The 144,179-nt window shown below is 33.2% G+C and overlaps 4 protein-coding genes across 13 annotated transcripts in view; 2 read left to right on the forward strand and 2 right to left on the reverse strand.

Moving 5' to 3' along the window:
- The first annotated feature begins 4,103 nt into the window (after nucleotides 1–4,103).
- Nucleotides 4,104–39,482, forward strand: LOC143240150 (paramyosin-like). Its single transcript, XM_076482109.1, has 16 exons — nucleotides 4,104–4,476; nucleotides 13,922–13,978; nucleotides 17,868–17,954; nucleotides 18,184–18,350; nucleotides 19,746–19,824; nucleotides 20,389–20,634; nucleotides 20,943–21,139; nucleotides 23,632–23,764; nucleotides 26,072–26,288; nucleotides 29,475–29,715; nucleotides 30,083–30,278; nucleotides 30,679–30,807; nucleotides 31,631–31,795; nucleotides 34,584–34,790; nucleotides 36,125–36,325; nucleotides 38,450–39,482. Exons 1-16 carry the CDS (start codon nucleotides 4,372–4,374, stop codon nucleotides 38,648–38,650), a joined length of 2,628 nt encoding a protein of 875 aa, XP_076338224.1. The 5' UTR covers nucleotides 4,104–4,371; the 3' UTR covers nucleotides 38,651–39,482.
- A 15,466-nt stretch (nucleotides 39,483–54,948) lies between these two features.
- LOC143240152 (NAD-dependent protein deacylase sirtuin-5, mitochondrial-like) lies at nucleotides 54,949–77,783 on the forward strand. The gene is made up of 9 exons (XM_076482120.1): nucleotides 54,949–55,061; nucleotides 58,460–58,720; nucleotides 61,105–61,203; nucleotides 65,931–66,057; nucleotides 66,902–66,989; nucleotides 68,748–68,800; nucleotides 70,125–70,258; nucleotides 73,685–73,800; nucleotides 77,219–77,783. Exons 2-9 carry the CDS (start codon nucleotides 58,481–58,483, stop codon nucleotides 77,271–77,273), a joined length of 912 nt encoding a protein of 303 aa, XP_076338235.1. The 5' UTR covers nucleotides 54,949–55,061; nucleotides 58,460–58,480; the 3' UTR covers nucleotides 77,274–77,783.
- Nucleotides 77,784–79,653: 1,870 nt separating this feature from the next.
- LOC143240151 (protein IMPACT-like) lies at nucleotides 79,654–119,327 on the reverse strand. 9 transcript variants are annotated; one of them, XM_076482115.1, is made up of 11 exons: nucleotides 119,037–119,327; nucleotides 118,366–118,449; nucleotides 115,961–116,083; nucleotides 115,490–115,542; nucleotides 111,128–111,190; nucleotides 110,137–110,288; nucleotides 98,711–98,832; nucleotides 95,900–95,973; nucleotides 85,291–85,381; nucleotides 84,932–85,066; nucleotides 79,654–81,431 (listed from the first exon to the last, which is right to left on the reverse strand). In XM_076482115.1, exons 2-11 carry the CDS (start codon nucleotides 118,405–118,407, stop codon nucleotides 81,387–81,389), a joined length of 900 nt encoding a protein of 299 aa, XP_076338230.1. In that variant the 5' UTR covers nucleotides 118,408–118,449; nucleotides 119,037–119,327; the 3' UTR covers nucleotides 79,654–81,386. The 9 variants fall into 9 exon arrangements, with proteins under 9 accessions (XP_076338230.1, XP_076338229.1, XP_076338231.1 ...); XM_076482114.1 differs by lacking the exon at nucleotides 119,037–119,327 and adding an exon at nucleotides 118,901–118,960; XM_076482116.1 differs by lacking the exon at nucleotides 119,037–119,327 and adding an exon at nucleotides 118,843–118,861.
- A 6,541-nt stretch (nucleotides 119,328–125,868) lies between these two features.
- The window catches only part of LOC143240153 (twisted gastrulation protein homolog 1-like), a 22,193-nt gene continuing 3,882 nt past the window's right edge, over nucleotides 125,869–144,179 (reverse strand). For both annotated transcript variants that reach the window (XM_076482121.1, XM_076482122.1), the window contains exons 2-5: nucleotides 140,901–141,120; nucleotides 134,029–134,229; nucleotides 130,657–130,852; nucleotides 125,869–130,437 (exon numbers count right to left, since the gene is read on the reverse strand). In XM_076482121.1, the coding sequence (XP_076338236.1) occupies nucleotides 130,278–130,437; nucleotides 130,657–130,852; nucleotides 134,029–134,229; nucleotides 140,901–141,120 (777 nt within the window). In that variant the 3' untranslated portion in view covers nucleotides 125,869–130,277. The remainder of the gene's footprint in view (nucleotides 130,438–130,656; nucleotides 130,853–134,028; nucleotides 134,230–140,900; nucleotides 141,121–144,179) is intronic.

Raw genomic sequence — 144,179 nt, forward strand, 5'->3', positions numbered from 1 at the left:
AAGGCTCAGAAACGGGTGCCACTAAAATCTTGACCTCTTGTATGAGTAATGCTTACCCTGAAATAGTCTCATCAGATCATGAATATATTATTATCATTGAATTTATGGGTTACCTGGTGAGATTATATAGTATCACCTGGGTATGAGAAACCTTCCTGATGCTAGATGTAACACTATAGTTTTATTCAATATTCCATGTAAAAAAATAAATACACAAATATCAATACACTTAAGATTGCCAGTTGAGGAATATACATTATGTAATAAATTTTGTGCATTCTGTGTTTGATTGTGTAATAACTGTAAATATTTTGTTTCATAATAAAAATATCGTGCATTTTTGGTTCATTATTTAATAATGGTTATAGGTTGTACAATTTCCGTTTAATAATGTAATAAAGACTGTGCATTCTGAGCTTCATTATGTAATGAAGATTGTATATTTTGTGTTCATAATGTAAAAATATTATGCATTTTGTATTTCATTATGTTATAAAGATTGTGCATTCTGAGTTTCATTATGTAATGATGGTTGTATATTTTGTGTTCATAATGTAAAAATATTATGCATTTTGTATTTCATTATGTTATAAAGATTGTGCATTCTGAGTTTCATTATGTAATGAAGGTTGTATATTTTGTGTTCACAATATAAAAAGATTGTGCATTTTGTTTTATTTTGTATCCAGCCTTTTTATTTTGATTAACATCGATCCAGTTAGTAAGTTTCGTTTTGTAATTGATCGGATCCCATGTTATCAAATGAATCTATCTGGTGTAGCTCTACAGTCAGCCCAAGTTTACCTTTTGGACATAGAACTCACCCTCATTGGTCAATGAGAGAGTTGTGCCCGTTTAGTACAGCAGCCATGAACTCTCCTTTACAAAGTAATTGGTAGAGAAATCCTGGACTAGACGTTAATGTTTAGAAATAAATAAAATACATTTTAAGAAAAGGAATTAAATGTGGAATGGCTAATATCAGTCGTTCACAAATCATACAAACAACATAGTATGAATGGTATTCGTATAACCCCCACATAATACCACAGGCACACAATGTAGTGGAATGTTATCAGACGAAAATAGGGTTAATTAAACTCAAATGAGTCTACAAATAGTTATATATGTATATATATTGATATATAATAATTCTAGTCTTATGTAGGAATGACACAAATGCCATCCTACTAACTTGTTTGTATTGTTTTTTAGGTTTTGATGTTATCCATTCCACATTTACTTCATATTCTCAAAAGTTTTCTTTACTTGTTGCTGTTTTTAAATACAGTGTTTCAATAACTATATAAAAGCTGTAACAACTAATTCCTAAATACAATGAGTTTCAACCTGTAATATTTATTGTTTATCTATTATTGACTAATAGTTCCTGTTTCACCCTACATTTAAGATGTTTAAAAACATACAGAGTGTGCAACAAAGCTAATTTCAAGGCGTCATTTAATAATAACTGTTATTGTTTTGAATTAAGCACAAAGCTACACGATGGGCTATCTGTGTTCTGCCTACCACGGGTAGAGAAACTTGGCTTATAGCGTTCTAAGTGAGTGGCTTAATGATAACATCATTTACACTAGAATTGCGATTTTTTAAAATTACTTCTAGTTATTAATAATACGTTACCTCAATGAAATTCAATGAAACTTATGTTCTGGTTTTTGAGATGTCATGTAATAAAAATAGAAACAGCAGAAAGAAGAACATGAAATTTAAACTTTGTTCTAAGATATTTACAGACGTTCCCAAAACTTGTGTCTCAGTCGTTACATACAGGGCTCGGTATGGTAGGTAGTTAAGGTTCTCGACTCGTAAGCCAAGGGTCGCGGGTTTGAATCCCCGCCACACCAAACATGCTCGCTTTTTCAGCCGTGGGGACGTTATAAAGTGACGGGCACTCTCAATATTAGTTGGTAAAAGAGTAGGACAAGAGTTGGCAGCGGGTGGTGATGACTAGCTGCCTTCTCTCGTGAGTTACCTGCTAAATTAGGGACGGCGACATTCAGTGTGGTATTCTAAAAGTTTTATAACATATTCAGGAAATAATTAAAATACCATTTCAATGAACAGTCTGAGCCATACCTGAATAAGCAGTGCTATCAACCCCTTTCCTGATAATTATTTTTTCATACTCTTATTTCTGAGAATTAGGAACAAATAAAATTAGTTACAAAATCACATATCACTGTAGTTCATATTCAAAATACTCTGGAATGTGTAAGTTAGAAAGTTTGCAAGTAAGGTACAATATATCATTACTTCTATCGCGACAACACAAACGTATCTGAATAAACTGTCGAGTTGGATCGCTTCAAAGTATTTGCATTATATATGTATTGGTTGGAAAATATTTTGATAAAATTTCATTGAATCGCTGACAGGACTGCGGATAGGAACAGCCAAGGTATAAACCGTGATGTCCGCTGAATACGCTCCTGACTTACAGCATTAAGCTGTTTTTCTTTAACCTGAAGCAGACAGTTCATTTTAGAATAGCTGCATAAGTGACGGGTGATACGGAAGGTTGCCCTCCCCCCGCTAGTTAAAGACGTCATTGAGTTTTAAAATTACCATATAGTAACACTGAGTCCTACTAAATTATAAATGGACAAAATCATGTTTCCAAATATTTTCTGGAGTGCATGTTGGTGTATAAAATACATGTCAGCACTATAAATAAATGACCCTATAACATCCAATTGTTGTTTTTATTTAATTAGACATTCAACGTTTCGCTTTACTGCTTCTTCAGAAGTGTTCACTGAAACAAACTTATAGAATATGTAAAGCGAAACACTGAGTGTCTAATTAAAAACAATATTTTAGGGTTATAAGGTCGTGGCCCGGCATGACCAAGCGCATTAAGGCGTGCGACTTGTAATCTGAGGGTCGCGGGTTCGCATCCCCGTCGCGCCAAACATGCTCGCCCTTTCAGCCGTGGGGGCGTTATAATGTGACAATCAATCCCACTATTCGATGGTAACAGAGTAGCCCAGGAGTTGGCGGTGGGTGGTGATGACTAGCTGCCTTCTCTCTAGTCTTACACTGCAAAATTAGGGACGGCTAGCACAGATAGCCCTCGAGTAACTTTGCGAAATTCAAAAACAAATTATAAGGTCGTATAAGTCTAGTATTAATGTTCCTAAATAAGTAAAACTATTGGACATTAAAATTTGTTGTGCCTCCGGTTTGTTATTGATGTTTTATTGTTAAGATTAAACTATAGGATACAAAATTAACATTTATGTTCAAAATTGAACGTGTTAAATGTGGTTATTCCTCATGTTTTACCAAAAATGTGTTAAAAACATATCATTTAACTGCTACTCAACTCAACATGAAGTATGTACAAGTAATATGTCATATATATGTAATAACGGCCTGTTTGGGTTGAGAAAATTTTTGTGTTCGCTCCTCTACAAAACGCTTTTCTCAACCCAAACCAGTCATTTTAACATATTTATTTTTCTCTACAAGTGGGTTTTCTCGTCATCACTGATTAAGATGTCATATGCTGAGATAACATTTTCGCTTTGTTTTCTTCTCTTAATATCATTTCTTAACTTCATAATCATCAACGATAAATAGTTATTAAAGGGAAGTATCTTTATTCGTTTTCTTTATAAAGGGAAAGGTGATACTTCTAAAAAGGTAGAGCTGAGATAAATCTAATCATTCCAAAAAATTCCAGCAAGGTTTGTTCCGCTTTGCGATTTTGAGATCTACTGAGAAAACAGTTACAATTCTCTATGATTCAACATTTGTCATCCTTGATATCTCTTTAAGTCACTCTTTGTTGACAGCGACTTGTGTACACGTCATCATCACCAACTATTTTATCTGCATACAGTTTTTAACAATTGAATACTGTTAACGTTCACTTTCATAGGCCATAAAATACTTTAATAACAACACAGAACATGTACAACTCATCACCGAATGTTAAGAACGTTACTTTACATTTTAGACAAGACAATGTTTTGTTCTTTATTTTCCACAATATAACGACAAAAAAGCTCAGTTGATACTAAGAAAAAATCAAGAGCCGTAGGGCGCAATATACTACCAGACTACCGTTCTCTGCCTCTCCCAGCTATCTACTTCTATAAAAGGTAGGACCGGGTGGTACAACAGAAACCCGAGATGCTCAGTAGGGACCGAAACGAACCTTAGAATTTAAGGGATGGTTTTCCAACAAGGCTTTTACTCTGGCTCGACTGGAGGTACTGGGTCGAGAGGATTCGGCTTCTGAAGGCACGGGTTTTCCCCAACTTGTGACCGAACATCAGCAAACTCAGTTTAACACCAGATTAAACAGATTCTTGTTGGAGAGCTCTGAGTGAACGATCTAAGATGTCTTCCTTAAAGACGACTCGATTCATGTTCAAGACCAGCGGTGGCAGCAGCGAATTGTCTAAGGATTATGGTATGGACATTGGCGCTCTGACTCGCCTCGAGGTAGGCTTACCCACTTGCCAGTAATGTCCTACACTAATTACAATGTATAATTTAACTTTTGCTTGGAGTATTGCTTCGTAACATTCAGTAGCATAATACTTAATATGGTGGCCTCCTATGAGCTAAGAAGAAATTACGTGTATATATATATATATATTTGTTTGTTTGTTTTCGAACGAAACATAAAACCTTTGAACGTCCGTCATACTTTCTCTACCATCGATGACCTTACCTGAGCCGCAAGCTAAAGTATATGCGCATTCTCCTGCTCCACTTATTTATGTACTACATTAGTAATACCCTCTGTGTAATATTTGTTTAATTGTTTATTTTAGAGCAAAGCCACATTAAGACACATGCTGTGTCTACAGCGTGGAATCAAACCCCAGATTTTAGTGTTGTAAGTCCGTTGACTTACCGCTGACGCACTGGGTTACTTGAAGTACTTGTTTCAATAACTCAATCCACTGTGGACAGAACATATAGTTTGTTTTTTTTTCACTTAATTCAAAACTATGTGTTACATTTCGGAAAGAAAATGATTTTATTTTTGTTCATGTGTGACATTACAGACTTTGAAATATCAAGCATAACAGTTTACAATTTTTCTGATACTTTGATTGTTAAACTTATAAATTTGGAGAATATCATACCTAAGTGACACATACGCACACAAATAGTTTACATCGTTCAAGGAGTTGTTTTTATTACATAGCAAACTTGTTCCCTTTGTGTCATTATGTGACAAATATGTGTTTTACCTGTGTAGAGTTATAAAGTATTACTCACTTCATTCTCCTCAAAAAAGGCTTACTAATAAAATTTATATTTAAGCGTTATATTGAATAAAAAATAATTTTTCCTTTTTAAAGACTTAATCTGTTATTTGTTCTGTCTATGTCATTCATTTTCAGTAGATTCATTGGATGTCCATTCATATTAGAAGTTCTGGACAGAAATAATGAAAGAGTTTTTTTTAAACATTACCAACTGACAAATTTTTATTGTGCTTTTTCATTCTTTACCGTTTTGAGTAAAAACTGTTTCTTGTATCGGCAACTTTTGTTACTAGAGTGGTTAGTTTCTAGAAAGAAACAAATAAAAAGTACCATTGTCTTGCTAATGACTTAAGAACTTTGAATTTCGAGAGATAGCAGTTTAAAGTTATTGAGTCTACTATTTCGGACAGAGCTAGATTGGAGTAAAGTAACTGACTACCGCAGTCAAATACCAATTTGAAATTCAACCAGCACAGCCTTAAAATTAATCAAGGCGTTTCTGTCTTTATATTTATAACGAACCCAAAGAGATCCAGAGGAATTCGACAAAAATTTAGCTCTGAATTAATCTATTAAACTCAGCTAACTCTATTAACCTTTACTGATAATCAAGATAGCTGATAGTATGTGGATAATACTAATTATTATTACAACAGATATAAATATTTATTACGTTAAACAACAATAATCAAAATGGTTGATAATTACGTGGAATGTACTTAACTTAAAGTAAAACTGATTTCATTAGTTAATGTTTGCTACTCTCCTCACGAAAATTACATTTTATTATTCTGTCTATCACAATGATTAACTAAAGTGGATTCAAAAGATAATGTTCCTAAGTACAACAATGAGGTTGTTATTCTTATTTGTTACAAATTGCAACATTCAATGAAAACAAGACTTTACAATAGTCAGTTACCGAGATAGTGCCGTTTTCCAGTGACATAATTAAATGGATTTTAAAATAATGGCATTTTGTTTGTCAATCAGACACCAAATTCATATTAGACCAAGATCAGTTTATGCTCACGACCAAGTCTAGCTCGTGCTGGTTGTTAAACTCAACGATGGTTACCAAGTCTAACTCGTGCTGGTTGCTAAACTCAACGATGGTTACCAAGTCTAACTCGTGTTAGTTACCAAATTAAGCTCGCGTTGAGTACACCGAGAAAATGTTGACCTAAAATTGACTAATGAAGTCATAAACGCAGATATTATTAGACCACAGATCGAATTTTGAAGAGAGCAGTAGAGATCTGAAATCTATGTTTCTACAATATTGCTATCGGTGCGAATAAACATTTCACAGTTATTTCAGTTTCCGCATTTTACTGAAAGAAAATATACGTGTATATACTCATTTTAGAAAATCGGTAAAGAGAAAACTTTGGCTGTGTGCCTGTCCACAAGTAGAAGTATATTTTATACTGTGATCTCAGCACTTCGCAACGTCAGTTTCAGGAGGTCGACTTCAGGCTTTCACCATAGTCTAAATTTGGCTTGCCTGAAAGACCAGCGATATTTATAACTGCATTGCTCTTTACGTGTGAAGTTGTGTTTGGGGTTTGGTATTAAGATAGATTGGATATCAGATTTCGAAATATTTGTATAAAAGACACCATTTTGCGCAAGGTATAACGTTTTGAAATAAGGAAAATGTTTGGTTCTTTCAGCAGATCGTTGTAGGTTCATCTCTCGAACTTTGTTTATCATTTTAATAAATTTCGTGCGTAATTTTATAACTGTTGTTTTAATGGTCAGTATCTCTAATTTATCCGTCAAGTTATATATTGTTCCTGGAGGAAGGCTAACGTTATTGGCGTTTGAATAAACATTTATTGGTACGACTTATTTTAAATATTTGTTATCATCGTTTGATAGAAAAAAGCATTTGATTTATCATACTTTCGATAAAATGTGATGTTTTTAATTATGTATATGCAAAAAAAATACTTTTAAGGTTACTTGAATTAGCAAATGCTGATAACTAGGCCATTCTGAAGCATTTTAGTACTGTTTCAAAAAATATCGCTACAAAGATGTTTTGCTTATTTTTTATTCAAAATTATCTTTATCTACGCCACTGTGACTTTCTTTGAAGACGTCTCGTTTTTGTTTTTTTTATTCGTAATATTTCATTCTCCCTTTTCTTGAAGCTTTCTCTGAAACTTTGTGAGGTTCGTTCTTGGATAGGGTGACCACATTTCCATATATTAATAGCAAAATCTGGGCACCCCAGCCTTTATCCCTAATTTCAGAATGGTCTTATTGTTGTTTGTTTTGTTTTTCTTGGCAGTGTGATTCGTTATGTCCAATCTGCTACTGTATGCTTTCGAAAACACAGTTTTGAAAATAATACGCTCAGCTTTGTTATTCAACTCACTTGTCTTTAAAAGGAAAAAAACTGCTTTCAAAGCATCCGAAAAAACCTTTTCGGCATGTAAACATATGATAGGTTAATTATATTTAATAACAAAAGTATATTAGAGTACGATCCCTGACGTTTAACTGTTCACCAGAAAATTTAACCGACTGTTACAAGTCTACCACAATATTACCTACTAAATACCCTACCCAGACCTGGGTTTCTCATTGGGCACATACAGAACTTTCCAAAGTTTGGCAACAACAGACTAAGTATTACAACAATAAGAAACTATTATTGGTCTAGTTTAGTTGTGATTCGATGTGACTAACAATTTTATGTCTTCATCATAAAACCGACACGTTTTATGCGTACCGAGAACTTTTTGCTAGACACTGGAACAAATTACAAAAAAAACATGTATGTTCCAGTTTTGCCGGGACATCTAGTCACCCTATCTTTAAATTATTATAATTTTATTCTTGTTTTAAGCTTATTTGAAACCAAGAACTCCTGAAAGAGAGAAGTTAATTATAATAAATAAGCTTAACCTTGTTCGTTGTAATTTGTTTTAAAGCTACATTAAAAGCGATCAAATATCGTAATTATATAAAAATCACTGTGTTATCCTTTAATTCACTATGTAGTATAGCACGTGACTATTTTAGGATTAAAAAAAAGCTGGCTTAACTTTACTTACACGTCACTACAGGTTAAGAGCCGTTAGAAGTCCTGGTTAGGAAAACAGGATGCATAGCATACGAAGTGCTGCGTTTATAGAATAGTTCGTCTATGACGTCAAAGAGTATGATAGAGGGTTCTTATGCAGTAGCCCTTATTCAGCAAAACGTCTTTGTAGATAATTGGAAAAAGAAAACGTGTTTCTCAGATACTTAAAGGGAAGTTTTGAACATGCTTAATAAGATATTTACATTGGTGTACATGTGTCCGTTATTGCTTATGCGACATATGATGATACAATGATCTAACTTTAAAGGTTATATACAAATTGATCGATTTTCATTGCTTTAAAAGAAATATCTACAAATGAACCTGTACTGAAAATTCCCAACAAAATCTATTACGAAAAGGAAAGTATGTGTTAGGCCTATATTGCTACTTAGAATGAATGATATTACATACGCTATTTTCAAACTTTGGAAAAGTTTGACAAACAAATTATTTATATTAGTTCTTTTTCGGTCAAAGTACGAAAAAAATATGTATAGTACTACATTTACAAATTATGTTTTAACAATAACGAGCAAACACAAGCAATTTTTAGAGTTGTGCAATAACAGTCAATGCAAGAATATGAAAGATAAATTTATTAAATAGTGTTTTATACTAGATGCATCTTCTTAAGAACAGATACAATTTGTTTGTAATTAAAGTTCTATGAAATGTAAATATCAGTGTTTTAATATTTAGCCATACTGTTTTGTTACTCATAAATTAAATTTAACAAATCTGACAATAAAAAAAAACGTCTGAAACCTCAGTTTGACTGGTTGCAGTTAAGCGGAACCTACACAAAAGCTATTTGTGTTCTGCCCACCACGGGTGGCATCGAAACTCAGTTTCTAACGTTGTAAGTCCGCAGACATACTGGTGTTCATCTGGGGGGTACTAAGTTTTCAGGATTTTAATTACGGAGTCTTCCTTCCAGAAACTAATATATTTATTAAATTATGTTTAAATTTTAAAACTTTGGTCGGTCAAATAATCAACTGAACTCCATTTTTAGTAAAATAATTGATACTGTTTAAATAATTAAATATCTTGAAACATAACTGTGTGTTTTGAATTTCGCACAAAGCTACACGAGGGCTATCTGTGTTACCCGTCCCTAATTTAGCAGTGTAAGACTAGAGGGAAGGTAGCTAGTCGTCACCATCCACCGCCAACTCTTGGGCTACTCTTTAACCAACAAATAGTGGGATTGACCGTCACATTATAACGCTCCCAAGGCTGTAAGAGCGAGCATGTTTGGTTCGACGGGAATCGACCCCGTGACCCTCAGATTACTAGTCGAACGCCTTAACCCACCCGGTCATGCCGAGCCGACTCTTGAAACATAAATAAATGTATGTGGGTATTAAGGATGAGTTTAATGGGTTTAAGTGTTTAAACCCAATATTTTTCATCTTCTGATTCTAGTTAAGACAAACCTCTAAACTTGTAATTAAATTCGAACATAAAGAAATAATTTTAGGTCAGTGATATATAAATATATATTTTTAAAAAGCGCACAGTAAATTAAGGTTCAATCGGTTCATACAAATTAATGTCCCATCGAATATGTGTATGGCGATCATAGACTTCTATATTTAACAAAATCGATTACAGTAATAGACTCGATCCCCTTTTATTAACCAAAACATCCACTTATTCTTTACATTTTAAATAAACCTGATAGTTTTTGCAATACGTTGATATTATCTTATAAGCGCTTTTTTATGCAAATACTCTACCAGTATATTTTGTGGTAAAATAATTTTAGACTTGATAAGTAAAGGAACTTGATTTTTCCTAGTTTCAAAATATGAATTAGATATAATAAATGGTGAATGAACCAAGAAACAAAACAGATAAAATAGCTGTTTACTGTGTAACTAAACGGAATAACTAATAACAATTGAGTGAATAAATAGATAAATAAATTCATTCATTTATAATTTCGTGCGATTGTAACAAGTTTGACGGTTGTGTTAACTTCAATAATAATTAAAAAAAGATGTCTGAGTATCGTCAATGGGAAATTTGTTTGCTGTTAAGCGTAAAGCTGCATAATGAGTTAGCTTTGTTGTTTTTCACGTGGGTATCGAAGGCTGATTTTTAGAGCTATGCATTCTTAGACTTACTGTTGAGACATCGGAGAGTTCATTAACAAGTCTCTCATTTTTACGTGGCCCGCCATGGCCTGGTGGGTTAAGGCGTTCGACTCGTAATCTGAGGGTCGCGAGTTCGAATCCTCGTCGCACCAAACATGCTCGCCCTTTGAGCCTTGGGGGCATTATTATATGACGGTCAATCCCACTATTCGTTGATAAAAGAGTAGCCCAAGAGTTGACGGTGGGTAGTGGTGACTAGCTACCTTCCCTCTAGTCTTACACTGCTAAATTAGGGATGGCTAGTGCAGATAACCCTTGAGTAGCTTTGCGCGAAATTCAAAAAAACAAACAAACAAACTTTTTACGTTTAATTTCTATTTTAAGCTATGACGTACTCATGACGTCATGCATGACAATACTGAATTATTTTCCATAGTTGAAGGATGACTATTGTTCTTGTTACTATAACAGTAATCAAATCCATGCTGAAAGGAAAAGTTAATGAATTTGAAATAAAAGATATGTCTCTGTGAGTTACTCGCGTATTGTCAAAAACAAAATAAAAAAGACAGGTAAAAAATATTTTTTTTAATGGCTGCACTAATTTCGTACATCTTATTTAACAACTTGCTATACAGTGATATTACACAAGCAAATAACACATAAAAAACAAACAAAATTAGTATTTTTGTTTCAAAATCATTGTATCAAAATTGAGAATTTTCTTTTCTTTGGTTCGCAATAGGCTATAGGTTCGCCGAATCAGGGCCTTTCTGTACAATTTGGTGAAACGAAATAATGAAATACAGTTAGGTTGTTTGTTTATTTTAAGTTATTAGTGGTGAGTAAAAACCATTCAACACTCAAACATACATATTTTAATTAATAACTTTAATGATTGTATTATCAAATTACAAAACTTACTTTTGAGGTTTTGTCGAAAAAATTAGTAGATACGAGAAATAGGAACAACACCATATTTCCCATACACTGAAACATCTTTTTTTTTAAGTTTGTTTGCAGAAATGTGAGTTGTCTGAACTCATATATCCATCAGTAATATTTCTTCTTAAATATAAATTAAACAGTAATTATTTCTACTGTTATATATTGTTACATTTTCAGTTAATTCTCGGGGTATACAGAAAGACATGTCTGTTTTACGTGATGATCTATCTGCACTATCAGTTTCAGAACTTTAATGTTATAACCCTTTAAGTTTACTGTTGAGTAAGCAAGGGACTATATACATTTTTTTTAGTGCTGAGAAACTTTTGAAAAGCAGCTTAGACGTCTAAATGTTCAATCACTCCTTTATTATAAGGAATACAATATACACTTAGCTTGACGTCATACTTTGAAATAAACGTACGAAAATATTTCTTGAATGGCAAACCGCTTCTTTGTATTTCTACAGATTCCAGAATAAACTTTTCAACTGTATTTTTTGCAATTCCTGTACGCTTATCTTCGGTAGAACCACGACCCGCCCCCCGCTAGTACAGCGGTATGTCTCCGGATTTACAACGCTAAAATCAGGGGTTCGATTCCCCTCGGTGGGCTGAGCAGATAGCCCGATGTGGCTTTGCTATAAGAAAAACACACACAGAACCACAACCTACACTTTGTTGTAAATAAAAATTCAGGAAGGGCTCAATTCATGAGTCATCAGTGAGGCAGTAAACTGCACGGCGGTAATATAAAGCTTAGACATGCCTTGTTTATATTAGTCAAGACCAGGTGCTTAAAATGTTGGGTTTCTTTTATCAAGGATCCGAAAATATCCAAAATTATTATTTGTAATGTTGTTGTTGTTGTTCATCGATTCTGTACTCTCTTTTTTTTTCTCTCTCTCTCTCTCTAAATATATTGCCCCCTATTACATTTCTCATAAAACTAAAATAAGGTCCAAAGGACCTCATTACAAGTCTCCTCACCGGTCAGTAGTTGCTATTCACAAATATCTAAGTTATTTATGCCTAGCCTTTTATTTATGGATTCAAACAATATGTAACTTCTACGTCAAGTAGGTAACTTAATTAACAAAATAAATTAGCCCAATTGTCTTTCTTGGCTCAAATGAAATATTATATTATAATAATGTATCACAACAAGAGGAAAGTTTCAGACACTTTCCTACATCTCATCAAAAGCCACTGTAAAACATTTGTTTTTCACTTCTTAGCCCAAAATATATCTCCGATTTTGTTTTACTTTAAAGCAATAATACAAATTATTTGTTCAATTCTCTGTTCAGCTCAGTACGAAACGGGATGTTGCAGTCAAGTATCGAGTCATTACATGTTTTTGAGACTCTTGTAAGCAGAAAAATTGACCAATTCTGTTTCTTTATAAAATTATAATGATTTGACTGATGTATTTTGAATCAGAATATTTTCAAACGCCTTTTTAATAACTGTAACTTATACATGGTTTCTGTTCACCTGAAACCTATTTATAGTCAAAAATTAAATATTTTGAACAATATTTTAGCAGTTACAACGACTATACACATACACACACACATGCATATATATCTTTTGTTTAGTTTCAATATGTAAACAGTTTTTTGTGTGTTTTTTTCAACTATGTTGTTCTGTTTCTTACATTTTATGGGTTTATCTTGAATATGCGAAACCAGTAGAAAATAAACTTAATTTTTTCCATCTTCAAGTGTAATTAATTATCGTTCTCTGAAGAAATTAACTTTGTTCATATATATATATAAGTATACATACATACATACATATATATATATAAACGGACAGATATATAAATAAGTAACTAGAGTTATAAAAATATTTGAATATGATAATACATTTAAGTAATACTTAACACAACGTAAACGATGGTTACAATAATGTAAGAAAAATATTCTGTTTCATTACTTAATTTTTCAGTTGGTTCAGTTTCTCATTCTAAACATTCATGTTTGAAGTATTATTGTGGTTTACTTTATCAGACTTTATGCACTTTGATAGTTTATAAATAATTATCAGTACTTTAGACTAATCGATAAAGATAACTTACCCAACAGCTCCTTTATCATGTTAAAAAAATTAAAGTTCACAGACTCACTGGTTTCTAGGATATACACGTGAGGAAGCACAAACAAAACAAAAATCGAGTTATACATTTATATCTCGGTTCCAGCTTACAAACGTTTTGTAAAAATCACTGAAAATTTGAAAGGATTACGCCATCTCACAGTATTTCAATTCATTAAACATTTCTTTCTGACAAAATTATTCATAATCAATCCAAAAATAACTTAAAATTATTTTTGTGTAAAACATTTCGTCATGTTTCAATTTTTTTCGGTCGCTACAAAATATGATATATTAAAATAAAAACTAAATAACAATAAGAGTAGCTCGTTGTAATAAGTTAATGGACAATAAAATAAAAAATTACCTATTTATCTCTCTATTCTGCAATACAAACTGTTTGTTTGTTTTTTTAAGGATAAAATCCGTCTTCTCCACGAAGATCTAGACTCGGAACGTGAGCTCAGACAACGGGTAAGCGCTGGTTTTAGTATATTATTGATTATGTTACTAGAAAACATAACATGTTATGTTGTAAGAGTAATTTTCTACAAGAAAAATTTGTGTTGAACCTTTTAATTTATTACTTAGTTATAGCTGGATCACCTGATGATGTACGATTTAACCGATTCCTTAAACAAAAATGTACATAATTTTAAAAACTATGTAGTGAAAAATTGTAAACCATAAGGCCTAACAATAGTGCTATTACGAGATTTTTATCACAAATGTTAAGCCCGTTACATACTAGCACAAACCACTATTTATACTAACACTAAAAGATTTGTAGAATTTTACTTGCCGTTGCGATAAGATAAAGTTATATTAAATTTTCGAGATTTCCTTAAATAACGAATATATATATATATTAAGAGTTACTGACATTCGAATAATAAAATTTATGGTTTCTAACAATGGTTGGATATGGATTTTTTCTAGTTTGGTTATTAAACGAACTAAACGTTATTCATTAGTTTACAAAATGAGTTGGTATTTTGATAATGTTGCAGTCAACTGGCCTATGGGGATAAAAATACGGGGAAAGAGAAAAAAAATCAAGTACTGTATTTAGTTTAGACTGAATAGGTTGTAGTAAATGTATGCTTCAATATTACAGTAAAAAGCTAATTGTTCGAGGAGAAAAACCTTCGAGTTCATATTCAGTAGCAGATCCAGACTCTCCTTTCCAATGAAAAAAAAAATCCAAGGAAACAATGGAAGCATCACATAAAGATGAAGTAGAGATTCATGTAGTATAAATATTATACTTCACTGTTTTTTTTTTTTTTGCTCATATTCCTGTGCAAAAGAGGAGTCTGGATCGTCTGTAACATATATAATGTAATTTTTTTTTCTTCAAATATCTTATGTTCGATTCACAATCCTGCCATAGGTCTTTCAAGGAGACCTTTCTTCAGTATGAATATCAATCATTTCATCCTTCTCTCTAATCAATTCATTTGATGAACAGCGTTTGATATAGCTTTATTCCGGGAGGTCATTTCAAGATCCTAATTTTAATGGTAAGCCTTGTAAGTGAAGGAAATTCTGTTCTCTATTTTAGAAAGCACTGTCTGTCCTGATTTTTTTGTTGATAATTTGCCAATGAGAGTAACCCACAAAAATCAATGGAAAGTGTCAAAAACTGGACTTAGAATTATTACAAATTTCAAAAACTCTTCAGTTTCTTAGTGGGAGGTGAACTCACCTCTTAGATGATTCGTTATCTTCATTTAAACTCTCCCTCCTTTTTGAAAATCCTGGATAATTTTTAACGTGATTATCTTTAGCTTCCTTTGTAAAACGCTAAGCAATATTTCATTCAAAAAATTTAAAAAAAGATAGGAATTGGGTTTTTTGTGATAATCAGCGAAAAAATTTAATAACGAATTCAAATACAGGTTTTTATCACAATGCTTTCTATTGTTTAAACATAGCTCGTTTTGTTTATACTGTCCTACTTTCTGTTCCTAAGAATACTGTGTGTACTTGTCGTTATCGAATGAGCCTTTGAGGCTAAAATTAACCTCCCTTGGCAAAATTCTCAGAGTTGCTAAGACATCTTGAAGTTGGGCCTGAAAAACTTTATTTTATAGATTGTAGCAACTTTACGGTGTATTACAGCTCAGTAGATGAGGGGGTGAAATGTTAATTTTCTAAACAATAACAACACGTAATTATGACGAACAACTTCAGGGTTTTTACTTGCAAATAACATTAACATATGAAAACGAAACCTTAGGGTGTAATATTACACCATTGTTTAATTTATTCTATATGTTGTTTGATATGATCTTCATTAGTAGGGTGTTTCTCAGTATTTAGATCATTATTGTTAAAGCAAATCAAAATTGTAGTTTACCTAATAAACTGACGTACAAGTTAATAGTTGCAAGTTTGTTTGTTTGTTTTGGAATTTTGCACAAAGCTACTCGAGGGCTATCTGTGCTAGCCGTCCTTAATTTACCAGTGTAAGACTAGAGGGAAGGCAGCTAGTCATCACCACCCACCGCCAACTCTGGGGCTACTCTTTTACCAACGAATAGTGGGATTGACCGTCACATTTTAACGCTCCCACGGCTGAAAGGGCGAGCATGTTTGGCGCGACGGGGATGCGAACTCGCGACCCTCAGATTACGAGTCGCACGCCTTACGCGCTTGGCCATGCCAGGCCCTAATAGTGGCAAGAGTTTTCGCATTGATGGTACTTTATACACTTATTTCTTTTAATAAAAACAATTTGGCGTTTTATGGAGTTCTTTCGTTTAATAAAAAATGTAGTTATTTAATTTAATTGAAAAACAGTTTGGCACTTTATGCGCTTATTTCATTTAATAAACACATTATTGGTGCTTTATGTAGTTGTTTAATTTAATTGAAAAACATTTTGGCACTTTATGCGCTTATTTCATTTGATGAACACATTATTGGTGCTTTATGTAGTTGTTTAATTTAATTAGAAAACATTTTGACACTTTATGCGCTTATTTCGTTTAATATACACATTATTGGTGCTTTTTGTAGTTTAGTTTAATTGAAAAACATTTTTGGCGCTTTATACATTTGTTTTGTTTAGTAAAAAACGTTGTTGGTGCTTTATGGATCTGTTTAATAAACAAACCATTATTGGTGTTTTATGCAATTGTTTAGTTTAATAAAAAAAACTAGCTTCGTTGCTACTCATGGACTTGTTAAAATTGATAGAAATATCCTTAAACAATGTAAAAATTCATAAGTATGCCTGAAAGCTTGCATCTATTATTACTGTCATTATCATTAAATTGAATTAGCCTAGAAGTTTCATTTTTTGGAACTTATTATTTATTAGACTTCGATAGTTTATATTTTTTTCATCGTTAAATATGTCTCTGTGTAATTACTGTGTAATAAGAGCTGAATAATTTGTTTTACTATTTGTTGAGAATAATGAACCATACTTTTTAAATTTCAAAATTCACATATTATTTTGCAGTTATTGAGGCTGTTAAGGTATATTGCACCAAATATCTATAAATTTCATGTTAAGCCACTTTGGAAAAAGCCAAGGGAATTTTAAAGCTAATAAACTTCACTGCCAATGTAAAATATTAAACATTCCTCTTTAAGTTACTTAGATGTAAAAATTATAATTTTTCTTAGTTGTATTTAACTAATCTTTAGTTATAACTCTGTTCCATTTTTTTCTTAGTCTTATAACTGGATTGTAGATGATTTAGTGCAAAGTTACACAGTGGACCAGCGGCTCTCTGGTCAGTACAATGAGAAATCGAATTTAAGTTGTTAACGTTGTAAAACCGTAAATTTACCTCCGACCCACAAGGAGAAAATCTTGTTAACGAAACCTTAACTTTTTTTTCTCTAAACACCGAAGAATAAATAATATTCTGGGAATGTAGCGAAAAATAAGAATAAAGAACTATTTAATCTTATGATTCATTCGTTCAACAAAAGAACGATTATAAGATTTGAAATAAGAACCTTGTTGTTTATTTATTGAGAGAAGGAATTGATCAGATTTTATTGCTTGTTGTTATTGATAGTGATGTTTTTGGGAGAAGGAATTGATCAGATTTTTATTGCTTGTTGTTGGTGGTGGTGGTGTTTTTTGGGGAGGAATTGGTCAGATTTTATTGCTTGATGTTGTCTTTGGTGGTGGTGTTTTTGGGCAGGAATTGGTGAGATTTTATTGCTTGATGTTGTTGTTGTTGGTGGTGTTTTTGGGCAGGAATTGGTGAGATTTTATTGCTTGATGTTGTTGTTGGTGGTGGTATTTTTTGGGGAGGAATTGGGCTGATATTATTCTTTGTTGTTGATTTTGGGCGTGATTGGTCACACTTTGTTTTTATATTCGTGTTTCATTCAGATCGAGCGGGAAAAGAATGACTTATCTGTTCAGCTGATGCAGTATGCCGATCGACTGGAAGAGGCCGAAGGAAGCAGCGAGTCACAAGTAAGCCTTTTCCATTTGAAGATCTAAAGGCAAATTTCAAAGTTTTTATTATTGTAAACTTGTTTTATTTCTCTTTACAACCATCCTTTATAATTTTATTTTTCTAAAAGTGAGACTTGCATTCTCTTAAAATGCACGATTACAACAAATGGAACCAAAAGATCATACATATTAGATTGAACTGCTGTATAATTATTCACTCTTTTTCTTTCTTTTTTTAAACCCTGAGGTCGAGATGAATAAAAAGAGGGATACAGAGCTTGCAAAGTTGCGAAAGCTCTTGGAAGATACGCATTTGGAAAGTGAAGAAAATGCTCATCACCTCCGCAAGAAACACCAAGAGGCTATCGCAGACTTCCAGGACCAGCTTGATAGCGTTCAGAAAGCTAAGGCTAAGTAAGACATCTGCAAGTTAACACTGGTTGTGTTATATTTTTTTCCGTACTGAACTGAGAATGTATATCTGATTTAAACTAAAAACACTTACGTGTTATAGTTTATTTCGTTACTTATTACCCCTTTAAATAAATGGACATTTAAATTTGAATTAGTTAATTAACTATGAATATTTATAACATTTATGGTATTTGTCAACAAGATTCATACGCACAATTTCCTTTTTTTAACAGAAATATATTTTAACATACAAACATCAAAACAGTATAATTTATAATAATGACTATTACTAGTATTTATTACAAATGATGGCTTATGCACAAAAGTTTTACAAATTTACAGACAATAATGAATCTTATATCCGCGCTAAAACTCAATCTTTTATCAACGATCCAGGACCACAAGCAAATTAATTCTGAGTTGATATTTTCCAACCTCGTTTAAGCTAGATAGTTTGGTTGGTCTCATACCGGTTACAAGCTCACTTCTCACTGAAGGAGAGGCCCGGCATTGCCAGATGAGTTAAGGCGTTGGACTCGTAATCTGAGGGTCGCAGGTTCGAATCCCCGTCGCACCAAACATGCTCGCCATTTCAGCCGTGGGGCGTTATAATGTGATGATCAATCCCACTATTCGTTGATAAAAGAGTAGCCCAAGAGTTGGCGGTGGGTGGTGATGGTCTTCCCTCTAATCTTACACTGCTAAATTAGGGACGGCTAGCGCAGTTAACCCTCGTGTATCTTTGCGCGAAATTCAAAAACAAACAAAAATACTGAGTGAGATATGTAATGTTCTCGTAGAGATAATAACGTCCGAAGTAATTCACTGTAGTTGAAATGGTTTGTAATGTTCGGACTCTACAACGTTCCTCGTCAAATTCTGTCATTTTCCGATTAATAGACGTTAATCACAATTATGGCTTCCTAGGCCTATATCACACTGACTGAAGCTGTCCAATAATATTACTCTTCTATCTCTCGACGCGTCGGTTTTTATGTAAGAATCACGTGAGTTTTTTTTTACATTTCACCAATATTCTGGTGTGTTTTTGTAAAATAAACATTATTGATTCTTTACATTTAAGACATTCTACAAATTTCGAGAGCAGTCGGACTTGTGCAATATACATCATAAACAAAAAAGAAAACTATACAGAAAAAAGCGTAGGCCCTAAAATAAACACATAACGGTAAATCTTTTATAAACACACACAAAAAAACAGGTTATTTGGTTTGAGCTAAATAGTCCACTCTCCGGCTAAGTCTGTTCCACTAACCTAAGTGTTATTTTTTGAGGAGTAGTAGTGTACATAATATTAAAATCCTAGAGGGTAGAAACATTAATTACCATGTCCTGGTCTGAAATGATAATATGTTCTTACCTTCTTTGTTGCAGGATAGAGAGAGAAAAACAAAAGTTCCAAGCCGAAGTGTACGAACTGTTATCTCAAGTTGAAAGCGCAAATAAGGATAAAGTAAGTGCTGTAGAAAATTCAAAAACTCGATCTGCAGAAATGTTTAATATTTGAATCTGTTAGATTACTACATTTAGGTCAAAAAATATATTTGCTTACAGTCGAAGCAACTAAGTACATGATAATAAAACATAGTAGTTTAAATTAGGAAGTATTAGAATCCATTATATTAATTCATATACACATCGTTTTTTCCATCAGAGATTGAGGTTTCCTAAATTTTCGCTAACTCGTATTTTTAATAGGACAAAAATTATTTTCTATAATTTCTGTATATTGACTGTTTGAGTGTAAGGTACAAAGCTACACAGTTATCGAAGTCCAGTTTTTGACAATATAAGTACAAAATCTTTCTTTGTGATTGAAAACTTAATTTGTTTTGTCAGTACAGGTAAACCTTCACATAACACTAAAATCTCCCCATGGTGAGATGTGATCTATTAGTTAACAAGAAAAAAAACAAACTTTATCTCAAAGTTGTGGAAAATTATTTTAAATTTAAACATTGGTGAAATGCATATTGGCCACATCATATTATTTATTATTGTCTTTATTATCTTACAGCTTGCCTCACAGAAGACTGTGGAGAAATTAGAGTACACCGTTTACGAACTCAACGTCAAGATTGAAGAGCTGAACCGAACCGTCACTGAAATTACGTCACAGAAATCTCGTTTGAGCTCCGAAAACACTGAGCTGATCAAGGAAGTCCAAGAATACAAAGTTTCTCTTGATAACGTCACTCACGTCAAAACACAACTGGCCAATCAGTTGGAGGACACAAGGCGTCAGCTTGAAGATGAAGAGAGAGTAAAATAATTTGCTTACATTATTGGGCCTTTAGCAGATAACTTTATTTGCAGTGGGAATAATTTAACAAAGGCAAAATGCGAAATATCTCGTGAAATATTCACACACCAGAAAACAAATCATTCTAAATTATCACTGATGTTTTGTTGAACACAACGATTTAAGTTAGATTCCTTATTCTTTATGTCCTATATTCCGAAAAATAAATATGTGTATTTATAAGTTCAGCAAATAGTAATGCAATATTAATGAATTACGTTGGATGCCGTTTCATTGGTCGTTTATTCAAATGAGTATTCACTTTACAGAAGCGATCTTCTCTTGAGCAACATGCTCACACGTTGGAAGTGGAACTGGAGTCTCTGAAAGTCCAGATTGAGGAAGAATCCGAATTTCGCCTGGAGTTGGAGCGACAGCTGTCTAAAGCAAATGCCGAAGCCTCCACTTGGAAATCTAAGTATGAGACGGAAGTCCAGTCTCACCAGGAAGAAGTGGAAGAATTGCGGTAAGTTAGAAACAGATAAAAAATGTTCCAAAATCTACTTTTATTAAAGATATGACTCCCTCTGTAAATTCTGTGGTATTTAAACATTATTAGCCATAGCAGAATAATAGTTAAAATATCCATCCTAAAGTCTGATCGGCCATAGTATTCATAACATCTCACGAACGGAAATTAAAATTGTTCGTGTTTTCATATGTTAAAAAAGGAGTATTTGTTGGGTAATGAATCGCAACTTGCTGAAATGTTTTTCAAAGGCTTCTACTTATGTGAATTATTCTGGTTTACTACAGTTGTGTTCTTATTCCAATATACTGAAGTCACGTGTTTGTTAAACACATTATGCCACATCACAGTTTAATAAAGCGACAGATTGTTAGTCTGAATCAGTAACAAAAGAATTGCGTCGGCGAAGACGTTACAACAAGTAAAATAGAAAATATGATAATGGTAAAAAACTTGCCAAATTAAAAATAATATTATTAGTAAAACGAAAACAACGTTTCAACAACATCTCTTCATGTGATTTCTGGTGAAACTGAAACCTGGAAAATAAATTTTTGAAATTCCCAATATAAAATGCATATTGGTCACGTTTTTGTAACAGTTCATACATAAAACAATAGATTGCTAGAAAATTGTGTCAAAAGATATGGAATTCTAAAGGATTAATATGGCTTTTATTTTAACTCCAGATAGAATAACAATTTCCAGTCCAGGTGTACACTAACTCGTAAAGTATGCTTAAATATGTGACTTTTTTTCACAGTCTCAGAGTTTACAAAAACAAATTTAAGGTATAAATTTTATTAACAGCATTTAGTGTTAATATCATTCTTTTGTTAACTGCATCTTATAACACTGTGTAATACAAATTTTGTTCCTGGATAGTATGTGTTATTCCTACATTGCTTATGTTGTAAAAGTACAGAAAATGGCCATTATTCCCTTCAAACTTTGCTTTTGTGACCTAGATAATGAAATTTAGAAATTAACCTATTTTTTGTGTAAAAATGTGCAGATTTACATGTATTTATACTAAAGTTCTACAAAAATGAACAAAAATGTTTAGAAGTGAGCAGTTTTTCGAGATTTGCGACTGTAATGTAAATCACTTTCACATATCAGCCCCCAAATATAGTTTCCCATCATGTTTTCATTATACGCTTCTTGGTAGCGGCGTTCAAAGTCCAGTATATCAGTGACTTGCGACTTGCACACTTTCATCTAACAAATCCCACTCCTTGAGCCTAGATGTCAAAAGCTTGGAATTCAACTTTGCTAGACCAAGATCTCTGATCAAGTCATTTAGGTCTCTTTGGTTGGGGTAGTATATGTTTCTCTCACCAGCTGCACCTCTGAAATTGTAATCTGGATCTTCAACGTCTACCTCTTCTTCTGATTTGCTGCTCTCTTCTGAGGATGGCTGCTTTCTCTCTGGCAGATTGGGTACATGGAGCTTAGGGCAATGTGGCACTGGGTTGATGGGTGATGAAAGGTCCGTATATATGATAGCAGATGCATTTTTGTCACCCCGACGTTTTGAAGGGTCTACCATGCAGAAGTAGCAATTCCTTGAGTGGTCAGTGGGTTCATGCTAAATTCTTGGAATAGTGAACTTCATGGCTCTCTTTTCCCCTCTGTACCATCCTGCAAAATGCAAAATAAAATTATTATTATGAAAAATAAATTTATTTCGTTCACAACTAATGTGTAAGAGGTTCATGCAAAATATTTTGTGATATTTTTTTCTATACTATTGGAAATTTTAAAAAATAAATTAAAATATATTTAAATTTTAAAAGGTCTAAAATTTGTATAATATAAAATCTTATTATTCAAGCAAGCAAAAATTGTCTGTTTTACCTTCTAGAGTCTTTTTCTTTTTTACAACGTTCGCAGGTAAAATGAGGGTTTGTCTTGATCCACGACAGACATGCCGAAATATGTCTTGTAGGCTTCACACATTTTAGCAGATGCTGTCACAGAGTACTTTTTCGTTCTTGTCTTGATAAATTGGCCACATACATAGCAGAATGCGTCTGCAGAATGTTTGCAGCTTCTTGATGCCATCTCTGATAAAATCAGATAGCTCTATGTGTTCACTTAGGCAGCTAGAACTAAACTGAAGTGGTGAGTGGTGAGCCCCTGTATATTACTATGGAAAGTTCGAGAAAATTCTAAAAGGTTCTTGAAATTCTCGTAAGTTCTAGAATATTCTAAAAAATTCTTGTAAGTTCTACAACATTCTAGAAAGTTCTTGAAAATTCTCTATCAGCTACCCAGCACTGAATCTACCTGGAATGTTCTAGAAAATGGGTAAATCTGAAAATTTCATTACCCAGGTCAAAAAAGCAAAGGTCTTTTCTATTTACTTTAGGCATAAGCAATTGGTAAATAACACTTTCTGCCCAGGAACAATAAAAAGTTAAACTTTTGTTATATAGTGTAATAGATTGTAAAATGTTATTCTTTGTTGTTGTTTTTTTCGCTAGCCACAAAATGGCTGCCAAGACAGCCGAATATGAGGAGCAGTTAGAAGCCCTTTTGAATAAGTGCAGTAGCTTGGAGAAACAAAAGTCCCGACTTCAAAGTGAAGTGGAAGTATTAGTGATGGATCTGGAAAAAGTAAAATCTCACTATGTGTGTTTTGTAACACGAAACAAGAAAGATCTTTACAATAGCTTTTAAATCATTGAAATCCACCATTTTACACATTTAAAAAAGGAAATGAAAGAAAACGAAAACAGAACTTTTATTTAGGATACAGTTTCGTTACGTAGAATTACTAATACCTTTCGATCAGTCTTTCTATAGAAACCTGTACTAGGTGAAACCTGGAGAAAAGCTATTGTGAAAATATTTTACAGTATCTGGCACAGTTTTTTTAGTTTTATAAGCTCTGTAGTCAAAGCCTTTTCTAACGAGAAATTACTTTATATTTTGTTTTGTTTTTTTGTTTTTGAATTTCGCACAAAGCTACTCGAGGGCTATCTGTGCTAGCCGTCCTTAATTTAGCAGTGTAAGACTAGAGGGAAGGCAGCTAGTCATCACCACCCACCGCCAACTCTTAGACTACTCTTTTACCAACGAATAGTGGGATTGACTGTCACATTATAACACTCTCACGGCTGAAAGGGCGGGCATGTTTGGCGCGACGGGGATGCGAACCCGCGACCCTCAGATTACGAGTCACACGCCTTAACATGCTTGGCCATGCCGGTCCTTATTACTTTATAAACGAGCAATTAGCAAAGTCATGTGTGCAGCTGATAAGTAAGCTTTATACTGTAATATTTAAAGTAAAAAATGTTCTTTTCATCTTTATATTCTTAAATCAAATCTACCATTACGTGTAACTGAATTAAAAATGATTTCCCGTCTGTGCACATGATTTTATATAACCTGTAATCTTGCAGCGAGCTCTTGAGTTCATGGAGTAAAGCAATGATTTGATAGCCAAGATAAAAGCGGATATGTTTGGTTTTCTCAAGAGCAAAGCTATCTACACTCAGTCCACCGGGGAAAATCAAACCCCTGATCTTCGCGTTGTAAGTCCACAACTGAATAAACACCCAGATCCATAACAATTCTAGACGCATCTGAAACGATTCGCAAACAATCGAAGTGTCCATAAAAGTTATTCTGCATTAGACTACAGGAGCGTTTAAGGTACAATTAATGAATGCATTCAAACTACATGATGAACCAATTATAAACGCTCATTATTGTTGTACGCTAACTGAGAGTCCAAAAAACAAAAACACATACAATAAAAAGTCCATAAACTTACCGTTGAAGGATTAAAAATCTATTGGGGTCTTTCTGTTTATTCGAATCCCCGTCCCACCAAATATGCTTACCCTTTCAGTCCATCACACTATTTATTGGTAAAAGAGTAGTCTAAGAGTTGGCGGTAAGTAGTGATGACTAGCTACCTATCCTCTAAGCTTTTACTGCTAAACTAGGGACGATTAGCACAGATAGTCCTCGTGTAGCTTTGCAGGAAATTAAAAACAAACCAAACAAGCAAACTTTATGTTTACTTTGTTTATTATGCATAAAGTACACGTGTTTGTTTTTCTTCTCCGTTTTATCTTATCCTGAACATTAAGCATCTTTAGAACAGGTCTGCCACCCAGTGGCACAGTCTGCGGACTTACACTGCTAAAAACCGGGTTTCGATATCCGAGGTGGGCAGAACACAAATAGCCCTTCGTGTAGCTTTGTGCGTAACAAAATACAAGAAAACGAGCACAACAGGTCTACTAATAGTATTCACTGTTTTTTGTCCACTTCTGAACATGCAGTTACTAAAGAGAAAAAGAGAGAGAAATAAATTAACATTTACAGCAAATACAGCGTAGTTGTGCATTCGTACGTATGAATATTGGTGACACTGAAAGTTCGAGATATCAGTTTTATTGATATAAAATTTTAATATGATTATTTTTCCTAAAACAAAATTTAGAAATAAATGCCAGTGATTAAGGTTTTAGTTCTTACAAGTCTGTGTGGTTAAATGTAAATATTATATACGCAAAAACGTCAACAGAATGTACCATTCCAGGCTTAAGGCTCAAAACATTTTTCCAAATCTTCCCACTCTGCCTAACTAATATATGTTGTGCTTCTAGAAATAGCATTAAAGACATCAACTGAATCATAATTACACAAGTTCTCAGTATTTCTGTATTATGTCGGAGTGAAGTGAGCAGTTTGGGATTTGTGCTTCTCTGTTTCTGGTTGCTATTGACGATAATTTCGTGTTTTAGAAATTATTACATGTGATGTGATTTGCAATATCTATAAATGCTTTCTTATTGTACACTAAGCAACACATTGTGGTTAACTGTGAAACTTGTTCAATAATTATACGCTTCTGAACATCATCACACTCACGAAACTACCGAGTTCATTCTTGTAACATTTCAGGCTACTACGCATGCTCAGAATCTAGAGAAGCGAGTGGTGCAACTTGAGAAAGTGAACGCGGACCTGAAGTCAAAGAATGAAGAACTCACTATTATTTTGGAGCAAACCCAACGAGATTTGCGCATCAAGATTACTGACCTTCAGAAGTTACAGTACGAATATGACAAGCTGAGAGAGATAAAAGAAAATCTGGCTCGTGAAAACAAGAAACTAACAGGTATACACAGAATATTAAAAAAAAAAAGTTTGAATTTGACGCTCTTATTGTTATTGTTTTTTTTTTAGTATAATTTTGCAATAATTGGACAGGTAGTTAGGGCGCTCGACACGTAACTTGAGGATAGCGGAGTCGAATTCCCGTCACACGAGACACACTCGTCCTTTAACCATGGAGGCGTTATAATGTTACAGTCAATCCCACTATTTGTAGGTAACATTGGTAAAAGAGTAGCCCAAGAGTTGGAAGTGTGTGTGTGACTAACTGCCTTTTCTCTAGTTTTATACTGCTAAATTGCGGATGGATAGCGCAGATAGTTCTCATGTAGCTTTGCGCGAAATTCAAAAATACAACAAAACAAATAATACTTTTGTAATAATTCCGGATTAGTTTCGTAGTTTTTGCTGGTTATTTTATGTTTACAGATTAGTTAAATTTTCAAACTAATTATCAGCTTTTCCATGTACAGAAAATTGGTGATAATGTATGAAATAATGAACAATTAATTTTTGAGTTTTGTAAGTAAGTTATATCTTACTATTTGTTTAATGTTTGTTTTACTAACAATATTGAACAAAATGTTAAACATACATGTACATATATTATTACTTTACATTTTTAGTTTAGCATTTGGACTTGAGATAAGTCTAAGTCTTCTAAGCTGATTGAACCTCGTGAGATATTACTAGGATTACGGCCGAAAATATCGTTAGCAGTAGGGTACCGAAGCAACGAAACAGTTGATTCTAATTATGAGTTTTCTAACATGTAGTTGGAACAGTATTTTAATTTATAATGTTAATTACTATGCTAATGTTTTAGTTCTGATTTAGTAAGCAGTAAATTAAGCCTAAGTTTTTCTTATTTTACATCAATTTTTTTTCTGTAATTATTCGATTTTAATTGTATGTTTTTCACTGTTTGTTTGCTTTGGAGCAAAGCACTGACTAGTCTGTTCTATGTCCAGTACAGGAATCGAATTCCAAACTATAGCGTTTTAAGCCGTGAGCCTTACCGCTTAAGGAATAGTATAACAGAAACGTTTTTCCGCTACCACCTTCACGTGATTGCTCCAGAAATCTAGCTTTTGTATAAGTAACATCACTCACTAATCACATGATTAGTCACATGATCGCTTCACACTCTTCATTGGTATCTCGCTCTTATGTGCCCCTACCTCACTACGAAATTGAATAAAAATAGTAATTCATCAAATTTTTGTTGCCGCTTTAGTTCAATGTTTCTTAAATATGCTGCCACAGGTAGTTGCCTGTGCGTAAATGTCTCCTTGCTCCTGAGCCACAGAGGACATTTTACACTGAATGTTATTATCGTTTCCAGTCGTTTCATATCATCGTGATAGTTTTGTTCATGTTTAGACTAGTCGATTTCACCTTTAGTTATTTTTTGGCATTAGATACACTAGTCATATGGTAATGAATATGTAAACAAAGTAATGCGTTTTATGTCCTTTGGCCCAGCATGGCCAGCTGGTTAGGGCGCTCGACTCGTAATCTAAGGGTCGCAGATTCAAATCCCCGTCGCACCAAACATGCTCGCCCTTTCAGCCATGGGGCGTTATTATGTGACAGTCATTCCCACTATTCGATGGTAAAAGAGTAGCCCAAGAGTTGGCGGTGGGTGGTGATGACTAGCTGCCTTCTCTCTAGTCTTACACTGCTAAATTAGGAACAGCTAGTGCAGATAGCCCTCGTGTAGGTTTGCGTGAAATTCAAAAACAAACAAAACTTTACGGCCCCTTTCGAGACGGTGGAAAGTTTCCAACCTGTAACATTTAAATTCGGGGTTCGATTTTCAGCAGTAGACACAGCAGATATCTCAAATTGGCTTTGCTTTAAAACAAATAAACTTCACATTTTCTGTTTTCTATTTAAAACAAACTTATTGCATCTTTATAATAATTTTTTGTCTGTGTTCTGCAATTTACTTCAGTGTTACGGTTATATTGAAATATCCACAGCATTCTTTTTCTGCTATATCCAAATTACTCGTAAGTGTGTAAAATATCGTTTCGGAAAAAATATTTACTCCAGTCTGATGATTTCATTAATGGTTTCGCTTTTCCACATATCTTCTTTTAAAATTTTTAATATTGAAATTACTTTGGGTTCTTTGATCTTTTAGAACTTACCATAATTAAATATATATATATATATATATCTGTTTGGTTTAAAACATGAATGCTCATAGATTCCTAACGTTGCATTGAAAAAAAAACAATAGGTTTGGTTTGTTTGGAATTTCGCGCAAAGCTACTCGAGGGCTATCTGCACTAGCCGTCCCTAATTTAGGAGTGTAAAACTAAAGGGAAGGCAGCTAGTTATCACCACTCACTGCCTACTCTTGAGCTACTCTTTTATCAACGAATAGTGGGATTGACCGTCACTTTATAACGCCCCCATGGCTAAAAGGGTGAGCATGTTTGGTGCGACGGGGATTCCAACCTGCGACCCTCAGATTACGAGTCGAACATCTTAACCCACCTGGCCACAACAATAGGTAATTAAAAGTGCGCATGCGATTTCATTTTACATGAAATGGCGCGTTATTTGATTCAAAGGTGAATGATTTATTTTTTTGTCATTAAGCACAAATCTTAATGTGTTCTTGCTCCTGTAGGTTATTTGTATTCTTCCACCACAAGTATCGAAACCTGATTTCTTGCAGTATGAGTCCGCAAACACATCACTGTGCCGTTTCTATTCTAGTTATTTCAGCGCAGTTTGACCACTACTAATAATGTAATACCAGTATCATTATGCAGTGGTACAGCAACAGAGGGGGGTTACCCCTCCACTTTTCAATCAATTCCAGAAATTGCTTTCAGGAAAAGCAGGATAATGCATACAATTTAATCGAGAACTCAAGAGATTCCAGGGACCTGAGATGAGTCCAGGACCCAGCCGTAATGGCTGGATCTATAGTGCATATTCACTCATTTATTTCGGTCAAGAGTTGGGGTTGGTGGTGCTGACTAGTTGTCTTCCCTCTAGTCTTTCACTGTTAAATTTGGGACAGCTAGCGCAGATAGCTCTCTTGTAGCTTTGCGCCCTTTTAGTTTGCCTTTTGTACCTCTGTAATGGCCTTAACGAATTCATGAAACTTATACAATGCGAACGATAACATCAATATTTAGAATTAAAAGCTGTTTTGTTTTGTTTTTAGATGATCTGAATGACGTGAAGGCCCAACTAAACGATGCCACACGCAGGATTCACGAGATGGAACTGGAGATTAAACGTCTGGAGAATGAGAGAGAGGAACTGAGCATTGCATTCAAAGAGTCAGAGGCCCTGAGGAAGCAGGAAGAGGCCAAAGCACAACGGTTGGCAACAGAACTAGCTCAACTTAAATATGACTTTGAAAAGAGACTGGCTATGAAAGAAGAAGAAATGGAGGCCTTGCGGTATTCCTTTTATTTGCAGTTGCAATAATAATTTATTTCAATATCACTTAAAAGTGGTTAATCGACAAAAAATGATGCTAACGTGGTTAATTTAACTAAACTGTTAAATGGAACTATTTGTAAATTTAACCTTTAGAAAGTAGTGGGGAGTTCGAGTCCTGCAACGCGGGAAAGTAAGCATTTAATATGCAATAGTATTGTATGTAACCAAATTGTTTTCTTTTCTTAAACTAAAGTATCAAGAATTTTTTCGATCATTTGATTGCACCTAAATCTAACGTTTGTATATTTAAGATACTTGAGGCCGTATTACGCATTATAAAAGAAAGACGAAAATAACAGCTTATGTCAAATTTTCGTCTTCTAGCAAACAGAAGGAAATGGAAATTGAACAGCTCAACATGAGACTTGCAGAAGCTGAGGCTAAGCTGAAGACAGAGGTCGCCCGTCTCAAGAAGAAATATCAGGCACAGATTACTGAACTGGAAATGTCTTTGGATGCTGCTAATAAACAAAACATGGAACTCCAGAAAACAATAAAGAAACAAGCAATGCAAATCACGGTACGTAAAGCACTTTATGCCATGGCCATTGATTAACACTAAGCATGTGAAGGTGTATAAAGCACTTTAAAGTTTATACCATATTCGTGACTAAACTGGAGAATCAAAATATTCGCAACCGATTTCACAACGATTATAATTAATGGACGGCCTATGAGCAGATGTGTTCAAAAATACAGTAAAATACCATAAATTAAAAGAGTTGAGACGTAAAAGGTGACGTTATTATGGAGAACTGTTTTTTACGACAGTCCTTGCACTACCTGTTATTATAGGCGACAATATTATTCCGTGTTCTTATCAAAGTAAGTGATAACATAGAAGTTATTATTTCGTTAATATTTTTATAATAACAGGTGAAGTAAAATAAATGTATTTTCTTATTGTTTCTGTACAATAGGAGCTTCAGTCTCATTACGATGAAATACATCGTCAGCTTCAACAGACTGTTGATCAACTGGGAGTGGCTCAAAGACGCTGTCAAAGTCTGCAGGCCGAACTGGATGAACTTAGAGTGACCCTAGATTCTGTGAGTGCTATTCTCTTAGTTATGTTTTTCACGTGACAAACATGTGCTCTAGACAGTTATTTAGTGTCTAACCAGCTGATCATAAAAGTGGTAAAAGAACTGTTTTAGTTACATCGTTAACAGTAATGTTGTAAGCTATATTTTTGAGATGTTTATTTTCTAGAAAGCCTATGTCACAATACCTCGAAATTTAATTAACATTATGACCTAGAAATTTCGTATAGTATACAGAATTAAGAGTATTTACAAAAATAAGTAATCAGTGAAACAATGAGTATTTAATGATTGATTCGTTTTACTGTTAATAGTGAGAGTTATCGCATCTATTCAGTTACTCTGTGTTAGTTGTTTGCTTATACGATCGATTAGCTTTGCGAAGTAATGTTACAAATAATTTATAAGTACCTTCTGTCAGTATTGGAATTTCTGTCAGAATGTAGTATTTGAAATTAAACATACATCAGTTTCAGAGTTTATGTTGAGAAATTTATAAAGGAAACTAGTCATACAAGTGAATTTGACTGTATCACATGTTTGTTGAATAAGTTGATTAATTTGTTATTGTTACGTGACTTGGACTTAGAATTACTTTCAATAAATAACGTAAACGAATCCATCGATGAAAGAACATATTACAATGATGTAAATAATTTTATATTTTATTAGGACTGTAGATTGAAACCGTTGGCCTCATATATATATATTTATATATATATATATTTGTATACTTTTCATACCCGAACTCTTTCCCAAACAATTCTTCTTGAGTAATTATAACGCTTCTGTCTTGCTATTTTCAAGTTTTTAACACTTTATCTTGTAGGAAATACGATTAAAGAAATCTCTTGAGCAGTCCTTGGAAGAATCCAACATTCGTGTCAACGAGCTGACCACAATTAACGTTAATATCACATCTGCTAAGACAAAGTTGGAGAATGAATTATCTGCATTACAAGCTGACTATGATGAACTACATAAAGAACTACGGGTAAGCTCTCTATCTTTTCATGACTTGTTACATCATCCATGGTATAGTTGAGATTAACTCGAACAAACAGACTTTGGCTACCAACTGGTTATATTATTATTATTATTATTATTACTACTACTACAGTGCTGGAGAGAGGGATGACTATGAAAAAAATAATAAATCTGACAAACTTTCGTTAAGCGCTACTCAGTGAAAACCTGAGAACAACCCGCATCGACTACTATTCGTCATAATTTGGGAAAAGTTAAAATTAGAGCTCGTATTGACTTAATTGTTATTATTTTCAATACTAGATTTTCTGAAGACAAACTGCTTTACGAAAATTCTTCGAAATTTGCACCGATTTTTTTTAATTATCCGTTTAATTTATTTCATTATTGAATACATCTTAAGTGGAAACAGTTTCCCAGAAGTGTTTGTTTTTCAATATGATTGTTTTGTTTTGAATTTCACGCATAGCTACTTGAAAGCCATCTGCACTAGACGTCCCTAATTTAGCAGCGATATACAAGCTGCAAAGCAGCTAGTCAACAACACTTACTGCCAACTCTTGACTAATCTTATACTAATGAATACTGAGATTTACTGCAACATTATAACGCCCCGAGGTAGAAATAGCGAGGATATTCAGTGACAACATGTCACGCTAAGCCTAATGTTTTATCTGTAATATGCTCTGTAAGTACACATAAAGTTCAAATAGTGTCACAATAATTAATCATAATTAACTATCAAAATAATTGAAATACGCAAGTATTAACATGTTTTATGTATCCTGAAAACAGTCAGTAGTGTTTATAACACTAGTAAGTAATACAGTAAAAAAAATCGATCAGTAATATTTTGAATTGCAAGTAATGGTATATAATAAAAAATGTAATATTTTCTTTTCCACAAAGTATATTATGCATATTTAAATATAATACGAGCAGGGATCCACGTGCTGCATTATTTGTTTCATTGTCTTCATGAAAATGGTAGTATACTGTGTGCGCACGTCATTCACTATATTGGTCTGCTGAAAATAGGCATGAATATTTTTAAAATTACTTCTTTATAGGCAACTTTTTCACATTAATGTAACTATTTTTAATGTAGTATCTAACTCGTAGTTTAAGTGTTTTGTATATCTGTGTCACACCCAAGAATTCATAAAAATTTGACGTTGGGCAAAGATTAGAAAATAGCCATTAAGACGATAGCACAATGGATAGAAATGGTGTTGAGGTCCTTTACAAGAAAAAATTAATAAAATATGATGTTTCAGAACCTCTCTAAAAATACCTAAAAATATCTAAAGTTTTAAAGTGATCAGAGGTCGGGAAATTTGAAAAATATTTTATCACAAACTTCTTGATAGTGTAAATTTATAGATGTGGTACAAATCGTTTGAACGTTTGAAGCTTATAAATGGAATTGCTTAAAAGTATCGAGAATCAAGATTTAAAAAAAATATATATTAGTGACACCTGTAGAATTGTTCTTAAGCAGGACATTACATAAGTGACTATGTGCAATATATGTATAACACGGATATCAAATTCCGATTTTTTATTCTTATAAGTTCTCAAGCTTGACAATGAGCCACCAGGTGGCAAAACTAGTTACATTAAAACTGATTTTTCTTAATTTTTTCATGTATCTTTTTTTTTCCTCTATATCTTCTAAATATATTACAACCGTTTGTTATTATTATTCTATACCATATTCAAGCCAGGCTTGACATGACCAGATGGTCAGAGCGCTCGTCTTGTAACCTCTGGGTCGTGGAGTTAAATCCCGTCACCGATCATGCTCACCCCTTTAACTGTGGGTCTTTATAATGTCAGTCAATTCCACTTTTCATTGATAAATGGTAGCCCAAGAGTTGGCGGTGGGTGGTGACGACTAGCTGCCTTCCCTCTAGTCTTGCACTGCCAAATCATTTGTTTGAGTTCTTTTATATTATTTTAAATAATTCACACTAATATGGTACTAGTACGCTATTGTTTCAGGCCTTACGCTTAAATTAAGTGTTGTAAGTTACTCGTAAGTGAGCTGCAAAGTTGAACTACACAAATTTCACAACAGCAAGCCTTAATTTATTTGTAAATAAGCTGCGAACAAGAATAGCAATGGAAATGGTGAAACTACACGTTTACCATGACAACATGTTGTTGTTGTTGTTTTTAATTATGCCAGTAAAAGCTATAAAATCCAAATATGTAATAATTTATATTTTCTAATATAATACAAAATGTCACAAAGCATCACAAAAATAATTAAAATGCTTAAGTGTTATTAACATCAACAGAAATATGTGTTTGCTAGTATCAGAACTACATTTTACGCAGTGAAAACTAAATATGAGACATTCAATATTTGTAGTGCATACTGGAGGTATTTAGACATTTTTACAAAAATGTTTAGAGAAAACGACCGTTATACTTGATATAGATATAAAAAATATTTGTTTCCATATCTTAATCAACGTTTTTTATTTGCATCTTCGTAACAATTAAATTACACAACTGTTTGATATACTAGTTGTATATATTAAACCTGATGAAGCCACGAATGCGAAACGCTGGTTAGAATAAAAGCAAATATTATATATCTCTATATATCCAGAGAGAGAGTGTAAAAGTCGTTTTCTCTAAACCTTATATTTGAAACCAGTTAAAACACTTATAAAAGTATCAGTACAAATAACAACTCTGAAGTTAATTTTCAAGCTGATAAGTATTGAGTGTTATTCCTATTTCAGAAACAAAACCTACAAAGTAATCATTATTTGGCTTTACAGGCCGCCGACGATCGAGCCAACAGAGCCATAACCGAACTGAAGGTAACCAAGGAACACCTGGTGGAAGAACAGGAGAGATATGTGAAGATCGAGTCCATCAAAAAATCCCTGGAAATTGATGTTCGCAACCTTCAGATTCGTATAGAGGAAGTGGAAGCTAATGCTTTGGCTGGAGGAAAACGCGTTATTGCCAAATTGGAAACTAGAGTAATTATATTTGTTGTTGCTTTTTAACGTGGCAAAACAATGTATTTATCATACGGTTTTCCAAAATACGTTTATCAGAGGGAGGAAATATGATACCCTTCACTTCGAAGTTTTAGACAGGGTGATTTTTCTACTTGAACTTTATGTCTCATGTATATATATGTGTGTTTTTTATACCAAAACCACATCGAGCTATCTGTTGTATCCACTGACGATGGATCGTTACCGTAATTTTAACGTTGTGAATCCCAATACTTACCTTTGTTTCACGTTAGGACGTCTTTTGTCAATCTCTTTAAATAAGCATACATATATTTCCTTTATAGAAATTGTGGATTATAAACAAGGTGTACAGTGTGTGAAACCAAGCTTACTATTACGATAGGCCTTTACTAAATTGCTAAAAATTACGATGCAATTAATTACTCAAAATGTTATTAAGTAAAATTTATTTTATCTTATTTGACGTACACTTCTTATAAAGTTAGTATAACTATTTGATTATGTTAGTTTGTTAAAGCACGAAACTTAAGCGGCAAAACAAATTTCAATTTGGAGGGCACCTTATTTTCTATGTTAACTGTGATCATTGAATTTAAAATTGAAGCAATGAGTTTTCCTGACAACTGTGCTTATCTATTTGTTTTTTATTCAAAGGAGCACTTCACTTCCACGTCAAAAAATTGAGGGATACGTGTCCTCAGTGCCTCCTGGTTTCGCCGCCTATGGCATGAAAGATTCATCCTGTTCACATGGTCTACAACGATTTTAATTGCAGTATTAAATACCACATATATCAAAATAGTTCCAGTTTCACAGTTTCCTGTCATGTGTCTATCTACAAACTTAGAATCTGAGACTCACCTGTTATATTTCTATTAATTTTAATAGTTAACTGCAAGCAGTGAAAGATTAATGTTGTTAGCAAATCGGAATTTGAAAGTTTGTATAGATATCCCGTAACAACATGTGTTTCTAGCTTAATGTTCAGCTATTCGAGTTAAATTTTAGTAATAAATTTTAAGCACCTCTAGTCTGCGCTTCCTCTCAACAACCAATCACATGCCGTGCACTTAGGTATTTCAGTTGCGTACATCCTCAGTAATGATAAGGAGTCTCATCACATTGACGGCTTTAATAATCCTGGCAGTCGGGAGGCTTAAACTCGAATAACCAACAGGTAGCATTGAAAAGGGGTCTCCTCCCCATAAGAACAATTGGTATGGCACATTGCCTTGATAAAGATGCACATAAAAAGTTCACTCCGCACATAAGTGGAAAAAAAAGTTAGAGGGAACACTGATCCAAAATTTTAATTCTACTTCTAAAATTAGATCCGTGATCTGGAAATCGAGCTGGAAGAAGAGAAACGTCGCCACGTTGAAACCCAAAAAATCATGCGCAAGAAGGAACACCGCTTGAAAGAGCTTATACTACAAACTGAAGAGGACCATAGAAGTCTCACTGCCTTGAGCGATGCTCTTAACAAGGTCGACGAAAAGTGCAAGATGTACAAACGCCAGCTTGCTGAGCAGGTGAGAATAAAATGTTGTTTCTACTAATTGTGGATCAGTGTGAAGTAACGTTACATGTACAACCTTTTCTGAGCCCTATAACATAGTATCTGTGAAATAGTGCCGTCTTGGGACAAGCTGCATCATAGTTTCTTACGGTGTGACGAGTAATAATTATATTGAACATTCTAATGATGATCGCATTAGTGAGATACTAGTAAGTATTCTAAGGTCATTCCATTATTTCATGAACGCTTTATTTGTAACATTGTTGACAATAGTAGTTAATCGAAGGAGTAGCAAGCGTTATTTTTTCTGAAAAGGAACCTTACTTTTAACCATAGAATATTTATTAATTAAGCTTGCTTAAAGGACAACAAGTTTAAAATATAAACAAATAAAAATACCTTATTTAGAAACGTTTCAAGTATAAAATTGCATCGATATTTTTATTTTCTTGATCAATTTTATGCACTTGTCTCCAGGGTAGATTATTCCACATCACATCTTTAATTTAGGCTTATTATACTAACACTCATTATACTTACACGGTTTCACGGCACCCTCTCCCCTCATCCACATAACTATCAAGCTTTTTCTTAAGCTCATTTAAATTTCTCGCCTCTACAACATCCGAAAACAACCCATTCCAAAGACCAACCACCTTGTTAAAAAATGAAACTTTGTTGAAAATGACTCCCCCCTGCTATAATTTATTAACCATAAGATATCAATTAATTAAGCTTGCTTGAAGAACAACAAGTTTAAAATATAAACAAATAAAATGATTTTCAACTCCCCAGTTAAAATAAGAATAAGAGATGTTCATACTGTTCATATAATATTTTACTTTAAAGAACTACCACATATTTATTATTGGAATAAATTGTGTAGATCCCTAATACGGAAGATGCGCTTAACCCTTAAACAGCGGGAATATTGCAGGTAGCAGCATCAATTGATAATGGCCGCCGTTTAAGGGTTAAAAATGTACGTTCAAATATTTTATTTTCTCGATAAGGGGCCCGGCATGGCCAAGCGTGTTGAGGCGTGCGACTCGTAATCTGAGGGTCGCGGGTTCGAATCCCCGTCACACCAAATATGCTGCCTTTTCAGCCGTGGGGGCGTTATAATGTGACAGTCAATCCCACTATTCGTTGGTAAAAGAGTAGCCCAAGAGTTGGCGGTGGGTGGTGATGACTAGCTGCCTTCCCTCTAGTCTTACACTGCTAAATTAGGGACGGCTAGCACAGAAAGCCCTCGAGTAGCTTTGTGCGAAATTCAAAAACAAACAAACAAAATCCCCGAAAAGGAGCCGAAAACCTCCAGAAGGGGTCACCTGTTTTAATCACACGCATCAGTATATTATAATGTGTTATTTGTCAGTCAGTTAGTAGACATTAAAATTACGTTACATGGGAACGCTTAACGTTATAGTTTGTGATGTCTGACGTCAGTAAAACGTGCACTTGCCACGAATCACGAGAAAAATTATACACTCTATAGGTTACCATAGAGCATGACATATTAACATATGTACTTCAAAATAAATAAAAATAATTATTGGTCTTCAGTTTTATTTGATTTAGTCTTGGTAAAAACAACACTTTCGGGAACCCTGCGCAAGTACTTTTATATGTTTATTTACATCCTTTTGGGTAAGAGTTCTCACCAGTCTTCAAAATACGGTCTTAAATCTGTATATCTTTATAGTTTCACATGGTGAGGTTCACAAGTGAAAACAAGAAGATGGGTTATGTTTACAGCGTACATATGTATTTACGTATATGTGTGTTTCTACACATTATTTCGGTATTTGAGCAAAAAATTCAATCATGTTCTTACCGTGTTTTAAATTTCTGAAAAAAAAATATTGAAAGGCCAGTGATCCTTTTTTGTCTTTTAATTTGGGGTTCATCATGAGATTTCATCCTAGTCACTTGTTTTTAGAATAGGTTGTATCAGTAATATTGAATTATGTCGGTTCATCATACCAGTTTAATTCCTATGAAATTGTTGTTTGCCTTTAAATGAACTTATATTAACATTTTTATATAGATTTCACTTTGTTGTTGATGTAGAATCTCAAGTTAAACATCTCGAGACTACCACATCTGTCGCTATGTTTTCTTTTTATTTCTGCAGGAGGGAATTAGCCAACAGAATCTAACACGAGTTCGTCGCTTCCAGCGCGAGCTTGAGACTGCTGAGGAACGTGCTGACCAAGCCGAGAGCAATCTTTCTTTTATCCGTGCAAAGCACCGCTCATGGGTAACAACCAGCCAGGTCCCAGGTGGAATGAGACAAGTGTTTATTTCCGAGGAACAAACCACGTCCCAATACTAAAATGTCAGGAAGCCACGATACAATTTTATACGCATGCGTATAAAAAATAAGAAAACACAGTTAACATCTGTGAGGTAAAAATACCCTAAGTGTGAATTCATGCATGTTTTCCTATTTGCAATATTGAAAATTAGGCATTTTATTCCTTTTTAAATGTAAATGTCTGTGATTTGTTTAAATAACCAGCAAAGCCTGCAGGTTTCTGCTTCTGTTTAAAATAAATAAAGAATTTAGCTTCTTAGATTATTGTTCTATTTCCAAGTGACTCTGTATCATTCTTCTGGTATTTATATGTTGGCCTTATTTTTTTCTGTTTCACTTAGTCTACATTTCCTTGTTCAGGTAAGCTTTCCATGTTTATAAATGTGAATGATATGTTAAGGGAACATAATACTCTGTACCTTGAATTATATACAGAATTTTTACACGATGAATTGGACCGAACCGCGAACAGATCAGTTCTAAATCCTTTAAATCTGATTGACTATTACTATTCTCTAAAACAAAATTCTCTCTATTTCCTAACGGAACAAGCTCAATGAAGTTTGTTTGTTTTGTTTTTTCTGAAGAAAGATATAAGTAACTAATTCGTAGAATTTTTCTAGATTAAAACGAAATGTGGTATAAGTTATTTGAGTTTTTACCTTGGGGTTTTCTTCAGCAGGCTATAAACACTATTATTTAAAAGTGAGTTTTTGATGTTGTTGTTGTTGTTGTTGCTTATTTATTTTTACCAAGATAATAGAGGAAGATAATCAAAGAACATTCATAGACCTGTGTACCTTCAATATTTCCCTCTTTATCCTAACAATAAACCAGCTTCAGCGTCAAACTGGTGTGTTTTATCAGGTTAGAAAATACATTGAGGTTTCATAGATACATTATTATAAAAATAAAAAAAGCTTAGAGACGATTCTTATGAGGCAATTGTTTGCTTTTTATTATTATTACTGTGTCGCTTTGACACTATTTAATTTTTCACAGTAATATGTTAGAAACCTATATCTCTTCAATAATACGTTAAACTAATTATGATTAATCAAACCTTCATATATTATTAGAATTATTCAAAGGTAGTTATTAAAATGGGAGATTTTTTATAGGAGTAAATTTAAAATGCCATTAAAAGCTCAGTTTTAAAAAGAGTGTTATGACTTGTGCGGAAGAACAGAACATCATACACAAAATACAAAAGTCAGTCCTTCAGACCTTGGCTGTCAAAAATCAGATGAAGTACGTTTTTGTCTTTCTGTTGTTCTATTCCCTACCTCCCAATATTAATTATTGTGAGTCTTTAATGAAGACTTTTGATTTATATATATCGTGATTTTAATAACTATCTGGATTTGTATTTTAGCATCGTATTGTTTAGAGTTTAATGTTATTTAACGATATATTTCTCTGGCGTATAAGGATTGAAGGTCACCATTCCACACCCTAAACCAGTGGTTCTCAACTGAGGGTACGTATACCCTTGGGGGAGATACGATATTACTTCTTGGAGGTACAGGGCAGTGGTTCGGCATAACAGCTACACATCATCTCAACTCAAATACACGTTGATGGCGCCACTGTGAGCGTCGCGTGAAGCATGACTCGCCGTATCGTAGTGTGAGGAGGAACACCATATGTTAAAAAATAACTGAGGTTACGTCACTGGAAAAGGTTGACAATCACTGCTCTGTACATTTCCAGAATTTGCTTACGTGATTAAGCTAATCGCAGTGGTTTAGGAAGTTTACAAGAAGAGACGTAACAGATTATTTCTTATTCCACTGTTATTTACCGAAAATTAAATTAACTTGAAAAAGTATTTTACACAATTAAATTATTGATACTCTATTTTCATTTGAAATGCACAATAATGTCGCCTGTAGAATTATCCTTAATTACGGAAGATGCATAAAATTTTCCAGAGCTACGGTAGTGGATCACGTAAACAAAGCAGTTCAAACAAATCAGCTCTTTAAAGTTTAACTTTTGTACGTAAAACCATGTTTTATAAGAAACGTTTCCTTGTTATGTTTTATACATTTTAAAATAAATCTTATAAAACGAAACTGTTAGCTTTAACATAAAGTGAAAGTACGGATTTGAAAGTTATTGTGACATTCATATAAATTCTCAAAGTTGCAGTTAGTCACAAAATATTTGGATTAGGCTTAAACGTTTTAAAAATACATCCAGCTCACTGAAGCAGATTCTGCAGGCTTCACCTACAGAGAAATATGATTTGAATAAAGTCTTTTCTAGTGTTGAGCTGTTGGTGTGTCTTCTTTGTGTTGAGCTGTTGGTGTGTCTTCTTTGAGATCATTTAGTAAATTACCCAAACTACTCAATACACTTTTTTTTAAAATTAACAACAGGTGTATTTCTGATCGATCGATGACAAACACACTAAATAACATACTGTTTAGCTTACTAACTAAGACACAGAAATGACTAACTCACGGATTGATCTAATTCACTGAATACTTTATTCATTAGCGACATTAGTAAATGACGTTTATATCATTCTTCGTTTACTACTTACTCTTCGCAACTTCTAGTTTCAAAACTTTGCTAAAATTTGTAGCTGACTTCATGACACGCTATTTTATCAACAAACGTTTTATTCAAAATACAGTTTACAACATTTTAACATGGTTTTACTCGAGATTTTAATCCTTAAATTATTTCCTTGTTTTTATACCGTCCAATACCAGTAGAATGATATACTACATCATATTGACCAATTGTACCTTGTTTTTAGTTGTTATAATATCCAGTGTAAATAGCTGACTGTTTGTATTTCTTCGTTTGACGTTAAGCACGAAGTTACACAATGAGCTACCTGTTCTCTGCCATCACGTGTATCAAGACATAGTTTTTAGAATTGTAAGTCCCCAGACATGCCAATGGGGGATGAAATAACCGATTAAACAATTAATCGTTTTCTCGAAAAAATACATAAAATCGCAGCAGTAATTAGCGATATTAACTGCAGTGCTAACAGTGTTTTTGTTTAATTTTTTTGTGTGATTCACATGATATTAAAATCTGTAATGAACAAAGTCATGAACTTCGAAGCAATTTGGTGCGTAAATAGTTTTAAAAGTTTTAAAACTGGTACTTAGATAACTTCAGGGTTAAAGTACTAAAATGGATTTTTATATAAGAAAGAAGTAATTAAAATTACTAAAAAGCGAGAAAAAAGAAGACGACAAGGTTCACAGACAAATATAGAACTAAGAAGACTCCTGGAAAATATTGACGTTAATAGATTTTTATCAGAAAAGTCGTATATTGGTATGAGGGAGAATTATTACTATTTACGGTGGACAGTTGAAATACAAAGCTGCTTGTTGTAAGATGGAAGTGTTATAAATATAGGACAATACTGTGAAGAATGAACAACTGTTCATAGACCAAGAAGAATGAGTCTCAGAACTCAACCAAATCAAAGTAACAATGAAAAGTTAACTAGACATAGATAAATTGAAATTAACTAGACTTATGCGATGGAGCTCAGATTAATATACTCCACCTCCCTCAAATAAAACAAGAAGTTCTTATTTAAAGTGACTCATAAGATTGATAACCAAGATGCATTTCCAATAAATAAGTTAGCTAGATGATTGTCACTGCAAAACAGTCAAAGGTTCCCCGAGAGATACAAAGTACGAAGGAAGGAGGAGTAATAGAACCAATTACTAGTCCATGAGCATCATCTATTGCACTTGTGAAGAATAAGGGTGGATTCACGGCTTTTTGTATGAACTACTGAAAGTGAATAAAGTCACTAAGAAGGATGTCTAGGTGATTCTAAGGAGTAATTCCATTACAGATCCTTTATCTAAATCAAAATAATTTAATAATTGGATTAGAAGAGTGGATATTGATGAGTGCAAGCTAATGAAGCAAGTAGTGAAAAGACAGTCTTTACTGTAGAAAACGGATTATGCAATATATTATTTGAATCATGCAACACTTATGTCACATTTTAACGATTAAATATTGTGTGTTCTCTTTTAACTATCCTTGTCATAATCGTGTATAAGAAGATTTTTGATAACACTTATGATACAATAAGGACATTTCTCGATCAGTTGAGGAAAAAGACACTTAGGTAATCCCCAAAAAGTATGAATTGTTTCAGAAACACACGACTTTCCTGGAAAACACAGTAAGCAAAAGGAGTGTGTATACAGATCAACCTAAAACTAAATTTGTTGATATTGGCTGACACCAAAGACCTTGTGTAGGATAAGATTTCTTATACTATGCTTCCACTATTGTCATTTTGTAAAATTGTTCTCATAATTACACAAATTACTGTAAAAGGTCTGTTCGATAGCTGATTTTGAACAAACGAAGAAAGAATCAGCTATTATTCCTGTATTGGTATAATCAACTTTTAAAAATCCATTCACTATACATATATATATATATATATTATTTGTTTTTAATTTCGCGCAAAGCTACACAGGTACTATCTCCGTTAGCTGTCCATAATTTAACAGTGTAAGACTAGAGCAAGGCAGTTAATCATCACCACTAATCGCCAACTCTTGGGCTACTTTTTTACCAACGAATAGAGCGATTGGCTGTAACATTACAACGCCGGTATGGTTGAAATGGCGAGCATGTTTGGTGTGACGGAAATTGTAGATATGGAAGTTAGTGATTTTGCAGTGGACATAGTGTTATGAAAAGTACAACATGGATTAAAACATATTATTGCTTACTATAGTAAGACAATTAATGCTACAGAAATGAGATATTGTGCGACCTCAACTTCAAAAGAACTATTAAGTGTTGTTCGAGCTTTAAGTCATTTCCATAATTACACCAGGCAGCAATAGCAATATTTCCTCTACTAAAAAAAAAGGAACTGTTTCTGAGTAATTTAAAGAAAATAATTTTGAAAATCATGTTCAAAATTACTACTCACCTTACTTTTAGAGTTACGGTAAATGTATTTAAAATATTGTTTTATATACATCGTAAAAATAACTTTTTAGTGACTATTGACTCGTCAAAAATTGGTTTTAAGGATGTTCAGAAACATCACATAATAGTAATACCAGTTTAAAAAACGATGAGTAAAATAATAATATACACTGAAAATACATCCACGCTATGTTCCAAACTTACATCGTTGAAGTATTTTTATTTTTTATTACAAAATACGTGTTTGACGTATTGTGCCTTTTGTATATGTTCTCAGTTTCACGCTGTAATAACCAACAGTAATCACCCATTATCACAGTATTCCATTTTCCTTAATATGACTGTTCTATCATATAATTATTTGATGAAAATACACACCATGCTAATCATTCACTTTAACCAAATCATTTCGAAACAAGTTTGTGTAAGAAGTGAATCTTTATTGGCATCTTAGATCCCCTTTTCCCTTAGTTTTTTAGTATTTAATCAGTCATCACGGCATAGTTTTTATCTCTGTGGTTTCACAATAAAGTTTTGACAACCAGTTTGAATTATTTCCAGGCACAAGTTCCTTTTGATTGTTTGTTTGTTTTTTGAATTTCGCACAAAGCTACTCGAGGGCTATCTGTGCTAGCCGTCCCTAATTTTAGCAGTGTAAGACTAGAGGGAAGGTAACTAGTCATCACCACCCACCGCCAACTCTTGGGCTACTCTTTTACCAACAAATAGTGGGATTGACCGTCACATTATAACGCCCCCACGACTGGGAGGGCGAGCATGTTTGGCGCGACGCGGCCACGAACCCGCGACCCCCGGATTACAAGTCGCACGTCTTACGCGCTAGGCCATGCCAGGCCTCCCCCTTCTGATTGAGTAATGTTTTAAAATCATTATCTGTCAACACTTTTCAAATCTGTGGCGCAATAAAGACACCGGCGTTTATTTTTGTTACATTGATTTTTGGCAACTTGTGAGATAGATATCTAAAACAATTATCGTCTTTGTTTATTCATTTTGCATAATATTTCATTTGCCCCAGTTTAATACAAAATGGTAACAGAAACACATTTTCAGGATTCACTAAGGTTGAGTTGATGTTCATTATTCTGTTTCCCTGATATGTAATTTTCTCTCGCTAGCCATTCCTTCGTTTTGAAACGATTTTTATCATCTCAGCTTTCCCAGAGACACAAAAAGCAACACTCTGCAGGTCTAGAAAGAAGTGCAGTAACCTTCAGATCATCAAATATCTTCCACCTATAGCGAGCATCTTTGATAGCCTCAAATATAATTTGCATACTGTCATAAATTTCTTTTCTGTCTACAGCATAAACAACATAAATCGATGAGTGAAATAAAACCTTTCAAATTTACTTTAGATTAATCGATAAAAAAGGTCCATTTTTTATAATGATGTTCATTGCCTAATTTTCTCACATCAGTTTATCAATATTTGTATAGAAATACAAAGTATCTTGCCTGCTGTAGTGAGAAGAAACACTTTGATGATGACTTTGATGCTAATAAATTCCATTGGAGTAAACCAGAACCGAGTTCCTCATGCTGTTCTGATAGAAACAAGTCATGAATCAGATCATTTAACTCTTCTTGTGTGATTAGATGAGGCAGTTCATGTTGAAGTGTCACAGGAATAGAATTACTAGATGAAAAGGATGATGGATACGGAAGACTATCCCCATGAGATACTGGTTTCATTCTATTGTTTTCATGTAAACACGCTTCTTCCTCAGTTCCTTTTTATGTTTGTTTGTGCATTTCGTTAGATTTTCACAGTTTTCTAATCATGTCCCATCATAGTTCCGGAAATGTTGAGCTACAGTGGAGGATATGGTGTCAAGATATTTTGCCATAATGTTTTGTTTTTCAGGCTTTTCAGTTTTCGTCTTATTTGTCCTGTGTGCATTTTGCTTCATCTGATTTGATAATTTCAAGCTCTGTCTTCACTTTTTTTTTTTATCTTTCAGCGTTTGTAGATAGTTAACAATTTTGTTGCGACAAATAAACGTTACTTTATAACATTCTAATTTGAATGATTCGGTAATTTTTCTGAAATGATAGGAAGAATGACACATTTATTAACTTATTTTCAAATGATTTTAATGGAATTAATTTAGGATATTTCATTTGTATATGTCGTGAGTATTATTTGCATTTTCATTAATAATCCTTTCTTATAAAATCGAGTCAAAATAATTCCATTCCTGTAAAGTTGTAATACTGGTGAGATATGAACGTACGTAATAGGTCTGAATGTTTACTTTTATTATTATATGTCTTTTTTTCTAAGTATAGTTTTGAGAATGTCTAATTTATTCTTTCTAAAAATATAACTTATTTTTCGGTTTGAAGTCACCCAGAATGACATCCTCCCACCAACATACTTCCAAAAAGTACTACAATGAATGACCTTTGGTTTTGGCTGTCTGTTTTTCCCGTTTTTGTTAACCATACCACAGATTATTTTCAGTACAACAATGGCTCTTCCTAACATATGCTTAATATAGATTTTTTCTCTGTTGTGGTGGTTGTTGTACAGCCATACCGCGTCAACTTTATGGAATCTAGTCTTATCAGCATTAACATCATTGTGACATTTCGTTTTTTTCACTAATTGGTTTTAATCTTTTCCTTCTAAAGTCATGTATGACACGATTTGTGTTCTTTAGTCCATCTGTACTGCATATTTTTTTCTAAAACTTTAAATGTTTATCCTTTAGATGTGTCTACAGAAGGTCAAAAAAACGCTTTAAGTTTTCTCCAAAACATAAATTGTGATGGTGTGTTCTTTGTACCTTCATCTAATGCTTGTTGATAATTCATAGGAAGTAGTAGGGGAACTTTGATTCCACATTTTTTTTTTTTTTAATGCTTATTCATATAAACAACGAGTTGGCTTTAAAGAGTAGAGCAGTGTATCTCTACAACCTCACAGAAAGATGAATGGAAGACTGTTGTTACGGTCTTTCTGATTCCAAGGAATTGGCACATATTTACAAATAATGCTGAATCAAGGCTCAATCACTGATATGAAATCTTGAAATGAATTCATCAACAGATTCCTTCACTAAGGCCCATTTTTCTGGTTAATAATAACATACGCTTCTAGTTATTTGATAAAATAATCTATCATAACCATAGCGTATTTATTGCTGTTACCGTGTAGAATAAGTATAAGTGTACTGAGAGCAGCTCTATCAAATGGTACTCCAACACAATACTATAATTGCCTATACCGTTGTTTTGTGTGGAATTTCCACCCCACAGCATATTTCACATGATTTGCACCAGATTTTATACAGATAAAAAGCTTCAACTCAATAAAAGATCTTTATCACCAACTCCAGTGTCTTTTTAATATTTACTTGTTCAACTATAGTAGGGTTGTGGAGATGACAGAGTACTTTGAATTTAGAGACTGTAGGAAAAACCAAATTTAATATATGTTTCTGTTCACTGATTTCTTCCTATTTCCAACATAATAAACTCTCTTATAGGTATAATGAATCCCATTGTGTCTAGTACATTTTTGTTTTTGGGTTGTATGTAGTGACTCTTTGTCACAAGAGTTTTTCTTCTCTATTCTTGACGTAATAAATAACTGATTTTGTTCATTTGGGTGCTGAACCATATTAACTCTTCATCATATTTGTGGATGTCCCATCCACTATACAATGTTCTTTAGGTTGACCATTTTTTCTAATTTGTGTTTCTCTTGTTTCAGAATACTTATATTCTTAATTAACATACTGTCTTTGGAATAATGCGCCATTATTTCTGTAGTTATATTCAAGGCAATACACGATGTCAAAGTTGTACTTCTGAAGTTTTTGAAGCCAATTTATTGGATCAATGTTCTGGATTGTATAAATTTACCAGCCATTTCAATTCTACAAGATCTGTCCAGATTGTAAATATTTGTACACATAGATAACACTGGACAACAAAACTTCGCTACTCAAGAAAACTTAAATGATTCTTGGTAAACTGATGATAGTGATTTCAAAAAATGTAGGCAAAATTTGTCCATCACACCTAAATTTTGAGTTATTGCAATATCTCAACATTTTATCAATACTTTCATGCACCCAACTTAATGCAATAGATTTATGTTGTGAAATTGTGCTCCTTTGGGCAGTCTAGTGGGTAAAAGGCATACACGTATGACAATTTCAAATATTTACTATGTTGCATTGGTGTAAAATTTCGAATATGTTGCTCATATATGCTATTTGTTCTCATTATAATTGCAGCGAATTGCACCACTTTTACTTCACTCCCAGGAATCACTAAACCTGTACACGCTCAGTTTGCTGGAACATTCTAGAAGTCCGTCGACTTTCACTCTCAGTTACTTCTCACTCAGTTTTTTGCCTCACTCCATGTGCAGTAAAAATAAAACCAATCTTTCCTACATTATGCCCATGATATAATCAAATTCTACAAAAAAAATGCTAAAATCTTTTAAACTCTAGTTGTGTAAACACGAATTATTTTATATATTGCAATCTCACAAAGAAAAAAACATCACATCACTATTTTATGTGCAAAATTGGTGAGCAAGTAAAATACTGGGCTCCATATGTGGATTGTACAGTTTGCACATCTGGCTTGACACAGTTACTGAATAAGAAGAGAGCAAGTATGTCATTTGTAGTTCCCATGACTGTTATTTTTACATGACAAATGTTCCTTGTTTCAGATTACACTGCTATGTCAACAAGTCATATTTGGAAAATTGTTTATCTTAAGTATTCCTACCTCCACTTATCTCCTATCCTTGTTCTAAAAATGAGCTTAGAAATTTCATGGTTGGAGTTTAGTATAGGAAAGGCTGGCATAGCACTTTATTTACAAGCCTAGATGTTGGTATGTATGCTGTTAAAACTAGCAGGCTGAAACAACTAATAAAGACCATCTTTCATTGTGTGAAAATCGTCGTTTTTATTTTTTGCTTTTAATTTATCTTAGAGTAATTGGTAGATTCTGCAGAATAACAGGACGGTCATGAGAAAGAGTATTATGGGAAAATTTGAATTATCCAACCTTGGATGAATTCAAAAATAAATTAAAAAAATTGGACATAATGTGAAACATAGTGGAATATCTTTTATTATTTACAGATAGTCTCCCACTGGTACAACGGTAAGCCTACGATATTACAACGCTAAAATGAGGGGTACGATTCCCTTCGGTGGACTCAGCAGATAGCCCAATGTGGCTTTGCTATAAGAAAAACACACACACACTTTACAAAAACAAATACAGTTTAGGTGGATGTTTCTTTGAACACTTTTGCTGAAGAATTAGTTAATAATCTGAATATGTTATGTCTCTCTTATACTGTAATGCTGCATTCCAGACTGAAAAAAATACAGAATTATATACACAAAACAATAATGCTACTCAAACGAATGCAAAATAAAGAAAGTTTTACCCTCAAGATATAATCTGACAAGCCATGTGGAAAAGAACACTGTTTGTGTGAACAATGTGCAACTTTACATGAATCTTTCTTACTTAAAATGTATTTGACACTCTAGTTGAATGGCCCAATTCGGTAGATAACTAGGGTGAAAATACATTAGTAACTCTCTTGATCAACTACGAAAAGTTTGATTTCTGCTTGTTTAATTGTTGTTAGTCACAAAGTTGCATAATGACTTATCTATGTTTGAGTAATGATTTAAAAAAGTGTAACTTATTGTCGCCCCTTCAAAATACTTACATATCAAAATAATCAGTTCGACCAAAAAATATATACATTAGAACAAAATAGTACAAGTCAAAACAAAAGATACAATTAAAACATAAAATCAAACTGAATACCTTTGAAGAAAAATTACAAGTTCGAAGATAAAATTACAAAATAAAATAACCTCATAGTAAAACAAACAAAATAAACCATTTAACATTAAATTTGAAATATAAAATAATTTCTTCAATAAATAGCAGCAAAAGATATTCAACTAGGCCCTTCATAAATGAGCATAAAATATTTAATAAAAATATTATAATTAAGTAACATAAAAACATACCAGCATTAAAATGCACAGAGTGGACCCTTTATATGCGTATATACAAAGTACACTATAGTATATACAGTACAAAAGTAGTAATAAAAAATGTGTTTCCTTTCTTGTTAAACATGAAGTTACTCAATAAGCTATGCATGCTGTGCCCATCAAGGGTATTAAAACATGGCTTTTAATGTTATAATACTTCAGATGCACTATTGAGCCATTGGAGGGAAATAATAGCAATAAAATATAGTTATTACTTTACACAGTGTATGAAGAATAGAAATAATTCAAAGTTTAAAAAAAGGGGTAAAAACTTGATTTATATTAAATTACAGAAATTTCCAAAACTATAGAAAGAAACAAAATATATATATGCGAAATTTCTTTGGGAAAATTGATCTTCGACAACAAGTCCTAATAAAGTGGTCAATATGTGTCTAGTCACGCTTGTCCCTTATTTTATCTCTTTAGCTCTCTGTGCTTGGCTGTCAGCTAGTAAAGGTGGCATGACCATAAAAGAACTCTTTACTGATGGCTGAATATCTTTAGCTGGTTAGGGGCTGGACTGGTCAGCTCTAGAGACTTCTTGGCTAGTTCTTTGACGATCTTTGTCAGTTCCATCATGGCAGGTGCATAATTCAGCAATATATATGCATCTACCAGCTTTGTTGAGGTGAAGATGAGAGTGGCCCTTAATGTCAGAATTTATTCGCCCTTACCCCCACACAGAGTTTGTGCTGTATTTGTCAAAGAATTGAGATAATGGACTAAAGAGGAGAAAAAGTCTTTGCCTTTTGGAATTCTAGTGGTCCATTATAGGCCTAAATACTATGAAGATGTTTGCTGTTTTGCTCATGTAACGGGTAAGCTCTTGAAATAAAAAGGAAATTTCTTACCCGAATTTTCAATCTGTTATAATACTTGTTGCTTATGGATCCGATGTACCTGTACCTACTCCGCTGGAAACTCTTAATACAGTTTCATCTGATGCCAGTAGAAATGATAATAGGGACTGTTTTCAACTTGAAACGTTTGATGAACCATAATTTTTCACAGACGATGAACTGCATTATTTGGTAAGATATCTGAGCTTTATAAAGAATTCTTCAAAGATTTTTGAGTCCAGATTCCGGACTAAGAACTTAAATTATCTGCGGACATTATTTTAATAGTACAAAAATTGTGAGTAAAAGTTCATACCAGTTCACTGGTTTATTGCAACAATCTTGCTGAATTAATACCAATGCTAGGATCTTCATTTTAAGAACCAAATGAGTGGCGTTTATTCAATTATTCCTTCGAAAAGAAGTCTAAAAGGTGTTCTCCTTCAATATGGAAGCATATATGCATCTGTTCCTATTGCTCATTCGGTTCACTTCAAAGAAACGTAAAAGTACCTTTCTACCTTTTTCTTAATAATACCAAATGCAAATAACATGGCTGGCTACTTAGTGGAAACTTAAAGGTCCTTTGTATGTTGTTGGGTCGACAATACAGTTATACAAAGTTAGCACGTTTCTTGAGTAAATGAGACAGCAGAGAAAGAAGTCAGCATTGGATAAAGAAGCAATGACCACACATTGTCAGCCTGATACCACATTCGAAAAACATCGAATGTGAAAGTTTGGTTGACACAAAAAAGTCCTCTTAACGTTACTTCACATAAACCAGGCTTGAAGAAGCAGGTCATAAAGGCTTTAATTAAGGATGAATGATGACTGTTATTTACATGGGCAATTCCCAGCTCATTCAGAAGAAAATACTAAAGAAATGATATTTGTTGGGCCTCAAATTAGGAAATTGCATCGGATGAACATTTTGAAAGGAAGATGAGAAAAGCTAAAAAAGAAGCGTGGATTGCCTCTAAATATTTATTGAAATTTTTAAAGGAAACAACAAGAATCCAAATTACGAAAACATTGTCGATAATATTATCAATAAACTCATAGAGTTGTGTTGTAATATTTGCTTAAAAGTTCGTTTCTTACAATCACATACTGACCATTTTCTTGGAAATATTGGTGCTATCAGCGAAGGTAAAAGTTGTATCAAGACGTCAGGGGGAAGGAGAAGATGTGAAGAAGTATCAGAGAAGATAGAACATCTGCATGATGACTGATTACTGGTAGTCATTGAAACGAGATGCTCCAGATGCAAGAAAGATCACAACGTTAATTTCACACAAACAATTTAATTCTTTATACCTTTGATGACAAACATAATAATAAAAAATGTTAATTGTAGTAAATAAACTAATAAATTGATCTAAGTAAGATTTTTTCACGATTTCTAAAATTTCTTATTAAAATCAAAACAACTTTTAAAAATTTAAATTCGCAGTCCTGTATAATCAGTCATCATATATACAGGTTACAATAAAATCAGTTCTGCATTTGTCACTCATTTCATTTTCTCATCCAATAAATAATAATAAGGAAGTCATAATCTTCAGACATTTATTAACCTCTACACTACTGATGTTACGAAAGAGCACAACAGTATCGATTTAAATAAGTATCAATGAAAGTTTTGATGAAAAAAGCAGAATAGCCCTTAATCTACGTTTTATTTGTACTTTACGTGCAACAAATGGATGTATGTGTAGTTAGTGCACAACTTTTTTGATGAACAATAACTATTCACTTTTTTATAAATTAAATGGTTTTGTTTGTTTTGATTTACGTACAAAGCTACATAATGGGCTACCCGTGCTCTTCCCACCACAGATATCAAAACCCGGTTTCCAGTGGTGTGAGTCTGCAGACATAACGTCGTGCCACTGGGGAATTTGTTTTTTGTTTGTTTGTTTTTTTGAATTTCGCACAAAGCTACTCGAGGGCTATCTGTGCTAGCCGTCCCTAATTTACCAGTGTAAGACTAGAGGGAAGGCAGCTAGTCATCACCACCCACCGCCAACTCTTGGGCTACTCTTTTACCAACGAATAGTGGGATTGACCGTCACATTATACGCCCCCATGGCTGGGAGGGCGAGCATGTTTAGCGCGACGCGGGCGCGAACCCGCGACCCTCGGATTACGAGTCGCACGCCTTACGCGCTTGGCCATGCCAGGCCCCGCTACTGGGGAAGGGTAGCAAATTAAAAGGAAAAGAAACATATATTATATTGGAACAGAACATAGTTGAAAGGATAAAAATAATTCACTTATATGTTTCGTCAAAAGTTTTTGAATATATTTATTCTATTATCAGCAAACTCTGAAAAAAGAGATTTATTGATATATAAGTAATATAAAATATTAAAATAATATTGAAGAAAACGTAGCCTAGAAAACATTCAGAATGAGTGATTAATAAAAGCAATACATATAAGCATAATTATTTATTGTTACTGTCATTAACATTATTGGCTGTATTACTTAGTGTATCGAATATAATTAATTTCATTTATTATAAACAATACTATTATTATTATACTTTCATTACAAAAATTGTTATGTGAAAATACATACAAGGTATTTACGACTAACTTCAATTCAAAGTCACATATGGCTATTTGCCGTGTCCACCGAAAGGAATCAAATCCCTGATTTTAGCGTTGTAAATCCAAAGACTTACCGCTGTACCAGCGAGGGACTTGGTTGTTTTGAATTGACGCTTGTATTATTACATCATGTAGCTAGAATCTTATAATTTATTCTTGTTGTTTTAATTAAGTATTATTGCATCATAATATCTCGCAGTGTATAAAATGTTTTAGGTCTCTGTCAATCTATAAATGCGCGTACAAAATGTATTTCGAGTTAGTTAATTACATAGATAGATATAGATTTGTGATTGAAAATTTAGCCATAAAGAGCGTATAGTAGCAATTTTAAGCTTGAAATTATCACGGATGTTATTGTAATAACAGAGTAGTGAATAAATAAATTATCTTTTCACTTGTGTTCTAAAGTAATTGAACCAGCATGTGCAAACATAACGAGAAAGAAACAGTTGTTTAAAGCCCTAGATAGAGTTGTGATAATCATAGTGTAACGAACATTTGTTTGTACGTTTGACTTGTATAATATATCATTTTAAAACAGGTGAATTGTGTTTTGTTTGTTCATTGTCAAACTTAGCACCACCGAATTGCAGACATCCAGTGTAAAAGATCCTGCCTTATACGTACATATAAAAACCTGACAACTCATAAGTGCTCCTAAACTCAAATTGGAATATCTGAACACCATTTGATAATTAGTTTATAAGAACTTATGGATATCAATCAGAACTGATTTTTCACATGTATGTGATTTTGAATTTGAAATGAAATTGTTTATGACGAATGTAAAAAATAAATTGCAGGCCACGAGGTTTTATCACACTTTTTATTTGTTAAAAGAACTGGAAGTCGAATTAGGTAATAATTGAAACAAGTGAACAACTATATCACCTTTTTGACACAGAATATTTACAGAACTTCTTTGTTACAAACTAAATTTTATTATACATCTGTTTAAAAAAGTATATTCTAGCCCCAAAACAGATGGGATTAAGGTCATTACGGAGAAAAAATAGAAAAATCAAATCTTATTATAAATATTATTTGGCAATCAATCTCACATTTAATTGGTTTGTTTTGAATTTCGCGGAAAGCTACTCGAGGGCTATTTGCGCTAACCGTCCCTAATTTAGCAGTGTAAGACTAGAGGGAAGGCAGCTAGTCATCACTACTCGCCGCCAACTCTTGGGCTACTTTTTTACCAAAGAATAATGGGATTAACTGTTACATAATAATACCCACACGGCTGAAAGGGCGAGCATGTTTGGTGGGACGGGGATTCGAACTCGCGACCCTTGTATTATAAGTCGAGTGCCTTAACCACCGGGCCACGTCGGGTTCTCTCACAACTGAAGAAGAAACTAGTAGTAAAATATGTTCATTATCATTCTCTGAGTTGTGCTTAACGCGCTTAACAACAACTTTTTCAACTTCATGAAATATGAAAAACACCGCAAAATGTGGGATTATTGTGTTCTGAAGTGTATCACGCTAAATGATTCTAAAAGGGAAGAAACTGGGGAGTCATACAAATATATTAGAATCAGGAGCGGACTGCTGGTTGAAAATAATCATGGAGATTACTTTTGCGTCATTCTTCAAATGTTGTAGGTGAGTGTGTAGGTTATAGTATATACACCTCACTGAAAAGAAACAAAAAAAAAAAAAACGGAGTATAATGCCGGGCTATATATGCTACATAATCTATAAAGCGCACTAGTGTTATTCATACAGATCACAAATTAAATAACCTACATTGTGCAAAATTTTCATTTGCAATTCAACGGTATGATACATATGTTATACTACTGGTAGTAGAATAAATAAGTAAATATTGGGTAAATAGGGCATGAACAACCAAGGGACTGCACAAGTAACAGAGGTTTAGTTTAATTTATCCACGAGAGGGAGAAGCGCAAAGTTCTACGTCTTGGTAGGTCAGGTATAACTGTAATATGGGTTTATAGTCTAGACAGTCTATAAGTATAGTATGTTAGTAATAATATGAGAGAGAGTAACGTTTTATAATATATGGACTGTAATAGCAAAACTTTGTCATTTAACAGTATATATAAACGTTTAACGTGAAACCTTGAAATAAAAAACTACCGTATTTCAAGATGTTTTTTGTACATGTACATAATCGCACTAGAAATTAGAATTGGTAACGGTAGCAGTTGGTTATTATTTTATGTATTTTATCATTTACTAAGCCTTTGTGGTATTTTTAATAAAAAAAATATTGTTGATGATTGGCACGCGAAGAACTGAAGCTTTATAAAATATATTTAAAGATCTAAATAAGTATCATAATATACTCGTAAGTATAAATGTAACTAGTCTAGTGCAGAAAATGGACTAATTTGAAAGTGAAATGACCACATACTTTGCAAAGTGTATATTACTGTTCTTATAAGTTATAATTTACCATCAACATTAAAAGATACTTTCAAGTTCCATAGGCCTAAAACTAGAATCTAAATTTAAAATGCACTAAAAATCGAACGAATGAAACTTTTTTCGTTCCAAGCATTGCAATTTTCAAGTTCCAGCGTTTTTTGTTTTTTTATAAATTAGTAACACTAACAATATTTTGCAGTCTTGTTTCACAATCACACCACTTTCTCAGGAATGAGTATTTTAAAAAATTAATTATATGTATATTTGTTTTCATCTAATTAACTTATTCGTATTTTATAAACTTGTTAAGTAGTATACCATGTATAAAAAACAACATTTGATGCATTTTTATTATTTTTGTTATTATGACCTGATTATTTAAGGTATAACTTATACTGATGTTGAATTAATCATATAACAAACTTATAAAGTAATATCCATTCTCATTCTTCTTTGTTTTGACTCAAGTTCTTTGAATTATTGTCAGATAAAATTTTATATATTATATATATATATATATATATATTGCATACATTGCAATTACAGCACGTAAGTTTAAAATTCAGATATGGTCATAGTTAAGGCCAATGTTATATATCTAAATGGGTTGTTAGCAGTTTAATTTCAAGTTTGGTAGAAGCTGTAACATTGAAAGACTTTAAGATAAGATTGCATCAGTATATACATCAATGTTCTTATAACAAAAAGGAATTTCTAATGTAAGGTGGCTGTAGAAAATGGGATAGCCAAAAAGGCAAATGTTTCCCTTGTTCATTAAAAGTGACTGTTTTCTAATGTAATAAATAAAACTGCATTTTTATTGTTAAAAATGGCTTTGATATTATAATTATTATATTTAGAATTTTTTTCACTCTTAATTGTTAATTTCATATTTGATACATGCAAGACAAGCACTTTAAATGTATCTTCTATGTGCCACAAAATCCTGTCCAAAAAAAAACTTTCATAAGAAACTAGAACCTGTCAGATGAACATTAAATACTTTTGAAACTTTTGGATGCACTTACTTTGAATCAAAATTTAAATATAAATCCTTGTGAAACAAAAATAGTGGAGAATTATCTTGATGAAGCCTAAATAACAAGACTGCTAGAAAAGAGATAATTTAGAATCATCTTAAGTAATTTGAGATGATAAAAACTGAAGCAACAGAAAAGATAAAGATTACAAGTAGAAAAATCTATGTTGGTTTTGGCCTAGCATATAACGCCTGTTGTTTTTTGTGTTTTTTTTCATGTGATGAAAACTGTCACAACTTCCAGTTTCCTTTTGTGAAAAAACTTTCAAAGTTATTCTTGCATCATAACTTTACTTTGTTTATATCTGGTTCCATAACTACAGATTGGTTATGGAAATGATATAATCTCAGAGCTGTTCAAATGAATACTAGTTACCCTAACTTGAACATAAGGTGATAGAAAGCAGTTCACACTGTTGAACTTTCCTCACTACACAAACACAAAGCTGATTCTCATTGCAGGGATTATGAACTATATATGGTGCTGTTAGTTTGTCAGTGGAATGAAGTAAAATTTGTTGGTAGCATATAATGTTTATAAATGAGAGTTGGTGGTAGAGAATTGTAATGAAAGTCTGAGTTAGAAGTTTTCAAAGCCTCATCAAACTCATTTTCAAGAGTTCTCTTGTTTAATTATTACACTCCAAATAAGTACTGTTGAATTGACATATATTAATAACCTATAAATAGTAATTAAATGTTTTGAGTTTTTTAATTACTTTGATAACTAAAAAGCCTTCTTTCACTATGATGTCTGTAAGTAAAAATCGTTACTCATTTCAGAGACTCCAGATTTTTTACTTAAGTAATAAACATTTTAATTGCATTAAGTGAAATGGTAATGAAAAAAAGATAAGCTAATCATAAAGTTAAATAAAATGAAAACATGCAAAATTCTCAGGCTGTGTAGAGTGGGAGAAAAAATAACTTTAAATTACTTTTCCATATTTTGTTCACACCTCTTTTATAAATGTTTTATGAAAAATGGGAAGCTAGGTAAATGATCTCACAAATTCATTAAATGTGTAAATTTCATTAAATGCCTTTTTTAATACACTATGTCCGTTGTGTCCCAACCAACCTTATGAACCCTGGTATTTTGTAAAAGACCTTGCTGGCACTGAATATGGTAAACTGTAATTGACATATTAGAAGACACATTATTCTGCCATGATATTTGTACCATTAAGCACGATAGTACTATATTTAATATTACAAATGTAAAAATTCAACATCTGTGTGTGTGTGTATACAGTTTAAGGACAGTAAGGGACCTTTTGGTTCATTTAGGCTGTTCCATCTTGTATACTGAACTATCAAATAAAAATAAAACATCAAAAACCAGCCCTTATCATTCAAGGATTTACCAAGCTTCCTTTAGATTCCCTTAACCCTTTGACTGCACTGCTTTAAACTTGCATGAAATTTTTGAGAGCCATACACTGTATACAGCATGCTTCCATTTAATTACCAGAAGCAGACTGTATCCTGTATGCAGAATTGGCAACGAATGGGTTAAAATAACTGCATCTACCACATTTGAAGGCAAACTGTTCCAAAGGTTATTTACCCTGTTAGAAAAATAAAGATTTTTTAGGTGGTGACTACTTCTACCCTGTCAAAATTTATACTTATATCCCTTAGTGTTACCACTCTCACCATTAAATACAAACTTCAGTAAAATGAATATTGTTGGTGTTAGTTTAAATCAAATGCTTCAGAAGTGACTAATGGAATATGCAAATATGAAAAACATATGTTTAAAGTCACAAGCACAATATGTTATTCAGTTCTAATAGTAACATGTTACAGTTTTTTAATTTAGTTTTATGCTCTAAAGTATATCTGTGTATTGTTTATAAACATCTTCAATTGTGTTACTTACTACACAGGTAGGTTAAAATACTTCTGAAATGGCACTGCGTGCTCTGTTAAGACCAATTACTGCAGCAACAACCAGATCCAACAAAATGACTTCTACACCTGTTACTGGTCTAATACGAAAGCAGCCAAGCTCAGACATGGCTGCTTTCCGTGAAGTTTTCAAAAATGCTAAACATGTTGTAGCTTTGACAGGAGCAGGAATAAGTGCAGAAAGTGGAGTGCCAACATTCAGGGGTGCAGGAGGATTTTGGAGGAGATATAATGCTCAGGTACTTAATAATTTGGATGTTTCCCTTTTTTATCTCGTACATCTTGAATGTTTAAAGGTTCTATAATACATGAAAATGATTCAAAGAGTGTCCAATAATATTATGTCATCAGTCTGTTGTTAATTTTTGATTGCTCCAAAAATAAAAAAATACCCATTTTAGTAATTACTAGATATCAATAGGTTAGAAAAGTGGAATTAGTTTAAATTATTTTAAAGTTAAAATGGAAGGAGGATAAGCATTTTGAACAGTAGTTTTAAATATCCAATAGTCAAGTGATAGTCAATCAGTTTAAGTATGTTCCTTAATTCACAGTTTGAGGGCTTATAATTAGTATTATTAATTCCTTGCTTTTTACATTATCTTTTCTTAATTATTCAAGCTTTCCATCTCCATTTTTAATTTTTACAGAGCCAAGTGAGTTTCTGACTGTCTTTTACCCTTCTTCCTTTGACTTTAGTCATCAGAATCCATGCCAGCAATCCCTCTTGTCCAATTATATTTCCAAAGTAGCCTGCACTTCAGTTTCCTAGACATTCCCTGCAGTTGTATTTTTGTCATTGCAAGTGTAACAGTTTTAAGATATGCTATTGAAACTTGAATTACCACAACTGATTGCACTAGACTTATCACCCGTTAGATCATTGTTAAAGGATTTTGTTTAATCAATTCAATAGTACATCTTGGCATGGCCAGGTGGTTAGGGCACTCCATCTTGCAGTCTGAGGGTCACAGGTTCAAATTCCTGTCCCACCAAACATGCTTGCTCTTTCAGCTGAGTGAGTGTTACAATGTTTGTCAATCCCACTATTCATTGGTAAAAGAGTAGCTCAAGAGTTGGTAGTGGGTGGTGAGGACTGGTTACCTTTCCTCTAGTCTTTCACTGCTAATTTGTCAACATTTTGTTAACCTGAAGATGACCTAAGAAGGTCAAAACAGTGTTCTGTACTTTATTTTAATTAAAGTTTTAATATCCATACCAGCTGTTTTGAGAATACTCTTTTTCACCGGTAAATTAGGGATGGCTAGCAAAGATAGCTCTCGTGAAATTCAAAACAAACAAACCATTACAGTTGTGGGGTATTATAGAATCCCATGACATTATCCTATATCTCTTCCTCCCTGTGTCAGAAGTAGGTAACTTAAACATTTATTAGGTATCCTAACTTATGCAGTCTCTTGCAGGAGTGCTTGATTGGAGCGTTAAGAAAGCTTCATAGACTTTATTACTGTAGTGATATTGGATTTTATTTTAATAATAGCAAGTCACTCCTGACAACACTGAAGCTTGTTAATAAATCAGAAAAGTTTCTGTATAAACCTCTATATGATATTATTAATAAAAGGATGACTTTTCTTGTCAAGCTACTTTTATTTAGAAAGAAAGGTGCTAGAAATATCTAGATATTGTTGAAGTTCTTGATGGAGAAACTGATGTAAACGTATGTACAAGAATTACCAAATATCCTTGAAGTAGAATGTAATGCAGATAAACGTGGATACCCCAGATTTTGTTGAAAATGGTATGATGTTTTAAATATACAGACCAAAAGGCTTACATGTTTTTATATTAGGTTATAATCTATATAATCCATCTGGCTTGGCTGTTGAGAACAGATGTTTGAAACAATTTCTCAGTGAGTGAATTTAATGTGAATTATTTTTTTCTGATTTTCTAAATTTGCTTTAAATCAATTGTGACCATTTAAAGAAAATTTTCAAAAAAAAACTCTTTTTTAGAAGAAAAGTAAATAAAAAGAGACTTGACAACTGGTGCTGTAATACTGAACTATCTAAGCATACAAGCTGTCCCTGTCAGCTTGTACTCTTAAACAACTCAATAGTAGAGTACTGGCTTTGTTAGCCAGAGATCTTTAGTTCAAACCCCAGTTCTGGAGTCTCTTTGCACTTGTCAGCTTTTTTTATGTAAAGGAAAAAATTGTTTTTATTAGAAAGTTCTTTCATTAATCACAGTGGAATTAACAAAACTTAGTATGGTGGTCATACCAATAATAAAAAAACAAGACTTGAGGATAAAAGGAGATAGAGATAGCTTATAATCATGGATAGCCCATTGGTGAAACAGTGCTCTGTTAGCCAAAGATCCTAGGTCCAGTTGACAAGTCTTTTTCTTTTTCACATGTTGGCTTTTATGCATTAAAGAAATAATTTGTTTGAAAGTTTCCTTTTAGTTATTCATTAGAAATTTTTAAATAGCAACAAAAATAAATAACAAAAAAATATATTTACTTTATTGTTGTTTATGGATCAAATAAGAAAATTTTAAGTTTTTTTTTCTCTACTGCTCAGACTATTACAAATAATTATTTAATTTGTGTATTACTTAAGCTAAGTTTTAATAACGTTAATGTTTTCAAATATAGGATATTGCTACTCCAGGAGCCTTTCTTGCCAATCCTTCCCTAGTTTGGGAATTTTACTCCTATCGCCGAGATCTTGTATTAAGTAAGAAACCCAATCCAGTAAGTACAATTTCTTAGTTAAAGTTTCTAGCAATAAATTTTGTTTTTTTTTATGTATTATTTTTTGTCATTATTAATGCATTTAATGTTTGTTATTTTATTAATTTTATCACATACAAGCTGAAATACCTGTCAACTGATAGTGAATGTTTTAACTTTATCAAAACAATGTCAGTTAATAGCAATCATATATTTGAATATAATAATTTAAACATAAACTCTTACTCAAAATATGAAAATTATAACAAAGCTATTTCATTAACAACATTTGCAGTTTGGTTTCCATCTACCATCTTTGAATATCCTACATTTCATTGACCATGAGAAAAGCATGGTTGTTTGAGAAACAATCCAGCAACTTTAATACATTGACCTTGAATTCCTTCAGAATACCTCTTGGTGTAGATTCCTGTACATAGTGAGGGGCCTCCCATGGAAGGTTCTGTTCTTTCAGTTGACCTCTTCTAGGATCTAAACATCCAGCCATGTGTTTTCCATGCATGGCAACCCTTGAATGGGAGGAGAGGATCCTGGTGGCTGAGGGATTCAACCCTAATACACCAATTTGGCCTTGAATTCTTGTAAATGGGCAGCCTTAGGGTGGCCCCCCTTGGGTCATTTGGCTGGGCCACTCAGGCTAGGGTCAACCAAGTACCAGTGTTGGATGTTCTCAACAGGTGTTGTGGACATTATATCTGATGCTGGTGTTTTGGTATAGTGCTCATGAAACCCTGGCATTGCTGCAGTGTCCTTGTTTGAGATTGTAGTGCGTCCTCCCATAGGGTTCCATGGTGGGTGGGCTCAGTGGGCACCGAAATTTCCCTTTCTTTGTTATGTATACTTCAATTAAAAATCTTAAAAAATAGTGAAAAACAGTCTATAGGTAAATGATCACGTCTTGAAGAATCTGAGCAGCAATCCTGACCATCTGTACCACCTGTTGTACCTCATTTTCTTATATTACATTCTCTTTCAGACAAACCTTTTGGGCAGATGTCTCCCTTTTTCATTCAGAAGGGACTAGAGGGACTTGCTGGCTTTCCATAGTTGGTAAAGAAGCTTCGATCTGGTGACATATTGGTGGAAACGTCCACGTCTCAACACAGTGAACTCCTCTTGCATTCAAAGGCAATTGGGGATATATCTATTGAGGTTACACCTCATGCTACTTTGAATTCATCACAAGGAGTTATTGTTGAGAGGGATTTGAGAACATCTGCGAGTCAGAGATTTTAGCTGGTTTTTCCACCCAAGGGGTTTCTGCAGTGAGGCATATCTTCACTCGCAAAGATGGAATTAAGATGCCAACCAATGTCCTCATTCTAACATTTGCATCACCACGTCTATCAACCACCATTAAGGCAGGTTATCTTAATTGCAGTGTATGGCCATATATTTCAAATCCTCTCCAATGTTTCCAGTGTCAATGGTTCAGTCACTCAAAGATGACATGTCATGATTCTTTGACGTGTGCTTATTGTGGTGGCAAGGACCTTGATGCCTATGAATGTGAAACGGTCCCTCATTGCATCAATTGTTATGGCTCTCACTCATCCTACTTTTGTTCTTGCCCTAAATGGTTGGAAGAAAAAGAGGTGCAGCATTTGAAAACATTTCATAACATTACTTACCTTGAGGCACGAAAGTTGCTGTGCTTCACTTCACATGGAACATATGCTGCTGCACTTTGTTCCACTACTACAGAACAGACGATCTTCCATTGTTCCTTTTGGCCTTCGTATCTAAGCTCAGTTGGATGAATTGGGTCTGTCCTTGAATAATGTTGCTATATTTACTGGTCAGCCCATCCCACCATGGCTTCTTACAGTCCCCATTTGTGACTTATCTTTACGTTATCTCAGAAAAGCAGACACTACAGATTGGAAGTATTGTCTGTTATTTGCTGAACCTTTTTCGAACCATCCTTCCATTCCTATTTATACAGATGGTTGGAAATCAGGTGCCAATGTGGGCTCTGCCATGGTTTGTTGTGGTTCGATGGTTGCACGCAGAATTCCCTCTACAGCTTCTGTGTTCACTGCTGAACTGTATGCCATTTCTTTTGCCCTGGATCATATAGAAGCTAAGAAGTATTCAAACTGCACTATTTATACTGACTCACTTAGTTCTCTACTGTTTCTGGAATCACTTCACGTTAGTTCACACCCTGTTCTCACCAATATTCAAAACCAACTGGCCCATTTCTCATTAACATCTACTTCTATCCGGTTTTTCTGGATGCCGGGCCATGTTGGTATTCGTGGGAACGAGCTCACTGACATTTTAGCTAAATCTATCTGCTAGGACACTATCACCACTGTGCTTATTCCATATGTGGACTGTGGTCCTGTATTTAAGGCTCAGTTCCGTGCCAGCTGGCAGTTGACTTGGAGTGGGCAATGCGAAAACAAGCTTTTTCAAATAAAACCCTGTATTGGACTTTGGCCATCTTGCTTCCATAAGGATGGGAAGAGGAAGTTGTTCTACCTAGACTACACATTGGTCACAGTTTTTTAACTCATAGTTTTCTTTTATCTGGAACTGGCACACCAATGTGTTGTCTGTGCCACAGTAAGCCGCATTTCACTGTCTTGCTGTCATTATGACTTTTAACGATGGCACCATTTTAAACATATTCTGTCTCAAGGTCTGTCCATAACATTAGACCACGTTATTGGTGATGGTGACACTGTCCACCTTGGAAATGTTTTTAGTTGTTTTTTTTAAAGGCCATCAATATGTTTAATGTCATTTAAGTTTTTCATTCTACTCACTTTTATAATTTCTTGGATACAGTTTCATAAATACTGCATGGTTTGGATCTCTTTCTAGCCATAATTCTCTCCCAACTGGATGTGCTCCTTTTCTACCCATATATATGACATCTTTCTACAGTGCACTACTTCTGAAGTAGATATACTTTTCTACAATGAGTGAAAAGTATACCTACTTCATAAGTGGTACTGTCCCCCACATCAGATCTTAGACCATCTTAGGGAGTGTCTTTCAGATGCTTTCGAAGGATGCTCCTTTCTTTCCTTCACACTGGCCCCTCCACCTATTCACTGTGGGATTCTGGTTATTTGTGTCATTGGAGGTAGTGTACTTTATTGGAAGTAATAATTTTCTTATACTCAAAATGTATTTCCAATAGGTACTTACCTCCTGCCTCACTTCCCTCCCTTCTTCCTGTGTCAGATGTACTATTATATATATGTTTTAATATTGATGTTTAAGTTAAATTTATATTTAGAAATTTATTTATAATGTTAAATCTGTATTGTGAAATTCACAAAAGTTGTAGAAGATTCTCAAGTGTAAGAGTTTGTAAACAAGAGTGTATCACCTATATTATTGTGCAAGCTGAAATATAGAGAGCATCCTTGAATGAGAATAGCTATTTATATGGGGGGTATAAGAATGTGTTAGAAATACATTATCAGTGTAGATAAGTGATAACTTTCAGTTTCTTGCTTTGTAGCAACTAATTGCTTTATAACTTTAATATGCTGTGGAGTTACATATATTCAAGCAATGGGAGTTCTTTTACCATACTTACAGAATCTAATCATACAAATGTGATAATTTAAATATTACATTAGATATGTCAAGGACATTTCTAAGCAAGGAAGAACTGTCACAGTCTCTAGATGTATGGGGAAAACACAGTGCAAAACAATGGAGAAATATCACACTATTTACCTTCCTGTAGGTATATTGAGGGAATGGTACAAAACAAAAGAGAACTGTCTGTCCACCAACAAGTGTATTGAGAGCACTACTAAGCAAGAAATTTATCACACAGTGGTGTTCAGCTTTCTTTAAGAAAAACATTAGTCATATTTGATACTTTTTTGCAGAAGGCTACTACACGTGTGGTACCAGACTATTCTATTTATCTATCAAATAAGATGCAAACATATATTTTTCATTAAATTGCAAAATGTTTAGGTTCTTGTGGGAGAAAAGAAATTTCTGAGTTTCTTGTACTTTTCTTTGGGATAAATATAATTAATCTCTTTACTTAAACCACAAAGACCTGTTAATGTTTCTGTCTGAGAAAAGTTAAGAAAAAAGATACTTTATCTATTGAATAAAAGATATTCCAATTAGCAAAATGTGTATAGTTCTCTGCAACTTGTACTTTATTTGTATTCATGAACCAGTGAAAATAAATGTTGTCTTTGTTACCAGTATTTTGTTTTTTAGGCCTGATATAAACATCTATCAAGAATAAGATCTTCAAGTGTACTCTTAGTAAAAGGATAAATACTCATCTTACAAATATAATTCCTTTTTAGTTTGTCTATAGCCAGAGACATATTTGCTTATTTTTTTGTTATTCAGCTTAGATATTTTTACAGCCCTTCTCTTTTTAAATACCAGAGTAACCAGGAAAGGTTAGTTTGAATAATAGTAGTTTTATTATTTTATGGTAAGTTCTTAACAGACTCGTATTGTTCATGCTAAGAAGCATCTGGTGATGATGACTGTTAACTGAACATAGATGAACTACCTAAACATATTAGCACTAAGAACTAATAGAAATTTTAATACCTAACACTTTTTCAGTTTATATATAACCAAAGCCCTACATTTTCTTCATCAGGCCTAGACCCTTTTACAAGACCTGCACATACACAGGGTAAAAATGATTTTTTAATAAGAGAAACTGTAGTTTGCATAATGGCAGTTGTATTGTTTCATTGATAAGTTATATTGGTTAGGCTCACATTGCTCTTGCTGAGTCTGAGAAGCGGCTGGCTGACGATGGTCGTAGATTAGTTGTCATCACACAGAACATAGATGAACTGCATAAAGATGCTGGCACAAAGAACCTGTACGAACTTCATGGTAAGTTTAGAAAGTACCAGACACAAATTTGCGTAGGTAATATATTCATGAGATAATGCTTAGGTTACCTTTATGGTTACCTTTTTTCATAGTAGTTTAAACAGCACTGATTGGTTAGTTAATTTGTATGAAGAAAACTCTTCTGTACATGTTTAGTTACTTTGTATGATATTATCAACAACATAAAAGAAAAGCTATTAAAGTATATATCGATTACTTTTTCATGCTGATTTCTGTTAATATAATTTCAAAGGTCTGTTCTTCTTCCACAGCAAAGAATACTAAAATGTGTATTAACTAAGGATGATTAAAATATATTTTTAACTACAAAAAATTGACTATCAGTACATGTAGATTGAGAAAGGAGAAAGAAAAGTAAGAAAACTATTAATACCTACCAGTAGGAATGTCATGAAAATATTTTTAAACAAAAGAAAACACACTCCATGCAGAATAATTACATTAACAACCTTTTATTAAATATTTGTGAAGAAAATATCTGTTAACACCTTGGATTATTTGTGCTATAGTAATTGTACTAACTGTTTCTTATCTATTTCCTCAACTCTTGACACTAATGAAACATCTACAGAAATCTATGTAGAGTATCTAAATGTGTTTTGTACATATAAACTATGGCTATAGGCCTCTTTTAAAGATTTGTGACACATTTTACAGAAATGTTCACTAAAAGTCTACCCTTTTTCAGGCTTGTATGTAGAAATATGTTTGTATGCACAATGCTTATTGATAATGTTTTCAAGATTGTTATAAAATATATTAACTTCCATTCACCTGTACATATACTGCTTCAGAATGGTCATATTTTATGCCTGTTTAATAGGTACTTTGTTCAAGACTCGTTGCACAAAATGTGGCAGCATAAATGAAAACCGAGATTCCCCTATTTGTCCTGCTCTGGCAGGAAAAGGGTAAGTTTCTTCCATCATATACAATAAAGTTCCCCACCAACCCAAAAAAAACTAACTTCTTACCTACTTGTTCTTAACTCTAAGCAGCCCAGTCACATTGGCTCAACAGAACTGTTGTATGGATTGTTTTATTGCACTAGGGAAAAAATTACTGGATAAGTTTAAACTTGAGAATTTCTTTCTACAGATTATGCAGCTTTTGCAAATAAAATTTTATTTGATAAAGATTTCATTGTGTTAGGTTTTGTTTTAAACAGCTAAAAATGCTTATTTTTTTAATATTTTAATTACTGATTTTTATATCTTCTCAATTGTTGTAACAAATTTCAAACTGATTTTATTTTTCTTTAAATTAAATGTATATTTCAAATTACTTTTGTTTTTCTTTGCTCATTTAACTTGAACTAATATGGCCTAATGTATAGAAGACCTAATACAGTGGAATTATTGGGAAAATAAAACTAGATGCTGTCGAGTACAAAATGATTCAGCTGGGTCTATTTCATGTTGATCAACAGAAAATTTCCTATCACATGTCAAACAAAATATAAAAAAGATGAAACATACTTTTTGCAGGATTTAAGAGGAAAAAATCAGGACTGTCATTTTAGGAGAATTTTTTTTCTAGCAACACATCAATAAGTTAATTTTTTTATTACTTTGTTTCAATCTCTGCTGAAATGAAAACCTTTTTGGTTTGTACAGTTTGAAAGAACAGAAAAATAAGATTTTTTCTTTGCTCTGTTTGTCCTTGTAGCAGATTTTTCTTCTTTAAGCTCAGGATTTACTTTTAATTTGGCTAAAATAACTTTTAGGGGGGAAGTAAGAGGCATAACCTTTTAGTCACTTCTTAAAGTATAGATGCAAACAATTAAATTGTAGCATGACAACTGAAGTTGAGAGACAGCAATTGGCTAAAAATGAATAAATACAGTTACAATTATTAAGTCACAAGAACAAATTAGTGCTATTTCATTCAAACCTTTTATAACTTTTTCTAGAAGGTCATGTGTTATATTATGCTCAGAAAGTTCTTAAACACAACTGAATTTGTTGGAAGCTTGCTGAAATCAACCCAAAATAAAAATAAACAATTTTTAAATTTTATTTTTATGTATAAAATTAAATAATTTTTTTATAAAATAAAGGTCAACTTATGAATTTCTTTTCAATTTATAGAAAAATAATTATAAAATTGCTTTCTTTACTTTTTTAAATTTAATGGCAGAGTTTTGTCCTCAAAACAAATGCATCAAAAAACAATTTTTGTATGCACTTATTCAAATATTGAAGCAAATAGTTAACACTGTGCTATGAAGTGCCTTTTTTTCTATGCTTTTAGCATATAGTAATTGGAGCAAACTTATTTGTAGTCTATAGCTACAGTACAATATAATGATTTAACTTACAAAACTAAGATAACTCAGTAAAGCACTTAAGAACATTTAAAGAAAACTATAATATATTTAAAATTCTTATATTAGTAGACTACTAAACTTGATTACATATTTCTTATGACAGTCTTGGGCTAATGAAGCAACTGTGCATGTGTGTATGCACTTTTTTCTCTCTCTCTTCCCAATAATTTAAACTTCCAACATTGTTGCGTTTTAATGCATTTTGTGTTTCTTCATATAAAACAAAAATTAAATTACAGACTTTCCAATAATAATATTTTCTTTGTTGTGTTCCACCTTTGACTTATTTTTGGTAAAAGTAACTTTATTGTTACATATCATATATTTTGTTGATGTACAGGTCTCCAGACCCTGATGCTGAAGATGCCAGAGTTGAAGAAGGAGAGCTACCAAGTTAAGCAGTTAATACTTGTATATTATTTTATATTTTTAACTTCTCTAGCATTTGAAAATAATCAAAGTACGGATCCTAAACATTTCTTCCATAAACTAATGAAGTAACACAAAGTTAGTTTGTTTTGTTTTTTCAGTATACTGATTTACGTGAATTAAGTTGGCATTATAGTTAAGCAGTTTTTGTTCATGGATTTTCTTCTGCCTAAGGTTTCATTGATATGAAGATATTGCAAACCCTTTCCTGGGTTTTTCTTAAGCATTGGCACTAGGGTTCAAAATTTAGTCATTTCAGCAAAACTATAAGCAAGAAAGATCAGCAAAAAAACATGACACACACTACCATATTCATCCCTCAAAAAAGATGTGCATTATAATGCCTTACATCTTTATTACAGACAGTTTAATAGGAATTATTAATAAGATCTGAATACAAGTAGGCAAATAAAATAAATGCTTAAAACTAATTTAAATAGAAAGTATGTGAATAACTTTCATAAATAACAATTTAGTATAATACTGATGTTTCTATAAACATTGGTGTAATCTAGAGATTTAATATTAATTACTATATTATTTACAGTATAAAACAGAATTCTGAAACTTATCAACATTTTTTTTAATGAAATATTGTTTCCACTAAATGGACTAAGTTGCATCATATTTTTAGTATATGAAATAAACTGATTTAAATAATATAGTTTTGCAGAACGATTGAGATGAGGTTTTGGTATTACTGAAGGTATAATTCTCTGGACCATATAATTGTCTTTATTATATACCTATTATTATTTTGCCTGTGTTTTGACCAGTGAATTCTCCTGCCATCATTAGGTGCTATATCAGACATTTTGTGTTGTGCATCATTTCCAGAAAGATTTTTGGAGAATTACCTGGATACATGGCTATCATTGATTCTGTAAAACAACTAATTGTGGTTTGTCAGGTGTATTAGACATACTTTCTTCATGAAAGTTTGATATATTCAGAGCTTTTTGATTTGTGAAAGGAAAAACTGTTCAGATAACAATAACTTTTTTGTAAGGAAAAACTTTTTAACTAATGTGTTTCTACTTGAAACTAACCTAATGAGGAAATAACATGCTTGTAAGGACTATTCATAAGAATATACCATTAACTACTACAGTAGTTTGTTGATTACTTCAAATATGAATATAATGATTTATTGTGCAACTATATATGTTCTGTTGTAAAAAGTTATTGGTGTTAAATATTCTATGGACTGTGTAAGCTCATATGTACAACATTTTGGTTTTTACACTTGTACCATGAAGATTACTTTTTTATATTTAGCTATTGAGAGTGTTTTTTTGTTACAGGTGTAAGAAATGCACAGGTTTGTTACGTCCCCATGTTGTATGGTTTGGAGAATCTCTAGACCCTGATGTGTTGATGAATGCACAGAAAGAGTTAGACAGCTGTGACCTCTGTCTGGTGGTGAGTTTTTTTATATCTTTCTTTTGTTATATAATTATTAGTTGATCACATGGAAAGAAATATTTTTATGCCTAAAATGTTGAATAGTAATGCTTTATGAACTTTTATTTAAATGTTATGAATCAAAATGATTCAACTCTGTGGTATCCAGATGTGGGGACATTATGTCCCATAGGAAAACTTGCACCATTAAATTAAAAACAAATTATAGAACAAACTTGTAAACATTCTCACACAAAAGTTAGTTGAAATTTGAACAATGAAAATATTTTATTTTACTTTTATAAATTAAGATTTTAAAAAATTGTTTAGGGATCAAAAAAACATCATAAGAGTGGTATGCTGCTTGAAGAAATGATGTTTGTGAATAAATTCTGAGTTTTTAACGTTTGTTGTTTTATACTTCATTTGAATTATGATTTTGCAGTAAAATAGGAAAAGGAAACAACATGATGAAGTACGCTTAGCTAGATAATTTTGTAACTGAATATATCAAGTTCCATTTTATTCGCAAGGCTTCTAAATAAATACTTGAAAGGGCAAATGCAATCAACCAAACAAAATATAAAAGGATTCAAAACATATTATGTGTATTAAATGAATCTTCTCATTAATAGTTTAAAAAGTTGATTTTCTTATTTGCAGTGAGGAAAACAAGTTACTTTTATTGTACATCAATGATTTGAAGCACAATAAAACTTTGGTGTTTTTAATCAAAGTAAAGATAAAATTTACAATTATAAAATTAAAAATGCAGGAAAATTTTAAAAAATGCAGAAAGAGATAAAAATTAGTAATTAAAGTAAAACATTCAGTAAAAGTAAACATTTTTAATTGTTTTGAAAAAAACACATCAAAAGAAAAAATAAATGTTTAGAAGTTATAAATTCATAAGAATATCATATAAAATGGAAGAAGAAAGGTCCACCTTTGGAATGTGGTTGGGTTATAAGGCTTTTACTTCACCATATATAAAAATAAGGTATTTGCATAATCTGTAGAAATTTATCTCAAGATTCACAACACTAGTTTATTGAGAAGTTTCATAAACAAATAATACAACATATACATCAAATAGATGAACCAAATAATTTAGAGTTAAAACTTTTAAAAATGTTTCTGTATAGTTTTACTATGTAATTAAAGGGAGATTGAATCACCCATGCTAAAATTGAGTAATGTAATTTCTCACACTTATGAAATTGGACCTGCAAAAGTTTGAGAGGAGTGTTTGCAACAGCAGTTGACCTGATTTGTTAGTGTGGTATTAAGTCATCACTGGACAGAACATTTGAAGAAAAAATTATTCAAGCCCATAAATTTTACTAAATTAAGGCTTTTTTCAGTTTATTGCTATATGTATGTGTGTCTTTAACTAAGAATTAATTTAGAATTAGTTTCTTACTAAAATATTTCTTTTTCACTAAATTAACCCCTACATTTAAACATTTTTGGTTTAAGAAACCTTTGAATACTTTGAAAACTAGACCTTCCTTACCTGAAGACAGAATTAAAATGAATATACAGTACTGTGTAAAAGTGTTAGAACAAGAGAATATTTTATTATTCCTTCCATTTTATGGGCTAATTCTCCCCTGCCATCACAGAATGTAAATTGTTGCATTATAGTGATGCTTCACTGATCTCTGTTGACAATTGATTGAGCCAGGGTAAGAAAACTTATCATTCTTCAGAGTTCCCATATACTTGTACCAAGAGCATGTTATAATTTTTCTGATTGAATGACCATACTGATCAAATTTAGGGTCTGAACAGTCAGGGTACTCCATGCAGTGTTTTAACTGTATAGAAAGAAGTTAGTGTATGGTATTGTTATATATTAGAATAAATCAATCTAATAGCACCACTCCACAAATAAACCTTGATAAACTCAGTGTTAAACACCATACATTAAGTTTTGTCATGTCATGAAATGGGTCGAAAAAGAGAATTCTCAGTATAATAGAAAGTTCACATATAGCTTTATTTAATGGTGGTTGGACTCTGACAAATCACTGCAGACTTGAAATGATCCCCAAACATTGTCAAGTACATCCTACAACATGAGACCAGGACAGGTATATTTGAAAATAGGAAAGGAAGAGACAAAACACCTAAACTCAATGATACTGATGTTAAGAGTCATTGTTTATCCAGCCTTCATGACAGAAGGAAGACTGCCACTGATCTCAAACATGAAAATAACGATCATATATCAAACGACAGAAAATGTGGCAGTTGAAAACTCTTACTTCAATCTTTAACTATTGTTATAAGACTGAAATTTGGAAACAAGTACAAAACCTAGACTGTTGATGATTGGAAAAGGGTATTATGGACAAATGAGTCCAAATTTGGAATATTTGGTTCAAAGCATAGGTAAAAGATGTTTAGCTAAGAAAGGAGCTACTGGAGTTATTCAAATAATGCAGTGGTCCTCTAAGAGCCCCAGTGTCTACCCAGTTGAGCAGATCTGGGATTTAATAAATCAAAAACTTGACAAATTATCAGTTATCAGTTACTTCCAAAGAAAGTTTATGGGAGTGTATTAGAAACACTTGGAGTAAATTCCCAAAGGACACTTTGATTAAATATGTAACAACAAAGCCAGAAAGACTGTCTGCTGTTATAAAGCAAAAGGGGAACACAAAATTTATTAACTGTTTGCTGAACTCAGACACTTCCACTGAGTTTCTGTTGTACTAAATATGAAAATTAATAAAATTTTGATGTTTCACCTGTGATATACCTGACACTGTTCTTTAAAAGTAGTCTGAAATTTAATTTTAGACTTTGTCCTAACACTTTTGTGCAGTACTATAAATTATTTTTGTTGTGCCAATACTTGGAATGACTGGTGCTCTGGAGGAACATTACTCATAGTGTTCTTGTCCTTTATGATGGAATATTGTAGGATTGATATTTGCAAATATTGAACTTTGTTGTGCAAAAATAGGTCACCCATTTTAATGCCATTGCCACTTTTAGTATAAAAGCTTGTTTTAGCTGGTCATGATATTTTTAAAACAATTTCAAGATAAAACATTTGTTACCTGTCATGGATTTAAATGTATTTAATATGCAATTATGTTTCACAACAGTTCTGCATTAACTTCAAATTTATATTTAACTGGCTTTTGCTATGATCATTCTTATCCAGTCCTATGATCACATAAACCTACCTAACTGTTGTTTGGTATGTGATCATATTAGTATACCTGACCATTATTTGGTATGTGATCATATTAGTCTACCTGACCATTGTTTGGTATGTGATCATGTTAGTCTACCTGACCATTGTTAGGCATGTAATGGCATATGTCTGCCTGACCATTGTCATGCTTTTATTTTTGTACATTATCTGAACTTAAGCACAGACTAAAACTTCAACAGAAAGTTAATTTTCACATTTCCATGTTTCACTAGATTGGCACATCCTCAGTTGTGTATCCAGCTGCTATGTTTGCACCTGAAGTTGGTGCAAGAGGCGTACCTGTAGCTGAATTTAACATTGAATCAACATCAGGCACAGAGAATTTTGGGTAAGTATACTACTAATATTCTTCCAGTGGTACAAATACAAACCAATGCACAGTTATGGAGTTTGGATTAAGTGTACTTGTAAGGCAGTATGTGTATTGAATAGCTCAGACAAGTAGAAATTGTGGAGATGTACATTAATTTTTTAAACTTGCAACTTTTTGTATGTTCTTTTAGAACTATTTTCATGGTGTCCTAATAATTATTACCATAACTTATAAAAGTTTCTGGTATATTTATAAAAGGTGAGCAATAAACATGGTTTGGATTAGTTTCAACCAAAGAGATAAATATTATCAGGCACCATCATTGTCCAGTGGTTAAATTGGGATTTTCAGCCAGTTTATGGTAGTGTCTGCTTAGGTTTAAGGAGTTAAAACTTTATTACAAGCATAACTATTGTAAAACATTAGTAACACGGAAAGCTATAGCAGTTCTTTTAACTTGTGTACTTATGTCAAGCAGTAGGAGATTCAGTGTATTATGCATCCTGTAATATTAAAGATGTGATAACATGAACATTCAGGTCTATTTTGGTGCTGATTTCATTTTAAAATTAGTTGTGTATGAATGATTTTATATTTAACTACAAGCTTTCAAATATTCAAGTTTGGAGAGGAAACAACAGTAATAACACAGAAGGGAAAATACTGCAATAATGAGTCATTATCTTGTGTTTAAAAAAAGAGAGAGAGAGAGACCGTAAGCTGTGGAAAGAAAACAGGACAAGAAAAATATTTACAGTATCTTTTTATATATAAAAAGTGTTCTCAGTTCATGTACAAAATCTATTCAATACAGTCTGCATCATCATTTGCAGTCCCCTTGATTTCCTCGGTGTGTAACGTATAGTTCTGGATATACAACACTCACTTTGTGATCCTCACATTGTCAGTTTTGCACTTTTGGATCTATGCAAAGAGCTGATGGTCTGTCTGGATGATGAAATTCCTCCCATAGAGGTAGTTCTGGAAATTCTGGATGGCTAATATGATGGCCAAACACAGTAATTCAATAACAGAGCAGTTTTTCTTACAACTCAACAGTTTTTGTTTACCTGTGTACATTACTGGAAGCAGTCTGTACTCATGTTTTTCTCTGTAATTTTCTTTGCTCCTAGATGTCCTTCCACAGTCGGATTGTGAATCAGCTTCATCACTTGTTTGTGGTATTCTGTTGGAAATATGATCTATTTAACTTCCCCTAGGACTACCTTGATAGATCTGTCACAGTACTCTCTTTTCATTATCTATTATGTAAGTCCTCTTCTCTTTATTTTTTGCATTCTACTTTCTCCCTGGCACTGTCTAAGTTTCTACAGTAGAGGATTTTTCAGTTCCTGTAGATCTACATTCAGTATATGACTTTTTGAGACTTGAAGAAGCTTGATGTCTTGCTTGCTCTTCTTCTCTTGAGCATTTGTGGTGACTGCAGATGCCTTATCAGTCTATTTTGTGTCTGGTTCCTCCAAATTTCTATTGCTTAGTATATTACCAATCACTAAGTTGTAGATGAGTGCCTTTGTACACATGGCTTTAAGGTCTCCCATGTAGAGTGTCCTTCTTTATTTCTGTCTTTGGGAAACTTTCTTACTGTTACATCAATCAGCACACACACACAGGTGTACCTTGCCTGTCATCTGGCCATTATATACTAAACTAGTTTAACTAAAGTTTTAATACCCATATCAACGACATTTAAATACATTTTTACTTCAAATGGGGTTTCTCATCATCATGAATTGTCTATTCTGTTTCTTCTGACAGCAGCATCCATGGTAACAGTCACTCTTCTCTTGCCAACACCTTCTTTGTAGGTAGCTCCAGCTGCTTTATGTTGATATATCTACTATTGCTTGTTGATGACAGACTTGCAGAATCTCAGTGTCTATTTTATAACAAACATAGGATTGATTATCCCTTTTGTCTGTTGACCTTTTTTTCCACTTTTGGTAATATCGTACTACTACTTAGCTACCCTAGTTTTGACTTTAAGTAGTTATTCTTAGAAATGCTTGTTATACAATCTCCATGGACTTTCATATACAGTTGTGCCAGCTTAGTCATTTCGTCTATATTTTTTGTTTCTGCCAGTCCTTAAAAATTGTTTTCACACTTGGCATGTCAGTCCATCTTCTGAAGTATCACCATAGATATGTCACAAACTGAAATACAGTTTTTTTCCAGTGTCAAATTTGACTTCGCTGTACTTCTGACCTAACATTTTTCTCGGTAAATTCATACCATTTCAATAAGGCAACTTTTTAACTTATCACAATCCATGGCATCTTCTGGTGTTATGCCCACATACACTTGTTAGACCTTTCCTTTGAAAAGTCAGCTGGGACAGACTGTCATTTATCTTTGTCTCAGTTCCTAATTTAGGCAGATTTTTCACACCTCACCAGGAAAGCATCCATGTCAGTTTTCTGTTCATGTTTTAACAGCTTTGGGTGGATTGGCCCTGACTACATTGTTATTCTTGGATCCTGTCTTTCTGTTGGGTGAGCTTTGCAATCATAATATGTGCTTATATTCTCTTTAATTCTAGTCTCTCATTTTCTTCTTCCTCTGTCAGTATTCTTATCCTCTCCTTTGTTTGACACACTTTCTGGTTCTTTTTGTTGTTTAACAAACTCTCATATCACTTGTACACTTATCAAAGTCAGTCAACATCATTATAAAGTATGATTGTATCTTACAATATTTTGCCATTTCTTTCAACTGTGTTTATATAGACCTTCTTCTCCTGTCTTTCACATCTTCTGCCATTTACCACTGTATAATTCTCACTGCCTTGCCAGGATCAGGTTTTTATGTATATGTGGGCCAGATTTTTTTACAGTAGATCTTTGCAACTTGTTGGTGATAAAGTTCATTAATAAATAGCACATGATCCTAGTGTTTCAAAATAGTATATTAAAATAACCAAACCTATAGACAGATGTACCTGGAGCTTTAAATAATTCTTTCTTTGTCAAAGTATGCACAGGTTGATTTAATTATTTTAGAACACAACTGACAAAAATTCTTCTTCTCTACTCTGTTATTACAATACAATAAGTGAATCAATAATCAAAAATAAAGAAAAGATTAAAAAAGTTTGATTTGCTATAGTGTTAGATCTTAGTAGATCTACAATGTTAGAGGTTAAATTAAAATCAGTTGTTAATTAGTCAGGTATGTTTAAAGAAGAGACTAATAATGTAAATTATGTTATAAAAATGTAACTACTGAAGAATTCTACATAAAATGATGGAAAATAAGTATATTTTCCAAGTGTTGTTTTAACTGTTATGAGCAAAATAAGTAGTATACTAACAAAGGTTCTATACATGGACAAACAATCTGTGTATAAACACCCAAAAGATCTTATAGGTGTGTACAATTTTCATGTAATAATAATCCAATTTTGTTTCAGATTCCATTTTGAAGGGCCTTGTGGATCTACCTTGCCAAAAGCACTTCATCCCTAAATTTGATGAACATGTGTTATTATTGATTAGGTCCAGTGTTCACTAGTATGATAGACTTCCTCCTTCTATGCCAACTTTAAGTTTTATCCCTCTTCTAATGATTTTCTGGTCAGCATCAGAAACAACATAACAGTAATTAAAGATACTCTGGTGAAAACTTGGAAGTGATGATGGAGATCAAATCTTGTGGATTGAACCCACAAGTTGTCCTTGAGGAGGAAGGCACAGTACTTGCTTAGATTAAAATGTCAACAATACTATAGAACTAATTAATATGTGGAGGTTGCATTTAGTTTAGTGAAATGTCAAATAAATAATCTTTAGTATACAGTTTGAAGAATTTTTTTCTGTACCTGGTTCAAAAACAAAATTTCTGAGAATTCTTAAAACAATACATAAAAGCTGAACTAGTTTGTTACAGTTAAGAACTATAAAATGTGATGAGCTTCTTTCATTTTTCGTAATCCAAAGGTTGAATGACTGGAATAAATATAAAGGTAGAATTGTGAATTGTTCTTGACTAGTTTGTTTTTGGATGTTCATTATATTTACCTGCTTTTCAAATGTCATAATTTCTTCACCATGGTTTGGTCCATGTTTTGGATCATGGAGAGTCAGGTTCTGCACAGACCTCTTCCTTCTTGTCAGGAATTATTTTGTTTGCACTGTTACTGAATCATAACCATATTTACTTTGTTGTCACATTACTCACAGTATGTTGCATTTTTCCATTGCCTGCAAATTTAACAAGCAAACACTTTTGTGCTTTTAAATGTTGTATGGAAGCATACAGTACTTTAAATTTCCCACAGTTAACAGCAATACCAGTATAACATGATTTGACAGAGGAAAGTGTTACTGGACAGCCCCTGTTTCATGTTTTATATTGTCTTTACAGCTACACATACCTACTCATTAAAACTAATGTTTTAGGTTACCTACAGAAAGGAATTTAATACATTCCACTGTTCTTCCTGTACAGTTTTGACGGTTATATGTCAACTGGAGAGACATGCAGGATTTGGGGATAGGACCCCCCATTAGAGACATCTACCTTCCAGCAGCCCCATCATCTGAAACATACACTTTTAATGTTTTAAAATTCTCTACACTTTGGCTCCCACTAATATGAAAGTGTAATTTTTTTTTCTGTTTCCAACTTAAAATAATAGAAACACAATTAACTCTTGTGAATGATGTAAACATTGTCATGAGTAGAAAGCATTTTACTCCAAAAGCCTTTAAGAATTGTATGAAATAATACTTTAATAACTCTAAAGTAGCTTATAATAACCACAACAACTTTAAGTACAATATGAGCCCCAGTATAAACCACAGTTAGCTTCCAGTTATGGAGTAATATTAAAAAATCATAAGGTAACCCTAACCCTTGACACATCATATGTAATCCCCTTTAATTCATTACCAGTTTCACCTACAGACGAACTAATAAAGGCACAATGTTATATTTTATTGATAATGATTGCCATGTATAATCATTTCTATTGGAACTTTAGTTTCTTAAGTGATTTAAAGTATGTAGACTTGAAACCAAGGGCAGTGCTTAGAACTTCCACTTGCAGTCTTCAGAGTTGTCCTCCTTGATAGAAGTGCTTTTTTTGTTTGCTGCCATTGTAATTTTTTTTTCAAACACAAAAAAAAAGGCATGCCCTGTTTTAGAATACATTCTTTAGTGTTAAGTGTGTGTCTGCTTGGTGCTTCAAGCAATGGATATGAAACGTTTTAAATATGAAATAAATTCTGCTACACATATGGGCCCAGCTAAAATTATTTTTAAGCACCCTTGTTATTCTGTGTGTGTGTTTGAATGCAGTGATCATTACAACAGAGATTGAACAAAACAGACTTACCAGTATTAGAAAAGTCAACAAAAGTTCCATATCTTTTAGTGGGGGAGGAGCATACATGACAACTGAAAATTTAGCTTTTGGGATTTTAGAAAAAATTATATAAATGTTTCACTTATTAGACAAATGTACCAAAAGTGTTCCTCATCCAAGTAACTGATAATTTCAGAACTGAACAGATACAAGAACTAGCATGCCCTCTATTTTGATTTTCCTGAAGTTCACCTGAAAACTTAAGAGAATGGGATGTTAACCTTGTTTTGATTTTCTAAAAATATTTTTCTCCTTAACCCTCCTTGAATAACCATAAAGTTATTAAAATACCCACTGGGCTACAAAGAAAGCTCATACCATTTGAAACTACAGTTCTGTGCAAGTCAAGTTATGGCTTGAGTTACATAATGTAAACTCCCCTAGTTTTAAATACAACTATATTGTCCCAACCCAAACATACATGCACACAAAAAAAAAAACCTTTTATAATAAAGAATGCTAATATTTGATATTCTGTTGAATTTGTTTCTGAATTTATTTATTAACTCTCTCTTACATGCACTTGATCAAATTGAATAAGCTTGTTACTACTAGTGTACTCTGTTTCCATAAGAAATAATTTTTAATGCACATGGTGTATCTTCATAAAAAGAATTGGTAGAGACCTTTAGTTGGCATTAAAAGTCTTCTGTATAGACATTAGATTTTTAATGATGTATTTGCTACTCAAGTGCTAAGTGATTTTCATGTTAAGACTAAAAATACTTTTTTTTCATCTTGGAAATCTTAAAATTTCTCTGTATAATTACTAAAACCTCCTAACCAAATTTCAAAATGTTTTATTCAGTAAAACTTTATATTTTATCTGTTATTACCCTAACTTTAACCAACTTCATAACATCAAATCAAAATGCATCTACATTTTCTTTTCTATCTAGAATGAATAAGTTGTAATATAAAACTACATTTATTTATTCTATACAGCTTTAAAGTCATAATAGTATACATTTATTGATACTTAAATTTTACAGTTCTATCCCCTTTGAACTCTGCCTGTCTAATTACTATTTATGCTATTATAAGTTGTAAATCACTTTTGCAAATATACAGTTAATATTACTGAATTATGTTACACAGGAGCTACTCACAAGAGTACCTTGTAAAAAATTTAAATATTGTCTATTTCACCTAATCTAACCTTAACTAATACAAAAAGTTCCCTTTTTTACATTTCAGTTACTTTTATAATAAAAAATACACATGAAGAGTAAAAAAAGTTCTTACCCAAGTCTTTCATTTTTTGTCAGTTGTCTATAACACTTAATTCTACTTTTAATTATAATTGTAGTAATGCACTAAATAATTTTTTTATCTAATAAAATAATACTTCAAAGAACAGACAATAATAAAATTCCAAAAGCAGACATTGTCCCATAACTGTTGCAGTTCTGGGTTTTTAACTATGTAACAAGAGGCATTAGGAATTTAACTAATCTCATCAATATGCTTCCCATCAGAATCAAAACTTAGAATTCTTTTTACAGAAAACAATGTAATATAATACATCAATTGATAAAAGAAGACAGTAGCTTTCTCTTGGTTATAAACAATACTAATGACAATTTCTGAAAGAGGTAACGTGATCAAATGTCACAGATCTCACACTAGGGGAAATCCTAGTTTTTTAATACTGCCTTGTAAAAGTAAGAACTTACATAATATGAATTATTAGTCACATTTTTATGCTATGTTTATCAGTGTACTATCAAAGTAGTTTGAAATGTGAAATGTGCAGAAAATATCTGAATAGAGGATTATTGCATGTTTTCCATATTTATTCATCCAGACTGCATTTGAAGTTTAATTATCCTACTGCCATGTTATTATTAATCATATATACACCTAAACCATTCTATTACAAAAGTCTGTATATGTCCCCTTATAACTTTACAGACTTTCTGGTATGTACTCTTAGAACACCCCATGAAACAACAAAAGGGATGCTTACTTTTGGATATGACCATCCTTTGGCACCCTACTATGTCCTTCCCATGTATGAAATCAGTATATCAGCTTGTAGTTATTAAAATACTGCAGAATAAACCATTCCAATAAATGTCCACACAGGATGAGATACAAGTTTTTCCTTAATATATAACAAAACCATAAAAAGTTATATTAAGAATATATTTATTTAGAGTTTATGTCATTTACTTCCAATGTTAAAAGTCCTGTGTGTGTGTGTGACCACTCATCTTGTTTTTTTCTTTTTCCCTTTGGGGTCAGCTCCTCTTTTCTACAATAGGAGAAACATACAACTTTTATGAATGAAAAATACATAAACATTGAGTATTATTAAACAAAACAATTTTGTGATTACTGCATACAGAACACAACTTGGTTTAAATAACAAGCTAAAGTCAGTAGATTACAAAACTTCAAATGTGCACAAGAAATAAGTTCAAAATACTTTAAGGCTCTTAACATGACGCTAGTGAAAGACTTAGTATATATGCTTGTATTGTATGATTTTTTCACAACCAATTGGAGGAAAAGGCAACTATATTTGTTCAACTTTGAAAATGTGAGTTTCATATATTTTAAGAGTCACAGATTGTAGAATTTGCTTTCTGAGTATAAATAGACTTTTACTTTGAAAAATCAAATTTTGTGCCACTGACACATTACAGCATTCTTAACACTGCTTGTACAAGCACAAAATTAACACTTTGATCACTTTTCTTTTATCCACAGATGTATTTTGGTTAAAAGTGTACCAGCAGTTTAAGGAATGGATACAAGTCAAATATAAGAAAATCTAAGTAATATGGAATCTCAGAGCTATTAATATGCAAATGAATGTTACCAACTGCACAGCTATCATTTCATGTAGGGGGACTAATTTAGTTATCATAAATGACATTTCAAACTTTGAAGATGCAGATGAATTTTCAGTTGAATAAGAAAGGCATCCAAAATGTAATTTTAAAATTTTTTTACCCTTACAAACATAAAATCAAAGTATTTGTTGATCGCAGCATTGGTAACAAGTTAGCTAGGCAGAAGGCAACTACTCATATGAGCACAAACTTTCATTGATTATTGAAGCAGCAGCAAACATTTTTTACTAACTGTCACAATAACATTGCAAAACAAGATGAAAATGTTATGAACAGTGCAGAAGAAGATGGAAAAGTTTCTTCCAGCAACATAGAACATAATGAAGCTGGGGCTAGTAATGCATAGTTTCTTGCTATAGTAAGAAACTAAAGTTTGTACTTACAGCACCAATTGTTAAATAAATCTTTAGCTAGTAACAACACTGTCAATAACAATGCTTAGCTAGTGCAGTGTAACCAAGGATGCTATACTTAACTGTTTCATAGAGCTGTTTAGAAACTATCATTCAATATGCAGCCATCTGGTTGAAAGCATACCAACTAACACTGGTATACAATTCCCAACAGACCAATAAGCTCTGTCAAATGTCTCGTTGCTTCTTATCATACATAAGGCAACTGTAAAATTTCCTATGGAGGATGTATAAGGCATATTTTGTTTATTTTTTTCTATCAGTGCAGTTTCTCTGTTATGGGATTCCAATAATTAATAAAGCTCCACATAAGTATTTAAACTAACATATAATGTTCTGAATTCATAACAACATAAAATTAATAATTATATTCAAATATACATTTGTCTACTTCTCTATCCAGTACCTATCAGTCAAGAATACTGCTCTGAAAAAGTGATGAACACTTTGTCAAAAGTCCCATGACCAAAAAGGTTAAATACTGTCTTAATGCATTCCTCAATAATATTCTAATCTACATTAAACACAGGAGTCAAACATTTTAAAAACAGTTAAATAAATCAGCCAAAATATATATTATAAAATGTGCCTTTTCTCATCAACTGGTACCAAAAAATGTTCTAAAGTGTATAGCATCATTCTGCAGTAACCAAGCTATGAACACTTAGATTCACAGCTGAGCACATAAATCATTAAAACACACTCAGCTCTTGGGTGTTCATGAAACATATAGTAGCAAAGTTTGAAAACTGTGTAAACTACATCTTTTTAAAGACATTAACTTGGCTACATAATCAAATATATTGAATATTTCTGTTTTCTTATAAACTGTAATACTAGTCAATTATTTCATGTGACTCCAACTTTAAAGAACTTAACAGTATTCATACACATTTTAATCCATATTTAGTATTACAATCTGTAAATCAGTCAGTGCATTTTCTTCTGCAGAGATTAAAATTCATTCCCTTTCACTTTTTTTTTTTTTTTATCCTTTGCTGCAATTCAACATTGTTTCAAGCCCACGTGAGTACATCCTCTGACATTATCCATGCCTTCCTCTGTGTTGCTGGCCATTTACTTACCACATGTGTCTTTACGTATATTTCTGTTTTAAAGTATCTCCAAAGTAACTCAGCTTTCTCTTTTGAAAAATGTCCATTACATTTCTTATCATCCTAACTCTTTACATCTCTACATCATATCTTAAGTTTCGCTGTTGGATGATTAGCATCATTCTCCATATGCATCACAGTCCAAAAATATCAAAACTATTTTTAAGAGGTGTAGTTCATGTCTTTCATAAATATAACAGGGTGAACCACATAATTCTGATTTACTTTGGCAAGTTTCTGGGATATTAATATTTCTTTGCATACAGTTTAAAATGGATCGTGCCATTTCAGTTATTATTATTTCCCACAGGCACCTTCTGTCTTCTTTATTATCATTATAATAAACTAAATTATGAATGCCTACTCAGTAACAGAATCCCATCCAATTACCTCCTTCATATGCTCCAATCCATTAATGAAACCCTATCAAACTGCCCAGTTCACATGTTTGAACCCAGTAGCAAAAATCTATCAGACGTAAGTTTATATATATCTGCTCCATAACAGAATTGTGTTAAACTATGTAATCCATATGTTCCTCCTCAGTAGTAAAACATTATAAGGCTGTCTAATTTACGTATTCCTACTCAGTGATTAAATTGTATTAAAGTAATTTCATATATACTTACTAATCAATACAGGGTGGCCCAAAATTATTTTCTATTTTAAAATTTAATAATTAAATAACCAAAAAAATACAACCACACAGATTTCAACATACTGTATCCCAACCCAAACAGTTTTTTTGACATGTTTGAAGACTTCTACATACACACCATTAGTAGCTCTCTTCACATCTAACCAATATTTGATTTTAGTACATGTTCAATGCAACAAGTCAACAGTTACAGTGGTGATGACATCCATTACCCTGGTCTTCAGTTGTGATGTTTGCTATAGGTGTGCAAAACACAATATCCTTAACATATCTTCAAAAAAAGAAGTCCAGTGGACTGATGTCTGACAAATGTGAAGGCCATAGAATTGGTCCACCCAAAATGATCCATCATGTTAGGCCTTTTCTCCAACAGTTGCCATTTTATAGGATAATGCTACTCACTGAAGTTAAAGCCTAAAATAGGGAAGGTAATACTGGGTTATACTGTATGACTTACAGACTGACAGTTCACCCACAGTTGCTCCATTACATAGTCATTGTGTTCTTTATTACATATAACAGCTCAGAAAGGTAAATTTGTGCTAAATTATATCATATTTGATAAAATAAGATTAAATTTCTCAATAAAAAAACACTAACACTATGCTATAACAAAACAATTTTTATAGAAATTTGCACTAGAAGTATCCACTTCTCGATTTATGAGTACAAACACAGTAACTTGACTGCATATTCAAGCCTGCACGTACCTGGTCAGTTATATAGCCACAAAGTTGGAGAACGTTTCTTGCAGCATTGTTGATATGCTTAAAACGATCTGGACCAAGATGAATGCCTCCATACCATCGAGAAACTATTACCACAATATTCTGTGCTCCAAGGATCTGTATGAACAGAGTAGTAGTTTTTATCTGTTATCATAAGACCTTCATGAAACTGAACTGTAGTTTCTTATCCTCAATCTGTGTAAATAATAAATTTAAAACTCTAAATGAACAAATATTTTTGTAAAACATGAGAAAGGGTCTACTCTGATACTTCCTTATACATTGCTTCACCAACTGCAGGTGTTCTTTACTATTAAACATTCACATATTTTAAAACTTACCTCCAGTAAATGAAGTAGTCGAGATCCTGCATGAGTCTCTCCATCATCATCACAATCTTGGTGAAAACTCTTTTTATCTTCAATGTATATTCTAAATAAAGAATTAATCAAATGTTGTAACTTAAAGTTATATTACCTCTGTGTATGAATCTATTTTTATTATTTCTGAAGAATATAATATTACAGTAGTAGGTAAATACACAGAAACAGGTAATCTAAAATGTAGATTCGATATTAGAGAAAAAGGACTTTATATTAAAGCAAGTTTCAACACTTTCATGTCCCCTTTTCAATAAAACTTTTGTTTGTGAAAAAAACAAAATACAGCTTACTGTATGATGGAAGTTTCAAGTTGCTTTAAAGCACAGAATATCAAACTAGTTTTGTGTATTATTTTGTCTGATTTCTCATTAACTTGGCAATCAAGATTCTGCACTATTTGTTTGACCATTTTTAACATCCCTATATTTTATGAGTCTTGTATCTAAATTCATTGAAGGTTTATCATGTTCACTTTTTTATAGGTTTAGCACTGTATAATATAGACATCCTGCTCTTTATCATGAGGTGCCAACTTGTTCAAGGGTAAGAATTTTTTAATGATGTTGGAACATTTACAAACAGCTATGAAATTACTTTTCAGATGCTTTTCTACAGCCACAATACTAAAACTGGTATAGAGGACACTATCTGAAAAGTGAAGACCTTAGAAAGCTAAGTGCTGATAATATTGTAGATTTTTAATGTTATTTGCTGTTTTTTTATCTTTAAAAATTGGAAGTAACAAAAATTAAGTACTTTGGTGACTAAAATAGTGGGTATAAGCTTTTAATTTAGATTTAAGTTGTGTAACTTGTAGTATAACATTAGATTACACTTTGTTATAATTCCATGTTAGAATTTGTTTGTTTTTTGAATTTTGCACAAAGCTTCTCGAGGGCTATCTGTGCTAGCCGTCCCTAATTTAGCAGTGTAAGACTAGAGGGAAGGCAGCCAGTCATCACCACCCACTGCCAACTCTTGGGCTACTCTTTTACCAACGAATAGTGGGATTGACCGTCACATTATAATGCCCCCACGGTTGGGAGGGCGAGCATGTTTAACACGACGGGGATGTGAACCCGCGACCCTCAGATTACGAGTCGCATGCCTTAACACACTTGGCCATGCCAGGCCTCCATGTTAGAAAGCTTAGTTCTTGTAATATTGTGGATTTTTAATGTTATTTAGTATTATTATTTTTATCTTTAGAAATCAGAATTGCACACAAAAAATAATTAGATTTCATTTAGAATGGGGACTAGAATAGTAGGCATAAGCTTTTGATTTAGATTTTAGTAGTATAACATTAGATTAGGCTTAGTACATGTAACAGACTTTTAGGGTTAGTTATTGTTCAACTTACAGTGAAATTGTAAAACAAATTAAACACATTGTTTTATTTAACAAACACAATCTAAAACTAGTTAATTGTTGAACTTAGGCTTAGCACTGTTAACAAAAGGGTACTGATATTTAATCACAGTATTGAATGTTTAATTTTACAAATAATACAATAATTAAAACTGGTTTGGGGTTAAGTGTGATATGTGCAATGAATTGGTTTTAATTAGAAACTCTAGACTACTATGCACTTTTAAGGAAGCTAGTAGTGAAGATGTTCAATTTATATATATATAGTTTCCAGGTTGGAGGCTGTCTTAAGTACAGTTGAGGAAATAAATAAATAGAAGTATAAATTGTAGGAAAAGACAGCAGGACTTCAAAAGGAGCTTAAGTTTTTACATGCAAGGGAGGCATCAGCTAAGACTAACAATGACATTCAGGAAGTCAAAAGGGTAGTATTAGGGTTAAAAGTAGTGAACTTAATTGTAAAGACTCCATTCTGTTGAGCAACAGTTTCAGCTCTTGGCTTATGTAGATGAGGAACTGTTGGAGGGAGGGAAAACAAAAGAAATATAGAAGGATATGGATTATGAACTTACAGGTGATTCCATGACATGGCATGTGGATAGAATAGTCTGTTGTGCAAACAGGGAGAAAAGAGTTAGATTATGCTACCCTGGGCCACGGGTGGAAGATATAACTGAAAGATTAAAATACTAAAAATCATACTTAATGAAATTTTTTCCTGCAAAAACTAAATACCATTATAACCACTTTTACAAAATTTTATGCAATTTGGTTAAGTATTTTCACTCTGAGAATGAAAAGAATAGGGATATTAATGAGTGAACTGGACCATTTAATAATATATGTATATAAACTGAATTACTATGAGCAGCAACTCCATCAGTCAATGTCTCGTAAATTAAACAAAATTATTGTTTCTGATTAATATTGTTGTACAATATTCTAATAATCAATCAAAATTACAATTAAATCAACTGTCATAAAATAATCAACTAATCAAAATTAGAGTTTCAGATCACTTAGTTTTTGATTATTCCAACTATACATATTGAATATTGTCATCACATTTACTGTTATGCACAAAGTTATAATTAGTTTAAAAATGATTGATAGAGCATGATTTATACTATCACACAACAGTAGTGTGTGTGTGTTTAAAGTTTTTTTTATAGTTTCTGTAACTATTTCTCTCAGTTCCTTTTCATCTGTGAATTGTGAAAGTTTTTGTGTGTTAAATTATATCTATTTAAAAGCTACAAAATTTTCTTCATTGAGAAAACATCAAATGATATAAGAGTAAGGTAAGCCTATACAGATAAGAGGCAAACTGAACTGCAAACAAAAAAACAAGTGGTTTACCTAGACATTAGAATATATACACTGCTGGCCAAAAGCTTAAGACCAATGAACATAAAGAAAAAATCTGCATTTTGCATTGTTAGACTGAACCACTTATTTGAGTAGAGCTTTGAAAGATGAAAATAAGAAAAGGGAAAATAAAAAAACTTTTAGCATACAATAGGAAAAATGTGAACACTATGAAATTAACCTAAATACCAGCTGGTCAAAAGTTTAAGACCATACCAAAAAGAAGTCCTAAACAGGGAAGAAAATGCCCAACAAGAGGTCTCAGTAGTGAGTTGCATGGCAGTCATTGCGAATAACTGCAAACATTCGCTTTGGCATGGTCAATATAAACGTTTGAAGAAGGCTGACTGGCATGTTATTCCAAGTGGTGAAGATGGCTTCATGAAGATCATGCACTGTTTGGAATTGACATCCATTTCTATAGACTTCCTTTGCCATCCACCCCCAAATATTTTCAATGAGGTTCAGTTCGAGCTAACATGCTGGATGGTCCAAAAGAATCGCGTTATTCACCATGAAAAATTCCTTTGTCTTGTGAGCACTGTAGATTGCAGCGTTGTTCTGCTCAAAAGATCCAGTCATTTCCACAAAAGCAAGGGCTTTCAGTCAATAAAGATGCTCTCTCCAACATGCCAATGTAACCAGCTGCTGTTTGATGACCCTATATAACCTGAAGCTCCATTGTTCCATGGAAGGAGAAAGCACCCCGGATCATGATGAAACCTCCTCCACTGTGTCGTGTATAAAATGTCTCAGGTGGGATATCCTTATTGTGCCAGTAACGTTGGAAGCCATCTGGGCCATCCAGGTTAAATTTTTTCTCATCAGAGAACAAAACCTTCCACTTTACTACATCCCATGTTTGGTACTTCTCAGCAAAGTTTAAATGAGCTGTTTTGTGGTGTGGAAGGAGGCATGGTGTTTGAAAACGTTTACAGTTTTTAAAAGCCTTTCTCTCGTAGATGCTATCTCATTGTTCTTGAACTGCATTCTGCATCCGTAAGAGCCTTAATCTGGTTTGACGATTGGCTGGTGTCTTGCCAGACAACCTGTCGAATACTCCTGCTCAACACAGGCGAAGTTTTCTTGGGCTGACCACTTGAAATTCTCGTTTCGTATCCCTCAGCATCTCTTAAGAAATTTGCAACAGCAGTTTTACTATGCCAAATCTCACCAGCAATGGCATGTTGAGAGAGACCTTGCTTTTGCAGTTCGACAATTCTGCCATGTTCAAACTCTGTCAACTTTTTAGCCTTTGCCATGTTTTTACCCAATGTAACACAGGAGATGTCAGTGGGAGATGTTGACAATGCTAATGCTTGAACACAAATGACTAAATTTCATTATGTGTTTACCAGTTAATGCTTCATTTCAGTATGGATTTTTACTTTTGACCAGCTAGTATTTAGGCTAATTTCATAGTGTTCACATTTTTCCTATTGTATGCTAAAAGGTTTTTTATTATTATTTTCCCTTTTCTTATTTTCATCTTTCAAAGCTCTACTCAAATAAGTGGTTGAGTCTAACAATGCAAAATGCATATTTTTTCTTTATGTTCATTGGCCTTAAGATTTTGACCAGCAATGTGTGTGTGTGTGTGCATACATACATATATACACACACACACACATAAACACAGTGTGAAAAACAAATTCACATGACTGGAGATAGCTTAATAAATGTATTTTGTTGATGCTTGGTTCTTCTTTTTTTGTAATATGGAGCTTTTACTTTTCAACAGACACAACTACAATTTTATTGAGTTGCAGTGTTTCTAAGGCAACTAAAAAAATATCCTGATGATTTATCTCGTTATTGAATACTGTTTTTACCTTTTTCAAACAATGTACGTAATCCAAACGGCTAACTGGCTGCTTAAGTATTTCTAATCTCAACATGTTTCAAATAAAAACATCATTATCCTTTATTAAGTTTGCAGAAAATCAGCATGAGATTAATATATATTTTAAAAACAACATAATGACAAAGGCATAGCAGTATTTAGTTGGTCCATTTATTCACCAAATCAGAAATGTTCAAGTTATCTTTAAAAAAAATTATGACTAATTTTTAAACAAAAAGTAACATCACAATATAATGATGAAGTCAGACCGATGTCATTTATAGACATATCTTGAGTGCAAACACTTTTGTAATGTGTCTAGTTTTTTGTGTACAACAGACTTGTACATATTACACAAAGTGAAACTTCTCAGTTAAGAGTCAACATTCTTTTTCCAGTACAGGGTGATGTCTATTTGAAGAATAAAAATTTATATTTTCAGAACTTTTAGAACATCTTAAAGTTAACATTTTCTTATACTGAAAATATATTTCTCACCCACAGCTATCTTGATCCTGGTCTATCTTACAAGTATTACTAAAAGCTTTGTTCTAAAACACCACTCTTTTATACCCTTCAATTTACACCCTTTTTCCTTTAGAACGTGTAGTGATCATGTGATCATTATCCACCAATCATGTTGCACCATCTATAGTAGTGCAGCTAGCTCACTCTACTATTCAAGAACAAACCTCACTTTCAAGAATTGGCAGTTACATATCAGATAAACCAGCAGATCTGTGGGGAGAATGGGTGGAAAGAAAATGTTAACTTCCAAAACGGTCTTACCTCCTCTCACCCACAGCAAGAGTCCCACACAGTACAAATGGAAGGGCCAGTGAAGGAAGTAGAAAGTAACCACCCCACTAGCATGGGTATGCAAAATCATGCTCTTCACCCAGTAATCAAATTCAGAATACCAAAACAAGTGGAAATGAATAAGCAGACACCAAGATATTTAGTAACAGGCAACTGGCTCACATTATGTGTCATAGGCAATTCCTTGGGTAAAATTAGATTAAAACAAGTACAGCCCATTCAGGCAGAAAACATCCATTGGAATTGCTTTGTAGAAGAAACTGCATAATCAACAAGTGCAGTCTTTCCAGGCAACAACATCCAGAGAAAAAAATGTCTACAGATAAACAAGTGATAATGTGGATTGTTTGAACCCTTTCATTGTCAACATGCCTGTGGTAGTCTGTCCAAACAAGTAACAAGACCTAGTACCAAATATATTGATAGTGAGTCATAATAAGGTGCCCAAGAAACACAAAATGGCTATAAGTGGCTAAAGCTGAAGAACCATGAATGAATAGTCCAGGTGATGTCTGCCCAGGCAGAAAACATCCAAGGGAATCGACTTAGGATACAATATTTTATACCAATTGTGGTATACAAGGTGAAAACAACAGTTGATGAACCTTGTATAAGATTTTGAGATCAACAAATGCAGTTCATCTGGAGAAAGGCATCCAAAGGAAGCACCCTGGATACATAATATTATTACCAAGTGTAGTCTGCCCAAGCAAAAAACATCCAAGGAAAGCACCTTGGCATATGACAGATCATGCCAAGTGTAATATAACGAGGCAGAAAAATCCTGTGGAAATACTTTGCATGAGATATAGAATCAATTAGTGTAGCCTTCCCTTACAAAACCAGAGGGAAGTTCCTTCAGTACTAATGATACGGCCAAGTGTAGTCTGTCCAAACAGAAAATATCTGGGGAAAGCACCTTGGGACATGAATGTTTATCTCAAGTGCATTCAACATGGGCAGAAAACATTTGGTGGTAATGCCTTGAATTGTGAATAATTTGTCATTGACTGGTACTTCAATGAGTATAATGATGATAACCCTCTTTACTCCAAGTAGGTACTCATAATTTATATATTTTTAATTATGTTGGTCATGCAAAACATGCTCAGTATGAAACCTTCTTGCTTCCCTAGAAGAGAGAGGGGGGAGTTTCACAATGGGAATTCCAGTAAAACAACATAATGGAGACAGTGCAATGGATTTCTGCATTACACTGTTTTGAAAAACAGAAACTCCCTATTATAAGAATCATGGGCCACTTGGGATAGGCAGCAGTCCCTATCTGCTTCAGACCATGAGTGCCAATCCTTTCCATAAAAAGCAATAAACATTTTATTTAAAAATACACATACACACACACATATATGAATATACCACCAGAAAAACTGTTGATAGTCTTATAGAAACACCCTATCTCAACAGCAAGCAATATAAAAATATACAGAATTAATGCTATTAACATAAATACGAAGCATACCTGACCAGAAAATAACCATTACTATGTGGGATCCTGAAATGTGGTAGAATGTAGTGAAAAATGATCTAATAATAATGTCAACTTATCCCAGCCAAAGGCAAACAGACATGTGTAGAATTGCCACAGGAGGAAGATAATACCTGCCCAAAGAAGACACAGCCAGGTCATGCATTGAATGTGTAATGAGCATATTGGAAGGTGTCCACATATCTCAGCTTGAACAATATCTTGCAAAGGCTGTCAGATTTGATAGGCCAAAGATATAGTCACATGACAAATTTGGTGTGAAGAAACATTGAGCAGATAGTGATTTCACATGGACCAGTCAGAATACAAAAATTGTGTGAATTGATGAAAGTAACCAGTGAGAGTAACAGCTGAAAAATCACAGGAAACAGAGGGATACCACAAATAAACAGACAGGAATGAAAACTATAAAAGCAGGCATTGCAAGCCACATAACATAGCAGGGAATGATCTGGACAAAGAAATTAATTTGAATCCAAGGAGAATACAGTAGCAAATAGAAAGGAAGGAAACAGGAGAAAAAGAGGAATGGTAAGGGATGTGGAAAATATTAATAGCATAAACATCCTGTAAACAAGTAGGAGGAGGCAAGAAGACTGATGGGTAAAAGGAACATTGAAATGGTTTCCAAGGGTGAACCAGATAGGGCATGAAAAACAACAAGATCCAAAAATGGAAAAAAAAAGGGATGTGATACACAGACCAGATAAAAGGAACAGAAAAGGAGGGAAATAATGGGTGGAAAGAAGGATTTCAGGAAATGGGAAAAATGGAAGGTGTTTGACAGGCCAGCCCTATGATGACCATCAGTTCACACGGACAAACCCTGGTCAAACAACCAATGAAGAATTGGGACAGATGAAGAATAGAATGACAGAAGCCACAGCAAATAGTCCAAAGTCTAAAGGTAAACCAATGCCTCTGGTGAACAGACAAGAAGTAAGGTTAAGTGGTAGTAGCAACGAAAGATGCTATGCTAGGGGCAAGTCCCTGGGCTGAGACACAAGACCAGACAAAAGTCACACAGAAAGATGAAATATTGGGATAAAAAACATCAGGTTGCAGCTGTCAAAAAATGAACAGGACAGAAAAAGGAGCAAAGTTTGTTGTTTCAGTAAATGGCCGGAGCAAAAGGAACCCATCTGAGCTGGCCAATATGAAGCAACAAGCAGAGGATGACAAGGAGTGATCTGGATAAGGAAAAAATCCCTAGAGTGAAGTGTGATCAGCAGGTAAGCATTTGGTGAAGACCCTTCAAACTGTATTTAAGGGATCTATTCCCAGAACCAACGGATGTGAAATTGGAGACTAAAAGGAAGGAACAATGGTGATTAAGCAAGTGACAAGTACATCTATGTGTTACCAAAATACCCATGAAAAAAAGGATTACTCTCAGGGAAGAACCTAGTTGAGTTGGTATATGACTGGCTACCAGATTCATGACACTGGGGACACGACAAGCTCAGATTGCCATTTGATGATCATGGGCCGAGTAAAGAAGAACAAGAGTTAGAAAACAGAGAGATCTGAATAAGGTTCCCCTTTGTCAGGTAATATAGCCAATGATAGTGTAATAGAATAAATGAACCATAACCACTTATCCCCTCAGGATCGGGAAGAGACAATACAGAGCCCAACGAATTACCAAAAAGCTCCAAGATGTTGATTGACCATTGACCAAAAATCTATTGAGAATACACAAAAAACCCTGACTTATCTAGGAAACATCATGAAGCAGGTAAGATTTTGGCCAAGGTGGAGGAAAGGGAGCTCCCACCATGATCAGTAACCCTGTAAAGCCACCATGCAAAGTCTGTCCTGAACCCAGAGGGAAAGAGCAATGGGATAGTCCAAGAGATTTTGGAAAAAGGTTCATTGAAGCTTAACTCAAGAGAAAGACAGCTTCCAAGAAAGCCCAAATCTCCAAAAGAGATAACAATGCTCATACAATGAGAAAAGGAGAACATATAGCTATTAAGATTGTCTACTTCATATCCCCAAGCCAAAGTGCAGATATCTTGGTCCAATGAAGATGATAATTGAAGAAAACTCTCAATTGAACAAAATATTGAGTGGGTGTAAGTTGAACAAAAAACTCCACCCAATTAGCTTCCTAAAGAAGTAAGCAGTCATGGCATATCAACATGGCACAAGAAGAGGTGAGAAGGAGCTATTCATCTCATCTACAAAAACGAAAGTCTGAAGATCGAACAAATCAATATGATGGTCAAAATAGCATATCACTCGACAAAACATATGGAGCCCCCCCAAAAAAAAAAAAACGACCAAATTCTAGCATCCAGAACTGAAAGATGCAACCCTCATTAATGAATCACAGAAAACAACAAGACACTGGAGTGGTATGAATATAAAGAGGAATTTTAATCACAATGACATGGTCAACCAGAGTCCCAAAGGAAACTTCTGAAGAGAGAGGCAGGACTCCATTGTAAAACAAAGTGGCTTCAGATAAGAGTTAAACTACTACAAGTCTAAGATGGATCTCAATCTTCCAATTTACGAGGGACAACAATTAGATGGGAGTGAAACCCAGCATATCAAGGGCCAGAAAAGACAAGGCAATCAATAAGGGATAATCCAAAAGAGTAGGGAAGGAGAAAAGATAGGTGGAGCTTTAAGCAAAACCAGACACAGAACCCATGGAATAGTCATGAAGTATAGCCAAAATGACATATAAAGTAAACATACTGAGAGAAATTATATATTACTAACAAAATCTAGATATTGGTAAAGTATAGCAAATACAGCATGATGACAAACTTCCAAATTTATGAAATTCAACCTAAAACAGAAAACAATAAGCAATGCTTAAATAAGAAAACCATTAAAGGAGCTTAGAACAAGATAGTTCTGGGTGAAATGAGATAAGATAGTATAAGATTGCATATCTACATATTTTTCTCAGCATCCTTGTATGCTGTGTACATGGTATTTATTATTTGCTACCATGAGCTATCACTAAATTAGCATTGTGAGACAAAATGAATAATTGATAATTCTTCCAATGTGTGTGTGTGTGTGTGTGTGTGTGTACATATACATATTTTTATACCTATACAAATATATGCATATACATATATGTATAAACATACCATGTTGAATGGCTTCTGTAAAAGGTTATAGCTTGTGCACTCCACCTGTGTAAGTGAAGTGAATGAGCCCATCTATTAACTGATAAGCAAATATCCCTAATCACTCAGCTCTTGCCAAGCATTGCCACATGGTTAAGATGCTCAGCTCATAATCCAAGGGTTGTGGGTTTGAATCCCCATCACACCAAACATGTTGACCCTTTCAGCAGTGGGGGCATTAAAATGTGATGATAAATTCCATTATTCCTTGGTAAAAGAATAGCCCAAGAGTGGGCTAAATAATTGACAGTAGGTGGCAATGACCAGCTGCCTTTCCAAAAGTCTTACACTGCTAAATAAGGGATGGCTAGTGCAGATAGCCCTCCATTAGTTTTGCACAAAATTCATAAACAAACACACAAAAAACAAACAGCTCTAATTAGTAGCATCCCACCAATACAAAAAGCTTAAATACTGTGACTTAAACATGTATTGGTGTTGTTGTTTTATTCTAAATTTAATTTTTTCTAAGTACAAAAGTTATAAAACCTAAAGTACTTTATTCACCTGTATGCCAGAATATTATGGGTTGCACTGGCTATTTTTCTGTTTTCCATTAGTATTGTCTTGATTTGTTGCACCTGAAATTTTAATATATCATCAGAAAAAAGAACAAAACCAACTCAACAAAGTATTTGCTCACACTGGTTTCTTACATAAATTGTTTTCCAAAAAATCAATTTTAGTAATGCTAAAATCTTAAATTAAAACTCTTTATTACACCTGATGAATTTATGCTTGAGAGTTTGAAGTCATGAATCACATATATACAACATGATGTCCTGAAAATCAGGGTTCAACCAAATCTAAAACTTCCCAGGTGCATTTATGAACCCAAAATTTGTGCATCCTTATGGTGGCCTACTGTATGTTAATTGATAACAAAAAAGTATAATAGTAACATTTTTAATATAAGCTACCCAACCTTGTAAAACTTTAAGATGATCAAAAACATGTATAGAACATTCTTTAAAATGAAAACAAAATTAATTCTATTCTCTCTCCCACAAGGTTTACTGAAAATATTTCACTATTTCCAAAACTATTTTAACAAGAAGAAATAAAATGTTAAAAAAAACAACAATTAACCATTTAATAGTTACATCTAAAAGAATAATCATATTTAACTGTGAGAACTATAAAATTATAGAACACAAATGTAACTTCTGGCAGGGTAGGAGTCATCTTCAGTTAAAAAAAAAAAGGTTTATTTTTCTAACAGGATTTCAGATATAGTACATCCAGGTAACTGAGTTTAAAAGAAGACTTGACTAATATATGAATGATAAGGGCTGGGTTTCAGTGTTTTATTTTTATTTCATGGTTTGGTGTGATGGATGGAAAAGCAAAGATGAATGAACAGGCCCTTGTCCTTAACTTATATGTATAGAATTAATAGAAGAATTTACAGATATTATTTACCATTGAATAAAGGAAAAAGTAGCATTAAAGAAGTACTAAACACTCTACCTTGTTTAAATAAACAAGCACCTATTGAGGAACAATGATGACAATCATTTTGAATAATTACGCTTTCTGATATACACATAACAGTAGTACTCAACTTGGAAAACTAGCTGAAACAAATCTTACAATAGTATTTAAGCTATTACTTAGATGAAACAACTTTTTACAGCATCAATCAAAATGAACAACTGGCTGAATCAAACCTTACAACATATATATGTGAAATGGCTGATTTGGGTTGAGAAAATTTTTACATATATATTTCTCTACAAGTGGGTTTTCTTGTCATCCCTGAAACCTTACAACAGTTTTTAAGCTACTACTTAGACGAAACAACTTTCACACCATCAAAGTGAACAACTGGAATAAATCTTACAACAGTATTCAACAAGAACAGCTGGTTGAGACATAAATCAGAGAAATCAACTGAAAAAGATATGCAAAAAAGTTTTCAATGAAAAATAATGTCTGGAAAAAATCTGGAACTACAGACTAGGAAAAAAATATTTCATAATGCTCAACCAGGAAAACTAACTAAGAAAGTTTGTTAACAATACTCAACCAAAACAACAAAACTCAATCACAACAACAAACCAGAAAAAAATCTTACAACAATACTCAACTAGAACTAGATGGAGGAAAACATAATATTTACCTACTTGACATGGTAAGATGGAGCAGTGTGAGAAGAAAGCACTTAGACTGGATAACTCATTGAATAAGTCTTACCATATTTAATCTTAACAGTTGATTTTATAATCAGCAATAAATGAAAGATCAACTTTAGCCAAAGGTAAAATAATTTTTACAGTTTCTTTCACATATTAAAAGGTTTTAAGATGTATCCAAAAGCTTTAAGATTGAAATCACCAAGCATAAAGAACTGTAGGCATTGTGTTCTTGCATTTATCATCTTGAGATTATTTAGTTAATCTGTACGAAGAAACAAGTATTTTTCTTGGATAAAATATTAATGCATTTGACTTAAAACACTTACTGATATAAAACAGTTAGTACGAAAAAAAACTAACAGTTACAGGATAAGTAATAACCAAAATACGATATATCTGCAATGTTCAGATATCCTGAAAATAATGAATATATCCAATATTTCAAAGTATAAGTTATCACAAAATTATTGTTGGAGTAAATATATTTGATGAATTGTGTCACACAATAAGCCTTCAGCTCCTGGTTATGACACTAAAACTACCTATGTATGGTTATATTTCAAAAAGGACTGTGTTATAAAGAAAATCTCTAATTCCTGCTTATGACAGTAAAGCTATCTATAGATGGTTATATTTCACAAAGGACTGTGTTATAAAGAAAATATCTAATTCCTGCTTATGACAGTAAAGCTATCTATAGATGGTTATATTTCAAAAAGGACTGTGTTATAAAGAAAATCTCTAATTCCTGGTAATGACAGTAAAGCTATCTATAGATGGTTATATTTCATAAAGGACTGTGTTATAAAGAAAATATCTAATTCCTGCTTATGACAGTAAAGCTATCTATAGATGGTTATATTTCAAAAAGGACTGTGTTATAAAGAAAATCTCTAATTCCTGGTAATGACAGTAAAGCTATCTATAGATGGTTATATTTCATAAAGGACTGTGTTATAAAGAAAACCTCTAATTCCTGGTAATGAGAGTAAATACATAAAGTACTGTGCCATACAGAAATTATTCTTGTTTTTTTAATTCTACCTTAAATAGTACAAAAAAACCAAGTACATACAATGACGCTTTTACTTTATGTAATAATATTTTCTTGCCCAACAGCAATTGTTATATAGATCTGGGTAAACTAGACAAGTGTAATAAAAATAGAAAATATAATGACCTGTTCCACACAAACTACAGGAGCTAAATGAGCTTGGAAAGTGCTTTTTCTGTCAACAATTGTGTCTCCGTGGTAGATAAGAGGTGTTTCAAAATCTGACCACCTCTGTTGAGAACTTCCACCTATACATATATAATCATACTAAAAGAAATTATATGATTACATGATTATGTAAACAATAAAGAATGAATACTCAATTACACAAACAAAAGCATAAAGTAACAGCTGCAAAATGTCATAAAACAGAGCTCTCTCCATCAAGCATAAAATACAAAAAACCCACATGCTTGCATAATATTTATAATTAATAAATTTCAGTCAACAAGAAAGAAAAACCACAATAATACACACATATCAACATATGGATAAAAACAGTCAAAAGTAAAACACAACTCACAAACTTCAAGATGACACTAAGTATTTTTCAAATTTGAAGTTTAACTTAAAAAAACAGTAAGTGTGAATAATAAATAAAAACAGTAGAACTCTGACATTCTCAATACTTCCAAACAGTTTTATTTAAATTCTTTTTTTCTATTTTATTCTTCTATATATCAATGGTCCATAGTAGAACAAACTGAAAAATTGAGCAACACATATTTCACCCTTGTATGTCAAATCATGATGATCATAGATTTTGGGAAAAACTTAAAACAACCTACGAATTTCTAATGTCCTATATTAAAAATGTATCAGATCATCCCACAAGTAATGTCTGAAAATTTAACACAGAAAGTGTATCGTCATTTCTATCTTTGCAGAAGACTTTAGTAATTAAAATGTAGTAGGATGTGTATAAAAATATTCAGACAAATAAAACAAACTAACCCAACTCCACTTTTTCAGATCATTAATCAAATAAACCCTTAAGAAGATGGATGTGACTGAAAAGCACGAGGTATATAAAGGTATATAATGCATTACGAGTTGAAAAAAGGCAATTGTGCAACAAAAACATTTAAGGTTTTTATGGTGCAGAGTCTCTCAATAAAAAAAAATGTTGACAATGGTTTCAGAAGTTCAGATCAGGTGACTGCAGTTCAAGTGATGTGCCACGTTCAGGTCTCCCTGTTGAGTTTAATGATGACTTGTTGCTGGCTGCACTTGATGAAAATTATGCCGTAACAGTTGAAAAACTAGCACAGAAGCTTAATTCAACCCATTCAATGGTTCCCCGTCATCTGCAACAGCTTGGAAAGGTGTCAAAACATAGAAAATTGGTCCCCCATGATTTGACAGAAGTCAACCTTAGAGCAGGAGTGGACATTTACACTTCTCTGCACTCTCGTGAACACAAGTCACCTTTTTTGGACAGGCTGGTTGGTTGGTTGGTTGGTTGATTTAGTGTTTTATGACACAAAGCAACTAGGCTATCTGTGCCAAACATCCAGTAAAAGTTAAAATTAAAGTAAATTTAGTAAAATTCATGAAAGGAAATTAAGATAAAACAGTTTAAAAAAACATAAATAGCATAAAACCAATGTTTACATCTAGTCTACGATGTTAAAAGAAAAACTACAGTAATACAACTTGTAAAGGACTTTCTGTAGCATAATTGTAATTATCATAACTCGCCAGGAAGAATAACAGTTAAGTATAAAAACCACCATAAGTCACCTGAAGTTGGCCTTTCGTGCCCTGGTTCTGATTTATTTGATATTATGGTCATTTTCAAAAAGGAAAGAAAAAAGTTTTAAAAGATGTGTAGCAAAATTTTAATAATAACTCACCAGAATGACTAATGAGTAGTTCAAACAGCAGCATTAGTTACCTGAAGTTGGCCTTTCCAGTCTTTGTTTCAAGTTATTTTATGTTATGGTCAGTTTCTAATTTCAAATTGAACTAGATGCACTGTGATTCTTAAAAGGAAACCACATTAAATAAAGGTCTAATGTGTAAATTAAAAACTTAAATGGCATTAAAAAATTAATGGCCTTTAAAAATCTAAAAACATTACCAAGGTGGACAGTGTCACCATCACCAATAACACTGTCTAATATTATAGACAAACTTTGCCACAGAACATGTTTAAAATGGTGCCGTCGTTGAGAGTCGTAACAACGGCAAGAAAGTAAAATGTGGCCTGTTGTGATCTGAGTGTTACACAGACTACACACTGGTGCATGAGTTCCAGATAAAAGAAAATAATGAGTTAAAAAATTGTGACCAATGTGTAGTCTAGTTGAAACAACTTCCTCTTTCCAATCCTTACAGAAGCAAGACAGCCAAATTCCAATTGAGGGTTTTATTTCAAAAAACTTGTTGTCGCGTTGCTCATTCCAAGTCGACTGCCAGCTGGCATGGAGCCAAGTCTTAAATACAGGACCATAGTCCACATATGGAATAGGCACAGTGGTGATCGTGCCAGAGCAGATAGATTTAGCTGCAATGTCAGTGAGCTTGTTCCCATAAATACCAATGTAGCCTGGTATTCAGAAAAACTGGATAGAAGTAGATGTTAAAGAGAAATGGGTCAGTCAGTTTTAAATATCAGAGAAAACACTGTATAAACCAATGTGAAGCGATTCCAGGGCCAGTAGAGAACTAAGTGAGTCAGTATAAATAGTGCAGTTTGAGTACTGCTTAGCTTCTATGTGATCCAGGGCAAGAGAAATGGCATACAGTTCAGCAGTGAACACAGAAGCTGTAGAAGGAATTCTGTGCACAACCACTGAACCACAAAAACACCATTGCGTGGCCCACACAGTCATCTGATTTTTAACCATCTGTATAAATAGGAATAGAAGGATGGTTTGAAAAATGTTCAGCAAATAACAGACAGTATTTTCAATTGGAAATGTATGCTTTTCTCAAATGACTTAAAGACAGGTCACATATGAAGACTGTAATAAACCATGGTGGGATGGGCTGACCAGTGGAGAGAGCAATGTAATCAAAAGACAGACCCAAATTATCCAAATGCACCTGGAAACAAAGGCCAATAGGAGCAATGGCAGATTGTCTGTTCTGAAAAAGTATGGCCCACCGACGATGGAAAACAACCCCAGGGGGGGGATGCTTTAGTAAGGAACAAAGTTTCAAAGCTTATAGTAAAGACAGTTGCAAATGGTGGAGGTGCAAACAAGATTCATGGGACTCTCTGTATGAGCTTTGAACTGAGGAAGTGCAGAAAGCCCCAGTGCAGAGCCAAAGTCCTTGATGATAAATGGGGTCCAGCATCTTTAAGGCTGAGGTCCTGGCAGAGCCACAGACAAGTGATCCATACTAGTTTCAATCGAATAAGAGACAACATATCTTTAGCACAGAATATCGATCTGCTCCCCAAATGGTGGAAGACAGGACATGGAGGATTTTCAGTTCTCTTGAACATTTGACCCATAGCTGCTTCATGTGTGGTATAAAGGTCAGCTTACAGTCAAAGATAAGCCCCAAGAACTTTGTCTCAGGAACCACAGGCAGCACAACTTCACTGATACAAGGTTCAGGACCAGGATGAATACCCCATTGGCCACAAAAATGCATGCAAATGGTTTTAGAGAGAGAAAAGTTAAAGCCATTTTGCTGTGGTTCACTTCAGTAAATAATTGAGGGCAGTCTATAGCTGCTGCTCAATATACTTTATGTTCCACGAATAATATGAGATGTAAAAGTCGTCAACATAGAGCCTGTTTGCAACAGTGAGAGGTAGTTGTTCAGTGATGGCATTATATGAAAAGTGTGACACTCAAAACACAGCCCTCCCAGAGAAAAGAACAAGAAAGTGTCGAACCCACACGAATCTCCTGTCCATTAAAAACTTTTTTAATAAAAATGACCAAATGGCCACGTAACCCAAAATGCCATACCTCCATGTTGTACCATAAGCCTTCTCAATGTCAAAGAATATTGATACAAGATGTTGTCGTTTGAAAAAGGCTTCTCTGATTGATGTTTCAAGTCAAATTATGTGGTCCATGATGGACTGCTGTCATCGGAGCCCACACTGGGTGGGCAAGAGAAGGTTGTTTGATTCAAGGAACCAAACAAGACGAGCATCAACCATCCTCTCTAAGGTTTTAAAGAGACAGCTCGTCACAGCAACTGGATGGTAGTTTGAAGGAATCTTGGGATTCTTCCCAGGCTTAGAGAAAGACAGGACAACAGCCTGGTGCCAAGCATCAGGAAAAACATTCTCCTGCCAGATCTGATTAAAAACAATCAGAAGAATAGCAAGAGAAGCAGGAGACAGATGGAGCAGCATGTCATAGCATACATCATCAGGTTTAACCGATGTACTGCCAGACTGATGAAGGGCCAGTTTGAGTTCCACCAGTGTAAAAGAATTATTATAGTCATAGAAACAAATCAGCTCGAAAGGACAGAAGTGATCGCTCTGCCCAAGTCTTAATGGCCATGAAGGTGTATGAAGAAGAAGAAGTGCAAGATATCTGGCAAAAGCTTTCACCTAGAGTATTGGCAATGCTCCGAGTATCAGCTACTTCTTGGCCATCAGAGAGGAAGATCAAGAAGGGGTCAGAATTATATTGCCCACTGACCTTTCAAATCTTGTCCCTTATGACTTTGGAACTGATGGTAGAAGATATGCCAGTTGTGAACTCAATCCAAGATTCCTTCAGGCTTTGACATCTTACCCACCAAGCACGTGCACAGGCCCACTGGAAAGCAATGCAGTTCAAGAGTGTGGGATATCTACGGAAAGCATCTCACACCTGTTTTTGAGCCTTCTGTGCCATGTGGAAGGAAGGATTCCACCATGGATGAGGATATAGTGCAAAATGTGTCGTGGTTTTAGGAATACACTGAGAAGCTGCTTGTATAATACAGTCAGTTATTGCTGCCACACAGTTATCTATTGATGGCTTACAGATGATGGCAGGATCAAGTTCTGTGAAAGCAGTGAAAGAGGACCAGTTTGCTTGATCCAGCTTTCACTGCACACACGGGTCGGGTAGCATTGACCACAGCCAGTCTCTCTCAAAATTATAGGAAAGTTATCACTGCCTCGTGGATTACTGTCAACCCTCCAGGAAAAATGGGAGAATAATGAAGGGGACCAAACTGAGGGGATCAAATAGCAGTAAAGGACTTACTAGGTGTGTGAAAATAAGTAGAAAAACCAGTATTGAAAAGAGAAATGTTGTGATCAGAGAGCATACACTTTACAGAGTGAGCCTTCCTATCATTATCATCACTTTCCCAGAGGGGATGATGTCCATTAAAAGTCCCCTTGGATTAAAAAGAAAGATGGCAACTGTTCAATGAGAGCATCAAGGTCTGAATGATCATAGGTCTCTCCCGGTACCAGGTAGAGAGAACAAACAGTGATGGTATCACCCAAGGAAACATGGATGGCTACAGCCTTCAAGGGTGTGTTGAGTGGCAAAGACAGGGTGGGCACATGCTGATCAAGAAGTGATCTCCATGGTCAACCATCCCAGTGGCTTTGAATTGATTAGTGGTAAAGACTCCCATATTGTTCTAAGAAAAGAGGGGATGAAATGCATTGAAGGGTCTTGAGGAATGTTATCACCCAAGACAGTGCAATGAGTGATCACAAAACCTTACTTTGAAAAGCAGACCATAATTATTTATTCAAACAAGGCATGACAGGGCTGGGCAGATATCTCCTTCTACTTTACCTATGGTTAAATATGCTTGTTCCAGACTGTATCACTTTTGATCCTGTTAAACATCCTGTCTTAAAGGTGAACATTCAAAGCCACAGGATAATATGAAAGCACTGAGGACAGTACATGCAATCAAACGAATGTGTTGTGCATGAGCCCAATACAGGATATCTAATGTATGAAAACAGAGGGATCTCAACCAGGTGCTGCTTTGGTGATTGATATAAGCCACCATCACTGAATTAACAGAATGGGTAATCACCAGACACTGTCTATCAATAGGAAGAGAGTGATCCAAAACTCAATAAACAGCCAGAAGCTCAAGGACATTTATATACAAAGCTTCAACTTTAAAGAACGTGTCCATAAACAGATGTAAGTCCAGATGAGGAGGAGTAAACAGGAGACCAACCAACATGTGAGTCTTGTCCAACCACCACACAAGATCATCCACCAGGGAAGGAGGAAAGATAATGAGAACATCAAATGGATTCCACGCAAGGTTCCACTGATCATGCAGAGTCCATTGAAGGTAAATTCATGTGTACACAGCTGAGAGAGTGAGAGATGTCATAGAAGACCACATCCCCAATAGTGAAAGAATCTCAAGTGAAGGAAGTGAGGAAACAGATAGGCTGTGGAGAATTGACAATTCCCAAGAGAGGAGTCGGAGAAGAGAATGCTGGGCTCGAGTGATGTGAATATTGTAAAAGAGACCTAAATGCACAAATTACTGGATAGGACTTCTCCTATTTGATCAACCAGCCCACTCAAGCTGCTGTGAGAAGGAGCTAATGAGTATTACTGGCTGACTCCAGTTTGTAATGAGCCAGAAGTAGCTATTCATCCATGTAAAAATGGAAACATAGCCCTAAGACATGAAGATGAACAGCAAATGCTCCCATTACCCAACAAAAACAACATAGGGAGCAAAGGCTAGCCCAAATGGTAAAATGTAAAATGGTACATCACCCATCAATGGGCAAACCGAAGATAAGAATGAGATCATACCAAGATGGGAATGTGCAAATAGGCATTGGAAAATACTATCTTGGTCATTTGCAGGCCCAAAGAAAATGCCCACCAAAGAGTGAAGTAGATTTTTATGGAGAAACGTATGGAGTGAACAAGACAATGAACCTCTACTCCCTTGTCTTCTTGGGAATGACAAACTTATAAAAGTAAAACCCCAGAGAGGAATGTGAACATGTTTGATGATGGATGAGGAAATTCTGTACCATCTCTGCTACATGCTGGAAAGTTATGGGATTCTGAGGAGAACAGAATAAAGCAGTCATCTGGGACAAGAGAGGTGGAGTTATAAATGGAATTTCAAGTTCCTAAGACAAAACCTAAAGAACCCAAACATCAGTGGTGAAGAACACCACCAATGAATACCAATAAATGAAAGCCACAAACTAAGTCCTCAACCAGACCTGAATCCACTAAGCACTCACCATAACTGTTGACAGCATACTGTGCTTTGTTGAGAAAAATAACTTACCATGCACTTTGAGGAGAAAGGATAGGTATGGTTGGGAAGGGGATTGGCAGGAAACAAAAATAAGAGACACACTTGGCTCTGTAATAAAAGAGTAACTAGATATAAAAAGATAGACTGGTGTTGAGCAGATGCCACCTGATACTCCAAGAACTCAGAAACTGTATCAAAAATGAAACATCTTAAAAACCAAGTCATACACAAATCCCAGAGATAAGGGTTTGAGAAAATGCATTACGGATCTAAGACAACAAATGACCCAATGTGAAGGTAAAGAAAAAGAAGAAAACCCCTCAGAATTTCTATGAAGAACTGCAAACAAAAGATGGGCTGTGGATAGGTATCACAAAAGAGATGTAAGAGTAAGACAGAGGCAGAAACATTGGGCACGAGTGAGACTAAATGGGGAATGAAGACTTGTCCCTAAACAAGGAAAACCAAACCCACCAGTTGCTGGTCAAGATATGGACAGTCAGCCTCATAATACATGAGGTATAAAAAACAAAAGACCATGGTGGATGAGGCATAGTTTAGCAAAGGTGCACAGAGGGAGTTGTGTCATAATTGTACTGTGCTCCTATTGGTAGAGAAGTGATGCATGATGTTTTATGAAACACATGATGGAATCATTTCATTCCAATAGGGGGATGCAGAAGGCTTGTAGCATGCATAATAAAAAGTTTGTATATAGAGGGCAGCACCAAATAGAAATAACTAATGTTGAGAAAGGAAGGAAGTACTAAAAACTCTAACAAACTGTAGGTCCAATTGTATTCTGAAAAAAAATAAAAATATGTAACTGCCTTACATTTTAAATAAACTTTATAAAACAAGTAAGAAGCTCCCATCAATACCACATGATCAAACTTTATTACTGTCACTCTCACAACAAAATCATACAAACATACTTTTGAAACAAGATATTCCTTTATTAGCTAAATTGACAAAAAAAAAAAAATTTATACCTTAGTCCCGAAAAGTACACCAAGCTTATTAAACAATAGTCAAGCAAACCTCAAGGAAAGATTGAATACCATTTCACTTTTGTTTTATTTGTGCTATCTTGTTGCAGTAGTTCATGAATGAATGTATTTTGTTTGTGTGTTAAATTTCCTGCAAAACTACAAAAGAGCTACCTGTGCAAGCAGTTCCTAATATTCAAGTGAAACACAAGAAGGAAAACAACTTGTCAACAACATCCAACACTAACTCTCAAGCTACTCGTGAATATTATTATATAATCTTTTAAATTTTGAAATTTGTTTTACTAAGAATTTTCTTCTATCTGTATGAACATATTAAAAAATATGATACAGGTAATTCAGCCACGATGTTCCCACAATTTCTTTTATTGTTCCATTGTTTAATATAAAATGATATTTACCAAAGTACAACTTTCTTAATACAATAAACTATATTTATTAAAATGATTGAACTCAGCTGCCTTATTTTCACTAACTGTCATTTCAATCTTTACACAGCTTTTATTTTTCAAAGTATCTTTGATGCACTGCAGCATACATCCATACTTTCTGAGCAAACAATAATACTCTTGAGGCAGCACAACACATAACGATGTGCAAAACTTTCTATCTACAACATACATTCATTTACTGCTGTGAATACAATACTACAATAATGAATTGTGGTTAAAAGATAGAACACTTTACACTCATTATTAAAATAATCAATGATTTTATGCTCAAGATGTGTCAGACATAATGTCCACAAACTAATAAGAGTCCATGAGATAGAATGATGGTAGCCCCTATTTAACACTTCTCTGACAGTTAACAAAGCAATACTTTTGGTGAGAATTTTATTTGTTGTAGTAAATATACCTACATACTGTATTTACAGTTGTTGTTTTTGTTTCCAAAAAATAAACTCCAATAAAAACAGGTGCCTAAGAGTGGCTATTATTCCAAACTATTAAATCATTACTTGTTGATATTTAGCCACAGTCTTAATTCTTGATGCCTTCAAGATATTTCTCTGCTGAATTTTGTGCAAACTAACTCAAGGGCTATCTGATCTAGCTCAAATTAATTTTAAAATTATAGTATATGTAGAAGACACCTAGTAAACCCACTTAATGCCAACTATTCAACTAATCTTTATTATTTCACCACCCTTCCAATAAGTATAAAATTCAATGTAAATTAATCACTATAAAATTGTCATTGCTCAAACAAACCATAATTTTTATAACTTCCAATTTCGTTTGGTAATAGAGCCAACAAACAGAAACTCAGACCCTCTTGCCACAACAACTTGTCACATCCTCTCATTCAGGACTTAATAACAGCTCTCTCTCATACAGGGTGTTCAGAAAGTCACTGTATACTTATTAACAGACATGTTTCAATAGAGAATACAGGAGGTAAATATGAATGACAATTATAAACAATGTTGAAAGTGACCCCCGTTGGCATCAATACAGGCTTGGATCCTTCTTATTTTGTTTCTAAACACCGCTATCAGTTGCTGGCTTGAAATAGTCTGAATGAATGCTGTTATTGCTGCTTTCAAAACTGCACAGTGACTTTCCGAACACCGTGTATTTTATTCTATAGATATAACTGAGGAAACCAAGATTTTCATTTATCAAATGAAGGATTATATTATATTGTGTTCTTATCAGACAATTGTCCACCTCTTTTTTAGTACAAGCTTCATTCCCACAGGAAAGGTAGCAACTAGTTTGGATGAATTTGTAACATCTCTCATTGCATAGTTAAAAAGTCTGAAAAACTGTGACTGTTTTAAGAAATTGTCTGCTTTTTGCATATTATTATTCTAAGTTCTCATTATTTAATTAAATATAAATTTTGTACATTACTACCCTTAGTACAAAAACATTAGGGTTAAGTGTCATTGACTGTCTACAGCAAAAAAAAAAAAAAAAAAAGACATTGGTAACTACTCTATTCTTGCTTTTTGTGTCTATTCTTAATTTATTGTTATAAAAGTAACTAAAATGATAAAATATGGATCTATTTAAATTAGATAAGATTAGATTAGGTAAAATAATAATATAATTAAAATATTTCAGGAGACATACACAGGAACAGCTTGGAGTAGCTTGTAGGCAACACAACTTTAATAGCATACCATGAGCTGCACATTCCCAAAGTGATTTATAACTTAAAATGGTATAAGTAGCAGTTAGACATGGTTCAAAAGGCAATTACAAGGGTAATAAAACTATAAAATTCAACTATAAATAGACTATACTGTTACAAGTTTAAAGCAACTTAGAATAAATGAATGCTGTTTCATGTAAAATTTGAAATCATTCTAGAAAGAAAAGTTAGATTTAGTTCAATTCTTTTTGTGATTACAAGGTTGATCAAATTGACCAACATTGTATAGAAATGGAATACAAAAAATAACAGATAAAATATAAAGTTTTACTAAAAATAAACATCTAAAATATATTTATGGGGGCTTTAGAGATTACACAAATGAAATTTCATATTTTTGAGACGAAGAAAATTATTTTTAATCTCAACATGAAAACCACATTGCACATAGACTATTCAAAACAATATTCTATATATTTAGTGGGAGAAATCTTTATTTTATTAAAAATACTTCACTAAACAAATGGGTTTTTGTATATGAAAGACTAATAATGTTTGTTTACTAAAAGACTAACAAAGTTTGTGAAAATATACAAAAACACACACACACAAAGATTTTGAACAAGTACAAAAAGGTCACATAGTAAGTCAGAATGAGAGTTAAACAAAATGCTGAACATGGCCACCATGAAAGAAAGAACAAATTATAAAACCAGTCATTATGCTTGCAGGCAACTTTTCTAAAATATATGTTAAATGACTTTTTTTACTGAACTAACTAGGCCTCTTGTGACAACCCTGTTTTAATAAAAGATTTAATTTTACAAATGCAAAGAAATTATATAATGATATTTATTTATGCAATGTGACTTACAAACAGTTATTTATTGTTATAACTTTTTCAAAGATAAAAGTCGATAAATACTTATTTTTCTACTTCAATATATCAAAAACACAAGCGTAATTACTGTTTGTCATTATTTTCACACAGTACACGCACGTGTTTGAGAACCTTACCCAACATGAAAACAAATAAACAAATAAAAAAATCACTGAATACATTATTTATTACCTAAATAAGGATGTTACAATAAAATCCCTTCATTATTTAAAAAATGGTTTGGTTTTTAATTATTTCAAGAAGTCAACTCAATAAATGTGGTCAAAATTATGTCTTCATACACAACATACTTTATATCTCATTTTTCACCATTCCTTACCATTTTTACTTAATAATGTTAGAAAACTTACCATTTTTGTACTTTTCAAAATTGACGTATACACAGTTCTCAGCAACTGATTCACTAGTGTCTTGGATATTATTATCACAGGCATCCCAAATATCTAGATAGTCTCTAATTTTCTCAATCCACATGAAAAGAATGCTTTCACCAGAATGCCTGCTATAAGTAAACGTGTTGTATTAACTGTTTTTACTAAGGCATCCTTTACTACATAATATAATTTTTTGTCTCTTACATTCAAAATTTTATTAAACTACTTTCTGTTTATATTCTACTAATTAATATAGCATGAAACCTTAACTAACAATCTATATTTTAATAGTACATAAGTTTTAAGTTCCTAATTCTACAAGGAAATATTTTAAAAATCTGAATTTCCCCAAGTGTGACACATGTGACATTTTCTCTAAGCATAGTCTCTACACCCCTTAAAAGAGTAGAAAATTAAACATAAATTACTCATGATATAATCATTATTGATCAGACAAGCTATAATTTTTATAGCTTTCAATTTTCTTTGATTACAGAATTATCAATTGCAAGTTAAACCCTTCCTGCCACACCCACCTGTCATATCCTGTCTTTCATAAAACCATAACACTTCTCTTTTACATTTAATTATAAAAGGTTTTCAGCTATAAAATGATGTATTTCATAACACTGTGTTATGAACAAGTAATAGTCAATTTCACTCACAGTATGAGCAACATTCTAATGATAAACTTAATGACTAGCTTTAATGAATTTGAAATGACTCAAGTCGTTACTACCACAAGTATAGAGAAGTACGCTCAACTGTCCTCAACACTTGACAGCAAACATGTGCAAATGTGGAGATGAACTTGTGTATATTATACTGAGCCCAAAATGAAAGGGTTAATTCAGTAATGACTAGACTGATTTTTAATAACATTTACTTGATGCAAGAGAACCAGCTTAAATGCCATTTTTTAAAACAACTAGGCAGTGTTCTCACTAACATTGGAAAAACAACTCACAAATATATATCTTCCAGTGCAGTAGAGAGTTCTACTTTCTGACATCCTTTCATCCATGGGGCACTAAAAGGTAACATTAGACAAGTAAAAATAAATTAAAACTGAAAATCATTATTTTAACCTTTTTGGTACTACAGTGGAAAAAAAAATAATGCCAAATGATATTAGACACTTTGTCAAACCAGCATCTCACTTCCTTCAGAACTAACTGACAATCAAAACTTATAATGAAAAATGACATAAAAATCAAAATTTAAACTTCATAAAAGTTTTGCTTTTAATAATGGATTTTTCATAATTTAGCTATACAGATTTCGAAAATTTTTTCCATCTTGTAAGGATTCTTTTACAAATCAGGAAGAAAAAACTTATATCAAATCATTATTTCATTTACCACAATGAACATTTTTTTACCATGTTTGAAATGTTTGGGTTCTAGATTTTTTTTTTTTTTTATTTTGCACAAAGCTACTCGAGGGCTATCTGTGCTAGCCATCCCTGATTTAGCAGTGTAAGACTAGAGGGAAGGCAGCTAGTCATCACCACCCACTGCAAACTCTTGGGCTACTCTTTTACCAATGAATAGTGGGATTGACCGTTACATTATAACTCCCCCATGGCTGAAAGGGCGAGCATGTTTGGCGCGAGGGGGATGCAAACCCGTGACCCTCAGATTACAAGTCGCACGTCTTAACATGCTTGGCTATGCCGGACCATAGGGTTCTAGAATTATCTATAAGGATTTATGCTGCTATTGGTCTAGAGAAATCTATAATCAGTGTTCCATACTTTAAGTATAAAATGTGATCTGATTTCAATGAAAATGATTCACTTATATAAAACTACATGACTTTTTGTGAAAAACATGTACTTGATGAAGTAAAATGGATATAATGTTTTGATTAGACATAAAGAAATTACTGCAGAACACACAAAAATTTACCAAAAGGCCTGCCATTACTCTTTAATACTTTTTAACTTACTTTCAGTGAGAATAGCCATAAATTGTTAACTCTAATGATCTAACATTCAAATTTGTTTCATACCTTTTAAACATCTTATAAACTATTAACTCAACAATGAACACTTTAAAGTTAATATTTTCCAACACTAAAAATGTTTATTTCAATAAATACACATCTTCATTCACATACAGCTTTCTCAATTCAGTGCTGCCCTCTGACACGAACTTGTTTTCTCACCACTAGCCTTGAAACTCCCACCTCATTTCACATTTCCATATGACGTTGCTTGTTTAAAATAACGATGACCAGAAAAACACCCTATCTCAAAAGAGAGTACCATATCAAGCCAAGATGGCTCTATACCATGGGGATTTGGTACAAGTATAACCCAGTAGGCAACAACTGCCACTGAGCAGGATCTCGAGGTAAAAGAGGGCCTCGGAAAAAATAGGTAGAAAAAAGAAAAACTTACCCAGTCAAAGAGAATATGGTGTATTGAATAGCAATAAGGCAGTTCCCAGCCCAAAGAAAACAAAAGGCGAAATAATATAGACAGTGTAACAAAAGTGTGAGGGACCATCCACATGCTAGCTTAAAAATTTCCTCAAAGAACAAAGGAAGTAAACAGCCAACAAGTATGAGAATCCATACAAGAATCAAATGTTTTATGGAGAAAACAATGATTCACATAGAGAATAATATAGGAGTGATGAAACAGACTGTGAAAAGAATCAATGGTGTATACTTCACGATGTTGACAATTACAGGCAAAAAGAAAAAGGAAATACATTTTAAGGGAAAGATCATGTAAGGAAAAATAAACCACAGAGTCAAAGGAAGGAAAGGTAAAGATATAGAGAACAACATTAGGTCTCAGTCAAAGAAAAGGAGATAAAAGAAAAAATAGGAGCACAGCAACGACCATGAAGGATAAAATGCAACAGAAACAGGAAAAATCAGAAAGTAATAGAGAGAGACACCTGGTAACCAACACTTTACAAGACAGATAAGCCCTGGCCAAACAGTTATGTGAAGAACTCAGATACAAGAGGAATAACAAAAATGTAAAAAAAACAACACAGTAGCCAATAACAAAAATTATCCATATTTGCTAATATTCCATGAGTGAGGACTGATGAACAGAATGGAAAAGGAGAAAGGCTGCATATGAAGAGAGTCCAGAATTTTGTTCAAGAAACTAGACAAACCACATGTATGAAGCCAGAAAAACAACATAACTGGATGGAAGAAAGAAGTACAAGACTGAATAAAAAAGAGAGAAGGAAAATAGAAGAAGAGGGTCAGAAGGTTTGGGGGAGGAAATCACAACTGAACGAGCCAATACTGCACTACCAGAAGGACCAACAGACGATCCCATTTAAAATATCATTTTGTGTCTTGAAATATGATCCACAACAAAATTCCAGGCACCCAGAACATGACAGACCAGAATGTGAACTTCAAGAGAATCAGCCCAGAAGAGAAGGTCAAGGGTTGAGAAATAGAGAGAACATAACAAAGTTACCTCTTGGTGACTGATAAAGTATACCTAGGTTGAGTTGTTCCAAATGGATCATTAGCAAACAGTCTAGTACATATGGAAGAAAACAATCCAAAGCCTAACAAACTGCTAAAAGTTTCAAAAGGTTGATATGAAGGGTCAGTTCCTTTAACTTCCGATGGCCCAAAGTGTCAAAAGAGTTGAGACGAGTGCCCACCCCATCAGGGAAGTATCTGGAAAGAGATGAAAATCCAAATATGCTCACTGTGTTGGTCCTGTCATGCCACCAAGAAAAGCCTCTATACAAAGAGGCAAAAATGGATAATAGAAGAAAAAGATTCATGTAGGAAACCAAACTGCAGAAAGACTAATTGAAGAGAAAGGATCAGAGCCCCAGCCTAAATAAGGGATTCCCAAGTTTGAAAGTACAAGAAAAGGACTTTGGCTTAATTGTAAACCAAAGTTGTTTTTTAAAACATACACTAGTATATCAGGGGAATGAAGATTAACATAATATCATGATGAATGGACCGAATAAAAAATGATAAAAATTAGAAGAGAATGATGAAAAGTAACATACTTGAGAGAAAATGTCAAAGAATGTTGAGGAAGATTCACATCTGCACTGAAAGAATTGTTTACAAATTTAGGCAGCACAAAAAGAGTGCTAAAAATTCCCACCTCATGGATGGGATTTATAGAAGGAGAAAAGTCCATGACAAGGCCTGAAAAAGTACCAACTCATAAAACTCCAACACACACTGGTCATCATATCTCCTGATAGACAAAGAAAAACCTAATATTATTTTGGTAATCAGTCTACAGTAAATGATATCCTGATGTTCAACCCTAGACAGTGTATAAATAAATAGCCAAAGTGTCTACAGATGAAGAATTGTTTGAAAAGAAAAAAATATTGCCATAATAGTTGATTTTTCTAAATACTTCAAAAAATGATATTAAGAAATTTCACAAGAGCAATAAAGAAAAATGTCTTAAGATACAAGTACCAAATCAAGAAGTGATAACTGAACAATTACTATAGAGGTAACCAGCTGCATTAGGTGGCAGTGTTGGACTCCTATTGGTGAAAAGTTATCACATGCTTGTTTACATGCAACAACACAGCAATATCACATGAGATCACTTGAGGTTAAGTTGGAGTCTCAAGGCAAGTAGCAAGTTAAAATAGGGCATAAAGATGTCAATATTGATTTGAGAAAGCTATACGTGAGATGAGATTATGTGTCAGAAGGAACTGGAACTGACTCGCTATGACTTGTCACCTGACAGATATCTTATTTGGAGAGGATCATTGAACAAACATATCACCTTCAATTAAAGATAAAAATTAATATTGGGAAACATTTTGAAAAGGAATAAAAGCTGAATATTTCTTCTTCTCCACAATTTAATCAGAAATAAAATACATATATTATTTTTAAATACCTATTTTTATCCACATTATGAAATTTTTCCTTTGTATAAACTGTGATGATGGTTGCTTAAGTTTGAAAGCAAAATATTTAAAAAATACTCAACTAGAAATTATGATACACACTATAGTAAACAATGCTATAAAACAAAGTGTATTCGGGATACCAAAACTCACATCATGACCATCTGTACTGTAGACTTAAAGCACTACAAGCTTAATATCATCAGAAATGTAGTTCCCTGAGTGACATGTAATCTTAAAATATAAATCATTTAATTTGATATAATTTTCTAAAATAATTTCAATATTCTTTTAAATAAAGAAAAACTAGCTTAAAATCCACTAAAGACCAATTTACTGGATGCCAAGGAAACTGTACACATCTCACAAACTTGAAAGAATTCTAATATTTGTATTAAAATTTATGTAATATAGGAATGCTTAAATATTTTAATTACCTGAGTTGATAGACTGGTGGTGAATGTAGGGGATATTCTGGTGGAAGAGTTACCTAAATACAATAAATCTGTGAAGAACATTATGGACATCAACAAATATTATAAAATGTATTTGAGATATCAAAACTCACATCAAGATAAACTATACTGAAGCTGTGTTTTAAATATTTCTATAATGAAGTACACCAAGTATAATAATATATACAAGTCAAAAATATTAAAGACTTAATAGAAGTTCATAAAATTCATCCCAGGTATAAAAATACATAACACAACAACAAAGAGAAAACACGGTGAAAATCTAATTTTTTTCTTTTCTGCTTTTAAAAATAAATTGATTCTGAGGCATTAGTTTACACAAGGTTTAATCTGTTAATTATAAAATCAAATACTTTATAACTGCACTGTTGAATCAAATGAATTTTGCTCAACAGAACACTTGTTAACTTATGTACTAAGAGCACCACTAACCTTCAACACAACAGAATGTTCTGTATGTTTATGCCTTATCTCTATACTGTAGGAGTTTCCTAATAAATCTTCTACTTTCAACTCTTCTCCATAAATACCTTTGAGAGCTTCAATTTCCTCTACCTACAATATAAATAATAAATTTGAAACAACTTCTTATTTCTCTTTACTAGTTTTCTCTAACATTTACTGTATATTCTTTCCTCGTGGCAAATGAAGAAAATAAAATCCATAAGCAAAATTTTTTATCCTAATCTATATAATAATTAAAAATAAACTTTTTCTTAATAGTATCTTCTGTCATGTGTTTAGTCTAAAACAGAAATCAGAACAAAGGGTTAGACAAAAAGATCATGTCATTTTAGGGTAAGAGACAGTAACTTATTCCACTTTGTGAGCTTGAGTTTGGTGAATGTAAAAGTCAAGGTTACCAAATCTTGTTTCTCCTCCAAACACCTCTAATTTTCCTTTAGGCTGGAACCTGTCACTTGAAATGTATTTATATTTTATAGGCTGGTAAGTAATACAATACAAAATCCTATTAATTTACCAAATACATCACTTAGCATCAACAAAAATTAACTATAGTGTAAAATTATTACTTAAATTATGTTAATATGTGTATTATGACTCAACAGGGTGCATGGAAACTTTCTGAAATGTGTTTCACAGACACTTTGATACAAAAATGCAGACAGATAATAAACTACACTATTTAGTTGAATTAAAACAAGTTATTATTATGAATATATGTATAAATAACACAGGAACTGTTCCCACTTGAAGTAGTATGGCTTAAATCTACTGTGAGTTCTAATTTGTATGCAGTAAGTATCCACATGGTTACACAATGTACAACTAGAAATATCTGTCAAAGCTCATTGACAGTATCAGAGAACAATAATTAGGCTTAACATCAATCCTTGATATGCTCAGTTTACAGTGGCTTAATTACATACTTAATTAAGATATAATTGAAGAAATACAGTAATGATGTTTTTCACTTATTTAGTTAACAGGCAGATGTGATAAAGTACAAATAAAAATACTTTACTCTTATTTTTAATTAAATAAACATACTAAATAAAGCTCATTTTTATAGATATCTGTTTGGATATCTGACAGTGCATGAAACTGTATGGAATAATGCACTGTCTTTATTGTACTGGAGCATCTGGAAGCCAAAAACACAAAGATGAAGTTGTCTGTCTAAATAAATAAGGTCTAGGAATTTTGTGTAAATAAATACTGTGTGTTAACACCTAAATTACACTAAGTGCGTTACCTGTAATACATATGTCTAATATAAAGGTGTGAGTAAATGACTTTGAAGGTAAAGAAGTTTGATTTTTTTTATTTTTGAAACTTTTCTCTAGAGATGTAGACATCTGATAAACTGAATTCACAATTCCCATCTGGTGTAAATGTGTTTAAAAATCAGTATCTTGCAATAAACAGCCAAAACAAATACAGTGAATATTAGTTTCCATTATTTGGTTTGTAAAAACTTTTATTTTTTCATCAGCTCACATAAAGTTGTACTTCAATGGACTTAAACAATTTTAAGTTAAATTAATAATGAAACTGGCCAATGTTTTCACCAACCATAATTAATACCATGTAAAAAACATAATTTTTGTAATAATTCAATATGTAGAAATGATAATTTAAGCAAAAATTGTTAATGCAAACTTTAGATACCTAAAACGTAAAAAAATTTGTAGTAAACAACATTTATCTACCTTGTTTTATGAAAAAATTATTATTTTTTTAAATATATAAATAAGAATTTTGGAATAATGGAAGTAAAATTATTTCATATTTTGCTTCTTCATTTTGAACCATACCTGCAAAGTGAGAAACTGGTAACCTACATATTTATTTTTAACCAAAAATACTCCTATCAATCCCAACTGCTAATTTCTTTATCAGGTTATGATCCAAGGCTCAATAATTACTTTTTAAAAATTATCTGTGTTCTTGGGTTAGAAGTACATAAAAAAACTTACTGGTTTGCTGATATTACTTTATCTTTTCTGTTCAACATGTGTCTCAATATCAGGAATAATCTGTTAGTTCTAAAAAATACTTTTTAAAGTAATTTAATTTATACATATAACTCACTGTTGTACGCTTACTGCAGTAGATTGGTTAATGCTACAGTAGTTTCAACATACCACAAAGATGCCTAATGATTGCACAATTTCCTGATCTGTAAAACTTGTTACATCAAAGAGACTAAAATTAATCACATGGAAAACTCCATGCATTAAGAAACAGTTAGAAAAAATATTACCAAAAAAAATTTCATTACATTACAAAATCTCTATCTTAAATTAAAATAACGTTTATAGTTTTTGTGTGCTAGTAATAATGATAGTAGATAGGTCTAAATGTTGAGAAACCTGAAGGACCAAGTTGTCTTCTTGTTCGGTCATTTCTGCCATGATCCAACTTTCAAATGAATGAATTCTGTCCGCCCCTCAATCCTAAATTAATGAGAATTTCATTCTGGATTTTTGCCATGCCAAAATACCATCCAATGATCCATATCTATACTAATACGAGTACCGAGTCTTCAAAACATTTTTACAAAACTTAACTTCTTAAATGTTGCAGGATTTCCTGAATAATATTCAGTTATGCCTCTTTAAGCTTTAAGTGTTATTACCTACCTCGACTGATAATCTCATAATAATTAATACAGAAAAGAAAGAAAGAAATCCTATATATTTACATAAAGCATTATATCTCTTATATAAGTTATGGCACTTAAACGTTAAATTCCTTATCTTCATTGACGCCACATATCAATATCAAAGTACGAAAACATCAAGAATAAAAAGAAATATTCCATATTTTTGCAAAGACAAAAGAAATACCGCCATTCTCCGTCTTACCAATTAAACATAACAAAAAATTGTTTTTTGTTTCTCTCACCTTTCAATAACTAGAGTCCTTTCTAAAAATACAATTAAAAAAAGAAAACTAAGTCCCCTTCACTTCAATGCTCTACATCAGATGACAGCATCAGCAGTTAGTTTATCCAATCATTGAAAAAACTTATTATATGTACCTTATTTTGTTCAGTTTTGAGCTAGCCCTCCACAATTTAGTAGTGTAAGACTAGAGGAAAGGTAGCTGGTCACTACCACCCACCGCCAACTCTTGGGCTACTCTTTCACCAACGAATAGTGGAACTGATCGTGACATTATAACGCTCCCACGGCTGAAAGGGCGAGCATATTTGGTGCGACCGGGATTCGAACCCGCGACCCTCAAATTAGGAGTCGAACATCTTAACACACCTAGCCATGCCGGACCGTACTTTATTTAACTTCAATTTTAACGCAAGCTTTAAAGCTCATTTTAACTTTTGTTTAGGCGAGAAACAATAAATTAGACACACGAATAATCTTATACGTATTCGATAACTACACTGTAGAGTTAGCCCTATTATTTCCTAAGTTAATTTTTCTTTGTATGTTTAATCCTATTATCTTCTTGTTGGCTATTCGGTCTCTGACAAACAAAAAACAGGAGATATGGATTAAAAAAAATTAGTTTATGGAAGTATAAAAGATTTTTTTCATAGTTAAATAAAATTACATCTACTTGAATTTGTTTGTCTGATTGCGTAATTTTTTTCAAATTGAACATGATTTCTCGATCTAATGCAAAATGCTGCAAGAAAACATAGCTTGAACATTGGCGTAAAAATAATATAATAAAGAAAGTCCAAATAAGGGCATGAAAATTACTGCGTTTTAGGGTAGAGGTTAGTATATATTAATGCTAATACTGTGTTTCTTTCTCTCTGTCTTTCATGTTTCACAGATTGTGATGTTAAAATCCACGCTCTTAAGCATTGGAACACTCCCCATCAACTCGAGATGTGCGAAATCTGTCAGATATTTTAAAAGTATTTTGAAGTCATATCTGTTTCTCCTCACTTTATATTAATATGGAGAACGATCAGCGACAAGAGCTTTAAGTGGTTAGAGAAGCGGAATGTCCGCGGACTTACAACACTAGAAATCGGGTTTCAATATCTGTTATGTGTGGCTTTGTGCTAAATTATATGTTGTATAAGAAATTAAATTATTATTATACCATGCCAATACGGTAATATCACACCATAATGGTACAACTGAGCTGTGTCACACACCACATTCACATCTCCAATTGTATTTTACTGTTTGTTTTTGTAGGATCTTTTCCAATAAATCAAGAGCTGAATCTATAAGCAGTGATGCAGGTGATTTCAAAACAGAGTAAAGCACACTGGGGCTAAATAATTAAGAACAAGAAAACGAGATAATCTTCCACAGCATTTCCAATATCATTAGTAGTGAGACAGAGTTCACAGTGAGATCTGCTTTCTCCCCGAACATATTCGATGTATGGTAAATATACTGAATTTAGTAGACAATTTTTTAAGGCTTTGAGTGATGATACGTTCAAGAAAATGTCCCGATCAACATATGGAAAAGCCCAATCGCTTTGGAAAAACCGAACCACAGCATTGTAGTAGCCAATCTTGTATAATAAGAACTGGGCGAACGTTTTGTTGTTTCATGCACTGCTTGGTAGAATTCAATATAGAGAGCATAATAACGAAGAGAGAGGGTCCACTCAATAAAGTGCGTGATGAGCTATACAACGGAATCTTTCAGACATAAACTTCATTAAAGAATATGTAATCGTCATGTGGCCTGTAGAACGTGTATTGTATTTACTTCAAAGTGAAACTAAGGCTTATATGAGACTACTTCTACAGATATTTAATTACCACATGTTTGACAAAATTGAAATATTTTTATGGTAAACCACTCCAGACTTGCAAGTCACTTGTTAATGCTGTGATTTCAGGAACTGAGAGACTCTTTGAAGAAATCTTTGTCAATGAGAATCGTATTTTTGCAGCTTCTTTTCACCCACGATTTAAATTGATTTGAATTAGCTCGAACGCGAAGGGCCTGGCATGGCCAAGCGCGCATAATGTGACGGTCAATCCCACTATTCGTTGGTAAAAGAGTAGCCCAAGAGTTGGCGGTGGGTGGTGATGACTAGCTGCCTTCCCTCTAGTCTTACACTGCTAAATTAGGGACGGCTAGCACAGATAGCCCTCGAGTAGCTTTGTGCGAAATTCCAAAAACAAACAAACAAACAAACAATCGAACGCGAAGAAAGAAACTGTAAAAACGTTATGATCATAAACTGTCATATAAGATGGAACACTTCTGTAATGAAAGTACAATAAATGCTGATTTAAGTGATTTTTCGTCATTTTTAAGCACCGAGGAAGATGATGAAGAATATTTTTTGGTATGCTTTAAACAACAAGCAAACTCGTCCCAAAGTAACAAATATCAAACAACACTGTTCCTGAGATTAAATATATATATATGTAAAAATAAAAACATTTACTTCAAACACAAACACCCCCCCCCCTCAGCGGCTCAGCGGTATGTCTGCGGACTTACAACGCTAAAAACCGGGTTTCGATACCCGTAGTGGGCAGAGCACAGATAGCTCATTGTGTAGCTTTTGTGCTTAATTCAAAACAACAACAACAACATCAAAAGAAACAGAATAAAGTTTGTTCCCTTCCCAAACTTTTAGATTTCTGTTCATTTACTTCAATACGCCAATTCCGCCAAGTGCAGCTGCAGAGCGCATTTTTCTCAATAGGGAACTAAATGTTTTTTTTAAAAAAAAGTTAGAATGACGGATAATAATTTCAAAAATCTGATGCATCTGAGATAATATAACAAACTAAAATAATAATAAAATTGAACAAATAATAAGGGACGTAATATCTTGTAATATTAATGATTTACTATTTCATATTAACTTATTAAATCATTAATTATCATTACACTAACCCTATTCCCCAATTTATTGACGTTGTATTCTTTAAGCATTGAAAGCTGTATGGTTGTTTGCTACTTTTCTTATAATTTTTCACAAATACCGATAGTCTGTTCTGAAGTCTCTACTATATTACTGTAACAATAAAGTATCACCACGTGCCAATAAATTTTTGTTTTTCATTCTTCCATTATCTATTAACAGAAAAAAAGAATTATAATTTAAAATGTCAGTTTCAAATGAAGCGGTAGTAACAGCGCTACTATATTTATATGTAATAAAAGAATCTATATGTGTGTGTGTGACCGCCATAGGTACAAGGGGAAAAGAACATAGAGATCTGAAACTTAGCACTTGGACAAAGTGGATTCTGACTCTCTGAGGATGTGCACCTGGGTATTATCTTTTAGATTAAACTGAAAAAAAATTCTGCTTCTGAATGTCTATGTCAAGTATCATATTTTCTTCTAATTCTTACTTAGTGAATGAACAATATGTAAAGGGTTTCTGTTGAATACTGTTGAAAAAAACAAAATGGTAAAAACGTCTGCCAAAACTGAAAAAACAGTGGACGTATTTTACCAAAAACGAACAAAATTCAATATGGTGTGTGGCCAAATATTTCTTAGCCAGTCAAAGGCAACACGGAGAAAGAAAAGGGCATTAGAACGGCTGAAGATGACCGAGGAATGCCGTAACGTTGTTCTCTGCTTATCAATAGAAGTGTTAATACCCATATCAGCCGCTCTAAGATACATTTTTATTTCAAATGGGTTTCTCGTCATGAAGAAAATCCTGGTCCCTACCAGGATCTCCCAGGGTTCATGGAACAAACCCTCACTGTACTAGAAAATGTTGAAATAAATAAGATTCGGAAAATGACATCAAACAAGACAGTTAACTAATTCTGGAACATGAAAATACAATAGAGTTGAACATTTTTAATTTTCTTTGTATTCATAAAGGAAATCCAAACAAAGGCGTATTACCGCAAACGTTTTTAGGTAGATATTAGTATATATTAATACTAATATTGTTTCTGTCCTTCTCTCTTTCACGTTTTAGTGACAGTGCTACTTGAATCCATGCTCTAAAGCTTTAGAACACTCCCTATCAAGTTGCGATGTGTGAAGTCTGTCAGAAATTTTAAAAGTATTGGAATGTGATGATACTTTTGGTGGGCAGAGTACAGATAAACCATTATATAGCTTTGTGCTTAATTGTAAACAACCAAACAAAGCTTTTGAAAACATCAGTTGTATGTACCCTAATTACTGCTATGCTTCAAACGAAGCCCTCCCTAATTTAGCAGAGTAAGACTAGAGAGAAGGCAGCGAGTCATCACCACGCACCGCTACCTCTTGAGCTACTCTTTTTACCAACGAATAGTGGGATTGATCGTGACATTATAACGCCCCCAAGTTAATAGGGGCGAACATGCTTGGTGTGATGAGGATTTGAACCCGTGACCCTCAGATTATGAGTCGAGCGCCCTAATCACCTGGCCATGTTGCGAATGAATTAGGTTGAGAAGTTGTTCACTGCTGAGGTCTGATTGCTTATATCTTCAACGTATGTAAAATGCTAAAGTGATTTAGTGGCAATTATACGTTACACTACTTAACGAAACATTTTTGTTATTTGTATCTACCGTCGCTGTAAGTTAACTCTTATCATCTCTTGGTGACTACCATTTTAGTTTTCCATTGATATATTTACATTTTAGTATTTTCACAATATGAATCAAGATTCACAATTTAAACAATCTTATATGATTATTATAATTTTGTAATGAAAATAGTTACACTATACTAATTCTTATGTACAAATAACAACAACAAATATCCATGAATATGTATTGTATAAATTCGGGATAAAAAGAAAAACCGTCCCGGCATGGCCAGGTGATTAAGGCACTCGACTCGTAATAGGAGGGTGGCGGGTTCAAATCCCCGTCATACTCAACATGCTCGTCCTTTCAGCCGTGGTGGCATTACAATGTTTCGATCAATCTCACTATTCGTTGGTAAAATAGTAGCCCACGAGTTGGCGATGGGTTTTGATGACTAGCTGCCTTCTCTCTAGTCTTACACTGCTAAATTAGGGGCGACTAGTGCAGATAGCCCTCGAGTAGCTTTGCGCGAAATTCAAAACAAACAAACAAACTAGAACTCAACGTCGCATTATATCAACAAAAACCCACACCTCCCTCTAGTTAACAAATAAATTACTTTAAAATACAGCTTACTACACTGACTCCTTTTTCGTCTGTAAAGTCCCATAAAAGAACTGTAATACAAAATAAACAAAAAACAGACACTACAGATTTACTGAAAAATTAATTTTTGTTTTCTTGGTGGTACCATTCTCTCATCGATGTAGTTCCAAAGACGACAATGATGAACGATCTTTGGCTTGCATCACCTATCCTTCTGGATTCTGTGAACCACGTTACTATTTTTGGTACAATATATACTTCCTCTCAACACCTGCTTAACTTAGAAGTTCTTTTCTTGTGGCAGGGATTGTGCAGCCATAGCATGTCACTTCGATGGAATCCAGCCTTATCAGCATTAACATTATAGCAACTTTTCATTTTATCACTAGCTGATTCAAGTTTTTCTCAGGTAAAGTCATACAAGGCATAACTGGTGTTCCTTATTTTCTCAACGTGTTTTTTTTTTTTTTAATTTCGCGCAAAGCTACTCTAGGGCTATCTGCGCTAGCCATCCTAATTTAGCAGTGTAAGACGAGAAGGAAGGCAGCTAGTCAACACCACCCACCGCCAATTCTTTTACCAACGAATATTGGGATTGATCGTCACATTATAATGCCCCCACGGCTGAAAGGGTGAGCATGTTTGGTGTGACGGGTGCTGTTTATGATTTCTTTGAGTGGTTTTCTCGGAATGAGAGTACAGAAGGTCCAATGACTCTTTCAGTTCTTTCATGAACATCTGTGATGATAACGTAACGTTGGTAGCTTCATTTAATGCTGTATAATAACTTATCACTGTCAGTGGAAGATCTTTACCTCACATTTTCTAAGATTCATCCATATGTCTGGCCAATTGATTTAACAGTATGCACTTGTATCTCTCCACCATTCCTTCAGGATGTTGTTCTAAGGATCTGACACATTTACGCAAATAAGTCTGACTGAAAGTTACATCACTGATCTGAGTGAATCTTCACAGGAAGAGAAAATTTTGAGACAAATTCGTTTATGGCTTTCTTCGAAAACTTCTGCTTTTTAGTTAGGAATAGTCTACGCTTTAGTTTATTTAGTGAAATAGTACATCACAACCATAATTTACCTATTTCCACCATTACTCTGTGTCTTCATTACAAGACACTGTACTTTGTTTACATCTGTAGTATGACTTGTTACAGGTCTCTCTCTCTCTTTTGTTTTATCATCCTGATGCCTCAAGTTTACCTATGGTTTCCAATGCCATTAAATATAATGGTTATTCCATTTCTGAAATTTAATCCTAATCTAAGCATATCTGTTTGATCTGAATGTACGAATATTTTGCTGATATGTACTCTGTCCAAATGTAATCAATTTTTGGTGCCATCACACTACTTACAACAATGTTAAATTAATACAATACATATTCTTCCATTAAAACGTTATACTGTCTGCAGTTGTCGCAGATCTCGGGTTTCATATTCAAAACTGCTTTAATGTAATGTACTCAACACTCTACAGCTGTTCTAAACTTATTGCCACACAGTAACAACTAAAAAAAAACAGCATTTTGCACATATAAATACTAAGTTTTCCACTACTATAAAACAAGATTTTTGTCTATGTTTTGCAGCAGCACTAATAAGTTCTTTACAGCGACTTTGAATGAAATAAGACTGAATGACTGAGATGATGATGATGAACAAAAATATTATTGATGATTAATATACAAACAGAGATTAAATTTAGTTTGCTTGTAAGCTGTTTTGATTCAAACTATATTTAAGAATAGAAATATTTTCTCTCTCCTTTACTATGATTGAGAAAAAATACATACCACATTTTTCATTATAAAATATTCAAAGTGTTTACTTTCTTTTTCACAGGATACAAATTTTATCCAAGTAATTACTGCACTGAAAAGCAGAAAGCTTATTTAATTTATTTAATTGGTACTAAAACTAAGTCTTTATCATTTTATAAAATCATTAAATGTACAAATCATTATCACATTTCTCTTTCAAAATTATATTTACCCTAAAAAAATACTTTCATAACACACCTCACTACATACAAGTATGATTAATATTCTAGTGTAAAATTAGATGGAAATTGTGATATGCTTTTCTACCTCTAAAAGTGTTTAAAATGCTAGTCACAAACGTTTTCAGTAATACAATTAATTTAAAATAGTCTTTCACTGAAATTACAGATACCCACAAAGGTTTCTAAATATTAAAATATTAATACAATACATATCACACATAATAAATTTCAAACTTTTTAAATATTTACACAAATATTGCATCTTATCATAATTTTAGTTACCTTTTCTTTAAATATATCCTTATTGTTTAAACATAAAATACTTTGAATAATATTTTAAATCTGTTTAGATACATATGTTATTACACCATGTACACTAGATGCATTACTATGTTTTACCTAGTTCTTTTTCTGCAGTATTTCATATTTTAGAGCAAATACCTACAGTCATGTATGCTACAACAATAGAAAACTTTGTGTATTTATCTGTAAGGTCTTTCAGAACACAACTGAGTAGCTAAGCCACTCAAAACACCAATGATTGAATACTAAAAGTGGGTTTAAGAGGACAAGCCTTCCAGTTTTTTAAAATTTAGGCTAAAATTTAAATGCCTTTTATTTTAAGGAATTAAAAATTGCATATTTTATTGCATCTATACATGAAAAAGATATTTTAATATTAAATGCAATTTTTTAAATCACTAGTGCAAGTTCAAAGTAGTCACTTGTTTTATTTGTATTTAGGACTAATACCATTGTTTAAATAAGCAAAATATTTTATATATGTGTATGCTATGAAAATGAATAAAAACAAAAGAAGATATAATTTTATTTAAAGTTTCACTCTTAAAACTGGAAAGATTTATTTTCTACACCTGTCCTCTTCTTGTTGGGTAATAAAACATCTCTGATTTCTTCTTAATACTTAAGTTAACATTGTCTTTCAGTTAATTTCTTTTTTATACTTTAATCCATTACAACACTTTATTACAATTTTTCTGTGTCTTAAAACATGTGTTGACCAGTTTAACTTCTGCATTAATACTTTTTCTTTGATTCTATTGGCTAATTTAATATCTCTATCCATTAACACATAATATACATTTGTCAGTGAGGCTGGTTTCTCAGCACCTATTTACTCTTTGTTGGAAATTTTTACTTTTCTCTATTTCAATGCCTTGTGTAATTTTATTTTTGTTGCTCTAAAATCAGGCAAATTAACAACACTCTGTAATAAAATATGAATATAACTACCTATATTATAAGTACTGTTGGCTTTATAAATGGAATTCCTGATGATATAAAGATAATGGGAAATAATACCCGAAGCCATTGGTACTTTGTAAAACTCCAGAATTACATAATTAAGGAAAGCAAAAATAATTTCATTTATTACAACCACAGTTTAAATGTAATGATGCATTTGCTAGCAACACAATGGTCATGATAAACGAAATATTTGTGAAACATGTTATCTTTGTTTTCCTTATTTCTGTGATAACAGAAAATGTTTCTGAACAAAAGTAACACAAGTTTCATGAAATATAACCTTCATTTCTTCATACTTGAGATCACCCTTCTTGTCATATAGAACTAATGGAATGTGACTGAGCTAACTTAGGCCCTGAAGGCTTAGAACAGGATGACTGGGAAATTTGAATTATACAAACTCAAATACAAAATTAAGAAGAACGCATTACCTCACATAAAGAATAAGTTATGAAAAACTATAAAATTAATCCTTAAGATATGAACTACTAGTACTCTCTCTTTACCATCAACCAACCTCTGCAGTTTTCATACCATAAGAAAGTTTGGAAAAACTAGATTCAATGAATTTTTTGTGTGGTGTCTTAAGAAATATAGACAATTCAAATTTTGTATTCTAAACTGATTTCTATTCTATATTACAATGTAGTTTAATACAAAACAGTAACATACTGTTTATTTTAAAAAGAATGCTTGAACAATACAATGATGAGATTAACTTTTTTTGTGTTTACATTACAGTATATAAAACAAATTAGCATATAAATCTTCAATAATCAGGTTATATAATCCTCACAACACTTCCATTTTTCATAAACCAAGTCTACACAAAAGGTTCCAGATCAATAAAGTAATACTTAAATGCACAATCAAACTAAGATTATAATAAAATGATGCAAAATGAAACTACATGATTATAATAAAATAAATCAAATTATTTCAGTAATAAGTACATAGTTAATAAATCATTCTGATGATATATCTAAGTATATCAGCTACATTATAACTGTTTTAATAATCTAGAAAGAATGATTAAGTTGGTAAAAAAAAAATCTAGTTAAGCTTGTCAAATTGAGTAATACTTAAGAGTGTGATAAACAAATTAAAATATGTTAAGTAAATTTGCTTAAGTAATAATTGAGTGTTTTATGTACATAAAAACTTAACAGATGCATAAACCATGAACACATTAAAACAAAAAAATGGGTCAAACCAACGTCTTTCAAAGCCCCAGGTGTTACACTTTATAGCACATCTTTGTCTCTAGAGTGTCATAAAAATGTTTATCTTGGCATAAGCAACCTTAAGAGATACCCAGATTTAAAGGGCAAGTTATGGGCCTCAAGTGGTATAAGTAATAGTAATTATGGGTTGTAATGTTTTGAGATATCACCAGTAAAATGGATCACGAATTATAATATCAATGTGCTAACAGATACTTAAATAAAAACTATAAAGCATAAACTCATCTGAAATTATTAAGTGTAAGGGTCACAACATGAATATTGAACAAAGAAAGAAATTCAAACTTTCACAAAATTCATAAGTCAGAAAAAACATGATAAACATTTAAGCAAAAAATAAATAAATAAAGATAAAAAAAGATTCCATTAAAAAACCTCTGTATTCATAACATTTTAAAGTAATTGAAAAATGAAATATTAGTTTTAATATATTTCTTAGCTAATACTTCATTTTGGTTTGGACTTATTCCTCACATAAGATCTTTTAATACAATGTTTTAACACTATTTTCTGTTCTATCTTTTCTGTCTGTACACCTTCCTTTAAGTGCTAGGCTTGTTAGATCCAATTTTACTTACTTTAATTTAATAATATAAACTGTTAATTAAACAAAGTAACAAAATATTTAAGTACCAATCATGCCAATTAATAATAAAATTTGTAAGTTAAAGAAAAATAAAATCTTTCAAATGAAAGAAGTACATACAAGTTTCAAAACATGCCTTGTTAGAATACGGGTAGTGAATCTTATAAATTCTAAACGAGAAATTGATTAAAAGGAAAAAGATGAATGATAAAACATTTTAAAAAAACCAGCACATCATACAAGTTTTACAACTTGTTTACCAAACATACTTTTTATAAATTTTCTTTACATGGTTTTCCATAAACACATGAATTACTTTGGCTGACCTAAAATGATAATTACATGATACCTATTAATTCAAACACAGCATTGCAATAAAAAAAAACATCCAATACATGCACCATGCTTAAAATAACAGAGGCCACTTGAACAATCATGAGATTAGTTGATTTCTACAATTACATTACTTACGATTAGGGAAAAAACTCACTGAACCCTAAGTACGAGGAGCATAAAAATCAATATATTGTACTTAGCACCATACATCATCAAAATTACCAAAGATATCACCAATAACTATTAACAAGAAACATATCCTAGAGGTGAAATATACTTATCAGAAAGTTAATTTAATTAAAATGTGCACTTTACCAGACTTTAAGCCAATTTGATCAACAGAAAGAAAGGAGAAAAGAAAAAAAATCAATTGCAAACTTAGGTTATACCCTAAGCTGGAGAACAAGTTAGAAAAAGATTTTCTTTAATGATCTAACAAATTTGGTTGAAATATATATGTTTACAGAAAAGATTTTATCACATATATATTTCGTATAATAAATATACACCATTTAATATATACTTGTCATATATCTAAAGTCTTGTATTTTATACGCATATAAAATGTTACATTTTGTTTTTGCTGTGGTTCTTGCTAGTTAAGCAATAAACCCATGTGTCATCTTTAAGTACAACAGAATACTTGTTGGTTATTGCTTCACCAAGCTTCTCTCACAGACAAGAATGTTTCATAAAAAAAGATACATATTTTCAGTTAGCCTTTTTCTAATGTATGACACATTTGACTTTTCCCAATTTCAAACCGAGCTTATGATTCAAGTTCTTCATAATTCTTTTTTCCAGTATCTTTTATTTCAAGTTTACCAAACTGCTTTTCTTCTGGGCCATCAAACACTTTTGTATGTGTCTTTACAACCTCATTTTCTTCTTTGCTCACTTCATCCTTCTCAACAGGACATTTGTAACATCTAAATACAAATGTTGAAAAAAATCAAGACAATAATTTATATTGAAAATCCATTGGATTATTAAAAATGAAGTGCTATGTATCAAAAGCAACTATTTTAAGACAACTTATAAAAACTGACAGTCTTCACATTAAAAACTGTAATGTTTTTTACACATTCTGAAAACAAATAGTTGATTTATTTATCTCAGGGGAAAATATAATTATAAAACTAGCTTACCTGCTTTCATTAATGCCATAATTAATGCAAGTGGATCCAATGCATTCACAGCAACCGTCATGGAACCATCGATAGCTGGCTGCTCCCATGGACCTACAAGAGTTTTTACACTTGTTCCATGATGTACACTGAGACATGTAGGCAACAGTGCAGTTTATCTCTTGTTCCTCAAAATCTTCCTCATTATCCACCCACACTATTGGAAAGTATACATTCAATTTTATTTCTCTTTTAACAACTTCTGGAGTTTAATTAATTGAAAAATACAACAACAGTTGTTACTTTTTTAATATATTATTCAATTCAATAGCTTCCTCATTAAATATTAATTTCTGGATTTTTATTCACTCTGAGCATGAAGCTACAAATATGGGGTGCCAGAGGCCCCCTTGGCTTCCCTGGAAGCTGAGGGTTCTTTCTGCTCTCTGGTGTGTTCTAGGCCATTTTTGGATATTAAATATTCAAAGTACTTACTGCTAGAAAAATCAGCAGACATTGGACTTTTGTCACTTTTACTCATGTTTCAAAGATCAAAATTACATACTAGTTAACATACCAAGTGGTTATTTCATGAAATATTTAGAAGAATGCTACCTACAGATGTTAATAATTGAAATTAACATTTACTTCCAATTAGAGCAAAATATCTGCTTATAACAAAACTAAAAATTAACTTTGTAATGAATACAGCTAATTAATTATTTTTTACTTATATTCTTACTTGTAAAGATCAGCATGCACTGTTTTACCAATTAGGTATGTTAGCTGTTAATGTTATTTTTGGCCATAGGTTTACTAATACCTCATGGGTTTCAGCCAGCTTATGATATTTTAGTCCAAAATACATATATTATGTTAACAATGCAAAACATTCTTTACAATAAAATTATAATAAACGTTGAAATTAAAAATAATGAAACCAGATATGCTAAAAATTCCATCCAACACTGTCAGTGAAAGAAATAACTGTATATTTTATCTGAGGACCACATAAATACAAAATGCCAGTTTCAAGTACTGTCATACATTCAATGTTCATTGAATAACATAACATCAGAATAGCCACATATATGAACTTTCCACAACTATCCATAGAATACTCTTGTGACCAGTGACAACTCATTAGAGAGCTCTGACAACATAGCTTCATAAAAGTGTGACACTTAAGATGCTATACGTGTTAGTGTCAAGTAGCAAGACATTACGAAGAGTGAAGCCAAAAGTTAATGTTTAAAAAGATAAAAATAATGACTAATAAATTAGGTGTATACCTGAATCTACTATTAAAGAAAAAAAAAGGCACTCATCTGCCCCACTGATATCTCAGCAAATAAGGTAACCAAATGACAGGCAACTTGTGCAATATAATTGCATTTTCTGCTGTAACAAGCAAGTTTGTCTTTTTAAAATTCTTCCACCTATATGTATATATAAAATTAACAATGTACTACTTTGGTAATATACTTACACTTAAGAGTGGGGTTGCACCCAGAAAACAAACTACATATTTACTAAATATGGTAGTGGTTTGATAATGTCCAAAACTACATAGCATATACACAATAATAACATAACTTCATAACACTGTGCCACTACATAGTAACAAACAAGATAACATTATATGTCATATGTAAGAAAGTAACATATACAACAAGTGCTATTAAATAGCAATAACTTAAGAATATTATATTGCATACAAAAAGCAAACAAATATATCACCTGGCAGTGTAACTCGTAGGATATTATGTATTCCACATGTAGTATTTATTTTTGGTGTTTAAATATTAGTTTCTTACATTTAATGTCACATTTTAATTAAATTATTACAAATCATGTAAAATATTACTTTTCATTTAAAAATATCAAAGAAATATTAATTCCAATTTATTTGCCAACACTTTATGTACATTGATATATTTATTGTAACTTGGATAAGTGTGAAACTTCAGTAATGACATGTATAACTTAATTACACCAAGTCTGAATAACATCTCAACTGTCTGGCATTCTTGAATTAGCAACTTTAAATCTCCAAAATACTTCATCTTCCAAAGATATGTAATTGCAAGATATGATTTCTAACATCCATATAGGACTTAAGAAATTTCAAATTACTAACTAAAAACATTTCTCAAAAAGGAGTGTGAAAGCACTCTCAACAGTGTCAGAGGGAATAACTCAATAAGCCTTTTATAATTAGTGATTTTCATGTTGAATGCCCAATATTCATGTTCCTTTATAGGAAAGATTTGTTTTTTGTTCTTTACTCTTTTGATAACTTGTGTAGTGTAACAGCAAAATAGTTTAATTCAGAAGTTTTATGACACTGAGTTGTAGTTAAAAGCAAAATACAATTTTTCAAGTATTATTTCAGCTAAGCCTTACATTAAATTTATGTATTAGGCCTAATGCTTAAACTACAATAGGCCTACTATTATTTGAACAATTGTGTTTCCACAACAATCTGATTTTTGCAATAAAAATTATTATATTCATTGCTATCAATACAAATGATATGGTACTCATTTATTGTGTGATTGTTTTTTATGCTGTTTTTTTAATATATATTTCAGAGGTAGAATTTGTGATAGCTTGTAGCCACACCAACGTAATATAATGAAAGAAAGAGCAGCCTCACTGACATTAAATAAAATACTAAACCAAGATAAACATACCTTTTAATCAAACACACCCTTACAGAAACCAGTTAAAGAAAAATTATCAAAACTTTTCAAAATAAAATCAGCACACACCAATATAAAATTATTATTGCTTTACACTGGTATTTATAAGGTTTCGATACTTACATATAGTTACCCAACATTCAGATCACCATGTACAAAGAAATAAACTTCAATATAATGCAATTACATGTTGTGGCAGCCCTTAGTTGTTTGAATCACAGCTCTTACATATCTTATCTCTTATGTATCACTTTAATTATAAATGATTAAAACTACGATTAAAGATTTCCAAGAATATTTCTGCACACAGAGATACCTGAGTAAAGAGACATATTCTAAGTGCTGTAACCATTATGAAATATAGTTGTATCAAATGTAATCTAATTATTATTATTGTGCATTGAAGGTCATGATTGTTTTCACTGAAATGGAACATAATATCACTTGGCTAAGAATCTTTCATACAAAAACAAACACATATACACAAAAAATCTGAGTATAAGAAAACAACAACACTGGAATCAGTGCAACACAAAATATATAACACACACACACACACAAGTATAACAAATTATTAATCTGAGTCAAACACAAGTAAAGAAGAAGCCAACCCATAAAACTGTCATGTCTTACTAATTTTTTGGTGTTTTTGTACATAATATTATTTAAAATAAGTGATGTAACTTGCCAGAAGAAACCTTGATGTTATTTGTTTCAGCTGCAGTAATGAATGATAAGTGGGCTGGGAATGTGTAAGAAATCCACCGAAACTTGTGATCTTCTTTTTCAGTTAAGACTGTAAAAAGTACTGGAATTGGTTCAGAAAGATCTTCTACATGAGACTTTTTGCTCATGTCTGTGTCTGTGTCACTTGTCTTGGGACACAGCCCTGAAAACATGGAAAAATAACCATCATTAAAATAATGCTTTGCTTGTTTTCATAGTATTAAATATTAGAATTTGTAATTTCATTATATTATTTCATGGAATTCATGAAACCATTTTCTACATTTTACAAAATAACTCAATATCAAAGATAAAATCACTTAACAAAATCAACTTTTATATGACTTATTACAATAAAAATGAAGAGTACAGCCTTCAGTAACACAGGTTATAAAATTCACTGCACTATCTTTTTTAACTCTTCCTACAAAGTGATATAAATCACTGCAAGATAAAAAGTATACATCTACTGATGTGAAACAAACTCCTTTACAAGACAAGCTCTTTCTTTATTGTTTGTTGAAGAAGATGCCACAAACATTTTTATGACTCTAAATACTCAAAACATTTTATTTGGTTGGTTAGTTTGGTGTTTTATGGCAACAAAGCAACTAGGTTATCTGCACCAAACATCCAGCAAAAAGCTAAAATTAAAGTAAAATTATTATAATTCATAAAAGGAAATAAAAGTAAAACAAAAAAAGTATAAAAAAACATAAATAGCATAAAACCATTGTTTACATCTAGTCTACAGCATCAAGAGAAAAACTCTAGTGATACAAATTATAAAGGATTTTCTGTAACATAATTGTAATTATCATAACTCACCAGGAAGACTAACAGGTAAGTACAAAAACCACTGTCAGTCACCTGAAGTTGGCCTTTCCAGTCCTGGTTTCAAGTTATTTAACATTACAGCTATTTTCTAATTTCGAATCAAACTAGATGTGATTTGATTTTTAAAAGGGAATCACATTAAAAAAGGTCTAATGTATAAATTTAAAAAACTTAAATAGCATCAAAAAGATTAATGGCCTTTAAAAAACTAAAAACATCACTAAGGTGGACAGTCATTGTTGCTAATAATACTGTCTAACATTACGGATTTCCAATCGAGAGTGTGTGCTTTTCAGATGACTTAAGGATAGGTCACATTTGGGGACTGTAATAAGCCATGGTGGGATGGGCTGACCAGTGGATAGAGCAATGTAATCCAAGGACAGACCCAATTCATCGAAATGAGCCTGGATATGAAGGCCAAAAGGAGCAATGGCAGATCATCTGTTCTGAAAAAGTATGGCCCACCGACAAAGGAAAACACACCTCTAGGTGGGATGCTTTAGTAAGGAACAAAGTTTCGAAGCATATAGTAAAGAGAGTTGCAAATGGTGGAGGTGCAAACAAGGTTCATGAGACTCTGTGTATAAGCTCTGAACTGGGAAAGTGTGGAAAGCCCCAGTGCAAAGATGAAGTCCTTGATAATAAATGTGGTCCAGCATCTTTAAGGCTGAGGTCCTGGCACAGCCGTAGACCAGTGATTCATAGTCGAGTTTCAATCAAATAAGAGCACAAATAAAAGCGTGGGGTACCTATGAAAAGCATCCCAAGCCCGTGTTTCAGCCTTCTGTGCCATGTAGCAGGCAGGATTCCATCACAAATGAAGATATCGTGGAAAAGGTGTCAAGGTTTTAGGAATACATTGAGCAACTGCTTGTATAATACTGTCAGTTACTGCTGCCACACAGTTGTCTAGTGAGGGCAGGATCAAATTCTGTGAGAGCAGTGAAAGATGGCCAGTTTGCTTGATCCAGCTTCCATCAGGGCACGTGGGTCAGGTGGCATCAACCATGGCCAGTCTCTCTAAAAGTTATAGGAAGATGATCATTGTCTCGTGGATTATTGTCAACTCTCTATGAAAAGTAGGAAAATAGTGAAGGGGAGCAAACTGAGAGATCAACAGCAGTAAAGGACAGACTAGGTGCATGAAAATAAGTATAAGAACCACTATTGAAAGAGAAAGGTTGTGATCAGAGAGCATATGCTCTACAGAGCAACCCCTTCCATCAATATCAGCACTTCCCCAGAGGGGATGACGTCCATTAAAGTTCCCCAGGATTAAAAAGGGAGATGGCAATTGTACAATGAGAGTATCAAGGTCTGAATGATCATAAGTCTCTCCAGGCAACAGGTAGAGAGAACAAACAGTGATGATATGATCCAAGGAAACACAGATGGCTATGTCCTACAAGCGTGTGTTGATTGGCAAAGACAGGGTGGGCACATGCTGATCAACTAACAGTGCCATCCCTCCATGCACTCATTCATGACACAGCCTGTCATTTCTGTACAAAGAAAACCACCGAAAGATGACTGTATTGGCAGGTTACAGAAATGGATCTTGCCTTGGGTCGATTGGGCAGGTCTTTTCTGTTGGAAAAGGATTCCAGCATCTGAGGATGTGAACAAATGATCGTTTTGCATCTTAGGGTGAGAAGAGATGTACCCAAGGAAATGCCTGTACCTGGTACCAAAGGAAGTGAATCTTGGGGTTTGCTGGAATGTATGTTAGGGTCAGAGATGGATGTTGAAGTCGATTCATCAACTTTTTTAACCATATAGGTCAAAAGACTTTTCATTTGTTTTGAGAACAGTTCTTTTGGAGGCACAAAGAGATCCGTCTGCACTCCCACTGTAGTAGCGGAATGAATCGGACAGCAACTTTTGAGCCTCAGGGTAAGTAATGTTATGAATCATTTTCAAATGCTGCACCTTTTTCTTCCAACCATTTAGGCAAGAACGAAAGTTGGACAGGTGAAAGTCATTGCAATTGACATTCAGAATCCATTTCACACTGATAGATATTGTGGTCCTTGCCACAGCAATGAGCACACATCAAGGAACCACAACACGATGTCTTCAAGTGACCGAACTGCTGACACTGGAAACGTCAGAGAGCGTTTGGAATGCATGGCCATACCCTGGAATTAAAATAACCTGCCTTAATGGTGGCAGGTGGATGTGGTGATGTCATAGTCAGAATGAAGAAATTGGTTGGCATCATAATTCCATCTTTGAGAGTGGAGATGCATCTCACTGCAGAAACACCTTGGATGGAGAAGCCAGTGAGAATCTCTGACTCATGGATGTTCTTCAAACCCTGGTCAACAATAACTTTTTGTGATGAATTCAAAGTAGCATGAAGTGTAACCTCAATAGGTATATCCCCAATTGCCTTTGAATGCAAGAGGAGTTCAGTGTGTTGAGATGTGGATGTTTCCACCATAATGTCACCAGATCAAAGCTTCTTTATGGACTATGGAGAGCCAACAAGTTCCTCTTGTCCCTTCTGAATGAAAAAGGGAGACATCTGCCCAAAAGGTTTTTCTGTAAGAGAATGTGGTATTAGAAAATGAGGTACAACAGGTGTTACGAGTGTTGAAGATTGCTGCTCAGAATCTTCAAGATGTGGTCGTTTACCTTTGGACTGTTTTTTCACTATTTTATTTAAGTTTTTATTTGGAGGATCCATAATAAAAAAAAAATATTTCAGTGCCCACTGACCCTACCCACCAAACAAGAACACTGCAGCAATGCCAAGGTTTCATGAGCACTATACTCAAACAACAGCACCAGATATAATGTCCACATCACCTGTTGAGAACATCCAACACTGGTACTTGGTTAACCCTAGCCCGAGTGGACCAGCTGACTGACCCAGGGGTCCACCCCAAGGCCGCCCGTCTGCAGGAATTCACGGCCAAAGGTGGTGTGTTTGGGTTGGACCCTTCAACTACCAGAATCCTCTCCTCCCCTTTGTGGGTCACCATGCACGGCAAATACATGGGTGGATGTTTAGATTCCAGAGGAGGTAAACAGACAACAGAACCTTCCCTGGGAGGTCCCCTCACCACATACAGGAATCCACATTGAGGGGACAGGACAAGAATGCATCATGACCCAGAAAATATATATACACTATGGCCAAAATCTAAGGCCAATGAACATAAAGAATAAATATGCATTTTGCATTGTTAGACTCAACCACTTATTTGAGTAGAGCTTTGAAAGATGAAAATAAGAAAGGGGAAAACAAAAATAAACTTTTTGGCATTCAATAGGAAAAATGTGAACACTATGAAATTAGCCTAAATACTAGCTGGTCAAAAGTTTAAGACTATACTGAAACAAAGCATTAATCAGTAAACATGTAAAGAAATTTAGTCATTTGTGTTCAAGCGTTAGCATTGTCAACATCTCCCACTGACATCTCCTGTGTTACATTGGGTAAAAACATGGCAAAGGCTAAAAAGTTGACAGAGTTTGAATGTGGCAGAATTGTCGAGTTGCAAAAGCAAGGTCTCTCTCAATGTGCCATCACTAGTAAGATTGAGCGTAGTAAAACTGCTGTTGGATACGGAATAAGAATTTCAAGAGGTCAGCCCAAGAACATTTCACTGGTGTTGAGGAGGAGGATTCAACGGGTTTTCCAGCAAGACACTGGCCAATCGTCGAACCGGATTAAGGCTCTTACGGACACAAAATGCAGTTCAAGAAGAATAAGATAGCATCTACGAGAAAAAGGCTTTAAAAACCGTAAATGTCTTCAAAGGCCACACTTCCTTCCACACAAATAAAACAGCTTGGTTAAACTTTGCTGAGAAGCACCAAACATAAGACATAGAAAAGTGGATAAAGGTTTTGTTCACTGATGAGGAAAAATTTAATCTGGATTGTCCAGATGGCTTTCAATGTTACTGGCACGATAAGAATATCCCACCGGAGACATTTTCTACACAACACAGTGGAGGAGGTTCCATCATGATCTGGGGTGCTTTCTCTTTCCATGGAACAATGGACCTTCAGGTTAAACAGGGGCATCAAACAGCAGCTCGCTACACTGGCATGTTGGAGAGAGCATGCTTATTGACTGAAGGCCCTTGCTTGTGTGGAAATGACTAGATCTTTCAGCAGGACAACACTGCAATCCACAATACCCACAGGACAAAGGACTTTTTCATGGAGAATAACGTGATTCTTTTGGACCATCCAGCGTGTTCGCCTGAATTGAACCCCACTGAAAATGTTTGGGGGTGGATGGCAAGGGAAGTCTATAGAAATGGATGTCAATTCCTAATAGTGCATGATCTTCGTGAAGCCTTCTGCAAATGCTTATATCGACCATGCCAAAGCAAATGTTTGAAGTTATTCACAATGACGGCCATGCAACCCACTATTGAGACCTCTTGTTGGGCATTTCCTACCCTGTTTAAGTCTTCTTTTTAGTATGGTCTTAAACTTTTGACCAGCTAGTATTTAGGCTAATTTCATAGCGTTCATATTTTCTTTATTAAATGCTTAAAAGGTTTTTTATTTTTATTTTCCCTTTTCTTATTTTCATCTTTTGAAGCTCTACTCAAATAAGTGGTTCAGTCTAACAATGCAAAATGCAGATTTTTTCTTTATGTTCATTGGCCTTAAGATTTTGACCAGTAGTGTATATATCATGCTTTAAACTAAACCTACTTTCTGCAGTGCATTTTTTTTCCAGAATATAACCTTAACCATATCACTAAATGTATTATCAGATGCACTTTTATCACTTCTACAACTTTTCACAAATGTTTATATTTTATATCCAAAAGTCAAAATTATTTAGAATCAAGGCTTAATTTTCTAGTGCACAGAAATAAAGTATGTGCCTAAACCAATATGACTGCTCATAGTGATTCCATAAGTATGCATTTCTGTCCTGTCTGCCTTAACAGGCTTACAGACTTAAAATTTCAGAGTAACAATAGCATACCAAAGTTTTATGCATGCTAGCAAATTTATTTTTTGTTGTTATCATTACTACAACAATGACAAAGAAACTTACAGACTGAGTTTCCTATGAACTTCACAGAATCTAGCTTCAATGTAAAATGGAATGTGTTTCCAGTTAGATGAATCTCACTTTTGTGTTAAAGTATAAAACCTATAGTCACATGAAACCAAACATTACATAAAAAAACTGAAAAGAAAGGAAACAACCACAGAGGGCTTTGCTTTTTCTTTCTTCTCATTTTGTTGAAAATTACTTGAGGGTTATATGTGCTCGCCCTCCCTAATCTAACACTATGCACTAGAAAGAAGGAAGACAGTCAATATCACCCACCATCAACTCTTGGGCAATTATTTTATTAATGAATAGTGGGATTAACTGTCAAATTTTAACATCCCACAGCTGAAAGATCAGACACATTTGGTGATGGGGATTCAAACCCATGACTCACAGAGTGGGAGTCAAATACTCTAACCATCAAGAACTTTGTTCTGATGTGGAAAAATTTAAACAAGAAAAACCTTCAAACACATTGAATTCAACTTCATGAAAACATTAATAATAAATCTAAAATCATGTTAAACCTACCTCTTAAATGGGAAGAAACCAAATGAAAAATTAATAATTATAAAGAGCCTTCCTCTAATATGGTGTAAGTTTAAGAATAAATCCTGTATCTAAGAGGTATATTTTAGAAGAATCTTTTACCTAAAATATAGATGAACTTTGTTTTCATACTACACAAACTAAAATATAAAACCAAGAACAATGTAGAACCCACAGCAACTACATTTGAAAAGATAACATTGTGACTTGACTGAGAGAAATACAATGAGAATGTTAACCAAAAACAATATTCTGAAATGATTCATCCATTTATTATGTGCTATCTTAAAAATTATGTAATTTCAGAATAACAAAAAATATACAAGCAAATGCTTTGCTGTGAATAATATTCTTTCACAATGTCTTCCCTCTGCAGAACTTTCTAAAAGACTTTGATGTGTACTTACCAACACAGGAGCAACATTCTATATACAAATCATCTAGACACAGGAAACAATTCCGATTGCAAGTTGAATTTCCCTTCTCACACTTACAGGACTGAGTTAGCATACACTTGCTTACAACTGATCCACACACTGCTTCATTGCACTGTTGAGAAACTGACAATAAGCTAATAAAGCAGAAAGCAATCAAGAAAAAAAAAGCTCCTCTCTCCATGATGGCCACCTAGAGAAAGAATTAAGAACAAAAATGAAAAAAGACCATCTTAAAAAATGTTATAGGCTCAAAAAAATCCAATACTTAATATTTTTCAGGGATCTTGTGGAAAGATCAAAATCATACAAAGCCACCAAAAACAGTTTTGAAACATTTACATATTTTTATATATATACATATATATGATTTTAAATGATGTTTTAACGGTAATATTTTATAAATTACATTATTTTACTTAAATAAGCATCTCCTGACTGTTAAATAGATCACTCATTATTTTCCCAAATTCCCACATCATCATTACAACAATAGACAAAAATCATTTCTAAATAACTCTGGTACAAATAGTAATTTTTCTTCTTTAGGATTTTTCATATTACTAATCAATTTTCAATTCACTTTCTAGGTAGCTATGCACCTGTAGAAATATTCACCTAAGTTAAATAATGTGAAGAATTACAGATTTATGCTATATGTGCATCACCTAATTTCAGTGGATGAAGTAATAGTTTTTTTATTCAAACATTACCAGGATCTTTCTATGTACCTATTTAATTTCAATGTATGTAAAATAGCACAGAAAGGCACATTTGCTTTTCAACAAATCCCTTAGATATGACAATATACGTTGTTATTAGTCTGTCCTAATCAAGGACTTTTATTCAGGTGGTACACACTAGTACTGTATACAAGCACCATTTTTTTCTTACTGCAAAAATGAGGGAAAGATGACAAAAACTGAAAGAGTAAAATAAATGAATCTGTGTATTTGCTCCCTTTAAACCATCTTTTGTTCACGAGAAAATCAAAGACACACAAAACCCGAAGTGTTATTAATAATAAAGTTTAAATGAATGTAAAAACATATTTGTTTATTTGTGTGTGATTGTGTTATCATCAGAGTAGCATGAAGTGTGAAGCATCAGGTAGGATTATTGTGCCTTAAATAGGGAGCATCAATGGTCACCTGACTTTAACACCTACAAGACATGGCCACTATCAGTCGAGATATAGTAATGGCTTCAATTTAATTGACAGGTTTCAAATGGGTAAAAGTAGGTAAAAGCCAGTCTGGGTGGATGCAATACTTGGTTAAAAGAGACCACTTTGGATTGGAAACAGGTAACCACAAACCAAGTTAAGAGGTATACAGGTCTGGACTGTATATTTACTCAAAGAGGTCAAAAAGTGACAAAAATGATTTGTGTCGTTAATCACATGGCACCTTCTCAACCAAGACAAAAACATACCAATGTGTGCAAGTCTCTGGTACAAGTTATTTTGGTCAAACATGCTCATTTGAGGTTGTGATGCCAGTTTGAGTGAGTATGTTTTCTCTTCTAATGTGCTTTGATTTTATCATGACTGGGAGTGTACATCATTTTTATTGTGTCTTGAGAAAACATCCCAACATAAAAATTAAACAAATTACAAGTATCTTTTTACTTCCTGTGAATAATAAAGCTAGAATAAGTGATAAAAAAAAAGATTTTGGACAAATGTTTAAAAAAATGACAAATTATTCCATGCCTAAATTATTAAACATTACCAATATAAGTAACAGTTTCTGTTACTGGTTCATTCATGTCAATAAGCTACCTCATGACAACTGGTCTGGCAGCTGGACTGCCGATCAAAAAATAATTTTTGCAAAAAGTACAATGAACTGAAGATTAGAAATAAGAAACTTGGCTGTACATTTTGCCATTAAATTAGAATTTCTGGAGTGGAAACAAAGGCAGGAATGAAAGTTTCTAAAGAGTGAACAATGTTTTGATGAAAGTTGACAGCAGCAGCTGCTTGCTGTCTTTGAAAAGAAAAAAAACTTTTAAATCACAACAAAGTTTCAGTTCATAAATCTGCAGTAAAATTGTTGGTTGAAACTAAGAAAAAGACCACTGAAAGTGTGTTTGAAACCATTATCTCACAAAAAGTGATTAATGGAAGAATGTTTCACACAGCATATATGGTAGCAAAATAAAACCAACCATTTCATAATTTTGAATCTGAAATAGATTTATAAGAACTAAATGGAAATGATAAGAGCCATATCCTTCACTCACAGAATGCATGTATTAACACAAAGAATCATATTAGTAAAGAAATTAAAAAATACTAATTAATATTGTTACTACATCGAAAACAATTTCACTGATAACTAACGAGTCTTGATCAAACTTGAAAATGTTACTGCAAATGGAATTTTTAATTCTTCACTTAACTGTCTGCAGTCTTAAGGAATGAAGGAAGACTACCTGAAAAATGATTTACTTTGTGTGGCATGTGATGGTGAAGATGTAATGTTGGAGAGCAGGGGTGTAAATCCTGGGTGGATGGGGGGTATGGCATCATCTCCCTTCATTTTATGTGAAGGGTATGGTGCACACAATCATCCCCCCCTACAGTTCGGTCTGTTAAATTGTTTTATTGCATCACAGACCTACAAATTGTGTGTTTGCTCTTATGATTCTCGTATTCTTACCGATTGAATTACATAATTAGGCCTAGATGTAGGCTTTTTCAGTAGCCAAAATGTACATCTTTAATATTTAATCTTTAATGCTTTTAAGCTTTTCGATCTAAGCGATAGTTCGTATGTATCAGTCAGTAGGCCTAAGTATACATGCAAGTACCGTGGCAACAAGATTACTCTGTGACTGCATGTTTACAGCTTTCAGGTTCACGTAATCAGAATTACCAATTTGCATATTGAACAGTCCACATAAGTGGTTGCAAAAATCATCCCCCCCATCAGGTGTAAAAAAACCTACACCCCTGTTGGAGAGTAAAAGTGGAGTAAAGAAACTGATGAAAGACACATTTCCTTCTGTAACTGTGAGGCACTGTGATAATCACAGATTAGAAATTTTGGCCAAAAACACTGTAACATTAGTCTCAGGAATCAACTTATTTAAAGAGTTTACTGATGTACTTTACTTCTTGTATCATGTTTTGGCTAAAAATAACAGTAAACTGAAAGTGTGCATGAACTTGCCAGAGATTCAACTTTTAAAAACTAGCCAAATTTTAAGTCCTTGATGGGTGGCATCTAATATCCAATCAGTTTC

The sequence above is a fragment of the Tachypleus tridentatus genome, chromosome 13 (genome assembly GCF_004210375.1).
Source record: "Tachypleus tridentatus isolate NWPU-2018 chromosome 13, ASM421037v1, whole genome shotgun sequence".
Lineage (NCBI taxonomy): Eukaryota > Metazoa > Arthropoda > Merostomata > Xiphosura > Limulidae > Tachypleus > Tachypleus tridentatus.

Excerpts from the sequence above, each read along its gene's own strand:
- LOC143240150 (XM_076482109.1), top strand. The coding sequence starts at position 4,372 with ATGTCTTCCTTAAAGACGACTCGATTCATGTTCAAGACCAGCGGTGGC. Across the intron at positions 19,825-20,388 it reads AAAGCGCAAATAAGGATAAA|CTTGCCTCACAGAAGACTGT; the intron begins GTAAGTGCTGTA and ends ATTATCTTACAG. Across the intron at positions 36,326-38,449 it reads AACGCCAGCTTGCTGAGCAG|GAGGGAATTAGCCAACAGAA; the intron begins GTGAGAATAAAA and ends TTATTTCTGCAG.
- LOC143240152 (XM_076482120.1), top strand. The coding sequence starts at position 58,481 with ATGGCACTGCGTGCTCTGTTAAGACCAATTACTGCAGCAACAACCAGA. Across the intron at positions 58,721-61,104 it reads GGAGGAGATATAATGCTCAG|GATATTGCTACTCCAGGAGC; the intron begins GTACTTAATAAT and ends TTTCAAATATAG. Across the intron at positions 70,259-73,684 it reads GCTGTGACCTCTGTCTGGTG|ATTGGCACATCCTCAGTTGT; the intron begins GTGAGTTTTTTT and ends ATGTTTCACTAG.
- LOC143240151 (XM_076482115.1), bottom strand. The coding sequence starts at position 118,407 with ATGGCAGAAATGACCGAACAAGAAGACAACTTGGTCCTTCAG. Across the intron at positions 98,833-110,136 it reads TTTTGAAAAGTACAAAAATG|GTGGAAGTTCTCAACAGAGG; the intron begins GTAAGTTTTCTA and ends ATATATGTATAG. Across the intron at positions 95,974-98,710 it reads CTGTAGTTTGTGTGGAACAG|GTGCAACAAATCAAGACAAT; the intron begins GTCATTATATTT and ends TTAAAATTTCAG.